Source organism: Poecile atricapillus, chromosome 3 (assembly GCF_030490865.1).
Source record: "Poecile atricapillus isolate bPoeAtr1 chromosome 3, bPoeAtr1.hap1, whole genome shotgun sequence".
Lineage (NCBI taxonomy): Eukaryota > Metazoa > Chordata > Aves > Passeriformes > Paridae > Poecile > Poecile atricapillus.
Genome location: NC_081251.1, coordinates 43,704,416 through 43,826,890, shown reverse-complemented (window position 1 = coordinate 43,826,890; position 122,475 = coordinate 43,704,416). Strand labels below are relative to the sequence as shown.

The following is a 122,475-nucleotide window of genomic DNA, read 5'->3' as shown; positions in this document are numbered from 1 at the left end:
TCTGTGATCTGCCCCTGCACAGCTTTCCCAGCCAGATGCTCCTATTCTGATTCTTGTCTTCCTCTTCAAGATGCATTCTCTGCCTCTCTGAGATAGGTGCAGTAGAGCCTACTGAGGAAAGACAAGGAGAAAAAAAACAGTTGTGCACTAGCATAATCATGTAATGGAGAGAATGATTGCTCAGCTGTTTGTGTCTAGAAGCAGCTGATCTGAGCTCTGCTCTTGTCCAGCATCATATTTATCATGCTATACATTGCATTTAGAAGCACTAGAAAGTGCTGACTGATGAAGTTAATGGAAATCCCCAGTACAGGAGTTTTTGAGTGAAAGGGAGATGCTGCATATAAATATTATGGGAAATATTTTAATGGCTCCTGCAGTGAGGAAAAAATTATTCTTCTGTTCCAACGGGGGAAATGGTTTGGGAGAATTTCCACTGTCATCTGGCACTTCCAAGAACTTTGGTTTGGAAAATCAAAGCCTCTTATGTGCTTTCCTACCCTCCTTTTGTTCTGCTTGCCAGCTCTGTTGACTGAATGATATGTACATCAGCTGTAATGCACTAATATCTGAGCCCAGCTCTGAGCTGTCCTGTGAAAAGAAAATTATAACCTCTGCTGAGCTGTTATTAGAAAAAAAGTTGGCATCTGCAGTATAGCTCTTGCAGAATGAGTGTTACCCTCATGGCCAGGTAAATGGGATATTTCTCATCAAAACCTGTCTCATTAGGATTTTGTGCATTATTCAGTACAGCAGGGAGGCAGCAGATTATTTTTTGCAGCTGCTGCTGTGGCAGTCCTAAGACATTCAAGATTCCAGCTAGCTCCTTCTTCCCTGACAGCTCTACCCCTTCAGAATGGGACAGGGAAAAATAAACCCCCTTCTCCTGGTCTTATCTGGCCCAGCCCAGGGTTTCCCTCTTGTTAGGTCAGAGAGGTGGGTGTTCAGTGCTCACCTTCCCCTGATCTGCTTAAAAATGTTGTTAAAGGAAACTGGATTTAGTGTTTTGGGGTTTTTTCTCTCGCCTTTGGGCTTGGAGAACATCTGTTTGTTAATCCCTTCGAGCCAGCCTTCCCTGTAAAAGGAAACTGCTAAAAGAGAGACATTTTATTCTTTAAGCCCACCCCCCACAGCTGCATTTGTTTGCATTTATTGCTCGTACCAGAAGTTGTCACCCTATGGTGTGTGGTACCTTCAGCTAGAAAAGTGGCTCCAGCAAGGACCTTGGCACTGATGCCAGAACAGAGCAAATTGCCCCAGCTTTTGTTTTATGATGTTTTGATGTGTATCTTTTCAAACAAACAAGTAGTCACAGGGCAATTGCACCTTTTCTTTGAGGCCTGGGAGAAGATCTTACCTGTACATTTCATATTAGAGCTAGTACTCGACATGTACAGAGCTGTCTAACAGTCCCTCTAACAACAGCAGCAAAATTACACATTGAATTAAAAATAAAGATACAAACAAGGCAGCTGAGCAGATCTGAAAACTCACAAGGCAAGTACCTTGCTATGTAATCTGGAGAAATAAAGCAGTGTACTATAAAGAGACTTGGGGTATATTAAAAGTTTTCCTGAGAACCCGAGCAAACCAAGTGACTGACCAGAGAACGAAGTGCAGGAGCAGGGATTTCCAGACCTGTGGTCTCCTCCCTGTGTCACTGCAGGTGTGGTTCACCAAGCCCACTTTTTCAGAAGGGATTGGCACGTTCTGGAAGCTGCTGGAGCTGCACTTAGGACATTTCAATCCTTTTCAGGGAAGCAGGGGTTTGTCCTCCGTGCTGACCTGTGACCTGGCTGCTGGGGCCTTGTTGAGAGCCAGTGAATAGCAGACAGGGATGAGATGGAGTAATTACAGTGGGTGAATGGGGAAAATAAAGATGGACCCCTTTCTTCTTTTATCTCAAATAGAGGAGCTAATTTAGAGAACCTTTCTAACAAAAGCCTACAGTGACCCAAATCCTTCCCCCTTTGACTCAGTGGGGACAAAGCCAGGCTCAGAAGCAATAGGTTAGATGGACACTTAAGAGGCACCGGGTGATGAGAGCGGCTGGACCCTGGCAGTGCCGGCACGGGCCTGGGAAGCTCAACTGGGGGCTCTGGGTGACCCCAGGAGCCCTGTGGCTCTTGGGACCTGCCAGAGTCTCTCTGCAGTGATAGGAAACCAATTGAAAGAGACTCTTGACCTTCTTTATTCTTCTACCAGCCCTTTCTTCTTGTATCCTGTCACTTCACTTAGGCTTTGTGCTGGTAGTGTTCCAGGAAATGGATGATTTTGTTTTGATTTTGAGTGAGTATAGCATGTCCCTGTGTGACTCATGAGGGTGACAAGGTTTTTCTGGTAACTGCTTGTAGCTCTTAGCTGCAAGCTAATGAATACCTTGTGCTACTTAGGGGCTCAAGATCTGTGCTGATTGGTGTTTTTTCTTCCATTACCTTCCCTGCTCCTGTTGTGTCTATGTCTCGCTGTAGTGCTTCAAATCCATGTAAAAACAGGCAGGTGGGCTGTTTTCACTGAAAAGATTCACCTGGAAATCGGTCCTAATTCCTGCTGTGGAAAACACTGTCAGTGCTGTTGATTTGAAAAATTTCTTGTTTGTTGAGAAAAATACCTGTTTTTTGCCTCAGAAATAGATCAGCGTATTGTCATTCACAGTCCCAAAAACCTACCAGTTGCCAGAGTGCTCAGAAAATGTTCATCTTGCAGAAAAATTGTAAAGAACCCTAGGTCTGCCTTTGCCACTTTGTCAAGCCGAAGAGCAGGAAATCATGAGCAGACAAAATAAAGGAGGTTGTACACCGCTGCCTGTAGAGATGATGCTGTCTGGTCAAACAGCTGGAACTTCAGCCCCTCCTTTGCTGTTTCTGGGAAGCTATGTGAGATTTCTAGGAAAAAGTTTTACCCTCCCCCTTGTGTTTCGTGGCCTTCACCCAGCAGGACTGTGGTGACTCTTAGGCAGAGCGCAGCACCCAGAGGAAGGATGTTCTGCAGAGGTGGCTGTTTCTCAGTAGTACTGGCTCAAGGTGAAATAGTCTCAGCCTCTCTTGACTTATAGGCAGTGTGGTGTGTTGACCCAGCTAGATAGCAGATGCCCACCAAAACTGCTGTCCTAGTTTAGGGCAAATTAGGAAGGAAAACTCCAAATGGGTATTTCCCCAGGGAAATGCCCCCTCCCCACCAACTGGTCCGGGAAAAGGAAAAAAAAAAATTCCTTGGAGAGAAGTGGAAAAAGCTGTTTATTTAACAGAAATTGAGTAATATTAAATAATAAAACCTCTTGCTGTTCGATGGGATGGCAAGTCTAGGAAGAAAAGTCCTTTTCATGTGGTGAACGGCTCGCTCGGGTTCTTATCAGTTCCTCCGGCGCTGGAAAGTGCCGAGGCCCAGGCGCCGGTGGGCCACAGGCGTGAGCTCCTGGGGTTTGGCTGGGTGTTCAGTCTTGCACAGATCCAAGAAAATTGGAAAAAAACATAGGTCCAGGGAACTCCTCTGCCTCAGCTAGCTAAAACTAACTAAAAGCCAGAGAGAAGCTCTGTCCCGCTGTCTGTCCGTGCTGCAGACACCACAGTCCAGGAGCGGGATGTGTGGGAGTGATGTTTTTCCTTAACACAAACTGCGGCGTCTTCTTCCCCTTTCTCTTGCTCTCAAAGCCAGTCTTAAAGGTGCAGAACTTAATATATAACATAAACCAGACGATTGGGGATACCAGTATCATAAAGTCACCCCAGGACAACTGCTCTATTACTTCCTCTTCAGCTGGACTGGGGAGAGAAAAAGTAATGAAAGATTCATAGGTCAAGATAAAGACAGGTAGAGATCAATCTCCAGTCACTGCCATGGGCAAAACAGACTGAACTTGGGGAAACTGGCATAATTTATTACCAATCAGATCAGAGTAGGGTAATGAGAAATAAAATCTAAAAACAACTTTCCTACCCCACATTCTCTCTGGGCTTAGCTTTATTACGAAAATCTCTATCTCTTTCCTGTCAGCAGTGCAGGGGAACATGGAATGGGCATTGTGGATTGTGGTAGGTTCATCACAGGTTGTCTCTGCTCCTCCTCTCTCCTCAGGGAGAGAACTCATACTCTTCCCCTGCTCCAGAGTGGTGTCCCTCTCATGGAAGACAGTCCTTCATAAACTTCTCCGGTGAAGTGGGTCCTTCCCATGGGCTGAAGTTGTTCATGAACTGCTCCAGTGTGGGTCCCTTCCATGGGGTACAGACCTTCTGAAACAGAGTTGTCCAGTGTGGGCCCTCCACAGGGCCACAAGTCCTGCCACCAAACCTGTTCCAACATGGGCTTCTCGTGGGGTCACAGGCTCCCCTGTGCTCCCCATGGACTTCCATGGGCTGGAGTGGCACAGCAGCTTCACCATGGTCTTCACCGAGGGCTGCAGGAGAATCTCTGCTCCAGACCTGGAAAACCTCCCCCTCCTTCTACACTGACCCTGGTGTCTGCAGAGCTCTTTTTCTCACATGTTCTCAATCCTTTCTCTAACTGCAGTTGTGAAGAGTATTTTTCCCATTCCTAAATCTGTTATTCCAGAGGTACCACCATCACTGCTGGGCTCAGCCTTGGCCAGCAGCAGGTCTGCCTTGGAGCTGGCTGGCATTGGCTCTGTCAGACATGGGGAAAGCTTACAGCAGCTCCTTATAGAAGACATCCCTGTAACCTCCCCTGCCCCCCAGACCCCTAAACCTTGCCAGAAAGCCCAGTATGGGCAAGGGAACAAGGCTGTAGCTTTTAGTATTCAGGTTAATTCAGGGCCTTCACTGCTTCATGAGCCATCAGAAGAAACAACCCCAATCCCTGATCTGAAAATGGAGCATTACCGAAACAGATGGAAGGGCACCTGAGCCTATTGCTACTCTTTGAAGCCCCCTGATAGGCTGTCCCCAAACTCCAGGAGCTGCCACTAATCCTATTTTTTGCAGATTCTTTGGTCAGAGGGGCTAGCAAACCTTGCCCTCTTTTTTCCTTTTTTTTTTTTTTTTTTTTTTAATCACCTGGTGCTGAAACCATATGTCTGTTCCTGCAGTTCTTTTCCTATAATTCCCCTTGGCTTTTGCTGACAGACAAACAGATCCTGGGGCTCAGGAACTGCTGGCGTGGTGCTTGTGCCTGTCCCCTTCACCCTCCCACACTGCAGCAGCCGAGCAGAGGGTCTCTGTGGGGGCAGCCTCTGCTCCTCTCTGCACAGCTTTGTGCAAGACAGCTGCTTTTCAGAAACTCTCAGGCTTGAAACTCCAGAGAAGTTACGGTTCAGCAGGCTTGACTGTGACTTTTTGTCACAGCTGTCAGTGTAGGTCAAGGAGAGATGAAAGAAACGGGGGCTGAATGGAAAGGAACTTGCTGAGCTTCAAGCCCCCACCCTTGCTGTGCTGCCTTGGGGGAGAAACGACATTGCTGCTTTCTTTCATAGGCAACTTCCAAAATACTTCCAAATTTAACTTATTATACATTATTCTAGTAACTTTCAGCCAGTATTTCCCAAAATGTCTGATTAGTCTGATTGCCTCAAATATTTTGGGTGCTCCAACTGAAGGGGGTTTGGTTGTTTGTTGGGTTTTTTTATTATTTTGTTTTATTTGGTTTTGGTGGGGCATTTTTATCTAATTGCTTTAAAGAACCCAGCACATGATAATCCAGCACATTTTTGAAAGGGAAAGAAGACAAAAGAATCAGTTTTCTAGGACACTGAAGACCAACACTGGCAGCTCGACAAGACTGATTTTAAAGCCAGACCTGATATGCTATCCCAGCAGAGAAATTAAAGGATTTTGAATGAGGCAAGTAGCAGGTTTCTTAAAATCATGATAAAGGAGGAGACAAATCTACATAAAAAACAACAAAAAAAAACCCCAAAAAATAAAACAAAAAAAACCCCCACCCAAACCACAAAACCAAACAACCAAAAACGGGTTTTGTCTATCATTTTAAAAACTAAAAAAAAGAGGGTTGAATTTTCTTATTGGTGCACACAGGACTTTTTACTATAGTGGACAGAGAGGTGGAAGTTGAAGCCAATGGAACTGGAAATGAGGCACTGCTTGTTAGCAGCAGGTGATTAAAAAAAGCTGTCGTGGAACAGAGCATCTCTTTTTTCTTTTCTCAAAAGCATTGAGGCCTGATCTGAAGCCCAATTGGAAAACATGCTTAAAGCACCCAAGCAAACATGGTTCCAGTTAAAGCTAAAATTCAATGCAGTAGTAACTGCCCTGAATTTAATAGCCTGTGCGGTCCAGCAGGTCAAACTAGATAAGCAAGTGCTACTTCCTGGCCTGGAATCCTGGATTATTTGGAAGGAAATGGGTTGTAAGCATCTAAACCTTGATGGATACCTAAGCTCAGTGCTTGTCATTCTTTCTGCCTAGCTGGCCTTCTCCTGGCTGGCCCAGCATTAGAAACAGCAGCAGCCCATCGTTGCTGGTTTATAAACTGTTTGGCTGCTCCAGCCCTGGATATCTAGGCTAAGAGCTGCACAGCAAGGAATGCCCGGGGCCAAATATTGAACAGCCAGCAAACAGAAATTGACCAGCTGCATGTTAACTGAGCATCAGCAGCCTGAAAAGGTGCCCGGGGCTCCATGGCAGCTACTCTGCAATCATGCAGTGGCCAATGACTGCAAAAAATAATAACTGGTGCAGAGTAACATGCTCTTGAGGGGACTGCTCATCCTAGAGGTCAAGAGCATTGCAGGCAGCAGACAACACTGGAAACAGGAGAGCGCTTTGCCAAAATGGTGTTGACATTAATTAATTGGGACATCACCTAAATTATACTAATATCAGGAGGAGGATTAATTTCCTCCTGTCTACCACAAAGTGTCTTCCTGTGCAAGTATAGAGGAAGAATACTAATTATGTAAACAATTTGAAAGTACTAGAAATTACCTGCATCTGGGCTATTTTTGTTATTGGGGAAAAGTCGGCTGGTGTTGAGGGAAGGGGATAGCTATGCTGAGTCTATCATAAATTATGAGTAGCTTTGAAATGAATGGCTTGTATAAAAAGCTCTTGCTCCCAACAGACTGCAAGAAAAATGCAATTCTTTGAAAAATGGCTGCATTTGTTTTGGCACTTAGGGTTATAGAAAGGCTGGAGATAGCTTGGAAGCATGTGTCCCAGGACCCACAGAACAGGGAAGAAAACAAACATGCTACTTTTATTGTTATTTCAAAAGGCTTCTGTGATTTGGATGTTATTCTATTGACTAATTTAGAAGTTTCAATCCAAAGACTTCTTCTTGTTGGCACAGAGCAATGTTGTTATGTTGTTAATGTTGCATGACAGTGACCACTTAGCTGCAAGGTTAGGAAGGGGCACCTTGACTTGCAGCTGTAGATTTAGGGACTGCTGATGATCTGCCTTTGCCTAATGCACAAGACAAAGCTTCCAGTTTATAACATGAAGACAATAGTTTTAAACTGTCCTGGGGAAATTGCTGAAAGGATAAAAATGCTGAATTTTAGTGGCTCTGCGAAGGAGGGCTGCTCATTTGGGAGCTGAGGTGGGAAGAATTAGGTGCTGCTGCTCTTCCAGGTGCTCTGGTTTGTCAATGTTAACCACTGCTGGAGAGGAGGTTTCTCCATTTCACTTGTTCCAAGGGCTTCCTACATCTGTGCATGGATGCACAGCCAGAGCTGCTCAGTGCCCCTCGAGGTGGCTTCCTCCTGCGTGTGTAACCTTGCAGGGTGTGCCAGGAGGTAGGTGGTGGCATGCCCAAGGTGTCCCCTCCCATTCCCTGAAACACTGGGGTAAGGCTGGCCCACGAGTCCATGTAAGCACCTGGTGTGAACTGCGTTCTTCACAGAGCACACGACAGATGTTTCAAAGAGAGCCTCTCTCCTCATGACTGACACCAGAATTGGGACAGGTGTGGGATCCTAGCCAAGGGCATTGAGAGTCACCTCTTGCAAATTTCAGGAGAGCGATGAAACCGTTTGGCTACACGTTGGGAGTGAGGTGGGAAACTGACTGGCTGTGACTGGACATGTGATTGGGACACATCTCCATAGCTCACTCTTTTTTGAGGACATGTATTAGAGGGGTGAGGTGAGGGGAAGTAAATGGAAGTTTTTGTGACTAGAAGAGTAGTAGATAATCACCCTTTCATGCAGGTATTTGTACAAATAGAAAAAAAAATATTTTCTGCCTTGTATTAGCAGAGGTTTTTAAATTTTGCTATTAATCACCTGCATGGAGAGCCCTGTGTTAAAACAGAGGCACTGGAGCTGGCATATACAAGTCCTCAAATATTTTAATACAAAATGATGAGATAATGCTATCCAAGTCACTTATAAAACGTCATGTAATTTAGAGAAAGAATTTCCAGGTAATGAAAAATGACAGCACTTTCCTTTCTAAAAAGAAATCCCTCTTTGGTTCAGTTTAAATTAGCATGAAATAGATATATACAAGCTTAGATTATAGAAGAAGTAATAAAGATGGGATGAGGCTTAAATACCAAAAGCTTTTCAGCCCACAGAATAACCTAAATGTCTAATAGCTTTAATGTCCAGTGTATTCTCACAGAGAGTAAGTACCAAAAGCTATAATCTTGCAGTTTAATTTCAATAGCTGAATAGGTTTTGGGGTACAATTTCTGCAGCACTGCAAGTATGACTCAGGTATGAATTAGTCATTTATTTCTCCCTCCCTCCCCCCAACAACTGCTTATATAACTAAAATTATTTTTTTCTGAAGGTAACATCCCAAAACTAAGTGAGCATAGATGCCAAGGAAAACTTCCCAGTGGTATGCAGTGTGTTTTTAGTGCACAAATAAATCAAATCTCAAAGGCTCACCATAAATGCCAATGTTATATGTTTTATTTTTAATCAAGTAATTCTTTTAAACCTCACAATATCCATGACTGACAGGAAAAAAGACATTAGGCATGAAATGAGAATATAAAATACATGATATGTAGAAAGGCAATCAGTGCTTTAGTCCCTCAAGACAGTAAACAGGTGAAATGACCTTCAAAACTTCAACCAAGGCTTTTTTCTTACAACATAAAATTCAAGTGATTTTTCTTTTATTTCACCTTGTAAACAACATACAAGTCAAAATGGACAATGAGGTATTCTATACTACAGAAGATAATTTAAAAACACTAGATAAGACACAGTATTAAAGACATATAGAAATCAGTGTTCACTTTGGTCTCTAGTATGGTTATTGTTATTATTATCACAAGCAACACATACTAGTTAAAGCCAGTCTGGTGATGTTTGTCAGACAGTTGTTGCTTAACTTAGTAATACAAGAGGTAGTCAAAACCACTGTCCTTTGTAAAGATGTTCATACATTTGGTTCAATGACAATGGTAGCAAATACCTTGCTACTTTTCAACATTCTCAGAAAAATACTGCCACAGCTGCTGATACACAGCTCTGGTTTACAAAAAATAAAAAAAAAGAAGCTTGTGTTCATAGATCAACCTCTTGTTATCAGTCAACAGTTGTAACAGGGGTAACACAACCACTGGATCTTAAAGAGGCTGTTGATAAACTAACCAAAATAAGATCGATGCATTTAACAAGGCTCTGCTTGTTTCTAAAACAATACTCAAATCTCATTAAGACTTCTAGGACATTAAAATCAGTGCATCTGCACATGTACATATCTTCCCAATTACTTTTATATCTAGCACAGGGGAATACATATATATTTTTTATGATAAACATTTCTTACAGATAAATTAATTAAATTAAATTTAAGACTCAATGCAATTTCCCATGTTCTTTTATACTTCTTCTTACAAAGAATGGTACAAGATCTATATGCACTTTTTTTTAATGGGGTTCTATTAACAAAACTAAGCAGGAACCAAGCAGGAACTCCAAGATAACACTGGTGCAGAAAAAAATGGCTGAAAAAGGTGGCCTGTGATGAGAAGAGGTAGAATCCAAATGCGGTGTTTGGCACTCCCTGAAAGCTGGCTAAAGGCAAAATATTGCAAATGGTATTACAATGCCAGATCTACCATTAACTGCAGCAAAAAGTTATTTGGCTCTTCCTCCAAATACAAATCTTCTTCATGGCCTATCTTTTGTAGCACGTAATTAAATATGGTGACCTCTCCTTGGGGAAGAGTAAGAAATATCTCACAATGTCCCTTACAATTAAATCACATTGAGTATTCTGGGGTGCGGGAAGGGGGTAGAGAGATTCTTGCTTCAGGTTTAACCTTATCTCCACTATTGTTAGGGGAAAATACATCTGTCTGAGCAGGTATTTGAACTACTTCTACTCAAGTTTTATTGTGGAGTGCTCTGGCAAGGACAGGCTGGTGAACAGGGGGAAATCTAGCCTGAGCGAACATTTCCGAATATTAATTTTGTCCTTAGACATGAAGGAAGAATCCCAAACTCAGTCTGTGCCTCCTCCTTTAAAAGGTTATTCGCTTACTTGGAGCAGCCAATTGGAGGAGTATAACTAGATTTTTTTCCTACTGCAGCCCAGTGCCAAGTAGTTCCCTGCTGCAGCTTATGCTGCTACATGTTTAACTTAGGCATGCACATTTTTGTCTCTTCTGGAGCTGTATTTATTCCTGTGAACAGTGCCCATAATCCTTTGGACAGAAAAATAGAAAATTTCAAAGAAATGTTTGGAAAGGTCTCAATTTCAAATGGATGCTTCACCTTAAACAAGTATTCACCATAATGTCTGCAGTGGTAAACTAACAGTTACATATTTAGTACAGATAAAAAGTATGTACCATAGATCAACAGCCACCTTTAAGGCCACAGCAGCACAAAGGTGTGTTCATGCAGTAGATATGAGGTAGCCTTTTGCTGTAAACAGAATAATAATTTTATTGTCACCTATGTAAACAAAGCGGGCTTGATGCTTTTGTGTTTTTATTCTTCCCTCTCCACCCCCCCGCCCATCCCTCCCCTCCTAGAAAAGCTAAGCACCAGTAACTCCGACTAGAAGTTACAGCGGGAGCTGTGGTTGCCCAGCATCTCTGAAAACTCAGACCCTGTGAATGTAAAGACACAAATGCTCACATAAGCAACCAGTACAGAATACCACTCCATCATTTCACAGGAACTCATAATACAAAATGCTGAGATCTGATTATCAGAAACGTAGGTCTACTTCAACTCAGAGGTAGTTACTAATATCAGTACATAATACTTATATAGAGATAAAAAGGTCTAAGACTATTTGGTTTGTTCTGAGTAAGCAGGTCTGTAGACTATTCTGTAAAGAAAAAAACATTACATGGTATATTCCCTGAGCAAAGTTCTTTGTCCTGAGTATGTTATGTAACAGTGATAACATTCTAATATATAAAAATAAAACCTTAAGCTTTCAACAATAAGATAGGGTTTGGTATGTGCTCTTAGCAGTTCAGTCTGACTTTGGTGCGCACAGTGATGGCAAACAGCGCCAATAAAAATCCACATGTTGAAAACATCTTATCTCAGCTCTGAACTTCTTACATATAAACAGGGAATGACCAGTTTTCAAATCCACAGTTGCCTATTTCTATAAGAACTTTGGTTTAAATTTTCAAAGTGACCTAAGTTTTGCATCTTTGCTGTTTAACCTGGTTTTTACACCGACTAGAAGGTTAAGCAATGCCACTTTGATTTGTCTACATAATTTAAATAAGTTTACTATCCTTACATAAGGCAAGGACGTTCTCTATAGATATATCACATTCAATATCGTCAAAGGTAAGCTTTGCATTAGCACACTGAGAACTTCAGTACAAACCTTGAGATTCTTGCAAACACTGGCAAGGAATTCACACAAAATAATTCTCTCGAAATTGTGCCCTTCACTGAGGAATTTGATGACTACCTGTTCACTGAAGCAGCAGCAGCACCAGTAAAAGTCTCATCTGGCAGGACAAGTGGGAAGGGGAAGGCCAGGCACCGAGCCAGCTGCATACCTGTTGTAACCATCGGCTGCAGAGGAGTTACCACGGTAAGACTTTGGCTCGCCGTAGCCTTTCAAGCAGGCTGTTTCTTTAGTTTGATTATCCGAGCTTAAACCTACCCGACACTTTCAAGCTTTAACAGCCTGTGTTTATTGCCAATGTTAAGGATTATACAGGTTTCTCTAATTAACTTACATCCACAATGGGATTTGTCAGAGTACGTTATCTTACGTATGACTTGGTAATTCAAAAGTTACAAATGGAAAGCGACTTGAAGTTTTGATAGGCTCCAACTCTATTAACCCCGAGCAAGGCCTGCAGCCCAGGGAGTCTCACTCTGAGGCCACCAATCTTTCTCCTCTTTCACACACAAGTGTGTGGTCCTAGGGCACTCTGGACCAAGGCTGGTCAGCTGCAGCCCCCAGTCCACAAGAAGTAGATGATGCTCAGGGCTTCTAGCAGATTTGCAGGTCCCTCCACTCAGGCTGGTCTGCACCCATGCCGTATCATCATCTAGGGAGGCTAGCTGAGCAACCCCAAGTACACATTAACCTTTAGTCTTAAGAAACTACTTAGCCCAGGATCTCACTGGCTTTGCACTTTGTTTTCTTTAAAACCCAAACAGACAACAACAACAAGAAAAGGGAGTTCTCTCCATGGTATTTCAATGGGAAATAAGGGGGAAGACCCTTCAAATTGAGGGACGCTACTTGGGACCAAGAGAAACTGCTGCTGCTGCGGCTACTACTGCCACCAAGGTACCCTAAATGTTCACAGTATACAAATGGCTAGCCAGGATGGCATCCTGACACCACTCAAAAGGGTCTGTTTGGTAACAACTTTTATACATTCTCCCCTACGCAACAGACATCTAAATTACACTTACAATCATATTAATTTAACAAGACGTTTTGAGAAACCATCACAGAAACTACACATTCATTGTCTTTTCTGGAGCTTTAAACTCCTCACCAACAAAGGATGGTGGCAATGAGAGTCGTCTTGAGTCATGAAACTGTCCTGCACCAGCATGGGGATGGGAGAGGTTTTGATACTTTGTGGAGAAGGAAAAGGAAGTAATTCAAATTGATGGTACATGGGGGATGTCTTAGTATCTTTAGTACCATATGGCAGCTTTGAAATATGAAAGTATCCTTTGGTTGACAAGAGAAGTAACAGTCTTGATGTCAGTTTTTTGTGTGGTTTATCAGGTTTGGTTTGCTTCTGAGTGAAATTTCAGAAAATTGGGTTTTCTTGTTTGCTTTTTGAACATGTTTGGAAACAGGTTCTAGGAATGAGTTCAGGAACATTGGGTACTGTGACTTTTGCTTCACAGTAATGTCTTGTGGAATCTGGAGAATGGTCTGGTGGAAAAATATATATTTATAGATATGTACACATACACGCACATGCACACTCATACATACACACAGAAGGTAAAACATAATGCACCCTGCTCAAATGTATTTTGTTTGGAGTGATTTGTCTATCAAAGAAAAAAAAAAGCAACAACAAAAAAATTCACAGTTCCTCAACAGTAGTTAAAATTCCAGGTCAGCTACTGATAATGAATTATTTCCCCTGTACTTGCATGAGGTAGACATCCCAAGAGGGTAAAGAAAACGGAACATTATGACAAATGCATTAAGTTTTTTTCCTTTTCTGAACAGAAGGCCCCTTTCTGTTCGGTTCTTCAGGCGACGCAGACAACTTACTCGACGAAGCTTCCTGTGGTGACCTTCCCGAGCGCTCCGAGATCTCCGACCTGCCTTCCTGAGAGTACGGTGGAGACGAGAAGCCGTGCGTTCCTCCCCCTTCTCTCAGGAAGGCAGAAGTGGAAGGCTGTGGTTCGGCTTCGTGTCTTCCCTGAGAACTAGTGGGCTGCTGCGAGACAGTTTTATGGGGGCAGTTAGCCACCATGTGCATGATGCTCTGACAGTAATGGCACTTCTTTGGCTGCGGAGGTAGACTACATTCCTTAGCGTGGTGGTCGAGGCCACCACAGTTGTAGCATCTAAAACCAAAGAGAGACAGAGAAGGAGTTATGCAATGCGGCGTCCAGCGGGAAGGTTTCCTGCGGGCCCGGGCCCGGCCCCACTAGAGGGCACCAGATCTCCAGCCATCCCCGCCCCGGTGTCCCCGCTCGCCCCGGGACTCGCGTCCCGCTGTGCCGGCCCCGTCCGAGCGGGGATGCTCCGGCTCGGCCGCTCCCCAGACAGCTCCCGAGGAACGCGGGGCTCGCTGCCAGGGAAACACAAGCCCCAGGAGGGATGCGGTGCCCGCCACGATCCCGGACTGGCTCTGTCCTAGGGCCCGGCACCTCGGCTCCTCCAGCTCAGCCCAGGCACGGCGGCCCAAGGCAGCGGGCCAAGCATTCACAGTGGGGACACGGGGTCTCTAATGGCATTTAGGGGTCCGATTCAAAATAAACTCAGTAAAGCCTCGGGAAGGGTCATGAATCTGTGTTTGTTTCCTCTCCACGTGGTGTGGCCGGGGTGGCGCTTCCCATGGGATGCGCTGCCGGGAGCCCCTCCTGCCACACTTCTCAGGAACAGCCGAAACCCACAAAACCTCTTCTATTTAACCTTGTCAGCCAGGGGAGTCCTGAAGAACTCTCCAGCAATTCCTCACTGAATCCTTTGTAACACACACCAGGAACACCAGTTATTGGATTACGTTATTCTAACATATGATACAAAGAAATAATTACACGCCCTTGGCATGGTGACCTTACGTGCACCACTGAGTTTTCTATTTTAGCTGCTTTTGTATGGTTTCTGTTTCTTTGTTTTATAAAACCTGCACTGAATGCATAGACATTTCATTTATAATAATATAACATGTTACTGGAAATAATTAAACCAGTTTTATTTGTTTTTTTTCCTTTCCCTTAACCACCAACTAATTTAAAAAAATAAATTTCACAAATACTTAGGTCTGTGGAGTCAATTTAAGGATTAAAAAAAAGACTGTAACTATATGTACAAAATACTGCAAAGTGCTCTGGATCAAGCCCACATAAAGATATTTTAGCTTTCCAGATTCCTGGAAAGTAACAAAATACTGTTTGACTATTTCACCCAGTATTTAGTAGTGCCTAATAGTTTATACAATATCAAGAAGTTTAGTCCATGCAAAGCTTATGTACAGCTTATGTATTGAATTTGCTTTACCTTGCAAAGAAATGCTATTGATAAAACCTGTATAATTTTTAAAAAAGATTGCAAATATCAACATTTGTAATTCCACTCCAAGAAACAATCCCTGGCACCCTCAATTTCACGCCTCTTTACCACTAGTAGCAAGATACCAACCAGACAAATGAAAAAACAGCACAAGTTGCTCATGGCATGCTGCATTCCATCATGTCCTACAAGAGTCACCAACAATTCAATGAAGTTAAATAATGAACAGAACATTATTATCCTTTCGGAAATTATCGTGATTTATTGTTGCATCTTACCTAAAAACAAGTAAGAAGAAACCAAGCCCAGTACAATGAACTCTGCACTTCTACAACTGCAGTGACATATTTTAGGTGAACTGGTTCCATTTTGATGTCACCATTGCGCTGAAATGTGATTTTTCAGTGGAATTTGAAGACTATGATTACACTACTCTGTCTGCATATACTACAGACTAACCCATGAAGAGACACACAGTCTAATAAAGCTTCCCTTGAATCACAAAGAAAATAACATGTACCAGCCCATTATCACTTAGTATTGATTTCCCTAGCACAGGAAGGGAAATGACATACTAAGTACATTGTCAAATCCAAACATCCTGATGTAAAACCAAAATATCAAGCTTTTTTCTCCTATAGTTAAAAAAAAATAAAAATCAAGTTATTAAACAGTATTCCTCTGACTACTTTTTTCCAAATAATTGAAGGTATTTTCAAATTAGTGACCCCCACTTGACAGTATGCTCAGCATTTCCTAACAGGCATTCCGCTGTGTTTCCATCACAAGCTTTCTAAACACCTTCTGGAAAAAGTAATGAGGAAATAAGCCTTGCAATTAAGAGAAATGAAACAACAGCAACAAGTAAAAATCTTTAAGTGTTTTACTTTCTCCCCTTCCAATGAATACATCTAGGAATTCACAGATGTGGTACTGATTGTAATTTAGGTTATAGTAGAGAATGTTTATTATTACCTTTGTCATTGGTTTCTAGCATTGTACTTATTCCTGGGATAAATGCATTATAACACAGTATACCATAGGAGTGTGCAGACATGCTGGAAATTGAGGTTTTGATCTTAATTCACAATATGGAATTTTATGGCTGTGCGTGCACCAGCACATTTCTCCTTTAACATCACATCTGTTTAGAATGGTGAAAAAAAAGAAAAAAGTTTGAAAATAGGGCAAAGGGCCTCAGTAGCAGGGTAGTCAGTAGCCACGGACAAATCAATTTAATCAGTCACTATGGTATGCTCTGTGTTATCCAATTCAGTGGACTGTTTCACCTCACCAACCAGCAAAGAACCTGCTGTCAGGGACCCTGCTTCCACTCAAGCAGCCTCCCCTTTGCACATATACTCCACCAATACATCCTATTTGCAAAATATTCTAATTCCTCGCATTTATTTAAATTGTCACTGAAATGTTACTGTAAAAGAAAAACTCTATCAGAAGCAGTTGTGATGAAACTCTGATTTGGCTTTTTGGGGATGTTTTTTGTTACCAATCAATTGAAGCATCTGAGTAAAGTGTCACATTAGAATATATATGTGCCAGCCAGGGTGTGCCTGGACCTACAGAGGAGGGTGATAATTATTCAGTTCTTTTAACTATTTATTCATTCCTTGTCAATCATTCTTACCAGGAGACCAGAGCACACCTCGCTCTGAAATGCCTTCCCTTTCCAAGAGATTTATCCCAAAATGGAAGCGGTCAGCCACCTCAGAGCTCACAAATGATGCACAGCATCATCCCCAGGCATTAGGGTATGGCATTAACCCTTTTGTCCTGAGCTCTTCAGCCTTTTGCTCCTCTCTGCTGCATCTACCCATGCCACAACACCATGAAAGCTGACAATGTGCACATGGGAGCTTACACTTCCACATCTCTACGTACCTGCATGCACAGAGCAACACACAAGCTGGCTCCTGCCATGAAAACCGAACAACTCACATTTGACTCTGCTCTCAGAAACTCTAGGTTAGTGCAACCAAAGCAAGTATCTGCTCACTTCTGAAGCACCACAGAAAGAATGTATGTTAGCTTAAATAAAAGTTTATATGTAAATTCTATCATGAGATGAATAAAACACAAAAAGCCCTTAAATGTGCAATTATAATAGAATCACCACTTACAAAGAACAAAAGTAAGAAGGATTTGTTAAAATAGGATTGTCTTTCTCACAGTAGGCTTCCATGATTTGCTAGCTAGCTTCAGGCTCAAAAATACAAAGAGATGGCAATTATCCTAACGGGAAATCCTTTCTTCTCTACAGCACTGACAGGAAGGTGAATCAGGGTGATTTTTTAATATAAAAAAGATGAACATCTTAATACAGGAACATCTTGAAGAACTTGTCTAGCATTATATTTCAATACTCTCGTAAGAACTGTAACATTAATACCAACTAATGAAGAAAGAAGAGAGCATATAGCAAGGTTAAAAAAACCTCCTAAATTCTCCTTTACGATGGATTTACGATTGCATAAAATGATACATATTAAAGGAAACATGAAGAAGCAGAAGTGTACAGATTTGAACATAAACTATGCTGTATTAATTGTATAATTAATTACAATTAATTGTATTAATTGTATTAATGAGAAGTACTCAATTTCACAACCAAATAATACCATCTAGTCTTTAGCTTTATGTCCTTGTTCCAGCAATCAGATACTCCTACTCAGAAAGCACACCCCAGCCCTAAACTTTTTAAAACAACAATATCCTTGCCTTGCAAATACATTTTCCACAGTAACAACTCAGGTGTCCTAAGCAGCACTAGGTAAACACAACTGCTTGCTTCTTTGAGCTGTTTTATAATATAATTCAGATGATAATCCAATACATATGACAAGTAGAGAATAATATGTGCAACCCTAGACCCCTCTGTTGTGAGAAAAATACTGTAAAATTACCCTAGTGACTGACTTGGGGGAGGGGGAGCAGGGCATAAGGGGTTAACATCTTACAGGGATAGGAAAGGGAGAGAAGGGGGTACAGTCAGAGGAAGACTAAAATAATTCACCAGGATATACCCCACACCAATTCCTCTTTTGTTCTTCCTTTCTGAATGCTATCAGACTACAAAAAGAGATTCTTGGCTAACAATACTCCATCTTGCAAGGTTAATGCCTTAAAAAACAGCATGGAATTCTAGCAGCATGTGCATGTGAGATGCTGTTACAATACACTGAATGCAACTGTGCAGTTAAAGCATAAAGGAAATGTTTAAAATACTACCAAAATGTGCTGTCCTTTTCAGCCACTACTTTCACAACATACCTAAAGAAAGGCAAACGGAACAGGCAGCAGATCACTTCAACTATTCTATTTTGTAAATGGCTGTTAAACTATCCATGATTTAATAGAAAAATGGGTCTTAGATATAACTAAGATTTTCACCTGGATATGGCTTACACTTACAAAAGCTTAGGGTGGAGTATTTTTGCTCAGGCACCACCTGGGACAAGTGAGAAAGACCTCCAACACCTCAGCAGGGCTGAAAGGATCTTCTGGACTATCGAGGATATGCTATTATCAAGCTGTCTTTGTTGCAGCTTGAAAAGCCAAGTTGGATGGGGCTCTGGTCTAGTGGAAGGTATCTCTGCCCATAGTAGGGCAGGTTGGAACTAGATGGTCTTTAAGGTTCCTTTCAACCCAAAGCATTTTGGTGAACTAACAAGACACTCTGCTCTTGCCGTCTGACAGGGAAATGGATGGGATGTTTCTGCTCACACATGCATTGCTGGGGTCTACACCATTCTGGTTATCAACCTTTAATTCTTAAGATGTAGCTGAATGCAGGGGAGAATAAAGCTAACTTTGAAAACACTCTAGAAACATATTAGAACTCAAAGCAGTGAATATGGAAATACTACTGAAATAATAATTAAGGCCACGTGAAATTATCTTGTTAAATAAAATAGAGAAAGGAATATTTACCATCTTCATCAGATTATTTATGGCTTGTCCATCAAGCAGGCTTACAATGAGGCAGAAAATCTCACCAGCACCCCAATTTACCAATCCATGGGAAAAAAAAAAACACAGTTTAATTTTAAAACTAAGTATTTTTAATCAAGAATGTTGTAAAACAGTGTATTATCAATGCAGAAAATGGCACACTGGTGCCACATTTAGGTTTGTGTGGGTCCTGTGAGTATTTGCTACCCTAAACTCCTCGTTCATGCAAAACACTGTGCAGTGGTGACATGCTGGGAAAGTTAATTGCAGGCTGGCATTCTTCGGTGAAATTCAGTTAGAAAATTTCCTGTGGTCTACTAGCTTTTTGAGATATATAACAGAAATATAAATTTAAAAAAAAGATAACCTCTTAAAGAGAAAAAAGATGAAACACAATTTAAAAAGCTAAAAAGCTCACACATCTATTTGTCCTGTGAATCCTAGAACTCATGATAATGTACCAGAGATCTGAGACTTTAAAAACCAGGTCCCTCCATTTTTTTTTTAAGCTTGCCTTCTTTCATTTTACAGATAGCCCCAGCACGCTGACACAAACCCACACTGTCTGCCAAGCTTCCAATAACGCAGGGTGGAATATTGATGATGTTTACTCTTGTTACAAATAAATAAATAAAAATGCTCTGTTGTAAACTCATCAGATCGACTAGTTTTCTGTGGTTAGTTCTAAATCAATCTATTTTCCCCAGTGTATCACAGAAGTAATATCAATAGGTTACGGTCTTTTGTTGCTCGGGTTTCCCCTCCCCCTTCCCCCCAACAAAGAAGCTGACAAACAACGTGTGGCATTTGCCTGATAAATCAGGCCTGTCAGGATAGAATTTAGCTTAAGTTCATGAGGAAATAAAACTGTTTACAATCTGCTAATACAATTTTACTGGAAGGTGATGGGGTTTGCTTTGTTTTTTCACAACCAAGAACAACAATGAAACAGAAAGGTGGCTCAAAATGCACAAAATGCAGCTTTTTCTCCACAAAAATGGAAAGAACTACAGAGACAGCAGATCTTAAAAAATAACTTCAACGATGTCAATTTCCATTCTTCCTTTCCACGAAACCTTATCTCTACTCCCTTCACAGGCATGGAGGAAAATTGTTTTTCACACAATCACACAAAAATCCTTAGGAAATGCATCCTCATAGAGGAATGATTTGAATGCATTTTCATGTATTACAACAAAAGGGTTTTCTTTATATTAAGAGCTAAAAAGTCCTGAAATAACAATTTACAAAGTGAAGTCTTTTTTTTCTAAATAACATGAAAGATGGTTTTGCTCCTATAGTATCAATATAGCATGGAAAGAATGTGTGTATTTTAATGGCTTTAACCCATCCAGATAAAGCAGATACAAAATCAGCTATGGTTTAAGGAAGTTATGTTCTAAACAGTCATATATCACACATTTCAAACATGAAATGTTATACCATGATTTCAAGTAAGTTGACTACTGTTAATCTTTTTGCGCTATGAAACCACACACACAAATACTCCCAAACACAAATTTCCCTTGTAAGCTTTAATTTCTGTGTGAATAATAAAAGGAACCATTTTTTCAACAAGAACAGCTCTGTATGCAGTAATTTTTTAAGAAGTACGTATTTTCCACAGTTGATGCTGGTGGAAAGGCTGCCTGGGCTCTGCCCTGGGTGGGCGCGGGGGTGGCCAGAGCCGAGCACTCCTCGGCTGCCTGTGTCTGAAAGCACTGCTCCGTGCCCCTGCTTACAGAAGCCTAGCTCGGTAACACTAGAAGCCTTTCACAGGGGTGGCTTGAGCCTCCTGGCCATGTGGATAAGGATGCACGCTGCATAAAACCGGCTCAACTCTTTCTGGGTCAGTGAGGTGCTGGTCATGAGCTAAGAGGCATGCCTGACCTTATCTGCCTCTCAGCAGAGCTGGTTCCAGGGTTTCCACATCCACTGATCAGTTAATCCACAGATGAGATAAAAAGGCAGTAGGTGACTGGGAATCAGTTGTTAAAAATTGCCTTTTCCATTTTGTTCCTTATTTCATCGCTAACATTAGCAGCAAATACAACAAATTCAGCAAATACAAGTGACGCCAACTCACACAACAGCAGGAAACAGCAAATGGCATCCTGGCAGTAGGCTGGAGCACTGAAACAATCTGCAGTAGAGAAAGAGGAGGAAGAAGGTTGCTCTGGAAGTTTATAACCTATTCTTCCTCCCCAAATACCAGTTTAGAGTGGCATGACTTTAGATACTTCATATAAATCAGTATCATGCACAAAGTTCCAGAATATCTGGTGACAGGAGTATGGACTGACTTAGATCCTAGCCTTGAAATGGATTCTTCTATTACATACACCAAATTAGATGACATGCGTGAAACACAGGCTTCATGAGTGTTAAGGATTGCAGCATTTAACCAGCAGCAGCTCACATTTTCATTTCATTCTTCAGAAACAAAGAGATGGTTACTGTCTGACACACTTTCTATGAGGAGACCACGCCAGCTATATCTATGGGGGTTCTTTCCAGAGCTCATGGCACTGATGTAGGAAGTCATGTCCTTTGACATGAATCACATGGAGGGCTTCTTATCCCAAATGTGGAACAAAAGGGTATCAAACATGGTGCTTGGTTTTGCTGGAAATAGCACCTGTGAGTGCACACATTCAGAACCCCCAAGAACAATTAAATAATTCAGATGCTCTATAGCCACACTTTAATGGTAAGGAAAATCTGCATCACCCTGATTGCACTGGCTAAGAAAGAAAGCATTCACTTTATTCCCTTTTCTGAACTTGCATCTTAAGAATGTCTAAAATGGACTAGCTTCATATATTATTGCTAAATGATGAGCATTTTCTGTAGCACATTTTTAAGAGGCTTTCAGTATCTTAAAGAAAATAAATTGTTTTGCAACTTTTCACATTAAAATGCAGAAGCAACAGTGAAGTGTGAAGAGAGGATTTCAGCTGCAACAGGATTAAGCCTTATATGTTAAAGCTTTTAATTCCCACCTGAGGCAGGTATTCTTGTTGTCCCACACTGCCTGATCCCTGAGCATTAAAAGAGAAATAATGTCATTTTCTACTGTTCTGCCCTGTATCACCACTGGATTTATCCTCATCATTAATTCTCACTATTAATTGTGTACATAAGAATAAAAAGCACATTTATGCATATAAAAATTATTGTTAATTCAGAATTTGGTGTTTCCTTTTTCTTTGTTTGGCCTCAGGATGGCAAATCTCATGCACATGTTTAATACTTATTTATCTGAATTTTTAAAATTCTGTGTACAGTTAAAAATAATGGAACATAAATAGTTTCCCTATATGTGGTAAGCCAGATCAGTTTATCCCTCTTGGTTGGGATTATGTAGATTAAGTGATATCACTGCAGTGAAACTATAACAATGAAGTTAAAATATTCTTCTTAAATATTGCTACTTCCCAGAAACAGAGCATCTTAATGGCCTTAGTTCTGATCTCAGTCACACGGGTGCAGAATCAGAGCAATTTTGATGACTTCAGTGAGCTTATTTTCTGTTATCTTTAATAATGTAACACAGAAAATTTCCCACTGTGTATGAATTCTGAGAAGTCGCACTGCAGTAGCTGAGGCTGGTTGTAGAGGTCGGGTTGATACAAACTGTGAGGCCACAGAGCAATGTAGGCTGAAGCTTCTTCGTTCCACCTGTAAATCTGTGTTTGCTGGTTGATGTAACATTTGAAAGCAGAACACAGCATAAATCACGAAGTTTGAAAAAGAAAACCAAAGAATTATGGCAAGAGTGATGTATCTTCTGCCCATTTGTGCTCAGCCTTTCAGCCTAAGAAAGAATGAATGATTTCAAAATTAAGGATGTTTATAGGCCAAGGATCAGTTTTTCTGGCAGAACTGATGAAGTCTAAAGAGATTTGATAAAAAGGAACCCTAGACTTAAATAAAATGTTTGAAAGCAAAGAACAATTCAGATAAGAGCATCCCAGTTGTGATCATGGCAGGGGAAGAACAGATTACAAGCTGGACATTGAGTAAACCTGCCACAGGAAAACACAATATATACTCTCACTGAACACAACACAACCAACTTCCTGTAGTTTTGATCAGAAATTCATATTCAAGCCACAACTTCAACTATGGAAGCCCTGAATTTACAATTTTGAAAACAGTCACAAACCAGAGGAATGCTTAATGCCAGCATCATGTCTTGCCTTAATTCATTTATACTCTGAAGCAAACAGCCCTCCAGTTACCCAGTAAGCCCTCACTGTGCAAAGCAGGAACACTGTACTTTAAAGACTGGAAGTGCATGGAGGCAGAAAGGGCAACTTGTTTTAATGCAAGCTCACAAGTTGCTAGTGATAAATCAGACCACTGGTTGGGGTGGAAGAAGGCATGTGTGCCTTTGCAGTCACTTAGTGAAGTGTGCACAGGCAGCAAGGAACTGAATTGGAAAATGGTTATAAAGGGATTGTTACAAGTTTGGTTACTTCCAATTTGGAAAGAAAATCCTGACTTCCAGTAAAATAAAGGATTACTCAGTTATGCTGGTAGCCTGTCTGCTCTCCTCAGATCCCAGGCTCTAGGGCACCTTAGAAGACACAGAAAGGTGATTGAGACATTCTGCAGGGTCTCGGAATGGGACATATAATATGTCAAATCCATAGGACTTCATTAGCCCTGACTGAAACTCAGTTTCTTCCTGCTTTACTGATTATTTACCATACCGCTACAAGGTTATGGAGACTATTCGTTGAGCAGTTAATTATTCTAGTGACAGATCTTCCAGAGGAAAAATTGAGAGTATCCTCCTGCCACACGACCTTAAAATATCACAGCTGAGGCAGTGGATTTGAACTCACAGCTGACAGCAAACTGAATTTATTCTTTTTTCATTTTGGATAAACACTCAGTGCTAGAGGGAGGAGGGAGTTCACTGGCAGGCAGTGTGAGGGAGCACAGCTTCTCAGCATCAGTCTGGAGCAGGGTCCCTCCCATCCAGCCAGTGTCCTCCCCGGGCAGTGTCCTTTCTCACAGCTGCTCCTGAGGGGTGGCACATGGGTGCCACAGTCCTTAGTGTGCACAATAACAAGTTGTACTGGGTGTCAGTGTTGGCTATCTGTATCACAGCACCATTAGGGGCTGCTTTGTAGCTGAAGTCTTCACCCTCTGAGCCTGATGGAATCTCAGAGCCTCCATCACTGCCTGTCCTCATCAGATACAGTCATCCCCATATCTTGTGCTGCTTCCATCACTGGGTGTAATGCTCTTGCAACTGGTCACTGACCCTGGTTCCCCAGAGAAGGAGGATGGGAAATGGTATGTGATGAACTCGGGGACCTTCTGAGTAGGTTAGAAGTGTGCTCATTGGCTTAGGCCATACAAGTGAAGAGAACTCAGAAGTCAACCTGGTAATTCTTGAGGGACTCAGCTGTAAAAGCTAGAGCACAGAGCTGCTGCTGTCCAGTAAAAAACCCAGCTGACACAAGACACAGACAGCAAGTTAAATTTGGCATTTGAGTCTCTTGGCAGCACCTAAACATCAAATCTAGGAAACAAACGCCTTTTGTGAGGTTGGAAATAGTCACACCTGAACAATGTTAGCCACAGAAGACAAGGGACCAGACCTTTAGAAATCTGTCACTTCCTACAATATTCCTGGATACTTCCAGGAACAAGTCAATTGTTTATTAAACCAACCTCACTCTTGAAAATCTAAAAGGACAGAAAACTTTGCTCCTAATCAAGATCCCTTTGTCTCCTCCTTACAAACCTTATGTTCAAAATATCCAAAATTCCTGTAAATACACAATTCCACACAACCACAAAGTGAATGAAGACTATGTCTGTCACTCAGAAGTCTGGATTTCAAGCACAGCCCACAAAATTCCCTCATGAAAAGTCTCATCCTTCCCAGGCTCAGAAGCTGGTAAAAGAACCTCCTTTCTCAGTCAGAGGCAGCCTGTGTGACACTGTCAGGTACAATCAAACATTTATGGGTATTTAAATGCCTAAGTCCCACTGACTTCAGAGGTAAGCAAGGGCCTCATAGCTTAGAAGATCCAAGTCTGTGCCCCTCAGGATTATATCTGGTACACCAAGGAAAGTTATGGTACAACAAATACAACCATATGGTGATCAGGCCACAAACTGCCATTCAATGACCTAGCGCAGGAATCAAGCACATCCTGAACAAGACATAAAATACCTGATTTTGAAACTGTTCTCTTTGACAGCTATTTCACCACTGTCCAACTATTATTGTGAAAAGTCATAGACAAGTTGTGAAAAGTAATTTCAATTACATCAGAAACATTACACAGAAAATTAGGGCTATCATGAGTTTAATTGGACTTCACATAAATGCTGAAATCCCCTCCACACGTCTTTTACATTCCCTGTTGGCAGGCAGCACAAATTTGAGAATCAGATTAAGAAAGTGCACACTTTCTACATGATGAAAAAATCAGTGCTAGAATGTCCTCAATAAACCACCATGCTTAGATTTCATTCCAGTTTCCTGCAAAGCTCTGCACAGCGAGTGCCACCGCTGCTTGCTGTCTTGGCAGCATCAGGAGCAGTTCCCAGGGTGCCCTTCTGTTTTCATACTCTGTACTGCAAAACAAGCCAGCAACAGTGTGCTGGGCCAGGCAGAATGCAGGGAGTGCCAAGGATCCTGCTCCAATGCTGCAAACCATCCAGAAATATCAGCAAGTGACCAGGACTCCAGCTCAACTATTTTGTGTTGCATTCACAGCTTTTCCTTGGGTAATGTAAAAATAAGTGGAAGATAGTTACTGAGTAAACAGCTCCCTTCCCAAGAAGAATGCTTCCAAAGGCATATGATCTGCTTTCAAAAACTCCTGAGGATGATCCCTGTGATGATCCATGAGGTCACTAAAATGCTAGCCAATTTTCAAAGGAAAAAAATTTCAGTTAATTCACTTACTTTTCTTTTTTTCAAATTGTAGCATTTATTTAGCTTGCTTCATATCACACCTCCAGTTTTGAGACAAAATCATAAATCATTGCATTGGCACAACTGTGGGTGTGATAAACACTGTCAGGAGGTGGGAGAGTGTAGATTAAGCAATGAAATTCCCATTGTCCTCAAACGCTCTTGCAGAGGAACTACAATGTGGAACAGGCACACTGCCTGGGATTTACCCCTGGTCACAGCACACACATGGCTTTCACACAAATCTATACTGGATTCCTATCAGGATTAATGAATTTGTCAATATCATAATATTCCATCTGATCCCCACCAGTAGGTGTGTGTATGTGAAGAGCGGATGAAAGAAACACACTCCAGGCAGAAGATGCAGATGTTCAACTTAGTTTTGTGTGGCTGTGCCTGAATTTCCTTTCAGTTAGAAACAACGAGCTGGAAAAGAACTTAACTGACAAAAAGGAGCTGAGCTGTGTGTTTTGAGTTAAATATACTCTAAATATAGTGCACAGAGATGCATAATAGCTCTCCTCTAAGGAAACAGGTTTTTACACCATTCTTTTACATATTCCCCATAAATCAACCCACCCTATTTCAGGCTGACTAATGCTTTTTTTTAATGAACTGTCCCTCCACTCATGCAGAGTGTAGCTGGGGCATTTCCCACTTCATGCTTATGCAAGTTGCAGCTGGACATATGCTTTTATTTGCAGCTGGACTATTTTCCTTCTACTCCTTCACAGGTTCTGCCTTGCTGTGTTATTCTTTCTCCATTTTCCTACCAGTGCAATGCTTCCTGTGGAAGCACAGCACCTGTCACAGCTCAGCAAGAATAGTTTTCTACTTTCCTTTTCAGGCTATTGTTAAGGTAGGGCTTGAGTCAAAAGCTTCTGCTCAGGGACAGACCAGCAGCTAAAAAGGGAGAGGAGAAGGGAATGTCAATGGTTTGTCACCAATTAGACGAGATGACTTCTCAGCTCAATTTATTTTGCCTGTAGTTACCTCAAATGCATTGGGCAGGAAACCTTTGAAAGGAGCTTGGCAACTTTGACATGCCTGTCAAATTTACAGGATTTTAAATTGATAAAATTACTGCATTTTACAATAACCATGGCTATGATTACAGGACTGAGACATATACTACTCAGACACGCAAGTGTCATGTTCAAGGATATTCCTGTCTTTGCAAGAGAGATGAAAAGGCAGCACGGAGGGGCCATAAAGGTGGGTCAGAAAGCTGAACAAGAGAGTGAAAAGAAGGATAAACAAGAAGAGGGTCATCTACACAAAGCCCCTTATTAAAGGCATGGGAGGCCGTCACCAGTGGCACTGTCTCACCTGCTGGAAAAGCCAGGAAGGCACAAAGCAACTGCTGAACCCTGGTGAGGCTGATGCCAACCTTTCAGCAGCATGCTGAAGAGGAATTGTGTCCCATCACAGCAATACTGCACAGCTCAGCAAGGAGGAAGCTCAGTATGGCATGAGCTGAAGACCTTCCTACGTGAGACTACTGACATTGCTGGGATAACTGCGAGTCACCGGCGTCTGCTGGTTTTATGGTATGCAAGTTTAATTGTTTAACTTCAGGAGCACTATTAGGTTCTCACTATTCATGGTCAAAGGCAGCCAAGATGGCCAGATTTCTTGTAGTGTGTTCATTTGTCATCCAGGGCAACACTTGCTCCATTCTGCAGAATGCCTAGAACGCCTCTGCAGCAACAATGGATCTATCCTCCCTCTGCAAATTGCCCTAGCTCTTTACCACAGATTTAACTGCTCAAATGCTTGTCTTACAGATAAAATAGCTTTGAAATTAAATTATAAACTTTGATACTCATTCAATAACAATTGATTTCTATTCAAGAATAAGACACCATAGCAGACGCTTGGGTTCCCTTAAATATGTCAAAGCTGTGACAAAGAGCCTGATTTCTGCAAAATTCTGGGCTAATTCCCATGCCTTATTACACTCAATGGCATAGAAGTTAACAGGCCAATATGCCTGCTGACATACCACTGCCCCTCTGGAGCAAAAGTTTTTTAAAAGTCACTATCTGCCATGGTTAACTATGCTATTATCTAAGTACTTTGGTGACTCTGAAAGCAGAATGCTTTACAACAGAATACACTTATATGTATCACTATCCCTCCTTTTAGCTTCCAAGTGCATTGAAGTTTTGAGGTTTTCATACAGGAAATTCTGGTGGCAACATTTCTAAGGGCTCTAGTAATTTCTGCTGCTACTGAATCCAGCCTCTAATATTATTGTGCCTGTAAATTACTTGGAGCAAACAGTATTTGACTGTAGTTCTAGTTTGTTGACAGAATTTTAAAAAAATTACTTTGGAAAAAAAATCCACACTTGGAAATAGTAATTAAAAACTGTCTAAATGCTACCAGTCTGTATCTTTGAAAGAGCATCAGTACCAAATGTGCTTACCACACATCTTAGGCAACTCTTGCCGCGTGCGTTTAGAGTGGTGTTCCCTTCAGTCTGGCTCCAAAGTTAAAGCATCTGAAGTGTAAATTGTGTGTGACACAGCCAAGGAAACCCACTTTACTTTAACCTTGTTAATGGTGAGCCAGATGGAACCGCTGAGGCCACCCATTGTTCGGGTTTGCATTTTTGTGTAATGCCATGGTGTAGGTCCATAGGGCCTCATGAATTCCCCTCCTCTGAATATATACTGTGCTGTTAAAGGCACTGAAAGGATCAAGCTCTGCTCTGAGAGCAGCTGGCTTTGTATTTTTTTAATGGTTGTTAGCAGCAGCAGCAGGTCCATTCTACTCCTCTATTCTTCCTCTGCCCTTCTTAAAATCCTGATCTGTCGGTTCTTGAGGGAAACCAAACCCTAACTCTGACCTATATAGCACATCATACATTACCTCAGGGTCATTACCCCAAATATTCATCAAAAGTCTCAGATTTTCCCTCCCTTGCAGCCTCAGACCCTGCCCCAGCAGTTCTTAATCACACAAGTCATCATCACTGACTTCATCAACAATCAGGTTGTAATTTCTTTCCTACCGAACTCAGGTAACCTGTGACTGCATCATTTCTGTTAATGACCATTGCCTTCTGAAAATTCGGTCAAATTTCCCTGTCTTGACCTCTTTTGTGTCTTTAAGATGAAAAAGGAAGTAAGAGGAGTTTGAGCAAAGACAACTCACAACAGATGACTCAGCCTGAGAAATAAGGGGATGCTTGTAAATTGTTACATGCCAAGATCCATTTGTACAGCATTTGTGATGTAGAAGATGATACCTTGCAGTGCCTGGGCAATGATGCAGAATTGTCGAACATTTGCTGATGAAAAGCTGCAACACATGACTTAACAGAGGTAATAGAGAACCACAAGACTACAGCTGGCTGCCTAGTAGGTTTCTAGTTGCTGTGCAAGATAACATAATTTTGGGAGAGGGGAGTACTGTTCTCCCAGTCTACTCCAGCTGTGATGCATGCTGTTCTGCACAGGATGAGAAAAGCACAAAGCCATCTCCCCAGCCCTTCCTCCCCAATGGGCCTGCAGTCAGGAAAGCAAACTGCATCTCAGTAAAAAGAGGCAGCATCCAGGAATTACTGAATTACTCCACTGAGCACCAGACAATGTGTCTCCCTCTTTGCAGAGGACTTTGACAGTGCAGTTAGCACAACCTGTGAATGGCACTAGAGGGATGCTGCAAACAGTTATCTGTTCTTACAGAAACTACACAAAGGCTTCGGCAACACTGAGGCTTTTCAGGCTATTAAAAGAGCTGAGAAACCATAATCAATACTTTAGAGCAAATTCCCTGATCTGTTCAATGTGGCTTGCTTTAGCACTACACTGGCAGAGTAAGGAAGGAAAGAAAAACCTATTACCTGATTCTCAGGCTCATCTGGTATAGGAGACACACTACTCACTGACACATATATACCCCTGCCATTCCAGTGAGTCTGTGTGCCTTTAGGAAAGAGTCAGGAAGCACCTGAAGCTCAGCAGTGCTTAGCCTGCTCTAGGCATGAACTGGAATAAAGAATCAAGGATCTGATTGTCTATCTTCTTTCCCCAAACTGCTCTAGATGCTGTCAAATGAGCCACTTCTACTGTTCCACAGGCTCCCCAAAACCAGCAAAATTCCAGCCAAACTCTTTCCTAGGGTTCCTGTAACCTGACACAAAAACTTTGGGGCAACCATGGCTGGCAGGCAAAGGGAAAGACCAATCTACCCCAATGTTCCCCAATGACCAAGGGCAACCACAGGAGACGCACCAGCAGGAAAGGCAGGAGAGGCAGGATATGGTAACTTCTGCCTTCCCCCACAAATGTCAAGTTTAAATTCTGTCCTTTATCTTTTACATAAATAGTAGGGTGCAGCTTAGGAGAGTTATTTTCAACTTGCATATTTCTTTAACATGGTTGTCCTTAAAGGCTATCTATATGGTAGTGCTGGCATCAGTGGGAGATACTGCACAAGGCACAGAAATTTTATATTCACTGTGTTGTTATAAAACCATTTATAATTCTAAACAATAAATTACAGGGGAGCATGGGAGGTTCAAAACCAAGTAAAGCTCAGTAAACTATTTTTCGCCCATTTCAGAGTTCATGTATTGGACTTTAATGATTTTCTGTACATTGTAATAGGTAATTTTTGAAGGTCAAGCTACGTTTAGTACATTTCCATTGTCTAAGAAAATTATCTATTTAGCAGAATACAAACACTATATAAAGTAAATAATAAGAATGAGGCACAATTTGGAACTGATAAACTAACATCGCACTTCATCCATTTTTTCTTGTTTTCCCAGGTCTTCTCTATTAGCAGGATGCAAAGCTGTCATAAATATTTTGAGACTGGACAGGACTGATTGCCATTGCCTGAAGTTCTTAAGTCCTTGTTTCATGAACATTCTTTAGTCCTAAATCCATATCTCAAAGCAAAAGCTGTTAATAACCTTGGACTGATGTGATGCTCAGTACTTTAGCACCCTAGGATGGAGATTATGTGCCCCCCTTGATTTCAGCATGTTAAGCTTCCTTGAAGCTTTGTTTCTTTCAGATGCAGCTGTCTGCATTTCCATACCTTACCCTGTCTCTTGCCACCAGAGCTTAAATCTCATGCCTATCAGTTAGGAAAAATAGCTGCAAAATTATTTTTCCTATGAAGTCTAGCAGAATTACTTAGTTCAGCTGGTAACTTTCCTCTGTTGATGGTGATGACAAGAAGAAAACCATAAGCTGTCCTATAGAAAGGGAAGTCATCAATAAATCAGGACTTTAGTTGCGAGTACCACACTCTTTGTACAAAAGGAACTCTGAATAACATTAATATCACCCTAGAGCTTTACCATAAAGTTTTTTTTTTTTTAAATGAACTGGGTGGCTGGTGTTTTTTAAGACACCTGTTCAACTTTCTTAGTAACTGAGGTTGACGGAAAGATTCATAATAATGCTACTTTACTATCTCAACATCGCAAAATAGCATTTCATAACTTACTCTTATATTTGAGCAGCATTTATGAATCCTTTGAAAACTCACTGATTCCCAGCAAAGACTAGGAAAATACGCGTATCTGGAAATACCAGTGAATATATATTTCCCTTTTTTTGGAAGCCTGGAAAACACAACATTGAGTGACCGAGTTCCACAAAGTTACTGACACTTAGGTCTGCCTGTCAGTATTACAGTGTTATTAAGTGCTGATTCTATATAATCCTTCTCATTTGGTGAGAAAACTCCCTTTGAAGATCTGTCATTAAGAAACCTGAAACATTAACTTCTTCTGTGTGACATGCAAACATTACGTAATTGGTGCACGTGATAATATCAGATGGAAAGAATATGTTTTTTGTTACTGCATGTAAAATTTATGTTATTTTTTCCCTTGTCATGAAGAAGGCAAGCTATAATTTTAGTACATTTAAGTTTCCAAGTGAAACCCTGAAACTGTAACACCCTTCAGATAATATGATTGATGTGAAATAGCAGAACAGTACAACTGGAAATGCTGGTTTTAGTTCATATCTCCAATTCTCTTCACATCATTCACAGCACTTCAAACTAATGCAACAGAAGCAGAAAAAAAATTAAACAGATTGTTTAGCGGAAGCTGGCAGGGAAGGAAGAGCCGTGATGACACCACACGTGGACTCCTCCAAGCCTACTGCTTGCATTTTGCAAGTTTTGAGGAGCAGCTGCTGAAAGGCAGGAAGGGAACCGAGAAATGACCATTGTATACCTACCAAAACTAGAAGTTAACAGTGAATTAAGCCCGAGCACTGGGGCTTCTCAAGGCTGCTCTCCAGCCCCACAGGGATGTCAGGCACAGAGCTGATGAACGCCGCTTACCTTCCCAGCCAGCTGCCAACTTCCTGGTACTGCACAGTTTCAGAGACAACTTAATGGTGTGGTGGCACCAAAGCATCTCAAACAGGTAGGATTGCTTTTCGCATCCTGTTTTCATTCCCTGGCCAGGAAAACCACAAGCTGCAGCCCTGCTAAAAAGCACAGAGCATCGCTCCCGTGGAGAGCTGTGTGCACAGGGATCTACTGGCAGTCTGACAGAGGAAGCTCAAATAGAAAAGACCTTGCCTGGGACACTCCCCAAACCCTCTCCGAGGTCTTGCTGATGCCTAATTATACCTCTGGCCTTTTGGAGGCCAAACCCAACTCCCTGCTGGGTTTTGTGTTCCTGACACTTTCCTCCCATGAACCCCGCTGGCTCTTAAATCACCACCTGCCACCAGTGAGGGCAGACTTCCTATTGCTCCTACGAGAGAGGCCAAAAAGCTGCCGCCAGCAGGGAATGTCTCCGCCACGTCGAGCAGAGAGCACGACACGCTTCATGCCGAGCTGCCCGTAGGGTTTCTCACTCCAGATAAACCCACCGAACGCGGAGCTGTCACCGAGAGGCGTCCCCTACTCCATCACCTCTCCATCCCTCTGCTGCTCGGTAGCTTTTATTTTTGCAGGATGAGTTTTTTCTCAGTTAGGCTCCCTGAACTGGCTCTCTGAGGAATGAGATCGGCACCGGTGACCCTGCAGGCAGAGGAGCACAGGGCTGGCTGTGGGTGCAGGAGGGCCACGGCAGCTGCCCAGCCGCAGTCATTTGAAACTGCAGCCTGGCAGAGACCTGGCTTCAGAGACAGGGGCAGCATCCCTTGCCTTTAAAGTCACAGCTCCCCTTCAGGAAAAAATAATAAATAGGGATTCAATCTGTTAACACAGTCCAGAACCTTGGAGATTCCCATAACTTCAGCTTCTACGGCACACTGCAGAAAAAACAACAGCTAAAAAAATCTCATATGTATAATACTTAAAGAAGCATTGCTTTCTGAAATTTACATTATTTTCAACTTAATGGTGCCTCTCCAGTAGCTCTGGCTGAAGAATTTTGCTGCAATTTTTGGGGAGAGTTTTGGCAAGCTTAGATCAGACATAATTAAACACCAGCTGTGTGTCCCCAAGGAATGTCAGCATGTGATGATGAGAGTCCCAAAACTTATGTATTAATGGACACAGGCATGAGATACAGAACCAGTGGATGAAAGTTTACACTCTGGATATTCCATATACATGATTTACAGGTACATATAAAGAAAAAAAAAAATCCTCAGGATGTTCAATGCCCTATATTGACAATAACCTAGATGAACTCAACTTACATTTTAAAAATGGTTTAAAGCATTTAAAACACTTATTGATGCAAGAAATTTTAAGTTAACTCCCAAATCTGAAGGAATTTGTCTCGAATACCTCTGAGGAAGGGTATAGCCTAGGGGTGGGCCAAGGCCACCTGTGTAGCTTCCCCTTTTTTGTCCTTCTTTCAGAGAGGCTCTTTTCCCTCGTGGAAAGAGACTGTGGCATATGCAGAATTATCATACTGGCACATTCTGCCAAACAGGTCTCTACGGCTGTGTCTATTACAGTATCCTCAGGAGAACTCTCCTGGCCACACTGCTTGACCATCTCAGCAGTCTCAACTTGTGTTTGGCAGTGTCACGAGTACTGTCTGTCTGAAAACCAAGAGGGGAAATTTTCCAAGTGCCTGTCACAGAGAGTCCGATGCAGCCCATTCCCTCCTTGGAGGGAGCCCCTGGGGCTCTGGTCACAGCACACCGACAGGGAGCCTGGTTCCTGGCATCATCGCATCACCAGATTCCAGTGCGGCCACAGCTGGGCCACACACTTTCATTAGTGCTGGCTTTCACAGATACTGGACAGCCCCATGCACAGAGCCTCTGGGGCTGCTGCGTGCCTACAAGGGGGTGAGCCTGCCCCAGCAAAGAGCTGCACCCCAGCCAAGCAGAGTCCTGGCCAGCCATGCCAGACCACGAGTGCAAAGCACTCAGCTACAACCTGTGCTGTTTTCTGTCTTGATCAGCTTGCAGCTGACCCATGTTTGGTACTCCCCTTCCCCTGAATCGCACAAAATATGCACTTTCAAGAAGCTCCTCTAGATTTCTGTGGGGGTAATGGGGGTAAAAGGAGAGTGACCCTACAGGTGGCCTGGTTTGGGGCAGAAACATGCTGAAGACCTGTCTACAAGCACTGGAAGTCATCAGTCCACAGAAAGTATCAGATCAGAAGCAGCCCTGTCTCCATCTGTCAGGAAGGGGCGAACACTGCCCACCCACCACTTCTCTATTCAGTCAGCCCCAGTCACACAAACTACCTAGCTCATATCCAGTAATCCCTTTTACCACATTTCCTTCCAATCTCCAGTTCTTCACACCCCCACCTTCACTTCCATCCTGATTCTGCTCCTAACAGGCACATTTAGCTTTTACATACTGATTTACCCTTTACAAACTGATTGGAATTAACCATTTCAGAGGTCATGGCTGGCTACTTCAAGGAAATAACGTTTTTTTAAACTGACAGACTTGAAGTATCATTTAACAAACCAGTACTTTTTTTAAAAAACAGATTTGTTTTGATTAATAACAATAATATTAATAAACATAACCTGTCTCTGTGAAATATATTTTATTTTTTTTAATAAATGAGAATCTGCTTGAAGAAAACATTTCCAAGCTAAGTGAAAATGGATTTATATGCCACCAACAAACTGTAGTACTCTACAATGTAACAAAATATGCAAGCTTAAGCAAATTTACCACCTGCTACCATAGCAAGGGAACATGCTGGAATCCTGCTCACAACACAGCATCTCATTATTGCAGCTGGATGTTTCACTACAGTGATTAGTGTGCATACAGTGTCACAATTAATTTCCAGTACTAATGCCACCTTCATATAGTTTTTCACTTACTGTCTCAACCAGAATCTGTAATTCAATAATTTTTTGCAGGTTTTTAGAAACTCGCAACCTTCTTGGATAGGCAAGATTGTAGATGATAAAAGGGCAGGGTGACATTCTCACTTCTGTTGTTACCTGGCCTAATGAGAGCAAGATTACACAGCTACGTTATTATAGCTTCATTTTGTCTAATACCTTATAACTTATTAAGTCATCTTTCTTTTAGCACCCACTTCCTTCAGTGCAAGTGAGGCAAGCTTTCATAAATCTATTGTATATGCTATATAGGTATGTACAACACACGTAGACAGCAGATTCATTTTTTTCCTCTTGACAATTAAAGACAATCTTCTATAAAATGCATCTTAACATCACACTGGTGTAAAATCTTATTCTTTATTAAAAGTCAAAAGCTTTCAGATTTGACTAATTTTATGCAAGAATTCAGCAAGAAATGCAGATCATGAAGAAAATTTATATATAACATCTTAGATTTATTACCATATACTTCCAAAGATTTTATGTATAACTGTCACCCAAAGTATCTCATAGCATCTCAACATTCATGTCCTCCTGGCAGTAGGAAACACCTTCAAGCACTACTTAGACACAAAACCAACATGCTTTTTTTGCTGGCTTCTCATTTAAATCAGCAACTAGAAACAGACGATGAACATAAACCTCTATAGTCCTTTCAAAAAAAGGCCACAAATAATCCAGTTTTCTGAAATCCTCTGAACTGAACTGCATTTCTACAAAAGGTGTTTTCTGATGAGTTCTTATTTTGAAAAGGAGGGGGGCAGTGCAGGCTAAACCCTAGAAAGCAAAGCAGAAATAATAATCTCTTTATGGCAGTTCATGGTAAGGAAGTGACTCAGCTGAGGAAAATTACAGAGACACTGATTCCAAGAGCACCAGGGTCTGCAGTCAGGAATCTGGCACAGCTGCACTGCCAGAAATTTCAACCTTCACAAACACATAAGCCTAAAAAATACTATTTGCAGTAATTTTAAACAGTCTTGTCTATCCCTACATCATTTTTTTTGTTGTGAAAAGTAGATGTGAGGGAACTGAGGATATATTCTCTTAGTTATTTCTCAAAAAGACCAAGTGAAAACAAAGCAGGGTTTCGTCATAAGTAAGTCAAATTAATTTCTAAGTAATTCAAAAATTGCATTATAACTTCTTTGAGATTTGAAATACCCTTCCACAAACTCAGGAAGCAGTCTACTCTGCCCCACAAGCTACTGCACATAAAACTTGGAGGCAGGTCTTAGCACATTTAGAACTAATGCCACAATTGCCAAGGGATGAAAAACCTCCAGACCTTGAGAGTGTACACTAGAGTAGTTTTTGATCTGCAGATCTCAGGTATCTACAGATTACTTTCAAAGAGTGGGCAAAAGATATTAAGAAAAGCAGGCTTGTGGACAAGGTGCTTGAATCATCAACCCTCAGGAAACAAGAGGCTATGCAAATCCAGAAAAAATCCTGAGGAGCAGGCCTTCTGGATCAAAAAATGTGTGTATCACTGCTCGCTAATAATTCAAATAGCCAAGAATCACAATTACTATTGTAATAAAAAACTACAGTGATTTTAATTATTATATGGACTAAGAAGGATTGAAGAGTTTACTGGTAAACATACAGAACAAAAGGAAAGTATAGAAATGGCTCAGGCAAACAAGAACGTTATCTTAAGTTATGTCAGTCACGCCATCTTTGTATTTTTCTTTACTAATGAACAAATCCTTTGTTCCTTCACAAGGATTCACGAGTTCTCACAAGTGGGTAACCAAAACCATTCTGTAAAACTGAATTAGCTCTCCAGCCATCAATTATTTAACCACAGAGAGTGCTGACAAGCAAGAATCCCAAAATGGCTGATCAGAAGCCACCCCATTTTATCCCAAGAATTCAAACAGGGAACAGGTCTCCAAGATACAATAACCTTCAGGGTTAGTTCTGGCCCTTCAAACGCTCTCTGATTCCCAATGCCTGTGGCACTCCTAGGGATGCCAGTTGTGGCAGCAGCAGTGAGGGTGCAGGACACTTCCAGGAACAGCAGTGCCTCCAGGATCATGGAGCACAGCCAGCTGTGGCCACCCCTGCAGCTGGCAGAGCTTCTCCAGCCAACCCAGTGAAACGGCAGGAAGGAAACAAAGCAGTGCCTGCGTCCCTGGGAGCGAACCACGGGCTGCTGCAGTCCACAACAGCTCCTCTTGCTTTCCCTTCTTTTTCCTCCATGAAAGAACCAGAAATTACGGTGATAATTTGTTCAATTTCCCCTCAGCTGCAAATCAGGGCTAAAAGCTGCAAAAAGAAGGGTTTTGAAGTTAGAGGAAAGAGTTTGTAAAGTTCTAAGCTTGCAAAGGGGTTTAAATCTCATATCCTTCACTATCCAAAGAACAATAAAAACATATGGAGGATACACCGAGGTTTACAGATGGCTGTCTGCTTGAGTTTAACTGTATTATAGTACCTTAATTTAATTAGCATCCATACCTATAGGAGAAGTACTATAACCCATATGCTGTTAGTCAGAGCCTGAGCTGAGAGGTACCTGGAACCTTCGTTTTCTTTCCTGCTAGGTGGGTTTACATGCTGAAACACTAGTCTGGCTTTTGCCTGCAATAGATACTGAAACCACTTTCATTTGCACTTTAAACAAGCAAGAAGAAAATGTGATTGCTTACACAAATTCTTGAACTTGCATAATTGTTCAGATGTGGGAAGGTGTCTTCCAGATAATGACATTTTTGAAATCAATGCACAGATGAAAGATGAAGTTGTCACTCTTCTAAAAACACACACTAATGAATTTTGAACTATGTCAGACAAGAACAAAGAAACAATGGTGTCTTTTCTTGTAAGTCAATTTATAATCTATAAAAGAACAAGTCTTGGTCACAAATTTGTATGGGAATGGAATTCACATTTCAAAAACTGAAACAAGGAGAGATGCTTACAAATGATTTTACACACTGGAGTTAGAAAATTTTAATATGGGTATAATTTTTCCCCTGTACTGAGAGCACCTGTATTCTCCACAACAGCAAGGGGTCTTCAGCAGACTACAAGCAAGCTTCGGGTTCCACAACACTTACTATTGCTGTTTTTAAGCAATACAACTAATTAAATGCACACAGACTATATCAGCAGATCCTGAATTATTATCTAAAAATGTTGCACAAAAGCATTTAGAATACAAAACACGTAGTGCATTTATACTGAAGAGGCATTATGTTTCTCCAATAAAAAAAAAAAAATTCTTCAGTGTTAATGTTCTCAAATAATATAAATTGCTTGCATCAACAAACACAGTACAATTAGCTTGTTACCCTTAAACTGAGTTTAAAATAAGCAAATTGTTTGATGACTTTGATGTTTTCCACCCAAAATGTGCTGGCTAATTTTTCCATTCCAGTTCCCATTCCAATCTTTTAACTGCCTTAATCTCCTGCCCTCAGATGTTGACCTCCTAAGAACAGAGGTCATAGGTTAGCACAGACAGACCTCAAAAGATCTGGACTATCAATTCATGCCTGAAAGATTTCTCTTCCACAAAAGAACTACTAAAAAAGCAAACTCCAAAATCCAACTCCACAGGCTGCATAAAAATGTAAACTTGTTGATAAGTTGCATTCATAAATATTCTAAAAAGATTGGATCTAAACAGTCTGAATTAATTTCTGTAGGAGACAAAAAATAAACCAGTGGCATAGACATGGAATAATGACTGAACTTCAAAGATAAAAATGGAAAGCTCTAGACAGGGGAGAATTAAGAGTCGGCATCTTTAACCACAGATATGTATGTTTTAAATGTTTCTAATCTTTACATTTGAAAGTACCATTTTTCCACACCAGGCATTTTTAAACACAATTTGGTTTTTTCTAAGGGAGAAAGTATGAGATTAGCCAACTCAGAAAATGAAACAGCATCAGTTAATACAAATTTTAGTGATTATTAGTGAGACTACTAGCTCATTTTCTTGCAATAATCAACCGTACAACAGATTCCTTGCTGCTTGTTTGGTCAATGAGCGTACAGCTCTCATTAAAAAATGCCAGATGTTTCTTTTCTATGTATAAGAGAAATGTATAAAATTGTAAAGGAGGAAGATAGCTTCAAGAAGCTCCAGGGAGTTAGAAATACAGAGATAATAAGAAAGAACCATTTAATAAAATTATTTCTGGCATCCAAGTAAAATCTGTATGCTACACAATGAACATAAGGACAAAAATTCTAGAATTTGACTAGTGAAGTAAGTAATGATATTCCCACATTTAATAACATAAAATCTCACTGAATTATTTACCAAGTAAATTAAATCCACTCTGAGGATTATTTTTTGACTTTCAAAATGAAAATGCTTAACATTGTAAGTAATTATTAAAAGGAGGTGTAGGCACATATATATCTAACAATTATTATTTGACCAGCTAATCACGATTCTTAAAAAAACCCCAAAAAACAAAACAAAAACAAACCCAAAAAACCACAAGAACTTGAAAAAATTAGTCTGATAAACAGGAAAGGAGACATTTTTCATTTGCTTAGTAGAAAGAAGTGATTTATAAAAAGTAGGGAAAAAGACTGTAAATTAAACCTTTAAAAGGCAAATTAAAAGGCTTACATCTGAGCTACATACAACTTCTAATCCTATTTCAATTATTGATGGTTCCTTCTCATTGATGGAAGAAATAACACTGCATAATTCTGTAGTGCATCTCATCTCAGGCAGACACACACTGACACACACACTCTATTGTTTTGTTTTACAGTATTAGTTTAGCATAATAAAAGGCAAAGATACTAATTTTAAACACTAGCAAATCAGCAACTGAATTTGAAACACTGAACTATTTCAGCTTTTTATACTGGTGAGAATATATTCATTTATCATTAAAAGACATCAAAGCATTTTGGTTAAACTTTGAGGCAAAGGCTGTCGCAACATTAATTGAACGGTCTGTAGTTTGCTGTTGTTTGCAGAGCTGTCTAAAGTAAATTAAATGTTTAGCATTTAAACTGTCCAACAGCTAAAACTCCAAGTGACTTCTGGAGTAGAAGCAGCCATTCAACACAAGACCAGTACAATTTAAATAAATTTTTGTACTTTCAGCTATTCATTGTAAAAGCTCTAATGCCAGGAGACTCAACATCATAAGATTATAAATTAACAGAGATCAAAGAAAAGAAATTGTTTTGCTCAGTCCCATATTTCATAGTGAACTTTCACAACTCTTTCCTTCTTAACCATTCCACTGTTACTGAGCAAACCCAGCACCCTCTTCCCAATAAATAATGCCTAACTTAGCTTGCTGTTCCTCCAGCTTGGCCACAGCACCTTTGCTCTCTCTTGCGCAGTGTTCCATTTCCTCCCTGAAACTCTCTTCATCCTTGTCCTACAGTGCTAACAAAAACTAGTCCAAAGCCCCCAACTAGTGAGAGGAGTATGCAGGCTAACTTCTACAAATCCCAAACACCAATTCCACACTCAAAAGAAAAGGAAACTATTTACACTGCAGTAACAGCCTGTGAACCCATATGTGAGTTCTATACGGCCTTTTCTCATTTGCTGCAGGAAATACAAGTCATCGTATCCTTCTTCCTTAGCCTACTGAATTCAATGCTTGAACTCACCACTAAATCCAGCTAAATCACAAACACCAAAAATACTGATTTTGGGGCTCTCACTGAGATCTTGTCATGCATTACAAACATTAATTACTTTGAAATATCTCTATGATTGTGTGGTTTATTTGGTCTCAGAGAAATGCACAGGATTCTGAAGCACAAGAAGAAAAAAGCCAAAATAGATTTCCAGAGGAGCATTATTATTCTAAGTGCCCAATTTGAAATACCAGTGCCCATGATGGTGCACTTACTATTTTCTAGCACCTGATGCATTTAAGACAAAGCTCAAACTGAGCAACTGTGAGGGCTGCATTTGGGGGTTCTGCAAAACAAACTCCAGATGTGCTACGTTTGTCACCTGGTAAACAAGGAACACACAACAAGCAGAATACTGCAGAAAGTCCCATTTCAGGTCAACCCTCCCAGATCCACTGGAATCTCCATCGTTGTTTCAAGCCTACAGAGCAGGAGCTTGCATACCGCCTGTACTTCAGCCCCCTGTGATTTAGCTCTTGATTTGCAGCAATCTTTCAAAATGTAAGAAAATTCAGTTGAATCCCTGATTGTGCCTGCGGGGAGATTCAGGTTTTTCTGTAGTCCCCAAAGAGGGGCAGAACCACCAGCACTGAGGTAACCAGTTGGAGCCTGGAAAAGATTTGGGCTTCTCATATTGACACTATTTTCAAGGGTCTGTTCTCCCTTCCTTAAGTCCTTTCTCATACCTCTCCTTCCTCATCTTCCCTGTGTTTGTCTTCCTATTCCTGCTTCTTCCTAATCTTCACCCTACCTTTTATCCTCGAAATATCTTCCTATGACCCTCTCTGAGGGACTGTGGACACCACAGGAGCATTTCTATTTGAGCTCCACTGTCTCTTCACTGAGCAGCTTGTCATAACCAGAAGAAGCAACTGCAAAGTCCCACTCAGTCCTGCTACTTCTGGATGGAGAATGCCACATTGCTGTGCAGGGGTGGCTTCAACTGGTACGTTTTTCCTGAAATAAGCCTGCCTTTCCCTGTGTAGACATGGCCTTACAGACCCATGCCTTCTTCCAGGACACAGCCTGTGTGTCATTACCTGCTCAATAAATGCTCCAGCACAGGTACACTTTTGTGGGGTGGGGGATGCACAGTGGGAAGAGCAGCATCGTGCCTGCACCACCACTACGATGGAGATGACTACCTCTGTGACACATTCCTCTTATATAATGAGCTGCTGAGCTTCTTGGCAAAATAAGATATTGAAGTAAATTCACATTTTAAATTATTCATATTTAAGTAGGTTTGATCTTTAAGTGTCAAGGACAGAAACATGAAGCCACAGCTAATAAAAGAAACAGCTGTAGCGATTTGGAATTACATTACTGCACCGTCTTTATTAATTTGAAGTTAAAGGGCTCCAGAACTTTTATTCCTTCTAAGAAACGTCAGATTCTTCCACAGTGGTAAATCAGAGGTAATGTCTTGGGGGTGTCTGATTTAGCAGATACACTAGAATTCATTTTTCTCCAGCTTTCAAGTTTTTGGTATCTTTTTCAACAGGTCAAACTATATGACAATTATTTCCATAATCTGGAATTGCCATTATAATCTGTCCTTAGTGTTGTATATTTATTACATGTTTTGAGTATACTTGCTAGGTGATGCTGGAGTCCAACATATATTAAAAAAAACAAAAAAACAAGAAAATGCAATTGTTTTCCTAAAATAGGAGACTGGGGGTTTCATTATTTAATTACACTGAATATTTTTGTCACAAAATACAGCACAGGCAGACTGCACCTTTTTAGAAGGTAGCTTATCCTGAGAGCAGGTCTGTTCCATGTTCATTGACAGCCATAGCATGTCACGTGAGCAGAAAGCAGCATAGTCTGTAGACAGGATCAGTATCAACTTAAAACAGAAATTTTTGCAATCAGGAAAATATCTTCAAATAATGCTCTGTTCCCTGTCATTTTCAAAGCACGAGATTAAGTATTTACTGATTTGGCCCCTGAAAATGTACATACTTTTTTGTTTATTTTTGTGTACTTGAAAATAGTATAGTAGTAAGAAATTAAACACTGAGAAACAAATTTGAATTAAAGAAGCAGATGCCAGTTATATCAGGAAGATTTTTCAGAAGCAGAATGATTTTTTGATAATTACTTACTGAGATACTTTTAACATATTACTTTATTGGCTTTATGCGTAATGTCTAAATTGAGCGACGTTTTCAATTCTTTTGTGCTTCCAAATTCCTTCTGATACGTGCAGTCATTAGTACAGGTAAGAATGCAGTGGGATCATTAGGTATATCAGTGCAGGCAAAGGCCTGAATATATGCTGAGAGTTTACTGTAAGTGAGAGAGAGCTCACCCCTTGATGAAGGAGAGTGGAATAGTCAGAAAACATGAGGCCTAGAGAAGACATCCGATTAAAGAAAAATATTCTGCATTCCAAAAACAGTGTATGTACTTAAGAAACCCATCTGCTGTGCAGGGACAGCTTTACTCTACATGAGGCTGCATAAAAACGACACCTTCCTACTCACTTCATCTGTTCCTGGTACATTTTCAGAATTGAATCTACTCACTTTAGCATCAAATTTGGATTTCTTATTATAAATACTGTGAAAAATTTGGGGCCTCTTCTTAACTGTACATGCATACAAACAGATATCAAAAAACTTTTTCCAGGCTCTACTCTGTTCTTAAAACAAGCTTGCAATGACGAAAATCACGCTTGGGTATTGCTTAGTGGTATCATGGCTACCGTGTTCCCGGCTCTTCCCTTGGCACAGATATTTGCGTTTACCTCAAGCACATGAAAAGCCCCACCAGAAGACACATGACGGAAAGGCAGCATGTATTTTTGCATGTTTTGATGACTTGTAGACCTAAGTGCAAAGCCCAATTGCTGCTTGCACCCAAGTGAGCAGGTGGAAACACTGCACGGTCATGCAAGTTCACCAGCAATGGAGGATCTGAAGAGATCTCACTTTAAGCGGTCTTGTGATGAATTTGGTAGTTAAATTGTCTGAAACCAGAAAATGGCCTATCAAATGAATAAGGAATTGCTTGTATAACTACCCAGCACATTACAGTGTGCCAGGGTACCCCAAAATACCTAACTGACCTTGGATCAAATTAAGCTTTGTAACCTGCATCTACTATGGCCACTTGGCTTTGCAAATCTAACCATGTTCTCTCCATTTAAAATTTTGAATGGGATTTCTTCCATGTCTTCTGAAAGACAAAATCTTATATTCAAATATTATACATGCTGTTATGCACAACTGTAAGCATTTCTACACTTTGCTCCAACATGCAAGCACTGATCTTTCAGCTCTGCATCCTGGCTCCTGACTGTATGAGCTACAGAATTATGGATGAGAAATCCAGTATCTTTTGAGAAAGGCAGCTCCCAGCGCTGTATACTGGATCTGGAGGTAGAAGCTAGCCTAGCCATGGCGTGCTGTCTTCCAAGACCAGAGGTTTTCCTGCTTCTGCTCTCACTCTGGAACACTTTCCCATAGTTCTACATGAGTTCTACATTTCAGGAATACTGGTGTAGAGAATGATTACCTGTGCCAGAGAAGAAATCATGACACATAGTGTGTGGTCCATAGGTATTGGGAGCTACACATACCAGGCAGTGCCAGTTGTTTTCTCTTTTCTCCCTTAAGCCACTTTCTTTTTATTTTTTCATGCCAAAAATACTCGTTCTTGAAGATCTGGTTCTGTTCTTATCAGACTGGACAGACCAAATCCTGGAAGCACACTGTGTTTGTTATGCAGGAAGGCTGTGACTGCTGAGCTCCCTTTAAACACAGATAGATGACGTAGATTTTAACAAGGGCTGTCTAATGAATATATGCAGTAACACTTTTCAGAGGCTTCTGACTTAAGACTTGGATGGGTCTGCACAAAGATGAGCAAAGATTAACCTCCTGCCCTAGAGATCCATCTCCAAGCCAGCTTTCAAGCCTCCAATCCACAGCACCAAGCAGCAACTATTTTGTTAAAGTTACCCTCTTCCTGTTACAAGCAGTTCATACCAGTTTTGTGGCTTATTATGGCACTGTCAGCAAATATCAATCCTAAAATTATGTAAGGAAGCATAACTCAGGGGTGTTTATCCCCATTCTAACCTATTGTCTAAACATGCAAATTGTTATCTCTATAAAACTCTGCACAAATAATATCAAGCTTTGCTTAAGGATCCAAAATCAAGTTGTATCCAGCAAAATCAGGCACTTAACACTTCATCTAGTTGTTTTTTGGACATTAGCTGTTGATACTGAAGGAATGCTTAAACCACTACTGCCAGAGATAGAAAACTATACCTCCCTATTTTTTACAGTCTCTCCTTAAATATGTGCCCTTGTTGGGAAGATGATAGTAGGCAAGAGGGACATGATTTCACATGGCAATTTTCACATAAGAGAACAAAATTATGGTTATCTTTCCATTCCAAGTTTAAAAGGTTGTCTCAGACATCACTGGAAAAAGCAACATAACACCCAACAAAATCATTACGATGCATGGAAAGAGCAAACAGTCAAGAATGCCCTGTGCTAGAAAAATGGGAAAAGCAAGAATGAAAATTGGAATGAAGATATTCTTGCCATCTAATACCAGGTGAAAGAGTGTCAGGGAAGAGGTGTTCATGGTCTAATTGCTGAAACACCACCCTCAACTAAGGTCCTTTTGCAAGGCTGTACTTATAAGAAACTGGTGTAAACCATGCAATTTTTTTTGCATTTCTTGTGTGTCAGCTTCCTCTGAAATGGCAGAACTGTGAATGCAGTCTGCATTGAAGAGGAGTAGGAAAATTTCACTGTTTGACAGTAACATGCTGACACCATTTTGTGCCAAAGGCTACAACTCCCTGAACTTGCCATCCATTTCCCTGGTTGGATGACTCACTTTGCCTGTTCCCCGTTTCACCCCAGTGCTGTTCAGGACCTGCCCAAAGTGGATGTATCCCCTTTGTTGTAGCTGTGCACGGTGACAAACAGCCTGGCCTTGCTTACCCCCAGGAGAAGGGACTGACAGGCTTTCCCCACCTGTCTGCTAAGCATGGGTTTTATGTGATTCTGCCACGTTTGGTACTAGTTCAGGGCTCTCCTTCCAGCCCATACCACTCCCATTATTCATATCTCCTTCACAAAAATCTGCTCGTTCAAGTTGTAGGAGGCTTTTCTATGAAAGTTAGATTATATCCTTGAGTGTGATTCAATCAGTAGAGATGGAATTGATGTAATACCAAGTTTGAAGTAACTTTGTATCATGTAACTTCGCTGTCCTAAACTAGCTCTCCTAGTCCAGTAATTTTAATTCAAATGTCCTCCATGGCATGCCACCATGTGTCATCCCTTCCTGCATCCTACCAGCTTAGTGGCTGTTTGTGCAGATCACAAGCTTTTAAAGACCTTTAAGATTTTCTTAATGTAGTCTGACTTCAGATCATCCACAGAATGTCTTCAGATATTAAAACCATTTTCTGTCTGACTCAGACACAATGAAGTTTTAAGTGACAGTTCATCAGGGGAGAATTATTTAATTATAATCCCCCCTTCCCTAAGTGGCTGTATTTCCACCCCGTGGGTGGTTTAGAACTATGTTTTTCTTCATCTGAAAGTTATGGTTTTGGTCACATTCAAGAGTTACTGGTGAACACCATTTATAACATCTTAACACAGAAACACTTATTTTCTAATTGTTCCTCTATCATATTCATCTACACTGGAAAAAAAAAGTCTTCAAAGTGTTGTATCCATGCTGCAGTGCTCATCACTGTTTAGCCAACTGAGCTACAAATACATGGTTGTTCCACCAGTCATATCCCAGGGTGTAATTCAGCATCACGATTTATCCAGCGGCAATGGCTCGTTGAGCTCCATCATTTTAAGCAGCTCCCAAATCCCTCCCTCGCTGTTTACTTGCAGGGCTGGCTGCATTATAAACCAAGCCAGTGAAATGTTCCATGTCAGCCTCCAATCTCACAAGGTAGTGCTTACTTATTACACGTTTAAATCTAAACCACCTACTGACATAGGTCACCTGTACTAGAAAGTTCCCCAGCCACAAGTGTGATGTTCGCAGAAGGTATCACAAGACTGAAATGAAATAAATTAGAACTGGGAGATAGAGTTGTACTCAATTATTTCTTCCTTGTTCCTTTCTTCTTGCTTTATTTTATTGCTTCCATTTTGGTATAAAGATTTCAAAACCAAAAAAGGAAAAAAAAAAGAAAAAGCTGCCAACCGCCCCATCTCCCCCAAAACACTCCAGATGAAGCAAGTGCCAAGCTAAGCAAATACAGAGTAACAGACACTGCTGAAAAAGTATCCAAGTTTAAGCTCCTAGCAGGAATATTTACAGATACTGGGTAATACTTTAGGTCCCAAAGATAACTCTAGCTCTAGTCCTGTGAGCATCACGCGCCTTTATTAATATATTCTCAAAGGTCTGTTGGTTAAATCATTTAAATGTACACTGCACTAAAGAATATTCTCCCATCTATATAAATAATTACAACTCATAAAATAGTCCTTTACCTGGTTTCATTTTAGGCAACATAGAAATACTGGGAGGGCTTGTTCAAAAAAATAGAAAGAAAGTAGCGTCATTTTTTCCTTCCTCCCTTTTCCCTCAACTTTACTCTGAGATGGTGGGTTAGGTTCTGATTTCATTTGTTCTACTCTAAATCACAGACTTGTCTACAAGTTACTAAGTACTTGATTAAGTGTGATTTCAGAGCACTTTGTCTTTACTGCATCAGATCCCCACGGTCATTCCTAGAGAGCAGCCTAGCATACTTTTGTGTCAGCTCACTGCCAAAATTGAGCAAAGCCACACTGTGTTTGGCATGTGTTAAGAGCTCCTACAAAGCAAGCTGCAGCTGGTTTCAATGCAACTCCTCACAAATTCATCCCCTGGTTTAGCCAGGTAGGAAGACACCAGCCCCTCCACTGTGCATCTCTGCCACAAAACACCACTTCTGAACTCAGAACTTGTCAGATGAAAATCACACCTGAGCTTCATTTAGAAACCTCCCCTCTAGCCCAGGTTTCTCTAAATACTGTGAAAAAGTACATACATGCATTACAATAGATTAAAGTAAGGTCAAAGAACCTGAAGCCTGTAGGCTGCTCAGAGCCACAGCTTCATTCCACATGGACCCCAAATATTCCCCTCCTCACATATCAACATGCCAACACGTTGAGAAAGAATGACCAAGTGGCCACTGGTGACAATTACAGAATTCCCACTTATGTTAGAAAACCAATGTGGCCCACAGTAATGCCAAAGAGGAAATATTATTGAGCAAGGTCCCCACAGCAATAGTACTGCAAATTACAGGGACCCTGAGCCTACCATGGAAGCCTCACAAAATTCACCAACATTGGTAACTTCAGGGTCATGACTTTTTTTCCTCCCTATCTGCATATATTGCTCTTTTCCCTTTTCTTCTCCCCATCTTTGCTATCTCTAACTCCTCTCAGTAATTAGAGTAACAGAATCCGTTCAAATGGGATCCACACAAAAAGATGCACTGAGGCTGGGCTCTCACACTCTTATATTGGTAATATAAAAAGACATGAACATGAGAAGTTGGAATTAGCTTTCATAAATGGAGGCAGTTCTCACAGTACAACAGCAATCTTCAAGAAACTTTTCACTAGACATGTTGGAGGTGCACCTTTTTTATTGTCTAGGCGTTCAAAACTAATTTTTCTTCAAGCAAAGACTCTGCTTTTCACTGAGTGATAATGTCAATGCTACTTCAAACATTTCAAATTTCAGCCTTTTTTGGTGTCTTATGACTTAAGTGTAAGAATTCTGAGACAGAAGTGGGTAGATGTTTTTGCCCACATTTTCACATTCAAATTAATTCAAATTAATTTTGAATTTCCCCTTTTTTTAAAGGCAAGTGAACATTAGAGAGTACACTGTCTCATAGATCAGCCCCCCCCGCACTGTTTTTCAGGGTATATCTGTTCAATTTTTTCTATGCTTCAGCTACGAAAAAACATGACTGAAAGCAGAGTTCATTTTAGAGACTTACAAGGGAAGCATCCACAGGATTGGAGTTGGATCCCTCTGTAGTCCCTGAAGAGGAGCAAGGCAAGACTCAACCCCAACATTTTAAATGCTTCCCTAGGACAAGATGAATTGCCCTTGGAAAATACTGCTTCCCCCTGCATCTCCTACCCTGTGCACTACAGATTGTTCAAATCTGCCTCTTTCAATATGTAGTCTTCCCTGACTGCTTACAACCAGACCATTTAAATTTCAAGGTTTTTGAAACAAGGACTGTCTTCCTTCATATACACGTGCAACAAATAGGTCAACAGGATCACACCAGCATGACTGTGGCCTTTATTTGCTGCCAAAGTATGAGACATCAAGAACAGTGGTAATGCTAACACCCTAAACAGATTAGCAACTACAATTCATGGAAAAAACAATAATTTAAATCAGAATAATACTGAAAGCCTATGTCAAAATAAAAAAAAACAAACCCAACCAACCAACAAAAAAAAACCCCAAAAAACCAAAACCAGCTATTGTACGCAACATGACTCTACAAGGCCAGATATGGAGAGCAATCAAAAAAGAAAGCTTTGTCCAGCTTACAAAGTCTCTCCTTGTTGTGGTTATAGACTCTGATCTGTTACAGCAGCAATAAATTTTGTTTATGGCCTTTAGCTTTTACAAAGAAGGTGAAAGAGGGACAAGTATCACGTCTCCAGTTCTTAACTAAAAAAAAAAAAAAATTAAAAAAGAAAAAGGTGTGAGGGACAAAAATAAAGACCCTTTTAACAGAGGACAAGTGGAGCTCATCTGTAGCTAGTAAAGGTTTCTGATCCCAAATATCTCAAACCTGGGCTACATCTCCTTTCCAGGTGACCCTATCTTTCCTGAGCTATTCTTTGCTTCAGAATGTGCAACGGAAGAGAGCCATCACCTCTCAGCCATGCCATACATCAAATACTGCCAGCAAAACCTGGCTGTTTAGATGTTCTTTACTAGAATCCTCATAAAGTATGTATTCACCTTGGCCTCAGTCACTATAGCTACTGGGCTGGGCAATGAGAAAAAAAGGGTGAATTCACCTAAATAAATGAATAAGCTTTCAAGCAAGAAGGCTGTTCTTGGTGAAATAGGTGCAGGTAGCTTTGTAGTGAAGAGGACTCATGCTGCACATGTGTAGAGAGAAATGCAGCAATCAAAATTAACCTGAAATTTGTAAAGTATTATTACAACAGTTCCTCAGACCATCAGGAATTAAAACCTTCGGAAATACATTACACGCTGTCCAGTAAGTAAAATATAATTAATCAAATTATATACATCTCAACCCTTACTGCAGCACCTACATTTTTTTTATATTAAACTACTGATGCAGTTTAAAACCCCACTGCACATGACAGTCTGTTTAGCATGCACAGTTCTCACCTAAACATCACATTATTTCACCTGTATTCAGACTGACCTCTCTCTCTCCAGTCTAATAGCAATATCTTCAAAATTGTATTATACTCCTCTGCAGGCTCCCTCTAATTTAATAAAGCCTTCTCAAGTAAAACTAATCAGTGGGTGATTGATGTAGTTGTATAGATACAGCCTTAATTAAATTACTAAGCTATATGCAAAAGCCGAATTTGCATAGAAGGGTTTCCTTTCACAAACAAATAAATGCTGAAAACATAATTTCAAGAAAAACTTGCAAAGAAAAAAAGGGGAGAATAGCAAAGTAAGGTAATTACCTATCTCCCTTTGGTTTTCTTTTTTGTACTGTCTTCCCTTTGGGTCGTCTTTCACTTCCTAAACAGGGGCTCCCACCAGGGCCTGTTACCCGTATTGATTCAAGGCCTTTGGAAGATTTCTTAAAAGTAAATTCCACAGGTTCTCCTTCTTTTAGGCTTCTAAATCCTTCCATGTAAAGCTTGCTCTGTAAATAGGAAAAATACTCTTGGTTACCATTGCCTTAAAAACAGTATTTACATTTATAATCAACAGGACAAATTACCCCATCTACCATCCTACAACACACACACTGAGTAACAGTTTCCTCTGCGTGAGCTGTAGCAGATGATACTACAAATTATAGTCCTGGATACACTGAAAACCCCATTCAACACTAAACAAATAAAAAGAACCTATTTTCAGTATCAGCAAAACTGAAATAACATTTTCCTTTTCTGTGATGAATGCTATAGATGAAGCAGAATAAATGCTATATTCTTAAAAGCTTTAAAAATTCTTAACAAGTCTCAGGAAGTGAAAATCTCTGAAAAGAGAGCAAATGTTCACTTCAGAGCAAATTAATTTATGATCAAAGTTATAATAATTTGCATTCTCTGTATCTGGGTCTGCTGCTCTGAAAATGAATCAGATACAGCAAGCATGAGAGGCACAAGGAAGGCACTCTGAACAAAGTCTGCTGACATGGGCAATTCAAATATCCCTAGTGAGCTGCTGAATTTCTGTTGTGTGCACCAAAAATGTTATCTACCTAGCATGATTTAGGTATGTATTTTCATTCACAGAAAAGGAAATTTTCATCATCAGAGCAAGTGAAATAAATACTGATAATTTTTTTAGTATTACACTGCAGTAGAAAAATCTTGGACAAGCTGAAGTCAACAGGAGCTTACCACTGATTCTGATACAATGAAAATTTTCATCAAGATTCCAAACATATGATGTACAATTAAGTAAGCATTCCAGAACAAATCAGATTAATCAAACTCTTAAATAAAATGATCATTGAGTTAAATGACAGGGAGGCTTTTGTGGGTGGTGGAGATAAAGTGGCTGCAGTATACTTTTATTTTAGAAATTACACGGTAGATGAATGAAATCAGTTGGACTCACAGAGAATATTACAAAATACCTCAATTTACACATATTTAGAGGTCTTTCAGGAGAGTTACAACACAAATTTTCTTCTTTTGCTCATGGATTCCTCAGAGGAAAGAGAAAAAAGTGTATCCTGACTAATTCTTAATCCATTCTCTAGCATTCACTTGGCTGAACCACAGATTCAAGAAGGAAATCTTTACTGCAGGTGCCATCCCAAATCAGTCACATGTCAAAGAAGGCCAAGTGACACACAACTCGCATCTGTTACTCGACAAGTGCAACTAGGAACATGTAGAAATCAGATGGCAATCCCTGACATGGGCTCCCTGTAACCATTCATGGGAGGTCTGCAGCACCAAGACCCTGTTTTAGCAGAGCACATGAACTGACACCTACGCAGTTCATAGTCAGGTCACAGAGAGGGAGCCGATTTCTTCACAAGGATGCACAGAGAACAGGACCAAGGGCAGGAACAGTTCCGTCTGAGCTGCTACAGAGCAAACTAGTTTCAGACGCAAGGAGAAACTGCTCACTATAGAAAGAATTAAACAGAGAAGCCCAAAGTAATTGTTCTCTTTGCTGGAACTAGTTAAGACTCATCTTACCAGGGCACTGAATAAATAACCCAGCCCAAGGCCCTGCTTCAGTGAGATGTTCAACCAGATGAAATCAAGAGGAGCTTTCCAACCTAGGCTTTCCTGTGATTCTGATATCCTAACCCAGTGCTGGTGAGACTGGAGAACAGGATTACAGCTGTCCTGGTTCTGCAGCAGAGCTACCTTGGGGGACCCGTGTCACTTAACTTCTCCCTGATTTTCTGAAGAGGGATGCCACTGCAAAGTCTATTTTTCACAGCACTAAATTATAAAATAATTTGGAATATTTATTTTAATGAAATCGTGTGAAAGCATATATGCCTCAGCTTCCTGAAACCCCAAGTTCTCAGTGTACCCAGCACAAGACACTACCACTGCTGGTCTGAGTGGCTCAGGTGCTTAGAATTTTTCCAGCAGCCAAAAGTAACCAAGAACACATCTTCCTTCACTCATTAGGACAAAGGCTGGCTTTGCTTATCCAGTTGTGCAGTTCTAGTAGGCTTGGCTCTCCCACACAAATGTAACAGTGTGAAACAGGAGACAAATTGCTGATTTTATAGGCTGGAGGCTGAGCAGTATTTAAAAGGTGGGGGGAATAGCATGGGAGGCCTGTGTGACACAGGAAAGAAGAAATATATAATATCTGTTCCCTGAATAATTACCTTGAATTTTTTTTTTAATTGAAAATTTAAGGCATGAAAAAATAAATAGGCAAATATTGTTACTAATGCAACTGGAGGACAGTAATTGTACACAAACCAATGAAACAAACCACTCAGGAAGGCAGTATAATTTCAAGCAAGCCCTCCACTTTGAAAGGCCTGTATAGCAACAAGGGGATCTTTGTCACAATGATGAAACATCCAAGTTCAGAATATGCCAAAAGAAGACTCTGCCACCCCTCAAATGAAACAACAGACACTGCCTGTGGCATGAGTCCTTCTCTAGGTCCATCCACATCTCTTCAGTCTTCAGTGGCCACCAGGGAAATCTTGATGAAAGGAAAGAACTGAATAAGGTGTATTCTGTCTCAAAATTAGCACACAGTTGAATGTTCCAAAACTAGACAATCAGTCCAACACAGATGGGTGCTAATAACCAGGGAACCTCAAAGGCATAAGCCCTTTTTTCCTGCAATACTGAACACAGCATGGATGCTTGTCTACTTGTTTAATCACAACTTAATGAAGATACAGTTAAGTTTCAGTAAGAGCTATGCATTTTTTCCTGAGTTTCACCATTATTAAAAAATGCTAAAACGTTAACATCTGATACACATAACATCGTCTTCTACTTTACCTCAAAATAAATACTTGCTTAAAACATAACTTAAAGCAGGGCATTATTAGTATTCTAGAATGCTTTTATTTCTCTCATTTCACTGTTAACAACAGAACTTGGTTTCTAAACAAAGCACCCTATTTACAAGAGATTTTTAAACATATTTGAAAGCCTAAGTACAGCAACAATCATGCTTTCATTAATCACGTTATGCAGGTGTACATTTTTTGCATGTTTTTTTCGAGCACTTTTAACAACAAAAAATGTCAAAAAATCCCCACTTCAAATGACTTGCACAGTTCTTTCCTTGAATAGATCTCAACAGCTTTTCAATGTTAAAGATGGATTTGGTGCTGTCTGACTTACTGTGCAAATGTACAGCTCATGGTGAGATTCTCTGAGGGTGCAGCAACAATTCAAAGCCATTGTGAAAAAATGGCATTTGGAAATCAGCAAAACAAATCTAAAACCTGAATCCCTCTTAACTTGTCTAAAGAGTTGGACAAAAAATGTCTGTAAAGTTGATAATTTAATGTTAAGAGACTTAGTTCAGTATTTTCCTCACATTACTTAAACAAATAAAACTGACACAATTAAAAGCAGCCAGAGTTTCAAGTCACTGAACCATTTCTAGAGCCCTGAATGGGGTGTATGGGCACACTGCCAACAAACAAAGAGAAAAACTTAAAAGCAACATGCTTTTCCTCCTTTCTCTCTTTCAGCTGTCAGAGACTTTACTGTTATTTTTACCAGCAGTCACTACAGTGATTTCAGAATGCAGGTTTGTTTTTTTTCTATTTTTTAATTTGACAGGACCATTTATGGTGGGTTTCTTGTGTTTGGGTTTTTTGCTTATTTGTTTATTTTTGTTTTTGTTTTTTTTTAAATAGATATCCTAATGTAAAATCTCACACATCTCTGTTACAAGCAACAGCTTGGTCCAAAATGCTGTCAATCCTGTAGTAATGTTGGCAACAACAAGTATGAATAGAAAACTTCATGATCACAAGTTTGTGAAAAGCATTTCCTACTACAAAACCAAAATCAAAACTCAACAAGTATAAACTGTATTAGCAAAATGTTCCCCAAAGAAATGCACCAATTCCTGGGCAGTGTCAGGGAGTGCTTACAGCTTTCACCAGGCTCTACAAAAGAAAGGAAGTCTGGAATTAAGGATCATTACAGGGGCCCGATTGCCTCAGATATGTGTGCATTGCTTTTAATAAGTGTGGGGACTAAGTGCCTCGTCACAACTTTGCCATTTCTAGTCAGGGCTGTGAACAACTGCTGTTGCAGACATTAAATACTTTAGAGGGATAAGGGGGAAAAGTTATTTGGTGGCATTCTGCTTACCTCATTTATTTTCTGTATCTCTCATTTCTGCCCCTTTTTATCTAGTGATTGATTGATTGTTTAGTACAATGACCAGACGCCACCAGTATGCTGAGTTTCCCAAAGTAAGAAAACTGTTTTCCCTCCAAAATTATCTACAATTAAATCCAGACATGAAGGAAAGCATATTCTAAAGCTCAACCACAATAAAGATTGTAAGAAAATCTCTCCAAAAGAACCTCGTACAGTTTCATCAAGAGCCATCAACCATTGAGTAAAGCAAGGGTACTCGGATCCAGAAGTAAAACAATTTACACTGGATGCATAGCAGTGCTCTTCCCTGCATTAGGTCAAAACCCATGCAGAATAGTATCAGTTGCATGATACAAGTCCTGCTATAAGGACTTCTGCTGTTGATCAAAAGTTCATTTTAGGAGGTTTGTGAAGATGATGTATTTTTGCAGGCAGAATACTAAAGCAAACAAAAAATTCACTACCCTGAACAACAGCCCCTCCAAGGGCAATGTGCAGCTCTGCTGCACTAACACAGGATTTGAAGACACTGGGCACTTGCAAAACACCTCAACACTGCTCCTGCTGACCCTCAAGGGGTTTGTTCCTGCTCCTAGATGCTTATCTTGCACCAAATCTGGCACTTCTTTTGGTCCTCCCCATAAGCCAATTTAACTCTCTAATCTGACAGGAAACAAACTCAGTTTAAAAAGAAGGGGGGAGGATAAGAGGAAGAGGAAACAGAGATAGATTTTTGTTTTTCCAGTGAGCTAAATCTATTCACAGAAAAGTTCAACGAGCTCCAGGACATACACAGTAGAAACAGCAACTTCTTGAGATGAGAATGTTCTCCTTAATATTTTATGTAAAAAAGCAAACTCTACAGCATTACAGGGATTTTTTAAAAGCTTAACATAACACAAAGTAACTTTAAAAAAGCTACAAAACACTATTTCTCAAAGATTTGCACTTCAGCTCTAAGACAAGGAAGAGCCATGTACATCACATGTATAAAACATTTATGAGAAAGCTACTGCAAGTAACTTTACAGTAGGGAAAGAACTGGTACGCAGGCAGTAACCACACACAGCCCGTACACTGCAATTTCACACCTTTATTTACTTGGAACTTGTTTCTGTCTTGAATTTCCACCATGACTGTAGTCATGTTCATAACCTCGTTTCCATTCATCATCCTGTCGTTGTCCCCACGCTGTTATTTTTTTTACTGAGAAGTGTACAAAGGTATTTATTTAACTTTTGAACAAAAGGCTCTCTCTAATTCAAAACCTCCCACCCCATACAACAGAAGGATTTCTTCTTTCTCAATTTATGTATCTAAAGAAACTTCTATTAACTGCTTTAACTTTTAAGAATTTTAAATTAATTCTAACTCAGCTTAATACTTTCAGTTCCTGTTCCATCACAACTTCCAAGAAGTGATATCTTTTAATAATCTATTCCTTTTTTGCATTACCTCTTCTCAACCTAATATCCCTCCCAAAAAAAAGGGTCTCTGCTATCATGATTAGGTAATTTGCCATAATTCTCCTTTTCCTTTACTTGGGATTCAAGTTGAACCTTTTCTCTATTTAAGCCTCCAGTACTTCAGCTCACCTATCTTTACTAAACAGTTCTCTTAAATTTAGCATATGTTCATCTTAAAAAAAAATTACCAACTTTTTGTCATGTCATTTAACTTAAACCAAGTAAACACAGTTCATGTTTTATCTTCATTTTTTTAAACAATCATGTTTTCTAATTAAAGATCAGCAATTCCTTTCAAGTCCAAAATAACACAACTTCTACTCTGAATTACTCTTTTGGTAAGGAAACTATTGACAGTTGTTTACAGGAAAAAACACATCACTATATCGTAGTATTAGACATGTTGTCTGTATATAAATCTAAGCTAGAGATCTACAACGAATCCCTCATAACTCCTTCACAAAGTGATTTTGGCCAAATAGATTCTACTGTGTCCATGTTACCCTTTGTTTTCAAGGTGCCAACTTCACTAACAAAACCTTACCAATTTTCTGCATAATTTTAAGTATTTGTGTTCAGGCCATGAATGCTATTTGACCATGTTCTCGCTGTCTCTGTATCTGGTTCAGCATTCAGCAGTGGCTGTTCGATTTTGTTTAATAATAATAAGAGCCTGGATACTAAACATATCTCTTGCTTTTCCTCCCTGACATAGCCCTCTTTTCTTGCTATAGTAAGTATATTCTTTGTTTGTGTAGCACCTACACAATGAGTGTTCTGCTAGTAATTTTCACCCTTTTCTCCTTTGCACAGACTATTTATGTTACTGCATATGCAATTCTCATTTACCCAGTTTTCCTTGTTCTGTGCTTTAACACCAGGCATAAAAATCAAACCAGTCTCTTCTCTCATTTCTTAGTTTAAGTATTTTCTCATCAGTCACAAGAGAGAATTGACTCACTCTAGTCAGTTTGTGAAGGGAAGTTCCTCTTTTCCCACCAAAGCCTCACATTGACTCAGGAAAAGAAGGGTTTCGCTCTTCTTGGCAATGACAGATTTCTGCTTTGTTTCTGCTCCCTGAATCAGTTCTATGCAGTCAAAAAACCCCCAGCAAACCTCAAAAGAAGCCTCGTGAATATGCAGCCATGGCAGGTAAGGCTGTCCTGTGCAGCACCTTGCCAACACTCAAATTTCCTCAGTGATCTCCTGAAACTACACTATTAATCTCAGATAGTTTAATCTCAATTAATCCCAGACCCTCATCAGAAGAAGCATCTTTTCTTGATGGTGTCACGATGGTCAAACACCTCCAAGCTCCTTCCCCACAAGTGTTCCCTTGCTACCAGCTGACTGTACAGCTTTTGGGAGCCCCGCAGACACCCCAGGATGGGGGCCCTTTCCTTCCTTCACTCACCACTGAGCCACCCCACCCTCAGGCAAGTGCAGTCCCTTCGTGCAGCTGAAACCACCTCATTCTCTGCTCCAAATACTCATCTGCTGTAACAAAGTTTTGCAGAAACCCAAAGGCTCTTTTCTACAAAGATTAGGAACAAACAAACATGACCTTTTATGCAATCAATAAACAGGGCAGATTACCCTCCCTCTATTTTCATTAGGATAAGGCTCTTGCTCTCCCCCCAATTTTTTATTCTTCCAGGATATGAGGCCCTGAAGTCCAGCTGACCAGACTCTTCAAGGCATCCTGATATTCAATCCATTTTAGTGATGCTTCCAAGTGGAAAACTTCCCAAGAGGGAAGAAAACCACCATCAGACTGTTTGGTGTATCTCTTCCCCTGACAATGTGCAATAAACTGAAAAATTCATGAGCTGCATATGTGTTTGTAGTGTTCACCTAGGCATAGTACTTTTCAAACTTCCTCTCTACTAAAAGCACAAGGCAGAGGTCAAAACAAGCCACTCCTGTAGATCATCTATTACATGAAGGAAGGAGGTATCATACAGAATCCTAGACCCTTTTCTTGTTCTCTTCTGGGGGTAGAAAAAAAAATTAAAAAAAAAAAAGAAAAACAGGGTGTGCCACCAGAAAATCCATAAATTCCACCAAGTCCACTACTCTCATTTCTTTCAGAATGGATTCAAATGCAGTGAAACCTACAAGATGGATTTGGCTAAGCTGTCTCCTGTCAGGTATCATTCCTGTAAGTTTAATGGTGAGGACAGAAGGCAGCATGGCTGTGCTTGACTCATTTTAAAAAGCAAGCTGGATATACTGAAACACAGTTCTCTTCTAGCAGATCTAAAAATTTGCCAGCTTCAACGTACATCATTCCACAGAGGAGGAAATCAAAAGCACAGGAAGGCGCAATGTACACCTCACAGTCTGCTGCATTTTTCCAGCACTGAAAATGTACTCTGGTACAAAGCAGAGACTCAATGGTAGAGTTATGTCACCTAAACCACAGTTTCCTCCAGATATACTACACCTCTCTGGTGTCGTTAACCATGTTTCCAGAAACAACTGCAGCACCTCTGTTTTCCATGCCTGCCCTACAATGTCTGTGAGCTTCATTTCTGTGCTCCTCTCTACACCCCCACGCACGAGAATGACAAGCCCCTGTGTCAAGAGATGTTTAAGCTATATAAATCCACCTCCCTCACCACCTCCCACCATCTCAAGACACTGCATATAATTAAAAATAAATTAGGCCCAGATTGTGATCTGCTAATTCAGATGTAGCAGGATGTCTTTCTGCACATGCACCTTTCCCTTCCTCTGCATAAAAGTGGCCTGAGAGTCATGTTTTCTTCCCATAGACACTGAACATCCATCTCTGAGAAAGCTGCTCTTAACTTTTAAACCGTATACCGACTGCAACATAGTACCAGGAAATTCTGAGGTTTTGAAAATTCAAAAAGGTTCGTCCACCTTTTTGTAACTCCTCAGATGAGAAAATTAAGTGGTTCACACTTCACTAGAAAACAGAAGAATGGCTAACACTGTGGGCAGCTACAGGAGCCACAGGCTGACACTAAAAAACCTCTGCATTTTAAATAAATGAATCAGCAAACTGGCATACATACAGAGACCTGAACCTGTTCATCTCACCCTATTCTCATGGCAAAACACATCCCAATTATTCTGTCCTGCCTCTTTCTTCCTGAAGTGTAGTGTAGCAGGTAGTCACCAACAATTCTGCAATCCAAATGATAAACAGATTAGGGCAAGGGTAGCAGGGCTATGTTTGTAGATACATGCCAATAACCAGGACAAAAAGAATTTTACTTGTGAACAGTAAACTGAGGTAGGACTCTAGGGTGGTAAGGATGGAGGTAAGAGTGGATGGTTGTTGGATCCTCATGGAACATAGCAACTGGACTTTCTCAACAGGCCAGGGACAGGGTGATAGAAGGGCTGGGTAATGCCAAAAAAACCCAGGGCTCTTATCTTACAAGGCATGGGCTACGGCAATGGCCTGGCTGAGGGCTGAACCCAAAACAAAGCTGTGAAAAAGAAGTGGTGGATAGTTACAGAATCTACAGGTTCTCAAAGCCTCAGACAAACCAACTGTCCTCTCCTCCCAGTCAAGTACTGGGAGCAGAATGAATGTTACAGGCCAGTTCTGACTTGGGCCATGCTGGCAGTCCACCCCTGCCCCTACCTCCTTTTTTCTCCTCCTCCCCAGCTACCTATGGGCTGGAGCCTGAAAAACTGTCATCATATCACTTCCACCCTCCCCAGGCCCTGGGCTAAGAACTGCCAGCCCAGCACAGCACCGTGACTGCAACTTCACCTCAGAAACCTGAGATCATGCTGCAAAGAATGTTTTCTGAAAACTGCCATCAGCTGCTTTAGTGCAAAGCTCCTCTATGCTTCAATGACTCTTCTAATTCTTCAGACAAAAATGCTATCTGCTTGAAAGCTCCTTATAGCCAGGGAGTGAGAAAGTAAGTGAACACGCATGGTATTTTAGCCAACTGAGAGTAACCATGCCCTAAACAATTCCAAGATAAAAATCCATCCTCTTGTAAACAAACACCTCTCTTGAACTATTCACCAGCTTTTGGGCAAATATAGTTTTTACTTTTATGGTACAGGCGTCCTTGCTTCCCACCAAGGACTCATGTTGCACTGTGCAAGGTCCTACACAAAAGACACCATCCACAGGCAATACGTCAATGCTGCTAAACCATTTAGAGGTCAGAACCTGTATTTACCAACTATTTTTTAATTCCATTTACTTAATATGCCAGTATACAAGCAAAACACACAAAATACCGCATAGAATACTTGTTTACTGAAGTCAAAGTCACCATGCACACAAGAATAAAACAAGAATATTTGACAAGACTGGTGGCGTTCAAATGTTGTTGCTAAAAAAAAAAGCAATAAATAGGCTGCAATTTTTATTGGGGATATTTAGTTCTTTTCACAACATTTTCTGTACTGTAAAAGGAAAACCCCTTTCCTTTTACAATAAAAGCAAAATTAACAACAACACTTATACTATATTAACAATTCCTCACTTATGACTCAAGGTCGCTAATACTTCTACGACTCCTTAATTATGGCTTCCTTAGCTGTTCTTGTACAGCAGATTACACACATTTACTCAATTTTTAGGTTTTTTTTTAAGTAAATAATCTAGTGTGACATCAGTTCTACCAACTTATAGGCAGCTATACTTTCGTTTGATATAATTTTATCAGAACTACAAATAACTATTAGGTATTCAGCTATCTGAACAAAAGAACTCATTTGGTTTGGATGAAGAACAAGTACAAGGTTATTTCATACTTCAAACAATCACTTTTTTTTAAGGGAAGGGAGTGGCAGATGATCTAAATAGATGACAATCAAGGTACTAGATAGCAGTGAAACTAGTAATAAATGTCTAACTGGATGTAACAGGAAATGAGCAGCTGACTTAAACTATTTTTTAGAAATACACAGGAGTGGGAGGAGATAGCATTGAGGATTCAAAAAAGTAACGTGAACTTAGCAGCACTTTTAACTTAGTATTTGGGAGAATATTTAATTTTTAACTTTACTGTGACCTAGCTCCCTAAACAGCTGCATTTTAAAAACTGACAGAAATTGTTGGTTTGGAGCCACTTCTGTTATCAAACCTATATTCTGTAACAGAAAACACGGTCTGTGTTTCAATGAAACACCTCTGAATTTACAGTGATAAAAATGAGAAAACAGCATTTAAGGCAAAATCTTTCTCAAGCAAATGGAAGGCAGATTAAAGAGACTTTTATAGAACAGGACTAAGGATTTGAGTTCTAAAAGATAAATTGTTTAATGCTAGCATAGGTATTGGAGAGGTACTAAGAAATGCTTGAAAAACTTTACTTTTAAAATACTGTTTCATTGCTATGGTTATGATTATGTTTATTTAGGTAAAAAGTAATTGGAACATCCTGCATACAACTGCATCAATCAAATTACAAAAATGTTGGCTTCGGCTCAGATTGCAGAGAATACAAGACTACTTAAATATTATTTAAGACTCCATTATTGAATCTGTCATTTTTATGACCTAACTTTAGCATGCTCTGGCAAAGAATGTAAATGTTTTCCGAGGCCTCCTGAAAGAGGCTCAGACCAGCTGCAGCAGGAAGACACAAAGGGGTTCCTTAAGGACAAGTCCTTCCTCTTGCAATGTGCTGACACAGCTCCCATCAACACTCATGGAGGAGAGCAGACCCAGAAGTATCAGCCTGCTAATTCTGAATGTGTTTGCTTTGTGGGTTGATTACACCTCAGACACGCCAGACGCATCTCATTATGAAACCCAGGCAGATGACTAGTTCTGATGCAGTTGTAAGGCAAGCAATCCATAAGAGAAATCCTTCCAAACACACATTTATGGTTTATCTGCCTCGCCTAGGAACATCCTTCCAACATCTGTCCTTCTTTCAATACTAGAAGTCTGTTGTTTCACAGGGTACTGGTGGCATGTGTGGCACCCTCCAGTTTCCCCTGCCTGTCAGAGGCACAGATCCTGGCTGATAAAGGGAGCACAAACAATGATTGAGTATATTCTCTTCCAGATACCCTTTCCAGGCCAAGGGATCACGAGACCAGGCTTTGCAATATTTACATTTTCTTCATTTCCAAGGAATTATTGTACCCATCTGTGGCAAGATTTAATCAGTCATAATTACATTATTCCTCCTAGTTCTGGCTGAAGACTTTTTTCCCTCATAACATTGCATTTCATATGTGATAAAAACTAGAACTATACAAATTGAATATTTTCCACTACAACATATTTATGTTTCTATTTAGTCTTTTTGCAGCATTAGTGCGATGGCCTGCTCTCACAGACAGCCACAACATCAATGAAAGCTTCCAGCACTTCCCTTTCCTGCCTACACCAACAGCTCACTACCCCCAAAAAACTGAAATCCTTAATAAAAAAAATGCACCCTGAAATCTCTATCATCTAAATTATTCCTTTACAGGTCAAATAAAAGTGGCCTGCCCCCTGAGCTGCTTACTTTTAATACTGGAAGTAAACAAATTCCAGGCTTCATTTTTTCTTAGATGTTTTGAAAGAAAAAAGCTCCAAAGGCTAAAATCAGAGCTACATCGTACAGTAACTATAATGAAAGAAACCCAGCTGAGTTGTGGGAAACAATAAATTCTGTGCATTGTTTCTTTTTCTAGACTCCTTTCAGTGACATATGACCACATAACATTTATTTTCTGGCCACTGTGTAAGATTTAGCCATTTGGAGCTGAAAGCACAACACATTATGGAATGGAAGGGGGCAGGTAATGGTGACCATAAAAATCAAGTGAGTACAAATTGAAGTGAGAGAAATAAACAAGAGTTAGACTTGTTAGGTGTGTGACTTCAGCTTCAGTATCATCTCTGTGTTCCTCCTTGACTGTACAAACCCAGTAGTCCATTATCACAGCTCAGATACCTGTGTATGAGCATGTGAAAACACACATGCAATTTAAAGCCAACTGCATAGCCTAGATTCATCAAATAGAACATCAATCAAACAGCAATGAAATTAAACACTAGGCCACACAAAGCGTCCATTACAAAGTACAATAAATGTTAGCTAGGAAGCTCCTGCTGGCAGAAAACATGACTTGTCAGTAACTTGAGTTCTGCAGATGTCTCTTGGGCATACTACACTGTGGCAGAACAGCATTGTTGCAGTACTGAACCACAAAGGCTTTTTTAAAATCCAGGCAGCTCCTATACCTGTGCATGTGCCCAGCAGTTCTTGCAGCAGCAGCTCCCACAGAGGTATCCATTGGGAAAGGAAGCAAGGAGGATCAGGATGAAAGCTATAGGAGAAGGAAGACTTCTGACCAAGTGTTCAAGCACTCGTTAAATTAACTCTAATGATTACCAGTATATTCACTTGGGCATGGGCCAACATCCATTTGTGCAGCCTTTGACTCTCAGTTATAAATAGCTGTGAAGATGCAGGGAGGTAAATCAGGAACAATCACCTGTGTGTGGGAATGACTGAGGCTTTGGTAAAAGATGGTAGGTGAAAATGTTATGTGAAATAGCTATGCTCTATTTCCACCAGGTGTGGCTAGCTGGAGAACACAGATTTTAACCCCAATCAGATTTTGCACATCAGTCAAAAGCTATCTCCACCTTCGAGGGGGGGACTCAAAGCTGCTACAGGTAAAAATGGGGATGATCAGGATCCAACAGTTGCTGGCTCATCCAGGCTCCATGCAGTAAGAGGGAGAAAATACAGATTCTGACTGTAGGTCCCCCCTGCAGTGAGACAGGAGGCCTGAGAGCCATGGGGTTGTACAGAGGTGCACAGGGATAAGCTGGTGAGCAGACCTGCCTGCCTTGGCCAGACGGGAACATGAACAACAGAGTCTCCTTTTCTCTAATAGAACACATAAAGGACAAAAGGTATAAACAGATGAGCAGGTAAGAATTTCATTAACCAAAAACATGATATCAATGTGATGCTATGATCTCCTCTGGAAAAATGTTTCAGCAAGTTTGGATAATATAATAAATATGTCTAATTAGACAGGCACAGTCTAAGAAAATATTCTGTGATGCAACTGTTGCAAAAAATAATCAATTAGTAAATGATAACATACTGCAATTCTGTTCACTATGCTGACAAATTTAACCTGATAAATCTGCCTTTTAGGTGTTTTGAAGGCTAAAAAAATACATTACTAATGTCTGTATCCACAAAGAAGTACTGCATTAATTCCAGAAGCTGACAACCACCTTACACAGCAGGAAGAAGATGACAGAGCAGTGTACCACCTCTTCCGTGTCAAGAACAGAATGATTCTCCAAGAGTGGATGTGAGGCTATGTGAAGTACTGCATGAAGAGCTGGCAGGCTGTGCAGTACCCACAGGCACCTGTGACACAGCACAGCTGGTCAGGACACCATGGGCATGAAGTGTACTTAGAATATGTTTCCACACCCTGGCAAAAAAAAAAAACTAGCACAGAAAAGGAGCCACACACACCCCAAGAACCACCTCCTCCAAGAACAGTAAGTATCATGGGCTACAGGACTGTGTAGGCTTCATAAACCACTGTACTCATGAGCAAAATGTCCTCATGGACAGAGACGGAGGAGGAACAACCCAAACCAAACAAGCAAAACAACACAAAACTTAGGATAGTGACTAATTTTGAAACCAATCTGACATAATTTATCTCACTTTCCTAAACAGTTCAAGTCAACATATCTTAAGAACAAATTAGCAAACCAGCTTTTGTTCTTTATAACTACATGGTACTTTTGCACATCCCTGACCACTTAGGTGTGACTGCTATTTCATGTGAATAGTTACTTTAAGAAAGCAAGGAAATAATAAGATTATGTTCATGATTAGTCACCTGTCAGGTCTCTGCAGTTCCTATAGCACATGGCATTTCTTATGGCTGGATTTGTTCTGTAAACATGGGAATATTTTTCAGAGTATCCCGGTGCATAAATGTCTGTTATATAGTCAGGCAAGATATTATTGAGATAAGAAATTGAAAAATAAAAAAAAGTTTACAAGAAAACAGAAAGTCGAGACTACAAAAAATTAAAGCTTCGACTGAATACTCAAGTATTTTCCAAGAAATAAGCCCCTGAAGCTAACAACAAACATAGGAAACTTTAAAGTGAGAGAAGGGCAGGTCCTGGCAGTTAGGACACTTAAATACATAGAGAAGAGACACTGTAAAAACAGATGTAGAGCTGGAAGATGCATGATTTTCACATACTCGGGACCTCAGGTTTCTTTCCAGTAAGCAACTAAAACTAGGAATACCTGAAGATGCAAGAATTAGTCTCTTATCAGTAAAATATTTGTATTTTCAATTCAGCTGTTTAGAAGAGAATTTAAGAAGTAAAAATCATAAAAGTGATATCACAGCACAGCTTTAAGACCAGGTATTTTTTCTTAAATGGCACATAACCTAATGTGAAAGAGAAGCCTTCTTAGAGAGTAAATATGGGGATTGACTGCTTTCCCATCGATGCAGCTTTCAAAAACTAAAAATCTTGCTGTCCTGTTTTCCAAAGGGCACAGAAGGAAAACAGGCATCTAAAAACTTTTCTTTCTTGTCAAAGAAAACATACTGTGAATGTACTGACAGATAGTTAAGACACAGGTATCTCTCTTGGGAAATAACACTCTTACCCTATCCATTTCTCATTGCCTGATATGATAGAGAAGGAAGGCTTATCACATATAAAATCAAAACCAGTAGCAAAACCATTTGTTGTCTGGTGAAAAGGACACAGAACTGGCTATGTATGTATGATCAGTCAATTAAGCACATGGCCAGGACAGTGACAGAGCTCTCCAGCAGTGCTCTCATAAGAACAGCCTAGCAAAGCAACATGCAACAACTGGGATAAATCCTAGGATCCTGAATAAAGTAACACGGATCTTCTAGTTGGAAAAAGTAAAAACTAACACTGAAGAAGGAGAAATGTCATTCCCAAATGATAGGACAGGGTCCCTGCTCAGAAACTAGGAAGATGGACTGACCCAAAGAGGTTCCATTGCAGCCATCTAGAGAGAATGGGTGTTACTTAGCCCAGGAAATTACAGAGCACTGCCCTGCCAAGTCACATGGTCTGTGGCTTGTGATTTTAAGATGCTTTTCCCTCTGTTGCTTTTAGTTCTATAAAAAATATACTTCTGTTTGAAGGTCATTTCTGGTCACTGATTAACACATCACTGTTCTTAAGGGAAAAGTGGCAGTTATGAGCCCAGTGGCACTTGCTGAGCAGGAACATCACAGGATCCTTTTACAAGAGACAGGATTCAGGGCCAGGAAGCAGCTGGGTCATGGATTCAGCCTAGGAGAGGGTGACCAGGTTACCAATGCAGCCTGCCTCAGAGCTTGCTAACACATGATGCTTCCCTGTTTAGGGAGCACAAATTTTGTTGAAGGGACAGGCTTTAAAGTATTGTTAAAAGTTTCCATAAATACAGAGCCCAAAGCTTACCTGCTGGAGGTCTGGATTGCTTGCACTTCAAATGTCACTAGTTTATTTCAACAGAGTCCCTCTCCTTGCACTGGTGCCTTTGGTTTTCTGCCTTCGTGCCCCAGTAGGACATAAAGGCAGAGACATTGGTTTATACAAAGATTCACACAGGGCTTAATCTCAATTCCAGTTAATGGTGTCTGAACAACTATCCAAGTCCTTAAATTAATAGAAAAAGGTATCTTTATTGGCTGGTCAAAATGGCTCCATGCTCCAAACCAGGATAAAACTCAGAAGAGCTAACAAGTGCTTCACTCACCAAATCTCAGAATGTAAACTATTACTACTAGATGGCCATCAATGGTGTTCTTCTGAAATCTGAAGAACTCTCACCCACCAGAATGCGTTATTAATGACCTGATATTGCTGCACCTACTTTGTGTTTTCCTACATCAAATAGTAGCACTGCATCATTTCTGATACAGTCTACTCCCAAGTCTTAGAAACCTTCTGACTCAAACACCTAAACACCAAGACTATTTTTAGCTTCCTTAACATGCTTCAACTTCAGGGCTTAACTGGAATTTCTAATAAAGAAACGGTAGTATGCTTAATAATGTGCTTAGATTTATAAGATATATTAACTGTATTTTATGCTGTAACAACCTGTAATCACAACTGAATGGAATATTGTGGGTTTGTCCCTGGTATTTTTCTGCTCCATTACAGTTAATATAAGAAGTTATCCAGGCAAGTTTTTTTGCCAAATATGACATTTTGGTTCTTAAAAACAAACCAACCAACCCATTGCAAATGAACTGATCATAAAATAAAAACAGTTGGCTCTTTAAACAGCAGTCTGAATCTATAATATCTTAGAAAATCCATCAGTATGTGTAGACAAAGACAGGGATATGGGTATCAATGTGTAGATACATAGAGTATCCTGTTTCCAGAATATCCTGTTCTCAGAAACTATTTCTGAAGTGACAGCACAACTAAAATGATATAAACTCATTAACATAATTTTAAATTTAAACAATGACCTTGTCAGGAAAAAGAAGCTCCCTTCTGCTCTTCCCTGCTGGAGATGCAGATTCTTTCCTCCACCCTCTGTACCAGGTTTGGCAATCATCTGAGTCATCACTAATTTAGGGAGCAGTGTCCACACAAATTTAATTAAAAAAAAAAAAAGAGTGGGTTTGTGTATGTTTGGTTTTTGAAACAAGTTTAGCTTGCTGAACTGCTTGATGCTGGAGCCTGGGCTAGCACAGAAAGAGCAAAGAAAGTAAGACTGCTCCTTCTGATGCACCAAATCTAAATGTGCTAAACTATGTCAAATCAGACCCTAAGAGCATCAGTTAAATTTAGCTTTAAAAGATAAACAAAGTTTAGCAATTAAAAGCAGTTTCAGAACACTGTGGTCAGAGTGACACAGATGAACTCTTCATGAAAAATTTGGAATTTGTCACAAAGCCTTTCTATCAATAATTACAATGACCAGTTCATGACCTCTAAAAAAAAATAAAATTCAAAGTTTAGTTTGTACTTCGCTGGGAAGTAAATTTGTATTAACATAATATACCAAATGTATACAATTAAGATCTGGTAAGCTTAGTAACTGATGAGCCAATCAAGACACTAATTTTTTTTCAAACCCTTTCTCATGTCATCTTCACACTTCTATTGCCTCTAAAATCATGGATTAGTAAGTGCTAACATACTGAACTAGAGATGGCAAGTACTGTTGGATTAAGTCTGAGTAAATAGTTGAGCTTCTTAGCAGCTAGGAGCTAATATAAAGCAAGAATGAAAAACATTTCTGAGAAAAGATCAAGTTTGTGGAGCACTGAACCACCGGGCTTTAAAAATTATTGCCATGAGATCCCACAAAAAGCAATTAAGTGACAAGAAAAGACATTCTACTTTAGCATCAGAACCCAGCCTACAGAGCCGCTGATAAATAAAATGGTGCTGAGCACACTGTGCTGATTCCTCCTGCTCTGCAAAAGGTGTATTATTGATAGCTCAAACAGTATTTGGAAAACACATGCAAGAAAACAAAAACTACCATCCTAAGTTCCACTCAGACTGTGGATGGGGCTAAAGTTAAGCACATTCTTCATTCACTGTATTATGAAGAAAAACTTCAACCTCCTGCAAGAAACAGTAAACCTGACAATCAAATATGTACTCACATTTTAGACTGTAACTGTGAGCTCATCTTCACTACTGTTAAATCAATTGTACTTAACTCAATTACAGTGAGGTAATTACATTAACATGAGTCAGTGCATCCACACATGGCATTTGCACGTGTGCTGAGCAAATTGCTGTTACCTCCCACATGGCACAAGAACTTTGCTCAATCACATTAAACAGGACAGCTCAGGACACTTTCACCTGCAGCTCAAGCCACCACTTTGCTGTCAAATGCCTCTATCCCACCTGTACAGGGCGAGACCTATTGCACAGCTGCCCTTAACCAGGTACAGACTAACCCCTGTGTGGGTTCACCAACCCACTGCAGTACCTTTCATCTTCTAAAATTTACTATGTCCTACTCCTTTTGGAAAGGGGACAAAAAGACCCATCTTTACAATCTGTTATTATGAAACTTAAAGGTAAGGAGAACATTAACAGTGATAAATTTTAACAAATCAACGAACCTGTGTGAGTTACAGAGATGTTACCATTACCACAAACATGTTGATTCACTGGCTCCTGCCAGCATCTGCTGGCAGACACATGTGCACCCATCTTGAGTCTCTGTGGTCTCAGGCTACACACATGCCTCTAATTAACAGCTTGGTTATCATTCCCTGGTTCTGAAGCAGGGTGGCACAATGTAATTTAACATTCATCTGACAATAGGCAATACCCTTTCCTTCTCCACTTCTGCCCCATTCCCAAAAGAGAGGGTGGCTGTGCTCTGCCTGCTGACTGGACAATGCCCTCCTCTGCGTACTAAATGCAGCAGCAGTTGCTGTGGGAAGGGGAAAAAACCAACACAGGGAACAACATGCCAGCTTTTGCATGATGGAGGATCACTCTCCCCTGCCTCAGCCTGCTCCTGACCCATGGTTATTTATGACTAGATGCAATCTTGAAGCCCACGGAGTGAGCAGTACTGGTTTCTTAACTGGGAGAGTTTCTCTTACTGGTCAGGCAGGTGTTTACAGAAATTACATATAGCTGGTCCATGCCTTAACTTAAGCAAGAACTTGTACCCTGGTCAGATCAGGACAGATCAGCAGTGCTCCTTGTTCATCACTGGATCCTGAGAGACATCTCTGCACTACTTTTTAATATAGCTGACAATCAGTTGCCAAGAAACTGAATCCATAGTCAGACATGTAAGAATCAGACAAACAGGTACAGCAAAATAAAGCAACACGTCCTTTCTCCTGAAAGACTTGCCCGAAGCCGATGAATACAGTATTAAGGAAATCCTGTTATCAGATATTCACAAAACTTGTGAATGCCTCTCCTCACAGTGTGTAGAGAACCGTGACTGATAAACATGGAAATGAAATATCAACTGCAGAACACATTCCCTGGTGTCCAGGTGTATGACAAGGTTAACAAATGGTAGTGTTAAAATCCTGTCAAAGGGAAGATGTAAATCAAACTAAAGATGGGTATGACTTTGGAGACATAAGGACAAGAGGAATGGAAGTTTCTTATGCTTGTCTCAAGAAGCACTTTCTAAAACACTTTGGAAGAGCTTTGTCATGTACTCACTAGGCAGGAATAAGCACACTTTACCACAAAAGTACAAGTACATTCTGCTTACATTCTATATTTGGACACACTATTCTACAAAACACGGAACCTAGACTACTAATGCCAAGAAATAGGTTAAATATATTAACATAAGGTTCTAAAATATCATTATTACAAAACACTAAGTTAAGGTCAACTTCTGACTAAAAAAGCGTATTTATACACAGATCAGACATGTCATATCTTAGGAATAAATAAAAAACATTATTTTGCAAGGTAAAATTAATATTTAAATTGTGTCACATGGTTTTCGAAGGTTTATCTTGGGGAAACTTGTTTGCAATGCAAAAATCTATAAAGAAAATAATCCTTCTATCTGATGCTTGCTTGTCTTTTTAGACTGAGTGCTTATTCTTATTTCTCTAGTTCTTTTCTGAATTGTAATAACAAGTCACAAGAGAAAAAACAGCCCTTAACGAAATCTATTTAGGGATTTTTCACAAATAGCTGTGCTATCTTTCAAAATTAAATGTCACACAATCTGTACAAAACTCAAGCCCTGTTTTAAGACTACTGCATTGTTTTACAGAAAAAAATCTGCAGACCTCCACCTTCCTTTTGCTGTATTTGCAGGCTCTTTCCTGACTTGTGTGCTCTTGTTTTAATCCAACAGTAGTGTTTTCTGATCTTGCCAGTGTCCTGTGTGGCTACAAGCTCACACAGTGAGGTCAAGAGAGAGCACAACCAGAAAACTTGTGAAAAAGGAAAACAAAATGGAGGAGGGGCACCCACAGAACATGAAGGAAAGCCAGCAGAAATGCCTACAGCGTACAACAGCATTTGTCTTAGCCCTCATGAAATAGCATGTCCTTATCATTACTGAGAACTTAAAAAAAAAAAAAAAGGTATTAAAGAAAAGCTCTTCCTTGGCCAACCTTCACAAATTTCCAGCAACAGTTTGGAAGTTATTTATTTTTTGTGGATTATATCCTATTTGTAAAGAAATCTAGATTTTATTGTAAAAGGCTGACTTACAAATGCTAAGCTGATGGGACAGAAAATAAGTTTATACAACTTCCTTTTGCAATAAGTGATTTCTTTATGTTTGCTCATAAAAGGTAGACATTGTTTCATTTTGTTAAATAAAAAAATTCTGTGCTATGCAAATGATTTTAAATGGAAAATAATTTTACGTTTCATAGTAGTTTTTCAAATATTACTTTCCCAACTGATTCTCCTCCTATAAATGTTTTCTCCTGCACAGCTAATTTTTTCTTACATTAAATTTTCCATTTGTTTGCAACATACCCTCCCCCAAGCCCTGGGGGGGGAAAAAAAAAAATTGCTTACTTTTCATGTCAGTGTTGTAACTTATTATAACTATCTGAAATTTGGAAATCAATAATGATTCGAAGAGCAACCTATGAAAATGAAGATAAATGGTATTTTGTTCACTTAGCTCACTCTTTGCTAGAATCATTTGCCAAATAATTTAATTTGTTACAATATGCTCAATATTGACATTCTCCTGATTCTTATCTGTGCACCAGAAATGTCTATACCTACTTTTGTCAGCCTTATATTAAGGCAACTTGTGATCAGCTTAGACGGCACATGTAATATCAGTGCACAAAGCACAGATGATTGTCTGCAAGAGAAAGTCCCAAATTACTTTAATCAACCGTTAATCCACACAATAAATGAAGGTGACTGAGAAGTGTAATGATCTTCTCAGTTACATGCTGCACTTGAACAGAATTTTTTTAGTTTAGCAGTTTTTCTTTCTAAAATAAATACCTAGATGCATTTAAAAGAAAAGCAGCTACAAATTCAAACCATCTGAAATTTTATAGATGAAAGACGGAAACCTCATTGTGAGCATCCTGATCAAATGCGATTACACAGAGATTTGCTACTGGACAGACTCCATTCATCAGTGGCAATATCTCTCTGTATAAGAGAAATATTTCCCAAAATGTCAGGACATTCATTTTTCTCAATTAAAAACAGCTCCTACGCTGCCCATCCCAGCTGCCTGAGGCCACTCACTTTGACAGAAATTACATATATATATATATCACACACATATAATAGGGAATATATGTACCTAAATAAAGGCTCCTTCACTTTATTTACCTGTGTATTGCCTCTTCACCAGTCTCCTTGGGGACAGGGGTGAACACTAATGTACAGCAAGTAGAACTACGCTCTATCTGTAATACAGTGGACCTTAGCCGGTCACAGCACTACTTGTGTCAATAAACAATCTCAAGACAACCATTCTTGCTTTTTGTTAAATACAACATCCTTCTGATTTCATGTTAAATTAGCAGCAAGCAGAACTCTGTATTTTAATGTATCTACTAAATTTGCCCACATTATGTGTATGCAGCACCCAGCATAATTTCCATGTCCCTGTACAGACAGAACTCAGTCCCACTTGCTCTCAGACAAACTGAGGACCCATCCTGCAACTTGTCACACAAGGGAGTGCTGCACAGAGATCAGTTCCAGACTTCACTCATCAGCAGCCAAATCCAGTGAAATCCAAGTGCCCTTGTAAGCGTGGCACAGTGCTTTGCTGCACTGAACTCACACCATGAATGGCAAACACGTGCATGCACACAAGGAGTGTTTCTTTAAAAACATTTTTAACGTCATTCAGGACAATTCAGCAGTTTATTTCAGTGAAAATATTTTTCAAATGTCCTTACAAGAAAAATGAAAATTACTGCTACAGCTTGCTTTGAAGAAGTTTGGATATCGGGAGAGAAGTTATTGATGACTGAACCTTAGCTGTAATAGCCACTGAGATCAGTTAATAAACATTTCATTGAGTCTACTAAGAAAGTTCAAATCATGGAGACACTTCCAAGGAACTTAACGTGATCCTCCTGTACTATTAAGGAAAAGTAAAGTAAAGCAGACAGCTCAGTTATACCTGCTACTTACACACCAGAAAGGCAGTCACAAATTAAATGTTGCCAACAGGAGGCTTACCCTATTTTTTTAGAAGTTACAGACACAGACACATCCACTGTTTGCAGGACTGGACTCTCAACATCTCTTTCTGAGGAAACAAATGCCAGCCCAAGCCTGGTACTAATGCAAAGTGCAGGCATGGTGAGCACACGCCAACAGAAGTGGCAGCTCCATGAGATGCAGCTGTGCAAAGTCTTGCTCTGCCAATTTTCTCCTAGCTAGCATGTTAATCAATGAGAGCATCAAGAAGTTTGGGGAACAAGACCTCCCATTTTCTTTTGGCTCAGTTCCTCAAAAATTACACTCCACCACTGCGCTGATACCAAATGGAATGGTGTATTCTGCATTTCTTCAGGCTGCACGCCTCTACTGCTTTCCTCAAATTAGCTCAATTTTTCATGCAGCAAAGCCAAAGTCCTATGAGTTTCAAGATACTAATGAAACCAGGACACAGAAAATAAATTACTATTTTTCAGCTTAAGGAGCAAGTACTGTAACTCCTGCAGCTAAAAAGCAGTGGAATTGACATGGGAGTCCGGGTGGGAACATGAGGCCAGGGTGGAGGAAGGGGTGGTGGGAAGGATTGCCTCTTCTAGCAGAAGTCTACAGTTACGTGGCTTAAGGCAGTAATGAAACTGCAGGGTTGTAACAAGCAAGGATTTCATCCAGGAGAAGAAAAACCAAAACCAAAACCCAAAGCAAACAAGCCAGCACAAAAACAACAACTAAAAAAGAAACTTAACCAAACCAAACAATTGCAAAAGCGTGGACCATGGATCATATCTTCAGCAAACAATTTTTTCTTCACGATTAATAGAGATGCTTGCTTAATTTAAAAATAACCATGCAGAATAATTCAGGAGCTCACAGCAACGGCAGTGAATAGTTTAATGTCTATCAACCAAATGTAATTATGCACTGGTGTATGGAATGACAGTTACTGGGCTCTCCAAGATTTGAGATTTGTGAAAAGCATTTCTCCCATTTAGCATTGTAAAAGCAATATGTAACATTAACGTTAAAAACCAAAGAATTTTACATCAAAAGGTTAAATAAGTAACTAACTTAATACAAAACATCACTTAAATATTCCAATGATCTAGCATGTATATTTAAAAAACTGTACATTTTGTAAAACAACCCAATGTTTAGCTGAAAAAATGTAAATATAAGGCACACATGGATTGATTAAAACTACAGAAAACCAACATACTTTTTACTGGAAACATTAAATACTTCTGCTTGAAAAACACTTTCAAAAAGCATTTGCCACCTATTTGATGGCAGCAATAAAAGTAAAGCAGCCTTTAATCCCTGTATTATTTTGAAACAACCAAAGCAAGCTTAAGGTTGTCTGTAAAAACTCCTTTCATAACACACACACATCTAAAAAAATCATTTGCAAGTAAAAAACATTATCAGAAAAAAACATGAGATTCCAGCCAGAGGGATGCTGATGGGGAGGCAGGAGCAACTGACACAAATGTATCATAGTCAATACACAGTAAACGTATCATAGTCCAGTGTATCATTACACCAAACTCCTACCCTAGGAGAGACTGTCCCAGAGGGGTGAATCATTAAACACTGCTCACAGCCTGGAAGTATATTTTATATTTAGGAATGTAAAAAAATACTGGTTTTAATTATGCTGTTATAAACTACAGCCAGAAAACTTGTAAAAGCATTGCACAACTCATCCACAGAGACCGAAAAACCAACGTATTGTGACCTGTGTTGGGAAAGACTGCTTGACTTTATTTCTATTAGAGCAAAATTGTTGTTGTGAAGAAATATATTTCATCTATAGTATGTAGTATGCATATGCACTACTTTTTTAGTTTTTTATATGGAAAAAATCTATAGACAATCAATTTTTTTTTTCCTTTTTAAAGTATTTTAAGTATTAAAACTATAGTCATAACACAAGGAAAAAATAACCCATAAAATCCATGTGGAACTTCACCCAAGGACAGACTAAAGCAGAAGACCACTTCATTATAAAAGCTGCATATTTAAGGTCCTGTTCTTGAAACCTTTATTTACATGAACAGGTCTTACTTTAAAGAAGAAGTGTTTGCAAGATTGGAATCCAGTAATCATTAATCTTGTTGAAAGACTTTTTAGCATGAAGGTCTTTGCTGTCTTTCCAAATAAACAAAAGCAGATAATTTTGCTGAATATTTCTCAAAAGTTCTGTCTTGTCACATTACAGCACTCAGAAGTTAAAAAGAAATTGTGAGATATGAGGTAAAACACCACTGAAAAGTTCTAACAATTCAAGAAGAGTAATTTGTTATCAAAAATGTATTGCCTTTCAAATACTTTCTGTACATATGACCACTTCAAGGTGGTGTGCTATTTAGTAGTATGATTTGCTAGATCATTAGGAGGGCAAGCCCGAGAAGTCATGGAAAATTGAGATGTGCCCAATTTTTCATCAAATTTGCTGACTTGACCAGAGCAGGGTGATGATAAAACCAGAGGCTGTGGGTTTGATCCCTGTATGGGCCATTCACTGAAGAGCTGGATTCGACACCTGTATGTCCCTTCTGACTCACAATACTCTGTGATTCTGTGCCTACCCGAGTTTAATTCTTCCTCCGAGCACCAATGAAGCAAACAAACGGTACCTTAAAGGGAGCCCGCATTTCTTTTTAAAGTTGTTCTTGGTGTCGCCCCTGCTGCCCTCTTGGTGTGCAGCACCTCCTGTGGGCCAGGCAGAGCAGTGCAGGGTGTGGGGGCTCACTGAACCCCAGCTCAGCTTCTTCCACACCCCAGGAGGGACAGTGCTGCCACAAAGGGTGGCAAAGCTCCAGGGAAAAGTGTTTGTTTCACAGTGCTTTTATTCGCCTTGCCTGTGTATCAGCGTGCCCTGTGGCTGGTGGCAGACTGGCCAGGGCTGATGTGATAATACCCATCTCTGATCCAGAGATCTGTGGCACCGATCTCTTCCCTCTGGCAATCAGGGACAGCACCTGATGGAATGGCCTGAAGTTATGGCAGGGGAGGTTTAGGTTGGGTATTAGAAAAAGGTTCTTCCCCCAGAAGGTGGTTGAGCACTGGAACAGGCTCCCCAGGACAGCGGTCATGGCACCAAGCCTGGCACAGCTCAGGAAGTGTTTGAACAAGGCTCTCGGGCACATGGCATGACTCTGGGGGATGTCCTGTGCCAGGCTAAAAGTTGGATTCAATCCTTGTGGATCCCTTCCAACTCAGACTTTTCTGTGATTCTGGTCCTTCGGCACGGGGAGCTGTGATTGTCCCTGCTTGCCCCATGCCAGCGCTCCAGTGGAGGGCATGGCTGTGTATTATTCCTGAGATGGGGCACACGCAGCACTAAACCCATTAGTTCCAACAGTGCTGCCCTTCACACAGTTTTGGTCTATCATTATTTCCATCCTCAAAGATATTAACCAGCATTTCCCGCTCTGCATCGCCCGCCAAATTAGTTTTGCATTTTAAGGGTTTTTTAATAAAACAAACAAAGCGAACATTTAAACCGTATTTCGAGAGCAATAAAATCTTTGAATCTCTCATATCAATCACTTCCTTGGACCACAGTCAGCTGCCCGGGGAGGACCAGGTTATAAATGGCCCGAGGAAGCGATAGGCAATGAATAGCCCTGACCCTCGCTTCCCCGGTTCGGTCGGGGCTTGCAACCTGAGCCGGGCGGGGGCAAATTCCTGCCGCTCCCGCCGCAGCCGGGCCGGGGAGGGGAGCGGGGGGCGCCGCAAAGGAGGCCCCGGCCCCTCCTCGGCGCCGCCGTGGCACCCGAGCACCCCCTGCCCACCCAAACTCTCAGCTCCATCCCACAGTGCCTCCACGGCCAGAGCAGCCCCAGAAAGCTCCTGCAGCAGAAGCACCCTGCCCCGCCGGCAGCGTTACCAACCCGCACGGTAAATACGGCATCCGCGCCAGAGGGAAAAGGCAGTTTCGTCCCTCGGCACACCGCAGGGTCTCGGCCACCCGCGCCAGCTGCGGCGCAGCGGAGAAGTCAACAGCTGACTGGCAAATCTTGCCAGCAGCAGAAAAATTAAGGCCCAGAATCTTTTCCTTTGGCCCCTTTCAGATGCAGCTGCGCTGCTCCAGAAGGGAGCCGGCAAATACAAAAACCGCGGTTAAAGTGTGCATCGCTCTCTGCCATTCCTCCGCGCAGCAGAATCCGAACTGACCTACATTGTTAAACCTGTTTCCTGAAACACGCAGGAATGCTGTAGAAGATGAAAACAAGGCTTGTATGCAGATATCTCGGGGATCTTGTATTTCCTGTATTAGCATCTATTAATAATGAATATTTCACTGTGGGTTTTTTTGCATAATTTCTAAATTAATTTTTCTGATTTCATTCCTTAATGCTTGAATGTAGCTTTTTAATAGAAACAGTTTTAATAGCAACATTGCTACCAGAAAGCTTTTGGTAAAATTTGTCAAATTAATGGAAACTTGACATTTCAAAATCTTAACAGCTGCTTTTGACACAAAAGTATTTTGTTTAGCAAATGTGTAAAAATTACATTACAATAATGTAATCAGTATTTTTCAACAAACCAATTATTAAAGGAAGAAAGGATTAATGTCTTTCTTCTATATTTAGCATGTCCCTTATTGTTTGATAATTTACTTCCATACAGAATTAATAAAAGGAAGCAATTTGCCTTTTTTTACATCATCTTTAAAAATTTGGCAATGAGATGCCCAGAACAATGTGCTCATAAGACATACAAATTCAAATTAACTTTGTTCAATTGCTGGAATTAAACAGTAACAAAAAAACCTGTACTAAATTGTCTAGATGTTCACTGAAGTGGAGAAAATCGTACATCAGTACACAATTTTATTTTCTTACATACTCTCAATAAATAATTATCTGCCAAGTCCTCCTTCAGACCTGAAATGCCAGGGATTTCAAACTTATCCACAAAGTGGCACAGCTACACTTAAATTAATGAAGATCCTGCTGAATGTGCTGCAAGAAATTCAGATGAACATTCGTGTATGATAAGTTCATAGAAATAATACTGTTATATAATTAGTTTTGGGGGCATTTTAAAGATTGCAAAGCTGTCACAAAGACAGTAAAAAACAAGTCCACTGAATGATAATTTATACACACAAATTCATTTATTTAATCAAGCTTTTCTGGTTTAAGTGTCTAAGCTCCCAAATGAAACTATCAGAAAAAAAAATCCTTGAGACACACTGTGCATATACACTGAAATTCCTTGACAACTATTTCACTGACTTCACCTGGCACAACATTTCATCTCTCAGTAACATTTGGTCCTTCAAATGTAGATAAAACATCCTGTACTTTCAAAATGCACATCAGGAGGGAGAAAGCAAAAACTAAGCTAAAGTTTACCAGTTGTTACGAATTTAACAAATAGATTATATTTATCATCCTAAAAACAGAAATACTGCAACAAAATCAACTGTTTTATGCCATTAGCTCACTCTAAAATATACTATAGGTGCATTTCATGACACCTATGGTGGTCAATGCTGGCTTAGCTCCCTTGCAATACATATTCAGATAAAAGGAAATCAAATTAAAAGTATGAAAACATAGTAGTGTTTATATATAATTTAAAAAATATATTGATTCCCATTAAAAAGATTTTAATATGTGGATCACAGAAAACCTTAAACATTGATTATACTATCTAATAATGAACACTAAAAATAATTCATTTTTCACCAAATGCTCCAACTGTAGCCACATCAGCAGCCTAATCTTAGTCCATTTACAACTGTCACCAGTTAAAGAATGATCATCCAAGGAAGAAGTACTGTGTGAAGATTAACAATAAACCCACACAAGCATGGAATAGGCTATCATTTCCCAAAAAACTACTGATGATTATGGTCAGTCAAAAAGAAACTATACTACAAAAAAAAATTCATCTGCCATTTGAAAAAAAAATGTAATTGCTCAATTAAAATAAATTAATGAAGATTAATGTGAAAATTCTTCAGGGAATCTGGATCTACCAATTACATTATTAAACATAAAGAGATGTTGCTCAAAGCAGACTTTAGATTAATTTAAAAAGCATCTGCATTTTTGAAAAATGTTGCTAATAAATGTAAATACATATAAAATGGAATTTGCATTTTTATTTTTTATAAAAGTCTTTAATAATTTCTATTAAAGACAATGTAGGCACAGATCAAATTTAAAGGACTCTTCCCAATCAGTGTCTTGAATTTATATAATTTTGAACATTTTTAAATCTAACAGATTGTATTTCAGAATACTGTAAACTTATTTTTTTAATTTTTGAGGAAGAGAAGGCATTGCTAAGAGGAGAATCTGATAACCTACTTTCTTAGTGTAGATAATAGACTATAGTCCAGGATAATTAAGCACTCCTTAGTGAAAGATGCGGTAATTACTGCTCCATTAAGTGTTCAAAAAAGCAGGAACTAACACTAACAAAATCCTATTCCTGCAAGTCTAAGCAAAAATTTTGTCTTCAGATGTACTACATTTCTGCCTAAAAATCTTGAATATCGTTTTCATCTTAACAATGCACCTCTAAAATCTTTTGCTCCCTTATCCTCTACAATATCCTCTACAATATCCTCTCAATCCCACAGTCCTCTCTTTGTGACAAGTGGTATAAAGTCAATGATGATATGTAAAGTTCCCTACAGTATCAGAAATGAAGGGTTTCTTTGTTTATTAATGCATCTGCTTCACATCCAGATCAATCACCCTCAAATAATGTCTGTCTTTAACAATTATCACTAATTCCTGAAGCCAATTAAACACACTTGTGAAAATTATTATTTTTTTTTATTTTTTTTTCCCCAGGTTGCAGTAGTTTCTAAACCAGAATCACACACAACAAACAGGATGTCCTAAGATCAGCCTGCGTTTTAGAGCCACACAGATCCCTACACAAGAAACCATGCATTCCTTACAGGGTTCACTTCTACCCTAAATTTCCCAATAAACAGTTTCTGCAAAAGATGCTACATGAAAACACTGAACAAATGTGATTTTGACTCACGTAAAACAGTTATTACAAATGTAATGTGCTTTCTTTAATTAACACACACACACAGGCACGCAAACCTCCAAAATCAAACAACAAAGCAGGCAAACAAAGCAGATTTGGCGCAGCCAAATGAGAATGTGTGCACACCAGTGGAGACCCGTTGAGCACGGTGGTGAAATGGAAATTGTTTGACTAACTGCATTTGGAAATATTTGAGGACTATACACTATGCCTACAAATCTGTGAACTGTCCACCTGCTCCCGTCTGAGCAGAAGGTTCAGCTACATCCTCCTCCCCAGCAGCCAGTGCCCTCCCTTGTCTCTGCGCAGTATCTCTCCATCTCTAACACCAGGGCCTGGGAAGAAGACAGATCCTGAAGGATCCAGCCAGTAGGACGCCCATCCTGCCCCTCGTCAACATAGATATGCAATACTGCAAGTTACAAGGTTTGTAAAAAAATTTCCCAATGCCTACTGCATCCCATCAGCCCTGCCAGAAATGAAAGGCCCTGCACAGGACTCAGTAACTGCTCAACACCCCAAAGGCACTTCCAATGCAAAGGGGAACTACATTCACCTCCAACAGTAGGAAAAAAAGTAGCATATTGTGAAAAGTATATACAAATTACCTATTTAACATAGTATGTACGCAGGAACTTGACAAATTGCATCACTTTTAGTCAACTTTTAATTAAGCAACAGTGACCCAAACCCTTTTTACTACCCTACATTTTAGGTGCTGTACAGGGAACAGCTCAGATTGTTTTTGAGCACAAAATGCACACTTACAGCCTATGAAATTAAAGCCTGTGAACTACACAGTTTCAGTAAAAACATTCATGGAAGAGTCTTAACATCCATTTCTAAGTTTCACAGGTCAGTAGGACCACTTCCTGTGAGAATGCTGAGCAGAATTTGGCCCACCAGGTCTGTAATGAATAGGAAGGGAAGGGATGTCATTTTATTGCATTAAGGGAGAAGTTTTGTTTGCTGTTGAAACAGTTCTCAAAATTCCATTCACTTGATATATGACTGTGTTTAATATCTGGGGAAGAGGGCAGCAAACAAGTTCGTGAATAATTTTTGGATCTTATTCCACTTTAGTGCCAAAAACAGATGATTCTCAGGATGTATAGTCTCCATGTCTTAGACCAGGTAATTAAACTGGGTGAGATAACAATATGTATTTTAAATACAGGATGGAGTTAGGGGTCTAATCCAGCATCTAGAGAAGTCAGCTTGGGTCTATTAGGTATGTTTGATACTACTACTTTTATACATTTCCAGTATTTCCAGCAGAACGAGTCTAAGAATATTAGAAATTACTACACATGGTCAGCAGAGGCCTTTTAAACCCCCTTATTTCCCCTAAGATTGTATTATTACAAATGGCTCATAAAACTAACCAAGATTTTGATTACTACCTTGCAAAACACAGTTGTAAAATGAAATAAAATATTTTTTAAATTATAGCACATGTGCACAATTAAGGGATTTTAAAGACACCTGTACTTTGAAAAAAATACAAAATTATGCTTATTCTGGTCTCCTTAAAGTACACAATGGCTATCACTTTTACTCTTAGTTTCAGACCAGGGTTTATTTTGGTCCATGTATTTATATGACCATAAACAGAAAGTTGTAACACAAACGTTAAAGTAGCCTCACGTGGCACTATAATAAAAACAGTCAAGAAAAAGAAATTCTCTCAGCACTGCATACCTATAAATTAGCATGACTAATTAAAGGAAGGCCTCTCTGGGAACAGATTATCTTTGATGGGAAAGCCACTATCAGTTAAATTGATGAAGATTACACATAAATTACACATTTATGAATGTAATAACAACATCAGTGTTTTCTGATGTGCACAAGATCTGTTATAGACATGAAATATTACTTTGATTTTGTAAATAAATTGATACACTCAAAATTAATTCCATATGCCTTTACTCAGATTTTACTTGATTGTGTTAAACAATTTTAACCAGTGAAAATATTAACTTATGGTGGTAAAAAACGAATCCAAACTTTTCAGCCTTCCTCCTTCCAAAAAATGCAATTCTAGCACCAGATCAGAATTTTGGAATAGAAACTGTATGATTTTCTAGGCTCCTGCACTGATAATAGAATAAGAATATTCTACAAACTCTCATACAAATAATCTCTAACGGTTTGATACATTTAATTTTCAAAGTTGAAATTCCATACATATGGACTAATTAAGGGGCTGTACTTTCCAGATTATCAACTAACTTCACAAAGACCTCACCTATCTGCTAAAAAGATCCATCCAAACTATTATGAACATGCCCTGTAAATACATTTATTTCTGTTCTGTAGAAGAAAAAGACCACATATTATTTATATTAATCAAAATTTCCCTGACTTTTTTTTGTCTGCCTTATAAATAGCACTTTTTGAAAACTGCAATTAATACATTACGGTGCCACCACTGAAGTTGAATCACTAAACAAGAAAAAGAGAAACTGGAAGACTGAAGTGTGACACAAAGATTCCTGAAACATTTCACTTCCAAAGAGAGCTCAGATGCTTATACTCATGCCAATACCCTCAAATGCCCTTTTCCTTGAAAAGCCATTTTCACTTCTGTTGTCTCTCCATCCCCAGCTGAAGGTAGCAACAGGAGAACTCTGCTACTTTGCACCATGAGACTGAAGTTTCATTCATCACATTTCTGTGAGAGTAGCTCTTTCTTCCAATACCTTCACCACACCCTGGCTACTGCCTGCTTGCACCCTTGGCCACCCTGCCACCGTGCCAACACTGCCCACCCTTATTTCTGGGGATCATGGGGATTCCCTGCTATGAAAAATGATACAAAAATCCGATACAAACCTGAACACTTCCCCAGCTGAGTTTGCAATGCAGCCCCACAAGCACGTATCCTAGCCCAACACGAAGAGTGCTACAGAAGCTCTTGAAACTTTCTGAGGCAGCAGCACTGCTGCCAAATGTAAAAGTCAAGTCATCTCCATAGGAGTCGCACCAAGAAGGGTGGCTGTAGGAGTTTAAGCCTCCACTTTTTCACCGCACATTGCTACTGCAAGGCCTTATTTGGCTGTTTGCAGAGCAGCTGCTGAACTGCTGCATGTTACAGGTTTGTATGTTCGGAAAAAAATCAAATTCAGTGCCGGTTTTCCATCAAACAGCAAACTGTGAAGCTTGCAGCAAGGTGCACAGCTGCTCCACAAGCAGCCAAGTCCTCTCTCCAGTGAGGATCTGGAATTTTCTTTAGTCATCTCCCAAGTAGGTAGCCCCACCTCCATTTTAAGTCAGAACCAGCCAGACTGATCTGAGGAAAAGCATGGATACCAGTTTCTTCAACTGAATAGGCTTAAGCAATCAGAAGCACTTCCCCACCTTCCATGAAGAGGTGTTTAGTGATACTCTGCTGATGTAAAAGCAATTTAAGGATTCACTGCTTTCACCGGTGATATCCATCAGGCAAAAGCCAGTTCAAATCTGTCCTGAAGAGCTGTCCTTTAAAAAGAGCCAAGCATCACATAATACCTCTCTAGCAGTCCTGGTTACCTTCAGCTGATTTTAAAAAAGCCAAAAAAAGCACTCCTACGTACAGGGAATTAAAAATTTAACCAGTATGTCCTTATTTATTTGTGTTGATTTTTAAAAGCATCATAAATGGTCTTTACTCTCTAGTTCCTGGTTTCATTCTTAAACAACACTTTTACAGTCACTTTTACACACCTTTGTAGAAACTGGTGGGCCTAATTTTGCTTCTGTTGATAATTAGCAGGGAAATATGGCAGTCCTTTACTGCAATGGGTTACTTAAGGAAGAAGAATTAAACAATATTTACACGGGAGTATACTTTGTGAAACAAAATTCTGGATGGTTCTAAATGTACCTACTACCTCGGAAATGTAGTTACAAACCAGAACAAGCAACAATAACAACATTTTTCCCAATTTGACAATTCATTTCCTTTTAGCTTTGGTTCATATATCTGCTTTGATATCTTATGTTTGTGCCCCAGACAAAATATCCTCTTCCTTCCAGTATCCCAACCCCTGTGCACAACTTCCTCAGTCTTGGAGAAAAGGAGGATAGCATGCTTGGGAAAGGGTGCACTTACTGCTCTGCCAAAGAAAGAAATACCTCTCAAGACAGAGTTGTCCCAGTGCAACCCTCTGCCTTTGGGCCACTTGTGATTTCTACTCGTCAACATGCAAGGTTTAAAACTCTTCAGTGAAGTCTGATCTGAGTGAACATCACATAGGTTTAATGGTGTTGCCATTCACTTAAATACTATATAAGTTTACTAGTAAGAATTTACTACAGCACTGGTGTTACATATGAATAGATGAAATATGGAAGGTTAAGAAGATGGTGGCTCCATAATGCAAATAACCAAATTACAAGTCAGACAACCATCTTAAACCATCAAGCTGTCAGTGAAGTATTTTGCTATCTATGTGTCCATACATTATGCTAACTTATACACTAATTAGTAGTGAAAACAATTTTTTTAAAAGTAAAATAAAAAAAAACAAAAAAAACCAACAAGAAAATCCCAATGCTGTAGCACTCCACACCACAATCAGTGGCCCCCATCATTTCTCTGCATGCTGCAGCACAGCTGGTGAGTGCCAAAGCTTGGCTCTGGGTCTCCGGCAGCTCCAGCTCGTTACGGATGCTACACGAACCGAGGCTGCTGAGCAGACTTTGACACCCGTATCTGATCCCTGCCGGATCTTCCACACACATGCTCACTGCAGACACACGTTTACTCCCTGTTGGCTTCCTTCCTCAGCCTCCCTCCCTAAATCCTGCTAGCCACTTTTGTTTTGATTAGGACTGGGCTTGCCTGGTCCCCAGCAGAAGTCAAAAATGACAATTCTGTAACACTGTTCTCTGCATGGGGACTTCTATACTCCTAACAGGCATTCCTATGTCATATTAAACATAAGGAGCAATGAAATACTAATCCCATTTGCTTGCCCAGGACTTCCAGTTACCCTGAGCAATTAAGTCATTTTTAAAGGCTCCCAATAAAACAAAAATGAAAAAGGTATGCTAGGTGAAAGAATGAATGCATCCTTGAAAAAGTACAGGATAATGTGCGCTCACAGTATGACAGTCTGCATTGAGTGTATCATGCCATGCCCTACTTTGTCACAGAAATGTAGTTCAACTGTGCCTAAAAACTAGGAATTCAAAGAACAGGCATCTGATTCATCACTGAAAAGGACAATTGGTCACATTAAGGGAAAAGACTGTTCAGATGCTGCCTGTATGTCTCATTTTCCATTTATTCTTCTGTTTACAGTCAAAATAGTTTCAGTAATTTTTCCTCCTTCTTTTGTTACAGGTACTTAAAACAGTAAGAACAATTTTTATAATACACAAATGATAGTGCAGTGCAAAAGGACTCAATGCAAGAAAAAAGGGTGTTTTCCATTTTTATCAAACTTTGTAGTTACAGTAAGAAAGTTCAGATGAAAGTGAAAAATTTCAAGCCAACTATACTCCTTTTAATGAGAAGACAAAATACACCAGCTCCTACATGCTGCTCCTCCCTTCCTTCCTCTCCCCCTCTCATAAAAGAGGATCCCAAAGAGTGATTGTGTTTAAGGTCCCAGTTCAGAAATCTTTTATCAATCCCTTATTGTGGTAAGAATTTTGGATTACAGAGCCAACAAAGTTCCAACAAACTCCATCTAAACTGAACAATCCATCTCATCCTGAAAAAACACGTTATTGAGAAACAGACATAAATTTTCAACCCTCGATACTCATAAACACGCATTTAATTGCATCTGTTTACATTCAGCACCCTATAGCTCATTATCATCTTTAACATCTACACTTCACACTAAGCAAAGGAAAATAGACTTGTTCCTAACTTAGTCTGTATGAAAGTGTGTGCGAAAAAGAATATACAGAATTTTTGCCTTACTGTCAGCATCCAAAAGAAGCAGTACATATTGAAGTTGTGTCTAATTCTGAATGTGCAAAAAACCTTTAACAAAAATCATCCTTCTCTGATTCTATGAGAACTTCAGTTCTTCTGAGTTCTTTGCACTAAAGACCTTTATTCATGTGTACCACAAAAGGTTTCCCTCACTTCACCTCTCCAGTCTGCTTTACCCTTTGACAAATAGATCTTCTCTAAAATTTAATAAGAGCCACTCATACATAACTAGGTCCAGAATTCACAATACAAGAGAAACAAGCTGTATTACTCATTCCATGGTAACTTATAAAGAGTACATATGACAATATTGAGCCAAATTCAGTAAGGCGCACATTCCTTGGATTTAAAAATGTTACAAAGTACTATCATTGCTACTCTTCCATTTTTATTCTTTTTTCCAGAAGAAATAAGAGTTGACTTGGTACATTGCTGCACTGAGCATGGCTTCTGTTCAAAAAAAATCAAACTGTTTTTAGGACCCATAATTTTTATATGACCCTGAATGACTCAAACACATGACTTAAAGACATAAGCTATATCAGAAGAGAGCTAAAAAGGAGAAGACTGTGGACGTGTGTAAGTGTACCAAATTACACTGTCGACACACAGATGCACATATATAATGGCTGACATGTTTCTACCTTAAATAATGCATCCAGCTCTAGGTACCTCATTACTAGAAGGGTAACAACAGTCTGAAGGTAGTTCAGAGAAGATCAATCAAAATGATTAACACCAAAGGAGGGACTTAAAAGGCAGGGTTAAAAACTCAATACTGCAGCTGTTTTGTGAACAGGACTTCCATTGGGTAAAGGGGAAGAAAAGTCCAAACAAAAGCACGGTCCTCTAAAAATATATCAATATATGCAATTAGCAAAGCACTGACTTTAGAAAAATGTGACTATAATCCACACATAGCTAAGGGGGATCTCCAAGAAGAAAGCAAAATTATTTACTGCAAGCTCAAAAGTCCAGCAATAATGAGCTTAAACTATTACAGGAATTTTGTCTTGACATACAGTAAATTTTTGCTCATAGCAAGATCTCATAAACTGGGCATAGCCTCACCAAAAAAGGGTAAGATAAGAAAGTAAAAATACTGTTGCGGGGCTCAAGCTAATTTTGACAGGACTTTGACTAAGTAAACTAGAAGCTTCTCTCTCCCCTGATCAGACTGTCTAATTCTATAAAATTATACTGGTAGCTACAAACACTGCAGAATGAGCATGCAACACTACCTGGACACACTTACATGACAAAGTGTTCTCAAAGCAGTTTTGAACAGTGGTATTTTGTTTCAACAGATTAATAAACATCTTTGCCTTGAAAAGGACCCTTCACATGACATTTTTTTTCAAATTAATGAAACTAATAGGAATAGGGTCCAATCACTGCTCAGGCAACAGACTCTGTAGTACAAGCAGCAGTGTTAAATAACATTTAAAGATTTAAAGACATTTTTATGCTCTGGCTGCTACTGCTAGTACTGGTCAGCTAGTTAGCTAACAAAGCATTCTATATAGAAATATCAATTATCTAAAATGTACTCTGAAACACAATAGTTAGTAGTTCTCCCTGTTACACAGAAAACCGATGGAAAGAAGATTCATGTCACCATGAAATTTATATATATACACCTTAGATTTCATCAGAATGAAAATTATGAAAAACATACTTTCTTTGCTGCAAGAGCAATTCATTGCAGAATACCAACAACTTCACTCAATATGATGTTTCTCTAAGTAAACTCAAAATGACTGAGGCACACAGTTACCATGCAATGAAACATGGTATTTTTCACTGCATTTTACATTGTGATTGTCTTAGAAACCCACGGGTATGGATAAGTCGTAGATTATTAAAATGTAATAAACAAACTTGTCTAACATTTCCTTCTCTTCCTCTCCTTTAGGGGACACAACCCAATAGAGACCCCCAAATTTACTACTACTTTATTATTTTCTATGACTACTTTCCATTATGAAACTGAAAACCTTGTCTAGTATTACTTAAATGTATCAAGTTATCACGCAGTTCAATACTTCTCTATTTCCACAGCTCTAAGAATATCTTTGTTTCCAAATGTGTTTTTTATTACAGCACTGCTACGTTTCAAATATTGTCTTCTACTATTCGAGAAGCAAAAAAATTACATACATTAACACAAAATTACATTAAGAAAGAGGGGGTTTTATCTTTAAAGTAAATTTATAAAACTGTAAAGATCAACTTTGTGACTTAAGATACAAAGAAGGGAAGAAAACGGGAAAAGGAGGAAGACTGCTCCTTCTTTGATAAGTGTTTCATTCATTCATTCAATTCTAATGAGAAAAAGCAGCAGCAAAGAGGAGGCAGCTTATATGCCAGCACAAAGCAGGAAGTGTAGGAATTTAGTGAGTTCACTACTGGCTTCTACTCTTTGTACATAATTTCAAATGCAAGCAGCTATACTGAAGTGCAGGCCCTTAGGTGCAAGGGCACATGTCAGGCAGCCAGACCAGAAACCCACCCCACCCTGCACTGCAAAGCACAGGCCACAGCAGCAGTTTCTTTAGAAGTCTCAGCCACCTTTTTACTGACCTAATCAAAGGTGTATGCCTTAAAAAAGCCTGATAAAGTTACTGCAAGAATAAAGCCGGGCCACCAAACGCAACATTAAAAGGGAGTCACTATATGATCATGGAACACCCCCTTCACCGTCATTGCAAACGTCATAGAAAACGGACAAGCACGTAAAAAAGATGCTTTTTGCCTCCCTAACATGGCCCTAGCCAACCCCAAAATGGTCTCTTTACCTGACTGGTACCTCTCCTCTCTTCTCTGATCACAGAGGAGATAGGTGAAATTCAAAATAGCATTGTTGCAACTGGAGACTTACAGAAGGACCAGGAAGGCCTTCTTCACAAACCACAGTACAGATCTCAAAGAAAGTTCCCGTATTATTTTTACCTATTTAGCATCTGTAACTCTTTTACATGAAGGCATTCATACCCGTTTCCATGTTCAAAACACAAAACCATCCATGCTGCTGTAATTAAAATTAAAACAATGGACCATATACCCCTTGTCTCCCCAACAGCCTTACGAGACACTGCTTTTGGTCTGAATACTTAATCATTGCTTTTTTTTTTTTTCCTCCCTAGAAAGGAATAATTAAAAATCAACCAACCAAACCACATACACACTTCAGAGTATCACCACAGGGACACTCTCAGGTCTAAATTACTGCAAAATAACACTATAATTATGTCTTAATTTCACTAACTAATCTCAGATGAGCTTTTAAAAAGTAATTCGAGGTTTACAAGTAAACCGTTTAGAACTGTACTCAAATGGTATCTGAATGAAGGCGGACATTTATTTATCCTTTTCCCAGCTTAATTTTAAACAGTCTTCAAGGAAAGGCGTATCTGCTCCTGATCAGTCTGGTGACAAATGATAAACCTTGTTAAAAAGTGTGACATTTGAAAATAAATAAAAACCACAGGAGACTTTTCTAAGCAAGGAGGATGATACGAAGAGACATTATACCTTTGCACAAATCACCAGCCACAGAGACTAAGCACAATCTAACGACCTTATTTACTCAAATTGTACACTGCCAACAAAACCACTACCTAAGGCAACTCTTTAACTACAAATGTACTTAAATACCTAGAAAAAATAGGTTACTTCTCTTCACATAAAACCGGAGTCCCACTGAGCTCAACCAAATGTGGCAGGCTGAGATGGAAGACAAAAACGGGTCTTACTTGGTGTACAAAGACATCAACTGGAGACTCCAAGGGGCTTCCCTCTCGGTTGCTCATGGAGATGAACCCGAATCCCATTCTCACATTGAACCATTTGCAATGGCCGGTTCCGTGCAAAACCTGGGATTCCTCTTCTTCTTCCTGCTCCGGCAACTTCCCGGGTTCGTCTCCACCTTTACTCGCCCCTGCTGAGGAAGAGGGAAAGGCGGGGGGTGTGGGGGTGTGGGGGGGAAGGGGGGAGAAAAAGAAGGAAGAGAGGGACAAGATGCAAAGCAGAGTTAAATTCTGGTAACATCCTTTTGCCGCTGTATAAAGGAGTTATTACAAACGGAACAGGGAAAAAAAAAAAAAAAGGGGGCGAACAAAACAAAATCAAAAAGCAAACAGTGAAAAGTGCGTATTTTTCCTAAATCCTAAAATAAACAGTCTTCTCCCAAAAATACGTAAAAAAATAAAATCACCGGAGGTTACAGAGAGGAAACACTGCGCACGGAGGCTCTCCCTCTCTCTGAGCCCAGGGCAGCCCACGTTTCTGTACATACGTGTATTTTTCCATTTAACTCCATCTTTCAGCCACATTACAGCACAGAACGCGATACTTTACTTGAATATTGCTGGTTTAAGACCGATCCCATTTCTCAACAGAAATTCTCAGCCCAATTAGTCTCTCCTCACAAGGCGCAGGACCGGGGGGGCGAGGGGGGAGGCCGACCGAGGAGGGGTGGAGGAGAGAGAATAAGCAAAATTGGGTAGATTGCACAACTGCTTATTGCACATGCAGCGCCGAAACCACTATTTTCCAACGTGTATCCATCCCTCCTTGGAATAAACTTTCGATTAAAGTTGGGACAGGTGTACGGCCGTTTTCTCATCCCACCACTGCAACTGTGCTTAATCAAACAGGAACAATTCAAACAATAGCCCCCTGAAAGCTTTTCAAGTTGTGAATCGGTGTGGGCGGTACGGAACAGTTTCTGAGCTGGGTAACAATGGGTTTGGAGAAAGCCCCCTTGCGCGAGCTGCTAAAAAAGGGTAATGCATAGTTGGGTTAAAAAGGGGTGGGGGGAGGGGGGAGAGGGGGGAGAGAGCGAGCGAGCGAGCGAAAATCATAGTAAAACAATAGAAAAAGAAAATTAACCTTCGGCCATGTTGCCCCACGGGCCCTCTGCTCCAAACTCGTGAGATGAAAACTTTCCCTGTGGATCGAAGTGGTCTTCTGCATTAATCTAACATCCTGATTTTGAACGATCGCAAATTTAGCTCGCATGGTCTAATGTGCTTTCCCTCTTTTGATTTTTCCCCGTCTCTCTCGCTCCGTTTCTGGCCCCCTGCGCACACGTGACTCGGTCAATTACATGCTTTCTCGCTACTAATTTCGCATCGGATCCTTAAGGGGTTGGCAGGAGGCAGGAGCAGCCAATCGCCATTTCAAGTAGCCTGACACACCAAAATAATTTATGAATGAACAAGAAATTTCCAACACGGCGCTCCCCCCCCCCCCCCCCCCTTCCTTTTCGGACAGCTAATCTGCACGCTTCTTTACGGGAAATCGAGATGACGTATTATTCTGGGGTTTCTGCCCTCCCGTGCATGCAGAAATCCGTCGGAAGATCCGTGTGTTTCTAGATACAGCCCACTGAACAACAGCTGCACGCAGGGGCGGCCGTGCGGAGGAGATTATGGGGCTATCTGTGCCCACCGCAGGCGGGCTCCGCGTACGCGCACGAAGGCGACATGCGCCTGGACAGGGGACACACGTGTGTGTGCAGATACGGACACACGGACAGGGCACACACGGACACACGGACAGGGCACACACGTGTGTGCAGACACGGGCACACGGACAGGGCACACACGTGTGTGTGCAGACACAGACAGGGCACACACGTGTGTGTGCGGACACGGACAGGGCACACACGTGTGTGTGCGGACAGAGGGGACACACGTGTGTGCGGACACGGACACACGGACAGGGGACACACGTGTGTGTGCAGACACGGACAGGGGACACACGTGTGTGCAGAAAGGGACAGGGGACACACGTGTGTGCAGACACGGACGGCGAGCGCCGGGAGGCATCTGTGGCACCCTCTGCGCACAACGCGGGTAGATGCGCTACTGGATCGTTACTAATTTCGCATTCAAATTAAAAGCGCGCCGGAAACGCGATATCACCTTAATATGCCCCAGAATGTGCGGAGATCTAGCGTTTCACAACATTTCTGGAGGGGGGATGGGGCGAGGAATTGTACTTCACAGGTTTCTCCGCCATCTCTTTCCGGGGGAGGGGATGTGATTAATGACTTCCTAAATAAGAGCCCAGTTTTCAAGCCGAGAATTGGAGTGAACCTCAATCAGCAGTAAGGAGAGGACCGACAGAGAGAGGGATTTACTGGAGATGAGGGCGGAAAACAAAGAAAAAAAAAAAAAGAAAAAAAAAAGAAAAAAGAAAAAAAAAGCCTCAGGGGAAGAGGACAAAGAAGGGAGAAATAACAGTGACCGGGGAGTGCTGTTTTAAGTCTTCACTGCCAGCGGGAGGGGGGATCCAATTCGGAGAAGAAATGTGTGTGGTGTGTAACGGGCTCGGTAACAGCCCCTTTGGAAAGGCACTCCCCTTCCGCGCTCACAGGTACACAGCTATGGCCCTGCCCTCCAGCCCTTCCCGCTGCTGTACGGCCAAACGCTTTTAAAATAAAATTTTGTAAACGTGAAAAACAAACAATTAGGGGAGAATTAGTTTTATTTTCCATCTGCCCATGTCCTTTGGTGTAAAGTTACAGATGAAAGTATTCTGTCCTCAACACCACCTACTCGCATTAACCCGTCTTTCCTTGCAGTGTATGTATGTATGTGTATATATATATGTGTATGTGTGTGTGTGCTTTAAACGTTGCCGATACCTTGTAAAAACCTGGACTCTGACTTTCTTTTTAACCTCCCCCCTCCTCCCCCCAGCATCCTCTCTTATCCCAAGGACACACAAACAAAAGCCAAGGCAACAAACTGATCCGTGCAGAACCTGAATGCACGGGGCTTATGCATTTGCAAAGCACTTGCTGTTGTTTGGGAAGTGGCGTCGATCAGTCTGCCCAATTAAGGGGAACGCCTTTGCCCCCATGGGCCTGTTTACTCCTTTTGTTGCCTTTCAGGAAAGCGTCAATTCCCCTCCTAGAGCCTCATTTCTGTGTGAAACACCAAGGTGGAGGCTCCGTGTGAGCGTTTGCAAGAAAGAGGCGAGGGTGGGCAAGAGTGTACAAATACAAGCATCCTGGCAAGTGGAGCAGAAGCTTTAAATCCTGAAATTCCTTTGCAGTCTTCAACCGTAAATTTCCTATAGGTTATTTCAACAGTGAGGTCGACTTCCTACACTGACCTGCCTTACGCATTCGTGCAACATACCACTGCTATTGGCTCATAACCTCCTTTTCTCCCTTACAATAGCGATTACTTTACAATATTAAATCTCCAGTAATGCTATATGCCTGGATCTTATGACCCGGACGATATATAATAACTAATAAATGTACAAGATTTTAATACACGTGAAACCTCAGTTATGAACAAGAAATTAAGGTTACCGGACGAAAACAATCCTTATACCTCTTACTTGAACTGCCCAAGACTACATCTCTTGTGGCAGAATGGCACATTAATAAAAGTACGAGATCCCTCTGCCCCTCCCCTCGGAAAGACAGAAAATACCCTTTTAATAAAGTTTTGAAAGTGTTTACTTTAAAAGATTGATTTATTTTACCGATATTCGGTATATATATAAAAAAAATCCTTAGAGGCTAGAATATTGGCTAAACAGACAAACGAGTTGAGTTCATTAAATGGACAGAATGTCTTGTTAGCAAATTTCAGTGAAAATTCACGATATGTTCTTCGATGAATAAATAAAAGACTACAAAACCACGTAAATAAATGAATGTATATATATTGGTTGCAAAGGGTTTTTTAGGTTGCAAAATAAGTCCAGATTTTGTAAAATGGAGGGGGGTGGGATTTGCAATGTGTCTTTACTGAGATTTTCAGGCCTCCAGTATTAGTGGAATTAAGGTTGGGGTCACTGGACTGGTCACTGGTGTCAGATGTTATCGACTCATTCATTTCCTGCAAGGGACATCAGCCTTTCAAGTTTTGTGGAAGGTAGAGAGCTGTTGCCAGCTGGGAACTCTCCGGGTAAAAGAAAAAAAAAATTGTAAAAAAAAAAAAAAAATTGTAAAAAAAAAAAAAAAAAAAAAAAAAGGAAAAAGGAACCCCAACCAACACCCTTACAAAATTCATTCTGAAAGGAGAGGGGAAAAGGTAAAAACACCCTACCGAACAAGCCAGTTCGTGGAAAAACTAGTTTAATGGTAACAATTTACATATTTTAAAAAAATTTATTTCTATCCTTGTTTTGCTAAACAGATGCTAATATTGGTAAAGACAATTATAGGAAGCTGGAATCATTATCTTTCCACATGCACAGCAAGAGCTCGCTTGAAACTATGTAACCAAAACCAGTGGTGTTGGATTTCCTATTTGCCACCTTCCTAAAGCTTTTAAAGTTTTAACTTCGGTTCTTCTATTTCCCTAACCAAAACCAAAACAAGACAAAAACCGCACAACCCCCCCCCCCCTCCAAATACACTACTCGCCCTCTCAAAAAAGACCCCCACCTCGGAAAAAAAAAAAAAAAGAAAAAGAAAAGAAAAAACCTCCTAACCCAAAGGAAAATGGGGAAAAAAAGACAACCCAACAAACCACGAAAATCCAAACAAACGAGGGAGCCGCCTGCATTTGAAACAAAACGCGTGTTTTACACTTGAAAGCAGAGCTCGGGGTGCTGCTACCACTTCCCATTTCAAAGCACAGCCAGCGCTCCTCGCCGACGGGCAGGCAGGAGGGGCAGGGACGGCGCCGCGGCGCCCCTGCCCCCTCTCCTCCTCTGCCCGGGCTGGGCTGCTCGGCGCCGCCCCGCCGATGTTGCACCGAATAAGATGCCCGTCGTGTTTTTCCTACACGGTCTTTACCGAAACGGGCTCTTCCTAGATGTGTGGTCCGAGGGGGGCCTTTGCCGCCGCTCCTACGGCCGGGAGCCTGTGCCGGTGCGGAGCTGTTCCCGCCAAAACCCTCTCTCACCTACATTTTGGGCGCCAAAGCCGCTTTCCCTTTTCTCCGCCGCGCAGCGCACGGGTCGAGGGCGGCGGTGGCCACGGGCCCGGCGGGCCCCGCTCCCAGCGCTGCGCGGCCGCCGGGCAGGGCGAGAGCCGGGCGTCAGGGCCCGGGAGGCGGTGGGGCAGTCCCCGCAACCCTGCCCTAAAGCTGGGCTTTGCCCCCGGGCTTTTCTTTAACTCTTCCCAGAAAATGCGGCTCCTTCCCAGCGGGGACGTGGCGGCGTCCTTCCCGCGCCTCTGGAATGGCAGCGTCGGACGCGCTCCGGACACCGCCAGCTTCCCTGGGTCGGGCTTATTACCCTCGCTTCAGACCGCGAGCATTAATAGTCGCATTAATAGTAGAAAATAGGCAATTTGTAATTTTTGCTTTTTTAACAAAACACGGGCCGGCCCAACTGCGCGCTGCCACGGCTCGGGTTGAGTAGGGACTGGATTTGACCGACGTGCGGGGTATGAAGTTACAGGCTTTATAAAAGCGCCTCGCACCGCGCCCGTCCCGCACCGCGGCTCTTTTCGGGAAATGCAGCTTCAGGGCGCAGAAAGCACCTCCTTCACTCCCGCCCGCCGCAGGAGCTCGGCTTTTTAGCTTCCCGGGCGCTCCTCAGCCGCCACACCCAAGGCGGGCGCTCTCGTATGCCCGGAGCCCGCCCCTTGTCTGTCCCTCATGGGGACGGGGCAGCCCTCGGCGAGGTTCGCAGGCGCCGCTGCTCAGACTGGGGTCGGAGGGCGGTTTCAAGCGTGAGCTTTAGGAACACTTTCTGTTGAAATGAGAAGCGGCGGCCGTGGGTGCGGCGCGGGCCCGCCCTGCCGTTCGTGCATCTCTGCTGGCCGTGCCGGCGGCTTGCGGGGGGTCCTAAAAGTGCTGTCAATTACTGTGATCCCGCGTGGGATCCGCGGGCAGGAGGACGCGGGAGGCACTCACTCGGAGAGCTCGGATGCAGGATGTGGTCTCACGTACATGAACCGTCTCTCAGCTGCGGATTTGCAACCGATAGCGGCCGCTTCCCCGAGGGATTTAAGGAGGCTCTGGAAGCTGTCGCGGGAGACCGTCTGGCTAACGCCCCGCGGGGAAGACCGGCCCTCGCGGAGGGACCGGCCGCACTGCCCGGTGTCACCGCTTCGCCTCCCGCTCGGCAGGCGCAGGACGATGAACGGGCGGGCCCGCGCCTCGGGCGCTCTCGCTCCGTCTCCTCAGGCGGGACAGCCGCACCGCGGCTTATGCGCGTGTCCCAGCGGGGAGCGCATCCTCCCCGACGGGCAAGTGCCCAGCGCTCTAGCCTGCGGCAGCCCGGCGGTGACACGGACAGCTCCTCCCGCCCCAGCACACAGGCAACACCCGGCGGCCGCCATCGCCCGCCCCAGGCCGTCCACCGCGGCAGGGAGCGCGTCCCGCGGTGCGGCCGGCTCACGGGTGTCCCCGGGACGCGCGTCCCTCCCTCGGGGGCGCAGCGCCGCTCCGCGGGGAGCTCCGCGCCCCGGACCGCGCATGCGCCGGCCCGGCCCGGCCCGGCCCGGCCCGGCTCGGCGAGCTGAGGGGCAGGATGGGTGGACATGGGGGCTGGACGGGCAGACAGATGGGCTGGACGGGAGGGCTGAGGGGCCGGACGGGTGGACATGGGGGCCGGACGGGAGGGCTGAGGGGCCGGACGGGCGGACAGAGGGGCTGGGCGGTCGGGCTGAGGGGCCGGACGGGTGGACATGGGGGCTGTACGGGCGGACAGAGGGGCTGGACTGGCGGGCTGAGGGGCTGGACTGGCGGGCTGAGGGGCTGGACGGGAGGGCTGAGGAGCTGGACGGGAGGGCTGAGGAGCTGGACGGGAGGGCTGAGGAGCTGGACGGGAGGGCTGAGGGGCAGGACGGGCAGGCGGGGGCTGGACTGGCGGGCTTGGGGACTGGACAGACGGTACTGCTGAGGTGACGCGATCGGAGGAGGTGCGTGGCGGTAGCGTGACAGCAGCACGGAAATAACGAGTATAAATTTTAGTGATAGAGGAGTGTTCGCCCACCTGCGCCTCTGCCGGGCTAGCGGTCCCGCAGCGCTCATACAAAACCGTGGGCTCCCACCCATTGCGACAGGTGTGTGACATGGGGTTATTGTGAATAAACTTTCCTTATGTAATTGTTTATTTTTCTTACAGAAGCAGAACACTCAAGACTGCATCCAACGGGAACTCTGAAGCCTGTGCACAAAATTAGCGATCTTTCCCCATCCCACCCCATGATTACGTTCATGAGTCAGCGGGACAGAAGTGCTGAAGTACCTCAGTTTTACAGATACACAGCCACGTAAGACGCTGTAGAGAAGACTGACCTGAGCCTGAGGAGACCTTCTTGAATGACCTCATCGTCTTCTGAGGAACCTAAAATCAGAGAGCTGGAGTCAGTACCGAGTACACTGTCCCAGAGTACCGTATTTAATTACCTCATCTCCAGTTTAACGGCTCATTAGGAGGCCATAAAATGCCAGGGCACTGACTCTATGAAGTGACCTGTAAACCTACTGTTTGAGACTTACCTAGCTCATCAGAACAACGAGATAACCAAAGCACAAGAGAAAAAATGAAGTGCTGCTTTCTCCCTGCCCCCCAGCACCAATAAAAGCATTGCCCCTTTCATTAGTCTCTTATGAAAGCTACACAGTTGATGACAACAGAGGGAAAAGACACAGATTTGCAGAATATTGGAAGGTGGTTTTTTCCTTTATCAATATTTAATTGCGGGAAGTAACCTAAGAACTAGTGAGTTGTCTTTACAGTGCTTAAATCGTACATATTAAACAATCAAGTCATACCTTGTGTATGATTTAAGAAAAGCCGATAAAAATAATTCTCCAAGATTCTTTTATGGTCAAAATAGTAATTTAATGACAACTTATGAATATCAACAGAAAAATGCTTTTAGTTATGACTGTTTAGTTGTGACTGTTTAAGTTATGACAGAGCATAATATATAGTGATATTAAATTCTAGGTCCCAATCTTAACAAAATTCATCAGTCACACAAACACAGATGTGTATTGACTGAAACTTCATGAAACATATACTTTTGCTCTAGTTGAAAAAGGCCTGGCTTGTTTTGTAGAATGTCAACAAAAATATCACACAAAAAAAAACCACTGCAGAGGGCATGAACTATTAAGGAAAATATCTTGGTTTTGGAGTATTCTTGTTACTTAGGTTGTCCAGTTTGCTTAACAAATGAAGGAGGAATAGATAGGAGCATGCACAAACTCACCTGCCACAAGCCTGTCCTCTTGTCACCCTCTACTGTCTTTTTGAATAATCTATGTTAATTAAAACCCATCAAAAGGAAAAAAGGAATTGCAGTATCCACCTGTTTAGATATAAGCCCAGTTCTGTTTTACAGAAATTTGAGTTTTGTCTTTTTTTCCAATTTAAGAGACCATCTGGACAGCTATCCTGCTCTCTTACTAAAAAAAAATAAAATTCAATATCCTACTAGGAGTGAGCAAAGTCAGAAGAAGAATGAACAAAGACAAACGAGAACCAATTTTCTCTAAATTCTTTTCCCTTTCCAATGCCAGAAATTCGTAAAGGGGGTGGTACAATCTTTCTTTTCAGTGCAACAACACTGGCAAGCTGATTCAGTTCCTCTTCTTTTTTCACTTCAAGTTTTCCACTGGAATTGCATGGACTTTTGTCTAGGATTAAACCTAACTCTGCTTTTACACCTTCAAGCACTGAAGCCCTATCTCTTTTATCTGCTTCTTTGTTCTGCCAACCTGTGGCTATGTGGCTTTTGTGTCTTTCAGATTTACTTGCATTATTTATGCAACATAATGAAATATGCAAGCATAGAGTAAAGGATCCGTTCTTGGCTTTGGAACGTAGCCTGCTTCAGTTTATGAAGGGATTAAAAATAACTGTTTGGGGGAGTGGTGTTGGGATTCAAAAGGAGGAAAGTACAGTTCTTAAAAACTGTAGCAGAAAACAGCACAAGTTCTTCTTGCTTCCAGTACTGTCATTTTGTAACACATTTTTAAGCATCACATATTGTAGAGGGTCACAGATTATTGAGCAGAAAAATGGATATCTAATTTTTTTATAGCTATTACAAAAAGCTTCCTAATACCTAAAGCTTGACATGAGATGTATTAGTATAGAAGAGCCTGGGCACTCCAATTCTATGAACTCATTTAAACAGATAGTTTAAATGGCATGTATTTTACTGTATCCTACTGAAAGACATACAAAATCTCTTGATTTAAATGGAAGCAGGTTTGGGCTCTGAAATGGCTCATGGTGAACTCTCCTGTGCCTGCTTATGCTGTACAAACCAAAAAAGTATTTTGGCATTTTACTTCTGAAACTATCTTGGCATTTACAAGAACTTTGTAACTGCAAGTAAGTAAATAAATGTTGTTGAGGAATTGTGTACTAGACAACAAGATGTTTTCAGAGAAAATGTCACTAGCTTTGAAAGCAATCCTTATTTTAACTAGGCATCCACAGCATGTGGAAGGATACTGTAACAGCAAGCATGAAAAATAATGCAAGAGAGCACCATCTGGAATTACTGCTGGATAAAAAATACAATGAAAAGTGCAGTAGGCACACTGACAGACACCCAACAAATCCAAAAGTAATCCACTTTTCCTCACAAGTAGCACATTCTGTAATTCAACTGACTTAACAGTTTATGTAGTCTATTTTTTGACAACTTATCAATCAGTAAAAAATAATAGCAAGTTTATATATTTGTAAAAGGAATTCTCTGAGATATGGATTGTTTTGAATTTATTACCTTAAGCAGGTTTGTTGCCAAAGGATTTAGAAACAATTTGTTTGGAAGAAAGTAAAGCAGACATAGTTACTTCACTTAAGTAAGCTATACCTTTCCTCCAAAAGTAAGTTGAAAAGAAAAATTAATATGTTAAACTTGTTTCTTTCACAGTGGTAGCCAGGGGACTGCATTCTTATGGAGTAATGCCAGGAGTATTTTTTTGAAGAATGCTGGGTACTGTAAGTATGATTAGAGAGTAGAAAAACTAGAAAACAAAACCCACCAATCCTTTATTTTTATAACAAACAAAGAAAATAGTGATGCAAAGATACAGGGGAAAACATTCCAGTGTTGAAAGGCTCTTCTTTTAGTTAACTCATCAGGAGTGAAGACTTAAGTGGATGAATGCTGCAAAGTATATACAAAATTTTAACTCTGTGGACAGAACTCAAGCATAGTAAGAGCATAAAACACGAGCGTTTAAAATATACCTATATACACAAACACACACACTCCAGTCAGATATATTAACAAACTTTGCTGTCACTTGAACCAGTCAGTAAAAATTAACCTTATTTACTGTTCTTGACTGCTGATAGAAGCATTATGCACACAGTATTTTGATTTCAAACATCACAAATGAGTGTTGTCTGACACTGAATTTACACAAAGACCTCAATTCACAATTATAAATAATGGATTTCCTCCTGAGATGTTCTGATTGTTTCAACTTTTTTTTTTTTTCATTTTCATTTACTTCAGTTTGATATAGTTACTTTGAAATGCATAAATAAGAAAAATTAAGATTTCCTGAAAAGGTAAACTCAAGTGTTAATATCCTTATGTAATTACAGGATGGATAAAGTTGAAAGCTCTCACAATTTTATTCTTTATTTAACCATAATTTTCTTTGCTGTTCCTCCATATTTCTGTTTATACACCACTACAGCATTTTTCCAGCATGTGAAGATGAAAGCAAGCATGTGTGAAATATTTAAAAATATTTTTACAATGCAGATTTAAGAAAATTAATTGAACAACTAGGAAATTAAAACTTAGTATTTCTTTGCTAATTTCACTCACTTTTGTCACTGATCTGAAGGAGGGTAACTACAGCTTCACGTAAATAACACAGCTGGGCAATAGCCCAGATATGCTTTTTTCCTGATATAAAAGAGGTTAAGCACATCTCAGTTTTTAGGAAATGAAGTTTTTGAAAATCAAACATCCAGTTATGCACCTTTAAATTATGTGTAAGAATGCCATTTGACTTCAGTGAGAACCGGAACAAAGAAAGGTAAATTCCTTTGATTCCACCATTGTCAGGAAAATAATTCTTTTGGACAATAAAAAGTGTAATGAACTCCACAATATCAAAATGGAAGCCAATGAAAGCCTGACAACTCTAGCATCAGAATTTCTCCTCAAAATTAAATGCTACTACTGTACTGACAATTGTTTTAGCAACAAAAACTATTTAGCACTTTTTTTTAGTTTAAAACATAAATAATACATAACAAAGGAATATGCTGAATAAGGTTATTTTTGTTTAAAGGATTGAAACTACTTGAATACAATTCTCATATGTAGTGTATTTGATTTAGTCAAATTTGTAGTTTCTTATGGTTTGCATTTGAATATACATATACTAAACAATGACCATAATTATTTAATTTAAAAGCAATGTAAACCAGGTATGTTTCAAACAATTTTTTGTGACTCTAAGATGAATTTTTTTAAACACAATTTAAAACTGGGTCACTACTGTTCTACTTCCTACATATTTGAAGTATTTTGTTCCCAGTTTACTGTTAGCATGGGCATTTGTAATTGCCACACATGGATTTGCTATACAGCAAACGAAACAATGCAAAAACTAGCCTGTGATCTTCATTATATGTTTTCAGATGGGTTTTTCTTTGTAGTTCCTAAATTCCTTCATATCAGCACTTTGTAAGGAAAAGAACTTTAAAAACCCTAATACTCAAATCATAGGTAGGTAACATTTTTCAGAGCTTGATAACTGATTTATTTACTTATTTCTGTGAGAAATTACATATAGGGAGTAAGATTTCATTTTCCCACTTGATAACTATCTGCAAACAAAACAATGCCAAATGAAGTACTGAAAAAAATACCTGGTAAAGGTCAAATTAAGCATGAATATTATGTCAAACTGAATTCAGTATTTGCATAACTTACAATTTTCACTTAGGTTATAAAAATACTGCAGTCAAGTAGGATTTTAATATCCCCTCAAAAGTGATGGCACTATAAGTTTTATTTTTAAAAACGAATTATTTTTTTTTATAACAACGTTTTTATGGTTTCTTCAGACCTCCTTTCTGAGATGTTCTACATTAACACTTGTTTTGATGGAATTTACACACCCTTCACATATCTTTTCCTTTCCACAGAACTTTTGTCTTATTTGCATGAGCTATTTATTTACAAACCACAGAATCTTCTGTCTTCATTTTTGTTGATTTTTTAAAATCACTGAATTATTACTTGAGAGCACTACTAATGATAGATTTTATCATAATCTGTATTTTGTAATATGCTTATGAAGTACTGATATGTATATTGTCCATTAAAATAATCAAACATTGTAGAAGTTAAAGAACAGATGAGTGTCTGTATTTTAAACACCAATATTCACTTTCCTAGAAGAACTAGCTAGTACAGGGCACATCATTCCCATTTCAAGTGACGTGGACATCAGTTCTGTATGTCAATGGCTTCTGAATGAGTCATTGTTTAAAACAACTGAACAAATAAAGTAATGCAATGGTCACTTTTTATAAACTTAAATAGAGATAGGTCATTAATTCAAACCAGAAAAAAAAACCCCAAACCAGTAAACAAGAACATCAGTGATATATAACTAAAAAGTCACAATCTCTAAAAGAAAAGATTGAAACTTTAAAAATAATGTACATATCAGTAGCTGAAGTAGGTACAGGACATAAAGTATCTGTAAGAAAATCAACCACCTAATATGTGATACAAAATTATTAGTGAGTGTACAAATTTTAACAGTTGAATTTCTAGTAGTTATCCTTAGGTGTAGCATTACTATATATGGTCAGCCTATGGAATATTTATTAAATACCTTCAGAATATTTATGAAAGCTTAGTTTAGTCTGAATGCATTATTATTGATATAAACATTGAACCAATACCTTCAGTTTGTTAGAACACTGAATCTCAGTGCATATAATAAAAGGATAATCACATACACATACTAGCTAAACAGTCAGGTATTAGGACTGTCTGATTGGACATATGGACATACAGAATGCTGCAGACTGGAAGTAGTATTTTGGGGAAGTGGTTTGCTAAAAATCATGCACAATAATTTTGTGCATGAATGCCTAAATTAATGGACCTGCAATCTAACTTTATTGAAACAATAGCATGAGCAGGATTTTTTTTTTTTTTCCTAAAATCACTGAAAAAGCAGAAAATGGCTACACAACCCTCTTATCTCTAAAGCAGATGGTGAATTATTAAATGTTAACTAAAAAAATTATTTAAATATTTATATTTAAGACAGACTCATATATGCATTAGTAACAGCACAAATAATTCACTAATAGGAAAACATTCAAAAAGAACCAGGGAATTGTGTAAAACTACATATGTTTCTCTCTTAGAATTGAGTACTTAAATATTATAGTCCTTACTCTTCTGTATAATTAAGCTTTTGTCCAACAATGAAAAAACTAGAAACTGATTGCTTGAAAATGAGCTGCATGACCTTTGTCCTGGTTTGTCACCCCTGACCTTTAATTTGAAGGTCAATTCATTCTGCATATCAATTCATTCTATTTTTAGAAGAAGAATGTATATTTTATAAATTATCTTCCCATATAAAACACATCATGTTAGTTTCGTCTTTTTTGTTTTTCAGCCTATACATATCACACCAGAGGAGCGTATTTGCTTTTTATTCTGCAACTGTATTTGAACCAGTGTGCAATTACAGAAAATGAATGCTTGTCTCTGTGATGAAAAAAAGCTTCTAAATTTTTTCATGTAGTAGAGATGTTTCAGCACATTAAAGTGAATTTGGAAAAATGATCTGCTAGACAGCACACCTTTCTAAATTTGTCTTTTTAAAATAGAGGTAAAAAGAAGAAAACACCGTGGCTGTGTTTGTATTGCTGCTAATGGATACCTGCTTTTCCTGAACCTTTCCTGTGCCATGAGCAGTTATTTCGTTCTCACTGATGACACACTGTTTGGATATTCACTTTTAGAATGCCCTTTCATAAACGGAACCTGTGGTTAAAAATAGCGAATACCAAGTTCTTGTTTAATTGCTGATTTCATCCGCACGCTTCCATTTCATACAGGTAACGTTAAGCTTCCCAAGCTGGCTACAAAAAAAGTCTGCGTTGCTGACAGACCTCTTGTTCCGAAGGAGAAAGCGCTGTAGTATTTGCCACTGATTTTGCTGTCAGTATCCGACACCGGCGCGATACAGTGTATTACATAAAGGCCGTGGGTGAGAGCACTCCCGTGCCGTGACCCCTGCGCTGAAGCGCCCCAGAGGCGCAGGGGGCGGCTCGCCCGCGGCACTGTCCGGCCCGGCCCAGCACTGTCCGGCACGGCAGTGCCCGGCACGGGACGGGACGGGCGGCAAGAACATGGCCGCGGGTTTCAGCACCGCGGACAGCGCCGCGCCCAGGGAGGAGGGGCCGCGCCCGCCGCCGGCCCCGGGCGCGCCCCGAGGGTCACCGCGCTGCGTCCCCGCAGCCCTCGGGCGGCACGGCCGGGCCGCCGGCCGCGGGGGATGCGCGGCTCTCCGCCCAAGGGAAAGCGGCTCCTTCGGAAGGCGCCTGCCGGCCCAGAGACCTGCTCGGAGAGACGCGCGGTGCCTCGCCTCTCCGCCCGAGGATCGCGCTGCGCGCCGCGGGCTTCAGCTGCCGCTTAAACAAAACGCTGCCAAGGGGCTACAAAGCAGAAAAAGAGGAGGAACCAATGGCTTAAACCGCTTGGGCTTTAAAATTCAGTTCTGTGGTCGGGGATGCAATATGAAACACTGCGTGTGACCTACCACTGCATCCTACACACGGCCTAGACTGCAGCTGTTCAGGCCTAGGAGGGAGAGCATGTGGGGTTTCCTTCTTCATTTACGTATCACAGTCTTCCCTCTCATGAAATTCTCAGTACATGCCAGCTAATATATTTTCCAGATTAATTAAAATTAGAAAAAAAAAAAAAAGTTTCGATAAAAGTGAGACAGCACATGTCCTTTACAGAATATATTTTAAATTATTAGAGTAGAAGACAGTTACTTTTGTCATACACACACAGGTAGAGTTTTTAGTATAGCTGCATTTTTGTAACTCCTGCAAGGGACAAACATCAGATACAATCACTACCTTTGCCATTACCCACATGATTCATTTGACTACAGCAAAGGAAACTTGACTTCCTGATGTATTAATAATTTAGGTCATAATTTAATTCAACATTGATTCTTACTACTCTGATACAAAGGAGAAAAGAAATCATCATCTTTTGAAGAATTATGACTTAGTTGCATATCTTACAAATAATTTTCCAAACAAGTTTGTCAGTATTATCTCCTCTGAAGCTTTAAGGGAGTTTTTTGGGGGTTTTCTTGGTTTTGGTTTTTTTTCAGCAGTGTGTTTTAAAAAATAAATGACTTGTAGTTTTACAAAGCAAAGCATACGGGAATCAATCTAAGAATAAACATGCACTATTGTACAATGTTATATCCAGATACCACTAAAAGTATACACAACTACATTAAAATCAACATTGACCCAATTTAGCTGTAACTATTTTCTTAGTATCTGATGAGTTGTCCATGACAGCACACTTCTGCATACTTGCAATTTCTATGCAAGATGGGAAATTCCAAAACAGGTGGGAAAAAAACCCACAGTCCTGTAAACGGCCTATTTAAAAAGAACAGCAAGACCAGTTACATAAGGAAAAGGAGTCAAGTCTGTAAACAAATAGGTGTAGTGTGCACTACTGTTTTATCCCATCACTGCAAGACCATCGTACATCATTTACTCACCATCACTAACAAGCTAACGACTGGTAAGAGAGAAACAAGTAAATGAATCAAATCTCCTTAGGTAAAATGTTTCGCACATTAAAATGGGTAATTCCCTCACGTTAAAGCTAAAATACACTTAAAATTAACTTAGAGTTTTTAAGTTTATTTAGATACGCCAACTGCATATTTTATTATAGCGTGGACAAGATGCGTGCATTGCTGCTGTTTATTTATTTCTAGACTAACGTTCTCATTCGATAGCTGGCTATCTGACCCGCTGTATGCTGTACTACAATAACACAACAGCCGAGTGGAGCTGCCGGCGCTCACACACGGTCGCTGCCCGCGGAGCTCGGAGATGCCGCGGCCGTACCCTCACCGAGGAGCCAGCGGCCACGCGGATCCGCCGCCGCTGCCCGCGGGCGTGCAACCGGACAAGGAGGAGCGAGGCGCGTTGGAGGCATTTCGGCACTTTATTTGTTCTCCCCCGCACCGCGTCCCGCACAGCGCCCGGCTGGCACCTCAGAGCCAGCCGCGGGGCTACGAGTCACGGTGCCCTGAGGAGCCCGCCCGCCCCCTCGCCGGCGGGGAGGCGCTCCGGGCCCGGGCGCGCCGCGGTCCCGGCGCTGTCCCCGCAGCCCCCCGGGGACGGGCAGCGCCCGGCCGCGACCCCGCGCCGCGGCGGGAGCTATCCAAGATGGCGGCCCCGCCGCCACTCGCGTTAAACCCCCCGCACCGCGCACACGGCGCCGCGCGTGACACGCGGCCCCCGCCCGCCCCGCCGGTGGTTACCGCAGGGCGGCCGAGCCCCGCGCCCTTCGGGGCGCGCCGCCGCCACCCCATCCTCCGCTCCCCGGCCGCCTCGGAGCGGACACGTCCCCCGGCGGGTCCCGTCCCGCCGCCAGTCCGCTCTCTTCCCCTGGCCTTCCCTTCCGCCGGGCCGCGGGCGCCCCACGCCGGTCCTTGCCCGCCCCGCCCCGCCCGGCCGCGGCCGCTCGCCGGGCGGTCACCGCCATCCGGCGGCGGCTGTCGGCGGGGCGCGGGCCGCCCCCTGGCGTCGGGCCGCCGCACCGTCCCCGCGGCCGGTCCCTCGGCCCCGGCCGCCACCGGCTCTCGGCGGGGCGCTGCGCCCCGTTCGGCTCGGGGGGCGGCTTCGTCCCTACACCCTTTCCTCTACCGCGGCTGTCGTCGTCGTTGGCGTTTGACGGGCGGCGCGGCCCGGCGCCCCCTTCCCCCGTCCCGGCGGCTCGGGCGCGGACAGCCGGGACCGGAGCGGGCGGGCTCGGGGGCAGCGGCGGCCGGCGGAGGAGGGGGCGCGGCGGCGAAGGGAGAAAGGTGCGAACCCGGAAGTACACCCGCCCCGCCGCCGCCCGCAGGGAACACCCGCGCCCGCACACACAACAATGCGGCGCCGCTCCGCCTCCGCCCAGCGCAACTTTTTCCTCCGGCACTGGAGAACCCCGCCGGCCGTCCCCTCCCCGCGGCCGCCAACCAGCGCCCCGGCGGGAGGGCGAGACCCGCGAAGGGAGAGGTGAAGGGAGCTCGCTTACCTCCCGCACGCCATGGTGGCCGGGCTGAGCGGGGCTGTGCCGGCGGCTGCCGCGGTGGCGAGGCGAGCGCGGGGGCTGGGGGACGCGCACCCACCGACGGACGCCCCCGGCGGGGGGCTTTGCCTTCGCGAGCCACTGGGAGGACGGAACGGAGGAGGAGGAGGAGAAAGCGAGCTGCGGCGGCAGAGGGAACCGGTGCTCTCGGCGGGAAGGCGGCGGCAGTAGCAGCCAGCGAGGAGGGGCGGCGGCGGCGGGCGGACACGGCCCCGGCGCTGGCTCACGCCGCCGCAGCCGCCGCGCACCTGCCCCGCCGCCCTCCCCGCGGGCGGGCGGGCGGCACCGGCGGCTGCGCGCGGGGGCGCTCCAGGGCAGCGGGAGCCGGCGGGCGGGGCGGGGCCGGCCGCGCCCCCGGGAGCCGCCCGACGGCCCCGCCGGAGCCCACCGAGGGCCAGGGCCTCTTTCTCTCGGGGCCAGCCCGGAGGGCCCCGCTCGCCCCATCCAGACAACCTCCTCTCCTGGGCGCCTCCTTTGCAGCACATCACGGAGGCCATTTGGCACCTGAGGTTGCGTCCACCGCCGCCCCGAGGACTGGATTCTCCAGCTGCGGTGTCCTCCTGTGCTGCTGCTCTCCCCCAAATCTGCCGCTGGCACGTGTGGGGCATCGCTCCTGTGTAGACGATCTTGAACGTCTTAACAGCGCTTTAACCAGCTGCAGCCACGACCTGCAGGTGAGGGATCTGCTGGTCCACATCCACAAAGCAGGCAGGATTCCCACTGTACAACTGGCTTGTCTGGAACTTGTCCGTTCCCAGTAGTCTTGCACCATGATTGGTTTCCTTTACTGGCATATGAGACTCTATAAATGCCAAAGTTTTATTTTTCTAGCTTGTCCTGACTTAACCGTGGAAATCCTCAATGGTAGTTTACATGCTGTCATACGGCCAGCATCAACTTTACCCAAGGGCATGTTGTTCATTGTTCTAAAAACAGAAAGGTTAACAAAGTTTGGCTGTCTATGGACCAATGCTGCACATCCTTTTCCTACCAATCCACTCTACGAAGGCTCCAGCAGTCACCACTTTCCACATGCACTAGCAAAATGGAGATGGTTCTCAGCGCTGTGGTTCCTCACCAGGCACATGTGCTGAGGGTTAGTGAACTGGTGAGTCAAACAGTAGGCAACTGGTGAAGTCACAGCAGTGACTTCTATCATGTCTATCTATAGGACCGTCTATCATCTGGAGGGGACACCCATTAGCAGTCTCATTTTCCTGACTGCTGGTTTTCATCATGACACGTAGTATTTATGGGTCCTGTATGTTGAATTGAGCTGAAACTGTGAAAAGGGTTCAAAATTTGCCCGAGAACAAAGAGATGGATAGCAAATGCAATTCCGTTTCTTTAAGAGAACAAGATGAAAACACAGTCTGTAGTCAGCCCAGTTCACATGTATTTTCCATCATTAAGCATTAGTATGCTTGCCTTGAACTTCCCACTCTTGGGCTTTCCTTTGTAGATTTAATTTTTTGAGGGTACAGTAAGGCTTTTAAGAATTTATTAGTGTTTTTTGGTGTAAGTAAGCACAAAGTCAGCTAAATAAAAATAAATACTTATCATACATGGCTTTATAACTTCCTTTCAATAGAAAAAGCTTTACACAGAATTTTGCTGTGTGATCTTAGCCTGTGATTAAAGCAGCTGTGGAACATCTCTAGCCTTCAAATACTGTGCCTTACATAGTTCAGAAAGGTTTTGCGTGGAACAGAGAGATATTTCCAAGGCTCAGGAAGGAGTCTTCCAGTGACCAAATGACCAAACTGTTTCACTTTGACTTTTCTAGGCACAGCCATATAGAAAGCTGCTTCATGTTTCAGAGATGAGATTTTAAGTACCTGCTTTTATCTAGAGTCCTTATATTTGATTCTATTACCTAAAATTTGGTGCACACTCTGTGTGTATATATACAAACCTAGCCCAGCACAGAGCTATATTATCTTAACACAACTTTAGTTGTATTTAGCTAATAGTTTGAGATTACGTGATCTCTTCTGAAGAACAAATTAACAAAACCAAATCATGGTCAGAAGTTGGTTTTTCACTTATTTTTTATTTATTTCTTATTGATGGGGAAGAGTTCCTTTCTGGTACCCACTATTTCTGCTGATGTACTTGTTTTTGCAGAAAAAGAAACTTCTCCACATGCTTTGTTTTGCTGTGCCCTCGGAATACGATGTAACCTAATTTTATAGCAAGTTTTGATAAGACAAATTATATATGGAACATAACTCAGAATTGAACTGATAAATTACAGCAAACAGGCTGTGAAAACACTGCACTTTTTTTTTTTTTTTTTTTCCTATTACTTTCTCTTTTTTTCAGCTTTTTTTCACTGGTCTTGTTCATAGAGTTTCCCCTGAGAACTTGATGAAAAATTTGTTTCTTCCTGTGCAGATTAAGCACTTCTAGGCATTTTCATGAGCCATGGCATTTCTTCTAAAAGTGACCTGTTAATTGCCATCCCAATCCACATTTTCAGACATACTTCTAAATATTTTTTTTCCTCCTCCACTGCATTCCTAGACCCTTTTCCTTTTCCTTCTTTTAGCCTATCCTATTTTCCCACTGACTTCCCATGCTTTCGTCAGGGTTTTCTAATCAGCCTCCCCTGTCCTTGCCCCTCACAACTAATAGGAGAGATGCTGCTGCTTCCTGAAGATATGTATGACAGCTCTTCCAGCCAACAGTAGTGCTAATCTTCATTTACTCATTTTCATGTATTGTGGACTAAGATATGCTGGCCAATGGACACACTGATATGACTACAATGCTCTTGGCAGTGAGTTTCTGCCTCTGTTCCCCAGTTTCCAGTCTTAGCTTTTTGCCCCTTGGAACAGCTCTGATCTCAGAAGACTCTTCCTCTTTTAATCTGTTTTTTTTCTCATTCTGGTCTTGCATTTGTCTTTTCTCTATGTGACTAACAGATATATTTTTTAAAACCACATGAAGTCTACTATAAAACACAACCAAACAAAATTACTGCAGCTTTAAATCTAGATGTTCCCTGCATGCTGGCAGTAAAAATGGTATGAAATATGCTATAGAAGGGTGTTGTTGAGGGTCTTCTTTTCTTTCCCCCCAGAAATGCTCATGGTCCAAATTGTTTCTTAGCTGTCGATAACTGTGTGCTGTTACAGAACTATCTCTCTCCTCTTTTTAGCCATTAGTCTCTGTCTTTGCCTTTGGGTTTGTTTTAATTTTTTTCATGATCCAATGAAAATGTTACTAACAGAGGAGTTTCCTATTTTCCATGTGTCTGCCTCCTATTTTATTTGCATTTGCCAGTGAGGCCAAAGAAAGGAAGTGATTTCTTTAGAAGTTTGTTTGAAAAAGCTGTTCCAAAATATGCTGTTCTGCTTTATTTTGTGGCCTTGTGAAAATTATGCAGCATTTTATGAAGCTTTAAATTTTAATGTGAGATTCTCAAGAATGTTCCATTTGCAAACCTAGGCAGATATCTAAGCACATGAACATTCAATATGGTAATCAGAGAAAATTATTTTATCAAAAATGGCTTTTTAGGCATTTATTTAGTTGCAGTTAAGTCAGTTTATTACACAGGCACACCCAGAGTGCTCTGCCAAGCCAAGCCTTAACTGTTACTTCTCCACACCTTTTCTAAGCTGGTATTTACCACCTTTACAAGTCTGCACTTCATTCTGAACCAGTAGATTTGAATTTGATTGAGCATTTGAAGGCCTTCTTCAAATGTTCAATAATTTCTGCCCTTGTTCAGGGCCTCAGATACACTAATTTGAAAGCTAATGGTATGCTTCTTGTTTAAACTGGTGCAGAAATTAAGCTGTGTCCACCCAGAAACTTGCCATGTCATCAACTGGAGACGGAATCAACAGGAAGACCAAACCAAAGAGGAAGCTGTGAACCCCTGCAGTGAATGCAGATTCTGCTTTCTGCTTTTTAGGCCAAGGCCTGAAAAAGAGTGTGTCATCCATGTGTCACATAGGTATTGGTTTTATATCAAGGAATGAGACAAATATTTTGCCCCTGCCAAACCAAGTATAAGGGAGTACTGTTCTCAGTTTATCTGTTCTCCCTGTCATGTTTTGTTTCATGGATGGAAAATCCTGTGCCCAGGTCCTTGCTGATGGTTTGCTTGCTCGGGGATATGGAAACTCTCTGACCACATCTGAATTAGCAAAATGAACAGGGGCAGGGCAAATGCCAGAGCACTGGTTGTGCATAGTCCATGAAGTAGTTTACTGCCAACCATGCTTCACCCAAACAAAAGGTGACAGGCTGTGGCTGAGGAACTAGCATAGGAGAAACTCAATCTGAGTTAACGTTCAGATTCCTATTGGCCTGTTTTAGGAGCAACTGGTTAAAACTCTTGTATGGTTGTGAGATGTGCCAGGCTAGTTACCCACAGGGTAGTAGAAAATGAGCCCTGGACTTTTTTATTCATTGGTAGAGACATGGCCTTGACCCCACAGTGCGTTTGGTGGGGGAAGGGGAAGTGGAGAAGGAGGGGAGCAGGGGAATGTTCACTGTGAGGCCTCCCTTTTTAAGACCCAGCTTTAAAAATGAGACTAATAATTGAGTGGTTTCTGCTCTGAATTTCTTCTGTATTTTACAGATTTTACATTATACCACCATTAAAGAAAACGTTAATAGGGAGTAAATAAGGACTCAGGTCTCCTTGTGTCCAGCTGCCTACCCAAAGTGGTAGTTTTTAAATGTTTGTTCTGTTTCTGATCCCAGGATTCAGGATCAGCTCAAATAGAAAGGTTTCAGCATGCTTCTCTTCAGAAAAATTAACAGAGTGGAGGTTATAGCACTTTTTAAAAAGGAGAAGTAATATGGAGCTTTTCATATAGTGCTCATCAACAGCAGCAGCAAAGAGTCTGAGGCAGGATGAGGGATTTATGGTGAAGCTGAATTAGTGTACAAGATCTTCGCACATAAACAATTGCTTCAAAACGATGATGGTCATGTTCAAATACTGTTTAAGGAATTCAGGGACATACTCTTGGTTAACCATTAATATTTAATGCTTTTTAAATCAATATGTGTAGCCTTTAAGAGTAACGGCCGTAAGAAAATGTTAGCTTAACATTAGGAATAAATTTTACGTTATGACTGAGACTGGTCTGTGGGTTTTATTGCATTATACTGGATGTGGTTTTCATCAGCTGAAACTGTCTGGCTCCTTATAGCAGCTTGATTTAACGAGTTTGAACTAGTTTCCTTTGGGAACTGCAGGCTCAAAAAATTGAATTGTTAGCTGGTAGAAAAAAATTACAGGACATTTTTCAAAGTGTACAGTGGTGAAGAAAGGAAATGATTACTTGGAGTTGGGGGCGTAGAGTGAGAAAGTGCCTGCCTCATGCATCTGTGGGTGGAAAGCCACAGTTGGCTTATACATTTACTTTGTTTCTTCTTCTAACATTGCTCCAATCACAAGAACTAATTACAGTCAGTTAGGTCAGCATTTCCCTATTCTATTGAATATTGAAAAACCAAGCAGAGAAGTTAACGTGATTTAGAGAGAGCTTCTCTGCATTTCCACTGGACTAGAATAATATGCAACTACAATAATAATGTCCAAGCCTTCATTTGCAGCATCGCTCTTATTGTTACTCGTGAATTTTAAGAATGAAACATTAATTGAAAAGCAAGGCTTAAACTACTCAAAAATATTGTCTCAAAAGATTTTGTTTCACTCCTGGCTTACCTCTGCCACTTCAGTTTCAGTCAATCAGAATTCACCCATAGGTTAATTGCAGAAATAAACCACTTTGCTAAAGGGTGAACTGATTGAAAGTGACGCTGATTCAAATGGAGACTGCTTTGATACAGGAAAGTCTTCCTTCATATTTCCCATACCCTTTAAAATAAATAAATAAATAAAGACAATGGAAATAGAAACATGGATTTTTAATGGATTTTGAGGTTTGTTTCCGACTAAAAGTCAGTATAATTTAAGTCCCATTGTACTTGCTATCAGAAGAAATCTGGAAAATTTCAGTTAGGCAGAGTCTAAGTTAAAATGTGAGTGAGGAAGGAAGCATTGAAGGAAGATTCTCACAAATCCTACTTATTAATTCTTGTAGAAAAGCAAGACATGCAAAAAAAAAAAAGATAGATAACAGACAAAAATGAAAATTTCAGAATGAGAGGGGAAAAGAAGGGCTCCTTGGCCAAAGTAAAAGCTGAGCTAGGAAGTGGAGAATCAGCTTTCTGTGGAAATAGAAAGATTTCAAAACTTTTCTCAACAGATTGTCCAGTATAAATAACAAAGGCATGTTTGAGGCTCAAAATAAAGGGAATAAATTGGTTAGCTGCAGAACAGTGGCAGAGGCAAAGATTCTCCATGCAATCAAGGAAGAAATACTGATGATGAAAAGGAGGGCAGAGAAACTGGAGCGTCAAAAATTTGACAGTCACTGAAGGACCAACTATGTGAGTAGCAGTAATATTTGGCTGGTTAATGAAGCCACTGAACAGAAGACTCCACGCCAGAGTGAGGTGGACATGAGGGAGGAAGGAAGGCAGGAATGACACTCAGCAGCTGAAAACTTCAGTGATGAACTGTGAATATATTAAAAACATGTAGGTGTCTGACATTTTTCTCTCTCAGCAATAAAACACTGGCATAAGCTGGCTGAGACTCTGAAGTTATTAGACTCAGTGATAGTGGCTAAATCCATTGGTAGAAAAACTCCACTGCAGGCACTGGAGGTATCAAAGAAATTATTCTGGACCTCCAGTGCTACAATTTATAGACCAATACGTAATTAACTTGCCAAGCCTGTATCTTTAGTTTTAAATACTGTCCTTTTCCCAAGTAGTTTATCTATACTTCAGCAACATAGCCTTAGTGTAGGGAGTTGAAAGTTGCCATTTTTGTGTGTTTCTTTAAGTACCATGCTTCAGTTTTCATGTGATAAAGTATCCCTTTCCTAATCATAGTAATTTTTTCAAAACACATTGACCCAAGTGTACTGTTCCTGTCTTATAACAAAGAAATAAAAGTGGAAGCGACACAAATCTGTGGGGAGAATTTTCCACCCTTACATATAAGATTGATTTTTCATACTGGGAAATTTTACCCATTAAGTAAATGTGGACAAATCAAAATGTGAGTCATTTTGATGAAAGCACATTCATATATAATTTTCAGGTTATTTGTTAGCAGTGTCTTCTTGTGACCCTAATTAAAGTAAGAGTTGCAGGTGACCCAACAGAAACGGAAGAATGATCATTTCCTGTGGCCCAGTTTAATGAATGCATTATCTTTAAACCTAGTTTTCTGCATTGGGAACAATAACATACCAATGCTGTCTAATGAAATCAGCCTCAATTGTCATGACCTTTCGTTTACTTAACCTTTTGCTTCCATCATTAATTATACGTGTTTTATAGTTAGTGGGCATATAGTAGAGGGCATGATCATTAGCAAAACCTATCAAGCTTGCTTTCTTCAGAAGAAAGAGGAAAAGCTAACAAACAAGCCTGAAAAGAAGTAAAGGGGTAAAGCAGTCATGAGAGAGATGAAAACTGAACATTCTTCAGTGGCAGCATACAAAGCAAGCAAGGTAAGACATTCTTGGAAAAAGCAGAAGATATTTGCTGGCATACACATGGTTTGTACTTGTTTTGGTTTATGAAAGATTATAAACTGACAATCCTCTGAAATTAAGTGACACTCATCTGGTCTAACTGCCTATTTAAAATATGTGACCTGGTTTAGAGCTTGCAAACATACTATGTCCTTCATTGCTTCAGAGCCTACCATATATAGAAATTAAGGATTTTGCCTTTTCTAGCTTCTCTTCAAATACTGATTGTTTCTAGAAAAAAAACAAACAAAAAAAAAACACTGCAAATACCTCTTCCAGAGTATTGGTCTCTACCAAGTTTCTTTGAACCTGCAGGACTTTAAATAAAGATTCAGCTTTACTTTTGAAAGGGGATTTACTAAGACAAAGATCTTATTTCCTTGCATCAGTTAGCTTTCCTGGGCAATGAAAGACCCTTGGAAGCAGATTTATGGCTTGCAACAATCTTGTTTGAAGAACAGTCCATTCTAGGAGCATGTTATAAGACTGACAGGAATTGTAAACTTGAGATGAATTCTACAAAAAAGGACAGATATGAAGAAAAAACCCAACAAAAATATCCCTTTTCTCTTTAAAAGTCACGGTAGCTTTGATGTGGATTTTTGCAGGGAGAGAGTTGAGTTGGTCCACACTTTCTATGAGACAAAACCCAGAAAGAACCTGCACAAAGACTAACAAGTGTCTTAGAGAAATAAGAGGCTTTTTAAAGGTGAATTTCATAAATGAGTTATAAAAGCATTTTCTCTACTCAAGTGCAAAAGGAGTGATTGATAGATCACACAGTCACAGTGCCATTCAGTGGGACCTGGATGGACTGGAGCAATGGGTTGACATCCTCTAAGTTCATCCAGGAGAAGAGACAAGTTTTGCACCTAGGAAAGAATAACTCCGTGCACCAGCAAATGTTGGAGGCTGCCTAGCTGGAAAGCATCATGACAGTAAGTGAGATGGGGGTTCTGATTGTCATCAAACTGAACAGGAAAGATATGCTGCAGTGAGTCCTGCAATGGTCCACATAGATGACTAAAGGATTAGAGCATCTGCCATGTGAGAAGAGGCTGAGAGAGCTGGAACTGTTTAGCCTGAAGAAGGCTCAGGGGGAACCTGATCTATAACAAATATCTAATGGGGAGGAGGAGAGAAGACAGAGCCAAGTTCTCCTTGTGATGCTAAGCAAAAACAAAAGAGGCAATGAACACAAGCAGAAATACTGGAAATCCCATTTAAATACACTTTGAAGATGATCAAATGCTCACCTAGGTTTTCCAGAGAGGTTGTGGAATTTCCATGCTTAAAGATAATTAAATTTTGACTAAATTTTTAGGTCCCAGCCTTGAACACCCTGCTGTAGGTGACCTTATTTTAAGCAGAGGAGGATTAGATGATCTCCAGAGGTTTCTTTCTCAGTGACTCTGATTCTGTGACCTTTGAAATAAGGCAAGCCATGTAAAAGATATCACATTAGTTATGGTAAAAAATGCTAACCTAGGTGAAACTTGTATCTTCAATTCAGCTAGAGCTGTACAGAGCTGCATGGGCTCACTTGGGTGGAGCAGCTTGCAAGATCAGTGCTCAGGTAAGGCCATGTCAAAATTAAGGAAATCATAAAAACTCTAACTCTTAACTTAGGACACAAACCCAACTGGTCAAATACTTGGGTAATTCCAAGTAGAGTTTGCTACGGTGCAATATGATATGATAATTGCATTGTGCAAAGTGGAGCTGGTCAACTAAAAAGAAATTGCCTGCAGAATCCAGACAATGGTTTCAGACAGGTCTCTTAAATGTATTTTTGGAAGCAGAATCAACTAGTGTGTCATCTTGTTCTCTGTCTCTCAGTTAAAAAATAAAGGAAAATTGGAAAACCCTTTGTTTTCTGCAATGTGCAGACCAGAGAGTTTCCAAGACGTGATTGTTGTGAAATGGGAAATGTTTCCTTTCTCAAATCTGCTCACATAAAACAGTAATGCACTGTATATTGGGGCATGCAGATCTGATTTTATCACCAGGAAATGTACTCATCAGCTAAGGGCACAGAGAAAGTGCATCTAAGGACTAATTGGCTCCATGCCTTTCTCTTCCTCTTGGCCAGTTGAGTTGGGGTAGCCAAGGTCTGTATTATTACACTCTCTAAATTATAAATAGTGGCCAGGTACAACCTCATAATTGGAAATGGTGCCTTCTCTTTCTAACTTGTGAGTTGTGCCTTACATTGCTGAGAAAAGAACCTAATTGGTTCAGAGTTTATGCAGATGAGTAAGTTCTGATGTTCAGACCCACCTTCTGTCACTGTTTAGTTTACTACTGTATGTGCATCTGTATGTTTTTCCTCCCAGTATCTGAAAGCCTCATAGCCGTTAATGAATTTTATTTCTTACGACAACCATGAAAGAAATAGAAGTGTCCTCCTAATTTTACAGATAGGCGACTTAGACTAAAATAATTTTTTTTTATTGTTATTGCTGATGGGTATATGATTGAGTTGAGAAGCAAGCTTCTATCACTTCAATTTCAGCTTAGTAGCCTATTCATTAGATTATTTTTCTCATAAAGTAAAACCTTAAAAATTTAAGCAAATTGAATTAGATTATACAAACACAGAGGTTAATTAGGCCATTAGTGAAGCTGAAACAACTGAACTTTTAAAGATTTACTATAGATCATAGAGATCTGAGTAAATAAAACATCAACTTTGAAAGCTTCTCTGAGAAAACATCTGAGAATGTTATGTGTAGAATTTTACATTTAAGGAAGCGTTCAGCTTTGCATTAAGTCAAAGGGAATCACAGATCTGACCTGATAAAATAAGCACAAGTTTCTGCAGCTTTCATCACATTTCAGTTAAAAAAAAAGAGTGTACATATGTTTACATATTTTGTTGTAACTTCTGCACCACTGATTTACTACGTCAATATACAGTAGCTATTTGAGATACTCTCAGATTATGATCTGATTTGAGGTAAATCCCCCTAACAGCACAATATAAATTTAAAAGGATTGTAAAATTTACAATGCACTAAACATAAATATATCAAACACAAAATATCTTACTAGAACAGGAATGAACACCACCATAGTTACATGAAATAAATATCCTACATGAAGGAAATTGGGGCAAGTATTCAACCAGTTTTGAAGGAAGATGCTATTTTGAAAAAAGGAAGGTATTCCGAAGTTATAGATTAGGTGTAATATAATACTACTAAAATATTAATTATATATACCTAGTTATATATAATTCTTACTAAAAGTAAGTACATTCATTACCCTAAGTTCATCTCAAATAAGTGTTCATTTGGAGTGTTTCATGACAATATTTCAAGAGTCTTTGAATGACTGAAAAATCTTTTGATGGCTTTGAAGTTTTTTTCTATTTATTGGTTACTGGTTGAAGATTATAATCAGGTAAAATCAGCTCTCTCCTAATTGTATGTGTTACACAATGTATCAGTGCTACTTGTCACTTAGCATACTTCCAGTGAGTTATTTTTGGTACTTAAAAAATATTAACCTCACTCTAAGGATACTGAAATTAAGACTAAATTGTACAATGGAATTTGGGAAATCTAATCCGCCTGCTAAAAATTCTTTCTCTGATGGGAATAAGATTCTCTCACTTTCCCGTTTTACAGCACAAGAATGAAAATATCTCTTAATGCAAGACTGTAGAGAAAAGAATTTTCCGCAAAATTTATTAACCACAGCTCTCACTGCCTTTCTAAAAAAAAATAACTACCAATCTGAGGAAGAGTCAGAAAGCCTAGACAACTGTTTCCCTCAGTATGCCATGGGGTTCATGCACTTCAGTTTAGTGACATGTTACATATGTTACTTAAAAGTTTATAGTGGAACCCTCAGAGGAGAGTTAAATGGAAATCAAACTGCATCACGGAGTTTTCTGTAACTCTTTATTATAGATACAGATATAGATATAAGTATACATATAGATTCAGAACACTTCCTTATAGCCTTCATTATAGCCTTTTCTGGGTTTGGATAACTAATTCTCCTTGAAAATCCCTGTGTCATTCAACTATAAACTGACACTTAATAAGGGGAGACAAGCCTCATTCAGCTCTGTAGAACCATCCTATTGTGCTTATCCAGACCTGGGAACATGTAAATAAACTGATGTGCTAACACAGCTGGAAGTCTGAAGTAAAAAAGGTTCTTTTTTTTTTTTCTTTTTTCTTTTTTTCTTTTTTTTTCTTTCTTTTGTTTTTTTTCTTTTTAAATTTGTTTTTGTTTAAATAACCAGTCAGCAACTTTGAGGGGTAAATAGCAAGAATGAGGAAAGGATGCAATAAGGCATTTACCCCTTCATTATCTCTATTGTCAGAAAAAAAAGAGACTGTTAAAAACAGAAGGGAATTTCAACTGAACCTTCATCATCGTGCACTGATTCACCCTCTAGGTTCTGTCTGTGAAAGCTAACCTGTAGCCCTGCAAGTATACAACTTTTGTTTTTTGAAAGGGACCTAGAATTTAAAAAGTGAGTGAAGAAAGCAGAGAATAGGTGAATTAGATCATGGGGGTGAATTCTTCTTCTTTCTTGCATTTTTCCTTACCTGACATGTATTTTTTTTAGGATTTATGCAAATATAGAGGAAAAAAGTCTTCAGTTAAGAGCTTGCAATTCAAAATAAGAATGAAGATTGATAAAGTATCAGAGGTCAATGACTTAACAGTAGCTACAGCATACCAGTAATCTAACTGTTGTCATATTTTCTGCAGGCATTACGGAAGAAATATAAAGAACCTACTAGAAAAAGGATAATGAAATACTCTGGCAGTTGAGAGCTTTTAATAAGTGCAAGGAACGGCATAGGAAGAATCACAAAGTTGCGGTTTGGTTTAGTTTTAATGATTTTAACAAATAGACTGATGGGAGACAGGAACTGACATCTTGCTAACAAATGACTTCATCACCACAAATTGAGTTCAGGGAAGCTGTATGTGGAATGTCAGTCAGAGATGTGGCAGCACTGCCCCCTCCCAGAGCTGGCTGTCCTGTCACCTGCTGTCTCCTGCATGAATGCTCCTGCTGAATCCCTGTTGACACAGAAGAAAGTAGACTGGTAGCAAATAAAATTCCTATAAATGAAACTGCTCTTTAGTTTCTCTTTGCTCCCCCATTCCAAGGCACTCCTGACATCATCCAAATTTTGTATAAAGCTCATTGTCCCTTCTCTTGACAGACTCCATTGAACAATGCTGCTATTCTCTCCACATTCCAATATGTCTGCCTCAGGACTCAGCAAGGCAAGTGAAGAGCCATCCCTCAATATACTTTGAAAAAATTAAATACTCTTTTATCCCTTTCCTATTTATATTTTGTTTTAAATGAACTTGGACACTCCTACGAACTTTCACTGGTAATAAGCAAATAAGTCTGTCCTTTGAAAAACCATCAGGCCACTATGCAATATGCAAACTACATAAAGGCTACTAATAAATTAATTTTGTCCAAAAAAATTTTATCTAAGTAGGAGAGATCTAGGAGCAGACCAGTTCTTCTGACCTTTTGGAACCTCAAACAAAATCATAATAAAGCATGTAGTAAATGAAACTTGGGACATACATCTTTACTATATGTATGAAAGACAACAAAGTAGTTAGAGGCAAACTTTCATGGAGCAAAGTACCACTGTTCTGCTGACTTCATGTGGCAAATGTGACCTACATTGCAGATTATGTCCTGACTTTTAGAGTACCACTAGAGCTCAACCCTCGGACAACTCAGCACTCTGGCTGAACTAAGGAAGGGCTGGGGACTCCACTTTTTCTGTCAAAGAAAGACAGAGATAGAGCAGTCTTCCAGAGAAGAGGATGATCAGGAGTATAAAATGCCATCAGCCCTTCTCTCTAAAGACCACATTCCATTTATTACACTGATCAAAGTGAACTTCAATTCGTTTTTCTTCAAAAGGAGTGTTAAAGAATTTTTTGGTCCTGCTGTTGTCTAATAACTGTTTCACCTACCCATAAAATACTACAAGAATTAGGTTTTACAACTACCAAATTGTCAATGTCAACAGGAAAGGAATTGGTGATACACAATCTGTTTCCTAACCGTGAAATTGCTTGTCCTTTCTACAGCACAACATTTTTGCATATTCTTGGAACTGGTCATCAGCTCCCCTTCATAAAAAACATAAAAAACCAAAACACCCCTCCCCAATTTTTTTTTTTTTTTTTAACTTTAGAAGACAAGGTTGGAGATTTGGTGAAATTTATTAATTTTTTTTCATTTGGTGTGGAATGTCACTTTCAAATTCACACCATCAAAACTCCCAATTTTTCTGCTTGCATCTTTCCCTGCATTGCATCAGAAACTAGGCTTGTGCAGTAGGTCAGTTAAACTTTTGTTAATGGAACTGGATGAAAAGCAAGTTAAAAAAGATCAGACAAAAAAAAATAAATTGACCTGTGTTATTATCTCTGTACTTAAACCTATCAATTAGCTGGACTTACGTAGGGAAATGTTGAAAAACACGTCTTATATACCAAGAGAAGGATGTGTTTACCTCCTCAGCTGAATTGTGTCTCACCTCAATCCCCCTCCAATAAACTCATATATCTACAAGGCACCACTTGGAAAGCTTCTTACCTTGGTCTTTGAGGTACAAAAAGAACATGAAAAACTATTCAAAGACAGCTGTTTCCTGACTGGAAATAGTATGTCTGGGAGGATTCAGCTGAGCTGTTGAGTTCATCACAAGCCTGTAGTGATGGCTGCTGATTGATGATGAATGGAGGAGGAAACAGCATGTGCTCAAGGAAGATGCAAAGAAATAGAAAATTCAAGGTTTTTAAGATGTCAAGGCAATATGCTCAGAAGTCTGCACATTTGCAAGACAGTGCTCATCTTGCTGCCCTTTTGGATCTCTGTTAGTTTTCCTCTCAGGTGGTGAATACAGTTGCACTGTTTTCCACTGATCTCTGAATCAGCCAGCATTCCCATCTCACTGATGGTAAATTGCATTGTCCTCAGCACCAGCACACACATAATTTGGCACACACATACATTTCTAATA

The 122,475-nt window shown here is 40.8% G+C and overlaps 1 protein-coding gene across 3 annotated transcripts; it reads right to left on the bottom strand.

The window, feature by feature from the left end:
• Positions 1-13,145: 13,145 nt before the first annotated feature.
• LIN28B (lin-28 homolog B) lies at positions 13,146-107,933 on the bottom strand. 3 transcript variants are annotated; one of them, XM_058835552.1, is made up of 5 exons: positions 107,802-107,933; positions 97,777-97,825; positions 90,304-90,491; positions 50,647-50,831; positions 13,530-13,915 (listed from the first exon to the last, which is right to left on the bottom strand). In XM_058835552.1, exons 2-5 carry the CDS (start codon positions 97,808-97,810, stop codon positions 13,546-13,548), a joined length of 777 nt encoding a protein of 258 aa, XP_058691535.1. In that variant the 5' UTR covers positions 97,811-97,825; positions 107,802-107,933; the 3' UTR covers positions 13,530-13,545. The 3 variants fall into 3 exon arrangements, with proteins under 3 accessions (XP_058691537.1, XP_058691535.1, XP_058691536.1); XM_058835553.1 differs by having other exon boundaries at positions 90,304-90,488; XM_058835554.1 differs by lacking the exons at positions 97,777-97,825; positions 107,802-107,933 and adding an exon at positions 91,442-91,610 and having other exon boundaries at positions 13,146-13,915.
• Positions 107,934-122,475: the final 14,542 nt, after the last annotated feature.

Excerpts from the sequence above, each read along its gene's own strand:
- LIN28B (XM_058835552.1), bottom strand. The coding sequence starts at position 97,810 with ATGAGGTCATTCAAGAAGGTCTCCTCAGGCTCAG. Across the intron at positions 90,492-97,776 it reads GAAGGTCTCCTCAGGCTCAG|CAGGGGCGAGTAAAGGTGGA; the intron begins GTCAGTCTTCTC and ends CCTCTTCCTCAG. Across the intron at positions 50,832-90,303 it reads TTGATGTCTTTGTACACCAA|AGCAAGCTTTACATGGAAGG; the intron begins GTAAGACCCGTT and ends TCCTATTTACAG.